This window comes from Rattus norvegicus, chromosome 12, assembly GCF_021556685.1.
Source record: "Rattus norvegicus strain SHRSP/BbbUtx chromosome 12, alternate assembly SHRSP_T2T, whole genome shotgun sequence".
Taxonomy (NCBI): domain Eukaryota; kingdom Metazoa; phylum Chordata; class Mammalia; order Rodentia; family Muridae; genus Rattus; species Rattus norvegicus.
The window spans coordinates 50,645,591-50,769,850 of NC_141545.1; the positions used below are offsets into that span (position 1 = coordinate 50,645,591).

General features: G+C 49.4%; 1 protein-coding gene across 2 annotated transcripts; it reads left to right on the forward strand.

Annotated features, from left to right (window-relative positions):
• Positions 1 to 10,535: 10,535 nt before the first annotated feature.
• Positions 10,536 to 121,064, forward strand: Grk3 (G protein-coupled receptor kinase 3). Of its 2 annotated transcripts, none has more exons than XM_087577781.1 (21): positions 10,536 to 10,685; positions 41,307 to 41,383; positions 57,564 to 57,637; positions 62,909 to 63,010; positions 65,069 to 65,143; positions 69,897 to 69,958; positions 74,070 to 74,121; positions 76,190 to 76,281; positions 77,708 to 77,807; positions 85,248 to 85,326; positions 86,837 to 86,967; positions 91,020 to 91,114; positions 94,746 to 94,853; positions 103,685 to 103,751; positions 104,649 to 104,749; positions 107,733 to 107,799; positions 108,976 to 109,071; positions 111,690 to 111,852; positions 113,062 to 113,198; positions 115,429 to 115,542; positions 116,383 to 121,064. In XM_087577781.1, exons 1-21 carry the CDS (start codon positions 10,573 to 10,575, stop codon positions 116,482 to 116,484), a joined length of 2,007 nt encoding a protein of 668 aa, XP_087433907.1. In that variant the 5' UTR covers positions 10,536 to 10,572; the 3' UTR covers positions 116,485 to 121,064. The 2 variants fall into 2 exon arrangements, with proteins under 2 accessions (XP_087433907.1, NP_037029.2); NM_012897.4 differs by having other exon boundaries at positions 10,570 to 10,685; positions 116,480 to 116,944.
• The last annotated feature ends 3,196 nt before the right edge of the window (positions 121,065 to 124,260 follow it).

Below are 124,260 nucleotides of genomic sequence, written 5' to 3' on the forward strand. Positions count from 1 at the left end.
CCAGTGTGAGCTGCATGAAGCTGTCAAGAGGGTAGCCATACTGCCACCCAGTAGCAACTAATCCAACAGCAAACATAGCAGGAGCCAAGTGGCCCAGCAAGTTAAGATCTCCTCCATCTACTTCCCTGGATGAGGTCAGGATGGGACCTCTGGGAACTGGTGGACAGCGAATGAGTGTCTTAGAGGGAGCAGCCACCTCTAACGTTTGTGTTGCAGTTCCATAGCTCAGGAAACCACCCTTCTCGCTTGCTTGTTAGGTGCTGAGTTTGATCAGGGCAGCCCTGGCTCCTGCTCCCAAGTGGGTAGCTGGTTGCAAGGGTGGAAATCTTCTTAGGGCAAGGGTTCAGTTGGGAAAGTCTCACCATGTGCTCTGTGCCCACACGGCAGTGAGAGGGCTGATGGAGCCACAGAAGCAGGCAGCCAAGGCGAGAGACCAGAGCCTCTGCCCCTCCCCTGCTCCACAGTGACCTAGAGAACCTTGGCTCTGGGCCAATCAGCCCAGCTTCTGGTTTGCATGTGGCTGTATTTGCATGGTACACGTGTGTCCCATGCTTCCACTGAAAGGAGGCAGTGCCAACTTCTTCCTCTTTCTGAGGTCTACTTGCTGGGTGGAATTGCTTTCCCAGGATGGTTCAGCCTGCTCATTGCTTGTTTGTCTAGAGAAATGAAGGGCTGGATGGACACAGCCCCATCTGTTTGCTTCCTGGGTTCTCTTTAAAGCAGTTTAAGGGAAGAGAGCTCTGGAAAGGTCCGCCCCACCCCACTCCTCTCTGGCCTCATTTGGGACCCTGTTAAAAGGACAGAAGATGTGTGTTGAGGAGTGGCCAGCTCTTTTCACAAAGGCATGGGATGGTGTCACGTGCCTTCCTATGCATTCTGGGCTTCTCCATGAGTCCTTGAAGGTGTCCAGGCCTGTGTCTTATCTGATTTCTGTCCCTGCTCATACCCCTTGTCTTAGTCAGGGTTTCTATTCCTGCACAAACATTGTGACCAAGAAGCAGGCTGGGGAGGAAAGGGTTTATTCAGCTTACACTTCCACATTGCTGTTCATCACCAAAGGAAGTCAGGAATGGAACTCAAGCAGGTCAGGAAGTAGGAGCTGATGCAGAGGCCATAGAGAGATGTTTCTTACTGGCTTGCTTCCCCTGGCTTCTCCAGGCTTGCTCAGCCTGCCTCTTATAGAACCCAAGACTACCAGCCCAGGGGCGGCACCACCCACAATGCTCTGGGTCCTCCCACCTTGATCACTAGTTGAGAAAACGCCTTACAGCTGAGTCTCATGAAGGCATTTCCACAACCGAGGCTCCTTTTCTGTGATAACTCCAGCTTGTGTCAAGTTAACACACAAAACCAGCCAGTACACCCCTCTTTCCTGCTCGGACAGGGTCTCAGACCATTTTCCGAATCCTTTATTTCATGTTTGGGAGAAGATCTTCTGTAGCCTGTATTGGCTTTCAAATATACAGTGTAGCCAGAAAGAGCTTTAACTTTGTATCCTTCCGCCTCCACCAACCAGACACTGAGGTTATAAATGTGTGTTGTGATGCCTGGTTTAGAGAATGCTGGGGACTGAACCCAGGGCTTTGTATACCGAGATGGACCAGGGTATGCTCACTACCTACTGAGCTACCTCGACCCTTCTCTTCATTCTTCAGCTTAAGTGCCATCTCTTCAGAGAAGACACCCCCCCACACACACACACACAGACAGACAAGCACACACGCATACTGTGAATAGTCTTATTATAGAACTTCTGTGCCCTTTGGCCGTGTAACACCCTTTAGTCAAACAATCAACTGCCGTTAATGTTCTGGCTAGAAGAATATTATTTCACAAAGCTGGGGGCTGGGGTGGAGGAGGGGTAGGGGTGGGGCTATGCTCCATGTACAACGGGACTGAGGAGATTTCCCTAGATGAATGATGGCCAGGGCACAGGGATCTGTGAATGGATGGATGGATGGCGGTTGGCGTTACTGTGTAACCGGAGTCTTCACTTGTCCTTTGAGGGGCCCAATGGGGATGACTTAATCACCATGTGAGTCCCTGGCCTTCTGGTGACCTGACAGTGACTCCCTGGCATGTGGTAGGTCTGCCAAAGGTCATGAGAAGGGTGAGTTGGAAGATGATGTTAGCTGTAGTCAAGGCAAAAGGGAGGGCTTCGGGCTGGAGCAGTTCTAAACCCTGCTTAGGTCTGGAACACATCAGATCTGCCCCGTGAGGAGGTAGTTCTTTGGAAGGGAGGGTGCCACACTTGAGACACATGGGTTCCAGGAGTCTAGGTGGTTCCTGCAACATTCTCTGGTCTGACCATTCCGCACATAATTATGTGCAGGGGTCCCTTGGGTAAGCCCCTGTGCCCTTGGGTAAACCTAATGGCCTGACCTCATTGATTCACAGTCCCAGCAATCATTCCCACCTCTCTCTGCCCCTTACCTGGTCCTCACAATAGGGTTGAGTGTCTAGCCAAGTAGCTCAGGCTTGCCTAACTGAAAATCCTCCTGCACTGGCTCCTGGAGTGCATATGCAGTCATACCCAGGAAAACAGGTTGGGATTAAAGAGAACATAAGAAGAGAATTAGCATCCTCAGGGCTGGGAGAGCAAGGGGAGATGGAGAGCCCACAGGGAGGACAGCAGAAGAGGGGAGAGGGGAAGGTCAGGAAGGGCAGAATCTAGAGCAGGACTCCTGACACATCTGCAAGGCTGCTTCCAAATGGCTTCTGTCTGAGGAATGCCAGCATCATACAAGCACACACACACACACACACACACACACACACACACACACACACACAAGACACACAGACATATACACACATGCACATAGACAGACACACACAGACACATCCACAAAGACAGACAAACAGGTGCACACAGATAGACAGACAGACACACATATACACATGTGCACACAGACAGACATGACATACATGCAGGCAGGCAGACATACACAGAGACACACACAGACACATACAGACATACACACACATGCACATAGACAGACACACACACACCCACAAAGAAAGACACACAGGTGTACACATGCACGCACACACACACAGACATGGCAGGCTGGCAGGCAGATACACACTCAGACACACAGAGACAGATACACAGACACACATAGACATACAGATACACAGACACACATAGACAGACACACACGGACATACACACAGAAAGACACACATGCACAGACAGACAGACAAACACACAGACGCAGACACACACACACATCACAGCACAGAGCTGCACCGTGAGAAGCCCAACAGGAGACCTGGAAAGACAGACTTCTGGGATGGAAGATGGATGAAAGCCTCATTCTGCCATCGGTCAGGCTGGTGAGATGGGGCTGGGGAGTGGTTGCAGGCTCATACCTTAGTTCTCACCACTGCCAGAGGCAGGGGAAGGGAGGAGGGACCTATTCATCTTCCTTCTGTCCCCAGCAGAGCTCAGTCAGGTGCTTCACCTTCTCTCCTGACCCTTAGGACCTCCCGGATTCTGGAGTCAGCTGATTAGGCCTTTCTTCCAGTCCCTTCCCATCCAGAGCCCTGCTCCGTGTGCGTGCGTGCGTGTGTGTGTGTGTGTGTGTGTGTGTGTGTGTGTGGTGTCCAGGGCTGTCCACACTTCCTGTGAAGGGACCTCGAATCTCTGCTTAGAGGGCAGAGTGAGTCCCTGCTAATTGCTGACCAGAGATAGGAACAGGTTGCTTCTCCACGGTGGGTGAGGCAGAGTCAGACCAGCAGCACCCTGATGGCTGAGGCTTATTAGAGAGTGGTGTGGACATCTCTCGAGACCCTGCCTAGCAGGCTGCAGTCTGAGGGCTGTTCTAGGATTGGTTTTGGTCTTGTTTCTCAGGGGACTGGCACATGAGTCTTCACAGGGAATGTGAACAGGAAGGAAGGGCCAGAGGCTAGCCTCTCACTTGGGTCCCATTGGGAAGGCTTAAACCACCGATCGCCCTACAGTTTTCCTCATATACTTCTGCTCAAGTATACACTTTTCCTTCATCCACTCCTGTCTTGGGTGTATCCCAGTGTGAACACTGACTCTCTACCTTCCCGGAGGTCAGCATACACCCAACTCCAATCTAGTCATGTGGGCACCGGAAAGGTCCAGCATCGATGTACATTTCATCCAACAAAAGCTAGGACAGACTTCTGGAATGTTCTGTAGGCCATCCAGTAGGATGATGTCATTACGCAGGTGAAGGCAGGTACAAGATAGAACGAGGTCTGTCATTGGACGAGAAGGAGGATAGGTGGGAGGAAAGCTTTAGAGAGGAGGAGACTGGAGTGAGGGGGGAGAAGCAGTGGACAGAACATGGAATGGAGGTGGATGTTAAGATTCCTCTCTGCTCACCTCGGGGGCGTCCTTGGACACAGGGTGCTTCCTTAGCTCTCCTTCTGAGGGCTTCTGGTGGGCAATGGATTCCACCCACTCTTCACAGAGTAGAAGCTCCCAGATCCAACCAAGCTGAAGAAGAGGCTCACTTGGGGCAGGGAACTGGCACTCGGGGTTTAGCCTCCTTTTAACAGCCATTCGTTTTAAGTAGGATTTTTCTTCATTTGCTTATGTTCTTTTGCAATGCTGGACTTTAAGCCCAGTGCCTTGAGGGTCCACTTCTGAGCTACATCTCCAGGACTCGATCACCTCATAATCTGTTGCATCTCTGAGGCAACAGTCGATCCCCCTCGGCATCTGTGTAGACAGCACCGTGGCTCAGATACAGGGGGACAAGGATAGACATGCTCAGACAGAGACCTGGAGAGAGCTTGTCTCCCTCATGGACCAGTGATGTCGAGAATCCTGAGTGTTCTGGTTACCAAAAAGCCTGGGTTCAGGATCTCCTGGAGCTGGAGTTACCTGTGGCTGTGAACCAATTAGTGACTGCTCTGGGGACTGAATGGAGGCCTTCTGGAGGGGCAGGAGCTATTCTTAACTGCTGAGCCAACTCTCCAGCCCCACGGAGGCAGGCTTGCTTGCTTTCTTTCTCTCTTTCTCTCTCTCTCTCTCTCTCTCTCTCTCTCTCTCTCTCTTGTTCTTTTGGTCTCTGTCTCTGTCTGTCTCTCTGTCTCTCTGTCTCTGTCTGTCTGTCTCTGTCTGTCTCTGTCTCTCTGTCTCTGTCTCTCTCTGTCTCTCTCTCTCTCTCTCTCTCTCTCTCTCTCTCTCTCTCTCTCTCTTTCTCTGCATGCGCATGTGCCTTAGTTAGGGTTTTACTGCTGTGAAGAGACACCATGACCAAGGCAACTCTTATAAGGACAACATTTAATTGGGGCTGGTTTACAGGTTCAGAGCTTCAGTCCATTATCATCAAGGTGAGAACATGGCAGCATCCAGGCAGGCATAGGAGTAGTAGGAGCTGAGAGTTCTACATCTTCATCTGAATGAAGCCAGAAGACCGGCTCCCACGTGGTTAGGATAAGAGTCTCATTGCCCACTCCCAAAGTGCCACACTTCCTCCAACAAGGCCACACCTCCTAATAGTGCCATTCTCTGAGCCGAGCATACACGAACCATCACAGTGTATGTATGTGTATGTGTGCTTGCACACTCATGTATGCAGGTTGGTCGTTGACATTAGTCTTTTCTTTAGCCACTTTCCACCTTATATTTTGAGAAAAATGGCTGACCCTGGAGTTCACCGATGGGCTTTGATCTGCCTACCTTCCCTGTGTCTGCCTGTCCCTACCTCCCAGGGCTGTGATTAAGGACCGGTGCTGCCGTGTGTGGCAGTTTACACGAGTTTTGGGTATCTAAATTCTGGTCCTTGTATAACAAAGCACATTTACCAAGCTGCCTCCTTGTGCTTTGAAATAGAGTATTTTTATGTGGTCCAGGCTGGCCTCACACTCACTGTTGAACCCAGGCTGCTCTCAACCCTACAACCCTATCTCCTGTCTCACATCCCTAGAGTTAGAGTTACAGGTGTGGGCCTCATGTCTGTGTCTTTAATCCAAACTCTCCAGCAGACGTCAGTGGAAGCAGTGTGTGAGTGTGAATGTGTGTGTGAATGTGTGTATGGTATGCATATGTATGTGTGCATGTGTGTATGTGTATGGTGTGCATGTGTGGGTGTGTGCATGTGGGCGTGCATGTGTGTGTGTACTTTGTGTGATGTGTGTGTATTGTGCGCATGAGAATGCATATGTGAGGTGTGTCTGTGGAGTGTGGTATGTGTTTGTGTGTGGTGTGTGTATGTGAGTGTGTACGTGAGTGTGTGTGTGTATGGTTGGGGGTCATATCTAATGATTTCATGTGTGCATGTGTGCATGTGTGTGTGTGCACTTTGTATGATGTATGTGTATATAGTGTGTATGTTGTGAGAATGAGTATGTGTGTGTGTAGTGGGTGTGTGTGAAAATGCATATGCATGTGGGGTACGTATGTGAGTGTGTGTGTGTGTGTGTGTGTGTGTGTGTGTGTGTGTGTTTGGGGATCATATCTACTGATTTCAGCCTCTCCAAATCTGAGTAGATTTCCATCTGTGATGATCTTTTCATTCTGCTGCACTCCCTTCGGGATTCAGCACCCAGAGATTGCGTGCTCAGTTCTGACAAGCTCCGTAAGCTCAAAACAAGAAAGAAAACCAGCTAATTCTCTCCTTAGCTTTTTTCCTCAGAGGCTGTTATTAGAATATACTCTGGTGGGCCAGAAGTATGTTTTCACGTTCATTAACCTCTCCCTCCCCACCTCTCTCTCTCTCTCTCTCTCTCTCTCTCTCTCTTTGCATGTGTGTGTGTGAGAGAGAGAGAGAGAGAGAGAGAGAGAGAGAGAGGAGAGAGAGAAGAGAGGGAGAGAGGAGAGAGAGAGGAGAGAGGAGAGAGGAGAGAAAGGAGAGAGAGGGAAGAGAGAGAAAGTGAGAGAGAGAGGAGAGAGGAGAGAGAGGAGAGAGAGGGGAGAGAGAGAAAGTGAGAGAGAGAGGAGAGAGGAGAGAGAGAGGAGAGAGGAAGGAGAGGGAGAGAGAGAGAGGAGAGAGAGGAAGGAGAGAGAGAGAGGAGAGAGAGGAGAGAGGAGAGAGGAGAGAGAGAAAGTGAGAGAGAGAGAGGGAGAGAGGAGAGAGAGAGGAAGGAGAGAGAGAGAGAGAGGAGAGAGAGCAGAAAGAGAGGAGAGAGGAGAGAGAGAGGAGAGAGAGAGGAGAGAGAGAGAGAGAGAGAGAGAGAGAGAGAGAGAGAGAGAGAGCGCCAAGGGGCACATGTACAGGTCAGAGGGCAGCTTGCTGGAGGCAGTTGCCCACTTCCAGCACATGGCTCTCGGGGATGGAACTTTACCCATGGAGACTTCTTGCCATCCGGAGAGTCGCTGTGTCCCGAATGTGCCAGTCTCGGCCACATCTTCCCTAACGATGCAGCGTGTGGGGAAGACAGTGAGCACACTGCGAACCATGTGGGAACCCTGGAGTTCTGTCAATTCTCAGAAGCAGCTTGCGCTCTGAGCGCTTTGGTCCTCTGGGGGTGGAGGGGGCTGGGCCGGGAAGGTTTGCCAGCAAGTTCTGCCCACCGAGCACACGTGGGCGGCGATTTGTTTTCTGCATCTTTCTAGAGACTGCAGGCTGGCGAGGATTGCTGTCTAGTGACAGGAGTCTGAGACTCAGTTATGACAACTGTGTCAATGTCATGCATACCCTGCTTTTGGTGAACATGAAAAACTGCACCACACTGAAAGACTCCAGCTATGAGAGAGGGGCAGGAGCCAGCAGAGGGCAGCCAGAGTGACCTGTCTCCTACTATGTTCAGAAGCCATACCTGGGGATGTGATCAGCACATGCATACATGTAGGGGATGACCTACACCGTGAGGGGCTTCAGAAACACGGACATGTTTTGGACACACTGTTCCCTCTGTTAGAAAAGCAATTGCCTGTGTTTATAAACGGACATCGCTGTTGCCATTTTTGGTTCCTAGAAATGCCCTAGGGAGAAGTTATTTTTGGTAAGGGGGTCTTCCTGCTTCAGTGTGTAACTGTGAGCTGCTGGTTTGGAATCTTTTCTAGCATGGGCCAAGTGACAGTAAAGCAGGAGGTGATCTTGGTGGAGGATCTGCTAGGTGTCAGGCAAGGTGCTTGCCTGTGTGTGTGCCCATTGTGTGCAAACCTGTGTGTGCATGTGTCTGTGTGTTATGTGCGTGCCTGTGAATGCACTGTGTGTGTGCCTGTGTGTGCATTGTGCCTGTGTGCGCGTCTGTGTGCACTGTTTGGGTACCTGTGTGTCCATGTGTGTGCATTGTGTGTGCCTACGTGTGTGCATTATGTGCGTGCCTATGTGTCTCTGTGTGTGCATTTTGTGGTTGCCTATGTGTGCATGTGTGTGCATTGTGTGTGCCTATGTGTGCCTGTGTGTGTGCATCGTGTGGGTACCTGTGTGTGCATGTGTGTGCATTGTGTATGCCTGTGCTTGCATGTATGGGTGCATTGTGTGGGAGCATGTGTGTGTGCCTGTGTGTGCATTGTGTGGGTATGCATGTGGGTGTGCATGTGGGTAGGCCACATGACAAACTTGGGTGTTGTTCCCCATTTGGGCTTTTAAAAAAGTTACATTGATTTATTGTGCAAGCACACACAATTGCAGGGGTCAGAGGCACCTTCCAAGTGTTAGCTTTTTTCTGCCACCAAGGGGCTCTCAGAGACTGAACTCCATGCTGATGGCGAGCACCCTTATGTGGTAAGCTCCTTTGTCTGCCTCTAATCTTGTTTTCTGGTCTCTTGATGGCCTGAAACTCTGAGCCCTGGGGCTCCCCCTGTCTTGTCTTCCTGGTGCTGGGATTCCAAGCATGTGTCCCAATGCACTCTATGTGGGTTCTGGCAGTTGAACTCAGTTCCTCATTTTTGTGTGGCTGGCACTTCCCAGCCCAAGGTACATCTCTAGACGCTGCCCTCCCCCTCTGCTGTCTCATTACTCGAGAGGACAGAGCCACAGAGAGCTGAGACCTTGCCTCTGATGTCTCTCAGCCATTTAGCGTAGACCAAAGGTTTGAATGCGGGTGTCTTCATAACTTACTATACACCAAAACTTGGAAAAAGGAACATAAGACAAAAGCTATCTTACTTTTGGGGAGGTGGGAGGGTAGTTTGTTATCTGATCATTTGAAAATCCCAGAAGACTTTAAAAAAAAAGGAAAAGAAAAAAACAACCCCACACTTTGGAAGAAATGATATTGAATCAGACATAAAGGGACAGGATGCTCTTGGGGCAACTTATTCCTCCCTCCACACTGGGTGGGCATCCGTGTTCCCATTTTGGGGTGAAAAGGTGGATGTAACTGGCAAATGCAACTCAAGGCTGGGCTCTGCCTGACTCTGTCCCCTTTCTATGGTGGGCACTATAGGGGTGATGTTGGCTGTCCGTGGCAGACCCAGCTCCTTCCCAGGATTTTCCCACCCTTTACCACCTAGTCCTTTTCTAGTCCCTCCAAATACTGTGCCTTGGGGATGGAGAAACTTATGGTAAAACTGGCCTGTTGGGAAACAGAACAGACAGAAAACGAAAGCCAGGGACAAACCCAAGCCACTTCTGCTGGGACAGCAGGACAACTAACCAAAATGTAACCATAACCCCCTCAGCTATGGGCAGAAGTTCATTCTAGCCCCGTCTGATCTGAGGTTCACAGTTATGTGTGACAATTTGGATAAAGGCCCTTCAAGCTTAGGATGTCTCCAGATTTCCTGGTCCCTTAACAGGTGCCACATGGGTTTTGAATTTGGATCTGTCTGCCAGCTGCAGAGAAATGAAGTAGTGACCCAGGCAGGGTTGGAGGTAGTGAAAAAGGTCACCATGACAGGCCCAGGCCCCTGGAAATTCCCTACTGCCTAGAATCGAGCCTCAGCCCTTCTACTTCCCTGAAAACCCAGGAGGTGGTTCTGTGTTCTCATGGGCGCACTTCCTCTTGTGGCTCTTGAGTTGGTATAGAGCCTGCAGGAGCCAGGATGCTCTAAGCCCCCCCACTGGACACTCACCCTGAGGCCTTCCACCTGAGTGCAAGCGAGCTGTGACCTTGAACCTAGAGCACTTCCATCCGCTGGGTCCCCAGGGACAGCTCTTCTCCAGGGCGTGACTTACACCACTTCACCCCGCACGCAGGGCAGGAGCCAAGCAACTTTCTCCACTATGCTGGTAGTGTCTCTTGGCTTGGCTCACAGAGGGAGGTCCAGGGTGGGGCTAATGGCTGGAGACACCCCCTGAGGTAGCTCTGACCTCTATTTGACAATCACCAGAAAGAGCAGGTGGGACCACTCCAGGGTACCTCCAGTGTCCCCTCCAGGAGAGTGAGCTACTGGAGACCTCCTGGAATGTCCCCTCAGTACTGGGCATCTGGACTGTGCTTAGAGATCTAAGGGGGAGGAAGAGAGGAAAAAGAGGAGAGGAGAGAGAGGAGAGGAGAAGGGAGAGGGAGAGGAGGAGGGAGAGGAAGTCCCTGGTGCCTGAGAGGCTGGGTCAGGAGCGCGTGGCCGCGGACGGTTGGGGGCGCGCCGGGCTGGGGCGCGGAGCCGCGGAAGGGGCGGTGCGTCGGGGTCCGCGTCGGGGTCGCGCGTCGGGCGCGCCGTGGCCCCGTCGGGGCGGCGGGAGCTGCGGAGCCGCCATGGCGGACCTGGAGGCCGTGCTGGCCGACGTCAGCTACCTGATGGCCATGGAGAAGAGCAAGGCGGCGCCGGCCGCGCGCGCCAGCAAGAAGGTCGTCCTGCCGGAGCCCAGGTACGGCTCCGGCCCTCTCGGTCCTTTCCAGACCTCTCCCTGGTCCTCTCCCCCACCTCCCGCGCTCTCCAGTTCCCTGTAGTCCCCTCCTGGCCCCTCTGGTCCTTTCTCTTCTTCTGTGCCCCCCACACCCCGCCAGTACCCTCTGCCCCGCTGTCCGGAGCTGGTTGCAGGGTTGTCTGTCAGCACCCTTGCCCCCTGCAGTAGTAAGTAGACCTTGAGTTCTCAGTTCTGTCACCAGCGCCATCACCTGAGCCACTTTCCCCAACTTGGACCCCTGGCGGCCTGCCCTTTCTGGAAAGGATGACAGGAGAGCCACTTGAACCTAGCCTGGTCTTGCAAGACTGGAGGTTCCCGTTGCACCGGCTCAGGCTGGCCACTCGCTGCCAAGTTGCCTTTAATATCACTACTGATTTATTATTGATTTTACTGAGGTGTGATATTCTCTTAGAGCTGTACTTGTCCCGGGGAGTTCCCGCCGGTACAGAGTGGGGCTGTGGGCTCACTTCTTAACGGACCCCACTGCCAGTTGCTTAGCCGGTGTGGTTTCCTGAGTTGACGATAAAATTGGCTCGGACTTTATAGCCACCCCTGAACGGTGCAATTCTTTAAGGATCTAAACCGAAGCTACGCCCCCTTTAAAATGGTCAAGCATGACACACCCATGTGGTGCCAATGTTACTCACCTTCATGTGTGGGAAAATATATACATTTATTCTTCCAGTTTGTTGAGCTCCTGGGGATGGGACCCAGGGCTTCATGCACGCTAGGTAAACAATCTGTCTACCTAGCAGCATTCATAGACCCCCACCCCCACCCCGGAGAACCTTTCAATGCTGAGCGATGGTCAGATTATTTTTTCCAAGCGTGTTTGTGAGCCCCGTGATCCAGGGAGCATCAAATCCCTGTGCTGTGTTTGCTAGGAAGAGTCACACTGTACACACAGCTGCGCTGGCTGGGTATTTTTGGCTTGCCTTCCCTTCCAAGCCTTGGCCCCTCGCTGGTTTTTGGGGCGTGTTGCTCCTGACAGAGTAAACCAGGCACAAGGGGAGACTGGACAGTGCACACCCTCCTAGAGTTTAACCTATCTGAAGTTCACTGAAAACAGGACTTGACTCAAATCTTCAGTAAGTGGGAGGGACCAGACCCAGGACTCCCCAAGTCACAACCAAGCAAGCCTCAGTAGAAAACTTTCCCTATGGGGGGGCATGTGGAAAAAAAATCATTTCATTCTCTCTTCCCTTCCCTCTGCCCCCACCCTTCTAGGGGCACGGAATCTTAACTATGTATGGTTTCTATATATAAAACCAATAAATCACAACTTATGGGGAGCTTTATGGGGGAGAGAGTATATAAGATTACTAAAATTAGGAATGTCTGTCTATTCATCTTCCCCCTCCCTTGGTGTTTTTAACCTAGCTTGACTTTTCTGTGCACAGTTGCTCTTAGGTGCACACACCAGTGTGCCTCTGACATGGTCTTCGGTGATACTTTGTTTCAAAGGAGATGTGCTAATGGCTGGGCTTTTGAGTCCTGATGTCTTAAGGTTAAGGGATGTCTATGGGAGAATCCAGTGAGGTTAGAGTCCTTCGAGGACTGCTAATCTGCAGCTGTTTTTCAGGTAGACCCTTGAATTAGACCATCTGTCCCACCTCCAGGACTCTAATCTGTTGCCCATTTGTCTCAGTGGCTTCAGCGCCCAACCAATAACCAACCACTCAGCCACAAATGCTTCTGGTTCCTTGCAAGGGTTTGACTATTGGAAGACGCTGTTCAGAACTGTGTTTGTCCAAAGAGGAGCATGTGTTTGAACTTGCCCTGGTCTTTCACTATCGATTTTTTTTTAAATTTCTAACTAATTATCTGGTCACTCTCAGTATTCTTTGTGCTTCCTTATCTCGTTACTTTGCCTCTTCCCAGTCTTCAATAGACAACAGTATCTCATTTATGTCAACAAAACAGGTCTGCAGGGCCCAGTCTCCCATCTAGTCAAGGGAAAAAAGTCTCAGGAAATGGAACACTGAGCACAAGGGGAGACTTGGCCTCCTGTGAAGTGGCAAGAAGCAAATGTTTCGTTATGCTGACACATTATTCAATTAACAGGCTGATGGGTGTAAATCCTCTGAAGGATCACATCTCTGCTTTACTTCACCCAAACATTTGTTGAGCTACTGGAGCTGATAACGGGGCCTGTTGGAGGTGGCGGTTGTGACCCTTGCAGCCCCATTAGCCAGGGTGTTTATATACTGTGTCCATGGCATGCCGTGATGATGAGAAATGTTCCGATTGAATTGGGTCTAACTCATGGGTGAAGGCCCAGAGAGCCAGTTTTTAAGTCATGCCATGACTAAGACAGCTCTTTACACTGGGTCCATCTCTCTGATTACTTTTTCCAAACAGAATGTTACTGAGTCGACTTGAAGTCCCATGTGGCTGAAGGGAGTTGAGTAACGAGGCCACGTTTTCCCCAAAGAGACCCTTTCTGTTTACTGGACGTTGACAAGGTTGGGTTCTCCACTGGGATGTGGCTCTTGTCAATCATTCGTGCCAGTGAGTGGGGGAGCAGAAAGAACACAGCTTGGGCCGTGGGCATGCCAAGGATGTGTAGAAGTTAAAGGACAACCGTAGCCATTGGTCTATGCTGCCCAGTTTGTCTGAGTCACATCTTGTTCATGGATGGGACAGCTGACCCCATTCCCTCCCTGCCCCCGCCCCCGTGACTGACCTGGAAAGGGCGTGGCCATCTGCCCTTTCACGATGTGGTCACTGGAGAGAGTCCTCCTCCCTCGTTCAACTTTTAGGACATGCCCCTGGCTTCCTTCTGTGCACATTCTTCCTAATGTGGAAGAATGGGATAGGAGCTGAGAGGGATGGGAAGTAGCCAGGCGGTGGCTCTCTGCAAGCTTCCCGTCCACAGCTCTGCAAACCAACCAACCCGCAGAGCCTTGAGGAAGGTGTTTTGTTTTTGACAGGAGTCATTCTAAGATAGAGTGGCGGGGGGAGGTGGGGGACACAAACTGGAAAGACAATTTGTTCTGACATTTCCATTATTATCTCATTCCTGGTCAAAGTTAATTTGTGCCAGTGACTTGGAGAGGCAAGGGATCCTTACAGCCGGGGGTTCTTGAAAACAGATGTGCTGGAGCGATCAATTTGGGACGAGGACCTGCCCTGTGGAACACTGTAAAACGCTTTAAATCGGAGCCCCGTGTGTATCTCTTTGAGGTACAGGCAGTCCCTGGTTCAGCGGTCTGTTCTTAGAGACAGCTTTTTGAAGCACTTGCTCAGGACTCCCACGAAGCCTTGCCTAACTCCCATGAAGACAGGCATAAAACTCTCGGAAGGATGTTAAGGCTGGGGGAGACGCATCGAGAGTCTCTGTCAGCAGATGGGTGGATGGATGCCAAGGGGGAGAAGTTAGATTGGAAGCAATCGGGGGGGGGGCTCTTCTCTCAGGGACCCCCAACAATCTAGACAAAGAAAAGGTGCCTACTACATCGTGGCACAGGAACCAGCATTACTGGGAATGTCTCCTCTGCCAGATCTGGGCGCCATCGTGTGTGGCACATAGCCACAGCAGGCATACACACCGTTCTCTTGTTTCTCAGAGGGTTCTGTGCTCAAGAAGACCAGGGAAGGGAAGGCAGATAACCGTACAGAGGGCACAGGATGAGGGGTGCAAGGTGTAGGGAGTGGAGCCAGGTTCCCCATTCTACCAGCGGAAGCAGTTTAGCACACCAGGGTTGCACAGAATAGCAAACCACCTCGCTTCTTACCTCGTAGGGAACGGATGTAACTTTCTGTTTTTACGGATGTAATTTTCTGTTTTTAATCTGGGGGGGGGGTCGTGTTGGGAGATCCCTGGTGTGGCTTTGGGACATCAGGAATATTCTTGGAGGCTGTGAGAGAGCAGCAGCTCTTCTGGGGCCTCCGGGGAAGGTAATTATGATTAAGCGAGCCTGCAGGTGGTGCCCTGTTTCCCTGCGAGGAGCGAGGAGCGTGACGCCAGAACCAAGGTGCGCATAGCCTTCCTGGAGCGGTGGGGAGCTGCGGCCAAAATCCCCTCCTCTCTCCCCTTCTCCCTTTCTAAGAAAAAAAGCTAAAAAGGGAAAGATGATCCATTTAGCTTTAATAATAAAATCACTATTCCAAAGAACCTTTGCTTATTAGAGAAGAACGAGAGGCGAAGACTACCATTGGAGAATGATGAGGAATGGCGAGCTATGAGCACGGCTGTCTCCCCATCTCTCCATCCCTCCGTGGTCACTGGCAATTGGAACAGAAGTGGTGAGATCGGTGTGCTGGCTAGTTTTCTGTCACCTCGTTACAAGCTAGAGTCATCGGAGAGGAGGGAGCCTCAACTGAGGAAAAGCCTCCATAAGATCATAAAGTAGGCAAGCCGGTGGGCAGTTCTCTTGATTAGTGATTGATAGGAGATGATCCCGTCCATTGTGGGTGGGGCCTGCCCATTGTGGGTGGAGTCATCCAGGGCTGGTGGTCCTGAGTGGTATAAGAAAGCAGGCTGAGAAAGCCATGAGGAGCAAGCCAGTAAACAGCACCTCTCCTTGCCCTCTGTATCAGCTCCTGCCTCCAGGTTCCTGCCCTGACTTACTCTGGTAATAAACAGGGATATGGAAGTAGAAACCGAATAAACCCTGTTCTCCTGAGTTGCTTTTGGTCATGGTGATCATCACAGCGACAGTGGCCCTGACTAAGACACTGGACACTTTTACTTCTGCCTGTGTGGTTATGGCTTGGAAGTCACAGTGTAGACATACAGGTGGGCCACAAACTCACAGAGATCCACCTACCTCTGCCTCCCAAGTGCTGGGATTAAAGGCAAGTACTACCAGGCCTGGCTTTCCCACCTTATTTTGGGGGACAGGGTCTCTCACTGAACCCAGGACTCATTGGCTTGAAGAGACTGGATGACTAGCAAACCGTAGGGTTCCATTATCTCTCCAGTTCCATCCCAGCCCCCAGAGTTAGACACACACTATCACACACAGTATTTATGTGGGTGCTGGGGATCTAGACTCAGTTCCTACTGGGCACAGGTGGAGGCAGCTTCTCCCAGGTGGCTAATGCATTCCTGCGCCATTTGCACCTGGTAGGGCTGGGTGACCCCTCTGTCCCTGCTGCTCCAGTCTCTCACGGCTTCCCTCTCTCTGTTCTCACTCTCTGTTCTCCCCACTGCTGCAGAGTTGGAATTCCCAGCCCTTCTGATTACTCCGTGGGTCTGTCCTCACACCCTGTAAATGTCACTTCTAATTTTAGAACTCATCTTTTGGGTCCTCTGAGCTTTGGCCAAATCATACGCATATTTAAATACACTTTATGCGAGGCACTGTGGGAGCGGGGTTCTGCACCCAGATACCCGGTGGCTGGTGAAGGTCAGCTTGGACTCAGCCTTGGGTCTACGCACACTGCTTCCTCTTTCCATGGTGTGAGAGGCAGGAGTGGGAATGGCATGAGAGGAGGGCCCTGAAAACCCTCTGCCACCTAGGTCTCTCTTCTCCCTGTGCCCTCCTTCCTATCTGTGATGAGTGTGGAAGAAGAAAGGTTCCAGAACAGGAGTCAAGAGCTGGACAGTCACCCCTCCCCCCCAATCTAAAACACATGATATCTACTCATTGCCGATCATGACATGTTCCAACACAAGCCCTGTCATAACCCTATTTATTTATTTATTTATTTATTTATTTATTTATTTATTTATTTATTCACTCATTCCTATGGAGTGGAACAAGGGGAGAGAGCTATCGAAGGCTCTCAAGCACAGATAAATGGAGAGGAAAAGGCAGTTTTCCACTACACTCCCAGGTTGCTGGGTTTGGGTGTGATAGCATGCTTTGGAAAAAGCAGGATGGTGCTGGGAGTGGGGATCAGTTGGCAGAACATTTGCTCAGCGTGCATAAAACCCTCAGTTTGATTCCCACAACAGCTTGTAAATGAGGTGGGGTGCGCACATCTATAATCTCAGAGTATAGAGGCAGAGGGTCAGAGGTTTGTCAAGGTCATCTTTTGCTACATAGTGAGTTAGGGCCAGCCTGGGCTACATGGGAGCCTGTCTCAAAAAGGAGGGAATGAGAGACAGAGACAGAGAAAGACAAGCAGAATAGAGAGACAGAGAGAGACAGACATACGCCCAAGCATGTATACATATGCATACACACACAGAGAGACAAAGAGAGACAGAGAAACACAGGGAGAGACAGAGAGACAGACATGCATGCATACACACACACACACACACACACACAGACACAGAGACAGAGACACACAGGGAGAGACAGAGAGACAGACATGCATGCATACACACACACACACACACACACAGACACAGAGACAGAGACACACAGGGAGAGACAGAGAGACAGAGAGATCCACAAGAATGCTTGTACATACATGCATACACAGAGAGAGACATAGACAGAGACAGAGAGACAGAGAGAGACAGAGATCCACACGAATGCTTGTACATACATGCATACACAGAGAGAGACAGAGACAGAGACAGACAGGCAGGCTCACACTAAGCAGCAGTGTATGGGAAGCCCTGGTGCCAGGCTGCCTGGAGGAGGTGGAAGCAGAATCATGGAAAGTTGAGGGGTGACTGGCTGGGCCAGGGCAGAGCAGCTGCTGAGCCCTAGAAGCAGAACTAGGTTTGCGCCCCTGTTGTGTTTTCTCCACTTTCTTCTTTCAGCTGCCTACTGTGGTCTTGTGTGTCTAGACCTTTCTACACAGCACTCCCTCCTCTCTTTCTGTCCTTTCTCTCTTCTCCCTGCCCCCCCAATCCCTTTAGTGAGATCTGGGGTCTTCACAGGCTCTTGACTCTGTCCCTTCCTTCCCTCGTGGTATGAGGCTGCAGGCTTCAGTAGTAAGTTCCTCTACTCTCTGTGAGACTGAGCAGACCGTAAAAACTCAGAGAGTCCCACTCTTGTATTCGAGGAGCTCTTGGAAAGTGTACTGGCTGGTTTTGTGCCGTCAACTTGACACAAGCTGGAGGTATCGCAGAAAAAGGAGCCTCAGTTGTGGAAATGCCTTCATGAGACCCAGCTGTAAGGCATTTTCTCAACTAGTGATCAAGAGGGGGTGGACCCAGCCCATTGTGTGTGGGGCCATTCCTGGGCTGCTAGAGCACAGTAGCAAGCGGGCCCCGCAGATGGACTGGAGCAAGAAAAATGAACTCTTCAGCAACCCCTGAGTGTCCCACCTCCGTTGTTTTGTGCTGGAGGGTGGGGCTGCCACCCTGTCTTCTCCCAGGTGCCCACCAATCAACATTCAAATCAGCATCAGCACCCACCCCACTTCCTGACAAATCTGATTTTCCTAGAATTCTGTCCTTCCCTCACCGTAGGGAAGGAGAATGTCCTGACTTCCTGCTCTTCCCCCAAGGGCTTCTTCCTACCAAAGTGTCCCTTCACCAGTCCGCCAAGGACTCCACTGGGACCCTCACTAAGCAAGGACCTTTGGACCAGACAAGAAGTCTTCCCTCAGCAATGTGTGATAACCAAGTCCAAGGTTTACCAGGGGCTGTCTATGGCAGCCACTGCTCGTAATGGACAGGGTGCCCAAGGTCCTCGGAGCTACCTCTTGGCATGTTCGGTTCATTTGACTTTTTTTTTTTAAAGAGTGTAGTATTGAGATTTTAGAGGAGTTCTTGTTTTCCATGATTCTTGTGATTTTCCTGGTTGTTGTACCCAGGGCGTGACAATGGCTTCGTCCTTAAAATGTTATTTCTGCTCTCACCCTGAGAGACCTTGGCAGCATGGGGAAAACCTGGCTGCCTCTGTCCTGAGCCAGGTGCCACCACTGTAAGGAAATGCCTTCAGAAATTCGGGGTTGGGGATTTAGCTCAGTGGTAGAGCGCTTGCCTAGCAAGCGCAAGGCCCTGGGTTCGGTCCCCAGCTCCGGAAAAAAGAAAAAGAAAAAAAAAAGAAATTCACTGGTTCCTTCAAAGTGGGGAAAATAAATAAATAAATAAATAAATAAATAAATAAATAAATAAATAAAGAAAGAAAGAAAGAAAGAAAGAAAGAAAGGAAGAAAGCAGGCTGAGCAAACCGTGGGGAGCAAGCCAGTAGCAGCACCCTTCATGGCCTCTGCATCAGCTCCTGCTTCCTGACCTGCTTGAGTTCCAGTCCTGACTTCCTTTGGTGATGAACAGCAATGTGGAAGTGTGAGCTGAATAAACCCTCTCCTCCCCAGCTTGCTTCTTGGTCACGATGTTTCTGCAGGAATAGAAACCCTGACTAAGACAGAAAGTGAGCAGTCCAGTCACACAACTCTGACACCTTTGGAACATTTGTAGCGTCGCAAGGCTGTCCTGTAGTGCAGTCTGAATGCCAGGTTCCTTCGGTCCCTGTGTGGTTCTCCAAACACAGCCTCTGAGCATGGTGGCTCTCCAGCCTGCCTTGGCTTTTATGGGGAGATCTCTGGTTCCTTGTACACTGAAGTGTGCACATTGCTCTGTAGTCTGCTCAGTGCAGGAGCGGCCATATTTGGTAAGAGCTGAAATTCACGAAGGTATCAAAGAGATAGGTGTAAAACCATCCCAGTTACTATAGGCATAGTATCTTGGGTGTTGAAAGTGTACATGGTCGACTTAATCCTCAGTTCTGTTTTAGGAAGAGACTTTTGGCCCTGTGAATGCTTTAAAATCCATGACATCAGTTCTGTGACCAGGGTTTAAGTTAGGGTGTGGAGGGAGGTGTGGGCTTATACATACATTTGCCAGTCACCTGGACAGCCGTGGGGTGTTGAGTGCTAAGTGAGGATGCCAGGCAGGACTGAGAACCCTGCGGTTGTAGACTGGGATTAGGAAGAAGGTGGACCTTAATGGTGCTGAGAGCCGCCTTGCTTTATGAGGAGTGTTAAAAGGAGCTTCTCAGCGACTCAGAAACACAAATCCTATTAGACAGGGAGAGCACCACTCTCTTAACCCTGGTGGTCAAGCTGTGCTGTGTCCAGAGCTGGGTGTGACCGGGACCTCATGTGGCAGCTGCTTAGCCGAGCACTGAGGCTCTCCCTCCTTCCCAGCAAGCATTCTGAGCCATATTCCCAAGCAGCACACTCTGGCGACTGCCGCTGTGCGAATGCCAGCCGGGGTGGGGGTGGGGGTCAATATTTCTCGTCATTAACAAGAAGATCTGTGGTGGTTCCCTAGTCATCTCATGCAGGGTTTCTGTAACGGCGTGGCTCTCAACAGGGATTTAAGTTAAAATTGTACTAGAAGTGCCTACACGAATCAACCTCCGTGTGGCTGCTCAATACCAAAGACTGTCTTTTAGCTTCAAAGGCATCGAAGGCTGTGATTCCTGTTACATCCTCTTTGTGAGGTATGGTGGTAGGGCCAAGCTCTTGCCTACCTTGAGTGAGGCCCTGCTCAAAAAGGGGAAGAAAGACAGGAGGCATCAATCCCAGATGCTGTGCCTCTGCAGTGTGGTCAGCAAACTCTGGTGTGTGCTGTGCTCCGCGCTGTGTCACACATGCATACGTGTGAGTGTGCATGTGGAGACCTTTGGTTAGTCAGGGTTAGTGAGAAGCCACCAACCTTGGTTTGTTGAGATCAAGTCTGGGCCAGAATGCACAAATTAGGCTGGGTCGGCCAGTGAGCGAGTGCCAGGGATTCCCCCAGACTCTGCCTCTCCAGTTTGGCGATCAAACTCAGGTAGTTGCGTTTCAAAGGCAAGCAAGCATTTTGCTGTCTGAGCCATCTCCCCGCCCTCCAAAATCTCTCTTTCTTATAAAGGCACCCTGACCGGAGAGAGTTGTAAGTGAATCCTGTCACTAGAACATGAAGTGTAACGGGCGGTGGTCAGTCTCCTCAGTGGGGTGGAAAGGAGTTTCTATTTATGTAAGCATCTCTGGACGCTCTCCCTCTGGTGAGATCTGGGGTCTTCACAGGCTCTTGACTCTGTCTGTGCCTTCCTTCCCTCGTGGTATGATGTTGCAGTCTTCCGTAGTAAGTTCCTCCACTCTTCCTTAGATGGAGGGGACTGTGCAAACTCAGAGAGCCCCACTCTTGTACTCGAGGAGCTCTTGGAAAGTGCCCAATCTGGCCACACATCTCTGACACCATTGGAACATGTGTAGCGTCACAAGGCTGTCCTGCAGTGCAGTCTGAACGTTAGGTTCCTTCTGTGTGGTTCTCCAAACACAGCCTCGGAGCATGGTGGCTCTTCAGCCTGCCTTGGCTTTCAGGGGGAGATCTCTGGTTCCTTGTACACTGAAGTGTGCACATTGCTCTGTAATCCACTCAGGGTAGGAGTGGCCATGTTTGGTAAGGGCTAAGTAGTGGCTCAGGTAGGACACCACCTGATTGGCAGGTGTCTTCACCCAAGCCTCTGTGGACTCCTCCTCTGACAGACACATCCAGGGTCTAATCAGTAGCAGGTTGACTTGTTTATACATGAGAACAGATGCCCGTCTGGGTTTCTGTGCTGTAGACTAAGCGGCCTCCCCGATGGCTCCTGCAGAACATGTAGCACAGAACCGGGGCTGCTTGCTTTGGCAGCACCACACCACTGCCACTTCCAACTCAGCACTTGGCTTGTGGCTCCCCCCCCCCCCATCTGTCTGGGACAGTGTGCATGCTGGCAGAGTCCATCTAGGAAGGGGTGATGAGACTATGGCTCCATAGTCTCTCTGCTTTCCCAAAACAGGTTTGGATCTGAGGTGTAGACTGGTCCTTACCAAAGAGACTGCCACGACGGTCTGACTTCTCGCTCCCACTTGTACACGAGTGCACATGAGACCCGAGACATGCTGGCCAGTGTTGAGTCATAGATTTAGATTCAAAATTACTCATTAACTGTTGGCTGCTCCGGGTCAGGGCAGAGCCACAGGAGTGGGTGACAATCTGGTGATATGGATTTGACGGATTCGAGCCTAGTGGCCATGGGAAGGCTTGGTCCTCCAATGGTCCTAGCGTCTGGAGAGAGACCACCTAATGCATCTTCAGGAGTCACAGTTCGGGATGGAGGGAATGGGGCAGAGGACATTGTGTCTGTGGATGCTCGCAGGTTTGAGAAATGCAAAAGCAGAGTGGTACTGAGTCAGGGACCTGCTGCTGGAGATTTGCTTTAAAATACTTTAAAAGGTGGAGGAAGGATGGGAGGTGAAGGAGCTTCAAATCCTGGTGGCTGCTAAGGATGGGCCCTAGTTTCGCTGGCTGCTGCTCCTGCTGCTGCAGATACACAATAACTTGTTGTAGTTGTAGTTGTTATTTTGTTATTACTATAGACAGGATCTCGTGTAACACAGGCTGCTTTCTTTTTTGTTCTTCTCGCAATTTGTATCTTTATTTTTCTATAGGATATTTTTAAATTTTACATTTTAAATGTTAATTTCCTTTCCCGGTTTCCCGGACATAAGCCCTCTATCCCATCTCCCTCCCCTTCTTCTATAAGGGTGTTCCTCTCCCCATCAAGCCCCCCCCCCAACATTCCCCTACACTGGAGGTCCAACCTTGGCAGGACCAAAGGCTTCTCCTTCCATTGGTGCCCAACAAGGTCTTCCTCTGCTACATATGCAGTTGGAACCATGAGAGACACAGCCAGAGCATGTCAAATACAGAGGTGAATGTAAGCCGCAAACCACTGAACTGAGAACGGGATTGAAGGAATTAGAGAAAGGATTGAAAGAGCGGAAGGGGCTTGCAACCCCATAAGAACAACAATGCCAACCAACCAGAGATCCCAGGGACTAAACCACCATCCACAGGCTGCTTTTAAGCTCACTTTGGAGCCAAGGGTGACCTGGAATGTCTGATATTCCACTTTCTGACTCTAGAGTGCCTGGGTTACAGAGTGTACCGCCATGCCCATTTCCAGCAGAGCTGGGGCCGGACACCGGGGCTCGTTGCATGCTGGGTAGGCAGCTTGTGCCCTGAGGTACATCCCCAGCTCTGGTCTGGGAACTCTTACGGCGATGGCGAGGTATGAAGGTGCTAGCTGACACTTGCAGGGTGGAGGGCCTCAGTGGTCACACGTAAGTTGATGGTGACAGCATCACACAGATGCACAGTAACTTCCTGGTGCAAAGGACTTCACTGAGCCTCCTCAGGATCTAGAGTCGGAGCGTCGAAGATAAAACCGGACGGGAAGGGTGGGAGAGGCTACCTAGTTCCGACGAGCTGCACTTCAACCACACTGTCACCCACACAGCTTCTTAATAAGATGCCTGCAACAACTTGCTATTTAAAATTACACCTGTGAGCTGGCTCAGCAGGTGCTTGTGGCTAAGCCCGGTGAACTGAGTTTGATCCCCCCAGGACCCACATGGTGGAAGGCGAGAAACAACTCCCACAAGTAGTCCCCTGACCTCCACATGCGCACCAGGACATGCGCACAACCCTCCTCCACCCCTAACATTTCGCGATGATTTATGCATCTCTGAATACACCAGTATATGAGAGGAAGCAAAGTTTTATGAGAGAATCTGGATAAGCAAGAGCTACAGAGTCTCTAGAGAAGGTGCAGTGTTGTGCAGAAATCAATCTGACCTCCAGACAGCGTGTGCATTCCAGAAAACACGGGGGTGGGGGGGCTGGGACCTCGCTGGTGGCAGAGGGCATCTGCCCACAGGGAACACAGTTGTGGGTTCTGTCCCCACCACTGAACAAAGCCTGTGAAGTGGTTCTCACCCTATCTTTAACACAGCTCCCCATAAAATTATCATCACCGCTCGTTCATAGCTCTAATTTTGCTAGTTGTGAATTGAAATGTAAAGATCTGATATATAGGATGTCTGATATGAGGCCCCTGTGAAAGTGTCGTTGCCCCCCTCCCCCAAAGGGGGTGGTTCGCAAGCCACAAGTTTGAGAACCGCTGCCCTGAAGGCACTTTGTGAATGGATTCTTGCCGACCCAGAAGAGAAAAGACACGAAACAGCCAATAGGATATCGAAACACGTGAGGCATGTGGCAGAGCCACGTCCCCAGTCCTTGGAGTTGATTTATGAGCGAGTAGCTTTGAGCTGGGAGAGTCTGGTGGTCTCTGATAGCTGCTATTAGGCCAAAGTATAATCCTACCTTGCGTGCAAACAAAAAAAAAAAATTCTAGAGCATTTAGTTACAAAGTCTTGGTGGAAGCACTGTGTCAGGATTCAAAGGAACATATCTCTGTGGGCCCTGGGGGACACGGGGCTTTCCTAAACAAACTCTGAGCCTACAGACTGTGTCTGGGGAGACACAAAGACCCCAAGCTGATGCTCTCACGTGACTCAGATTGCTGTACTCCAGGTTGAAAGACCCAGGTAGAAGGACCAGAGGTGATTGAAGATTTTTTTTTTTAGAAAAAGGATTTTCGGAATATTTGCAGGTACATAAGGAGGTATGAGTATCGAAAGAAATGAGTCTAGTCAAAGAGGAAACTGTGTCACACACACCTCTCATCCAGGATCCAAAGGACCTTTTTTTAGTGAAGCTTGTATTAAAACAAATCACACACACACACACACACACACACACACACACACACGCACACACTTGAACACTAAAAAAAAAACAACACAAACAAACAAACAAAAAAAGACAAAGCTTTCAGATTTGGGGCATTTTGAATTCCAGGTCTTCAGGTTAGGGGTGCATTGGGTAACTGTCCTTGAATGGGTTAACTTAGACTGTCACGTCTTTGCCGGGTTATACCCACTGACAGACCTGTGGGCTCACATTGCTTCAAGGAGCAGACATCAGGCAACCAGTGCTGAGGGGCAGGTCTTTTCTCTTAGCGAGTGACTGCCTGCTGGCCAATTTTCCTCACAGGAGGCAGGTGCTTCTTCCCAACAGACACTTTGGCCCCGACGCTGAGCTGGGCATTCAGGAGTCTTCACATGGCTGTGCAGGCAAAGCAGTGCCTCTGCGACTTGCTGTTTTCCTGTATCCAAAGAAAAATGACTGATCCTTCGGGTGTGTTTATTTGCTGTGTTCTCCTTGCCTGTGAGCCTGCACCTCTGGGCCCTGTTTCTTCTCTTTGTCCTTGTGGGGCACCCCTCAGCTGATGCAGTCCTGCACAGTGTGAGAATGTGTGCACCCGTTTGTTCTGGCTGAGTACTCCATGCCTCCTCTCCAGACGAAGCCCTGCTGGGCAGGAAGCATCAGCCCGGGCCCGACTCTGAGCAGCTGAGTGAACCGTCTATGTCTCTTCCTCCCAGGGAGAGCATGGATTTACGGAGCAATGTAGGCTGGAGGCTCATGGGATGAAGGCCTGCCAAGTTCAGAGTGGGCAACACGATGAGATCCTGTCTCATAAACAAAGAGAAAAGGGGGTGTTGGGCATATAGCTCAGCGAGCGAGTGCTCGTGTAGCACGTAATAGGTTCTGGGTTCAATCCCTACAAAGAGAGAGAGAATTTGATATCCTGTCTGTGAAAGGGCTGATACCCAAAGCAGTGAACTCTAAGGTAGACGTGCACAAGGCAGAGTTCTTCATGATTGTGACATCCGGAACTCCTCGTTTTTTTCCTATGTGCAAAAGTCATATTTTACGATGGTGATTCTCAAGTTGTGGGGCGTGACCCCATGGGAGTCGAATGACTCTCTCACAGAGATCACCTAAGGCCACCAGGAAACTCAGATAGTTACATTATAATTCTCACCTAACAAAATTACAGTTACGGAGTGGCAACGGAAACAATTTTACGGTTGGGGGTGAATCCAACATGAGGAACCGTGTTAAAGGGTCTCAGCGTTAGGAAGGTTGAGAACGGCTGCCCAAGGAGATATTATTTTTAAACTGCAGATTTGGATACATTGGGCTCAATAGCTTTTCTTAAGCTGTGAGAATTCATCTCTGTAGACATTTCTGGGGAACCTTACATGAGAAAAATACCAGCTGGGGGGCCTAGGCAAAGTTTATTGGTGTGACCAAGGAGATAGGAAGCTAGAACCTGTTGGGCTCACGGTGCCAGTTAGAAACCAGGAGCCTTGGGCGAGCATATCCTGGTAAGCTCATTTGTTTTGAAAAGTAATTTTGAAGGCTCCACCTGGGTACAGGATGTCACGATTGGCAGCCCGCCTTGCTGGTGTTGATTGTCTGAGAAACTGAGATAAAGGGAAGCCAGGTGCTCTCTGGGGGTTGTTGAAGGTCAGTGCTGTTGGGCAGGGTGTGGGTTAAGCTCTGGTAACAAAGACTCACATTACATCAAGATCACTGGAGAGGCCCAGGGTGTGTGTGTGTGTGTGTGTGTGTGTGTGTGTGTGTGTACAAGCATGTGTGTTCTCCGGTGCATGAATGTGTGTGCATGTGTGAGCTCATGTGCATGAGTGTGCATGAGTTGCAAGAGTGTGCATGTGGTTGTGCATGTGGTTGTGCATGTGTGCATGAGTGTGTGGATATGTGTATTGTTATGCTCATGTTTGTGAATGTGCATGTGTGTGGGCATGTGCATGTGTGCATGAGTGTGCATGTGGATGTATGTGAGTTCGTGCACATGTGTGTGTGTGTGTGCGTGTGTGTGTACATGTGCCCATGTCTGTGTGGGTGCACGTGTAGGAGAGTGTGTACATGTGTATGTACATACTTGTGGAGGTTGGAGGTCAGAGGTCAGAGGTCAGAGGTCAACACTGCTTGTCTCCTTCAACTTCTCCACCTTATTTTTAGGCAGAGTCTCTTCATGGTCTCCCTGATTAGGGCAGTCTGAGTGGCTGTGGAGCACCGGAGATCCTCCATCGCCCCCTCTCCAGGGCTGGGATTACAGGTGTGTGCCCTGGTGCCTGAAATTTTACCGGAGTGCAGGGGAACCAAGAGAATGAATGCTTTCTCTTTGTCTACTGAGTGGTCTCTTCAGCCCCTGAGGAGTTTTGACCTCAGGCTTGGCAAAGAGAAGCCAGTGAATGACCAGCTCTGTTGCCCATGGATCCCTGCTGTCCCTGCTGTCCTCACTACCGTTCCTGTGTGCTTTTGCCCCAGGCCAGACACCAGCTAATGAGGAGCTCAGGCAGGGGTAAAGGAGGAGCCCAAGGCAAGCCAACTTCCTTTAAAGGAAGGGACATGGAGACCCTTGCCCCTTTCCGTCAGGTTTCTGATGATGAGAACTTGGTTATGTGACCCCATTAATTCTTGAGGTGCACTGCCTAAGGGCTGGCTGGGATCTTCTCTGTTCAGGTGGAGGATGTCGAGGAATGGTGTCTTTATCATCAAGGGTCCTGGATACAAAGGCTCACAAGCTGCACTTGGCCAATCAGGGGACTTTCAGGAATCCGATCTCAATCTCCATATACTCTTCCTGGCTCTGATCTGTCAGAGAATTGTTTATGTGGGGGCTCCCTTAGGGCAAGCTCTGCAGGCGAGGTGTAATCCAGTGACACCCCTGGGACCCCTGGGTCATCTTGACCTGTTCAGAGTGGAGAATCAAGAACCATGAAGGGTTAATGGGAGCACTCACTGTGGGGCCCGTCAGGAACCTCCCTCTCAGCAGTTGCACTGTAGCAGCATCTGAATGTGGAGGGCATCTTCGAGGGCAGCCCCTGGAATGGCCTCTTTAACCTGCATCCTAAGCAAAGACTACTTCTGGCCTTAATCACGTCTTAAGTAAACACGAGTCGGCATGAATTTATCCAGACTGATTCATGGATTTGTTTAGAAAAGGGATAGTAGTCCCCCACTCCTCTTGTGGACACTCCGTGACGATACACAGGTACGTACTGACTGGTGTGATTCCACCCCAGGATGGTGGCTGCCAGTCATCAGAGGCTCACAGTGAAGTGGGAGGCAGAGAAACCCGCGGGCTGGCCCTGGGAGGTCGTCAAAGGTCTCCTGGTTCTGAAGACTCCGAAAGGGATCCTTGAGGCTTGAGTTGCAGGCTCCCATGTGAAGGGGAAGACACGGAATGAAAAGGCAGGAGTAGTGGGGGCCAGTGTGGCTGGGTAGAGCTTGCTGTGCCTGGGATGAGGGCGTGGTCTGGGCGTGGCTTGGTTGTGGGCGGGGAGAGACTGGCTGTGGATAGGGTGTGGCCAGGCATGGATGAGGCAGACGTGTGTGTGTGTGTGTGTGTGTGTGTGTGTGTGTGTGTGTGTGTGTGTGTGTGTGTGTGAGAGAGAGAGAGAGAGAGAGACAGAGAGACAGAGACAGAGACAGAGAGAGACACACACAGAGACACAGAGACAGAGACAGAGAGAGACATAGAGACACAGAGACAGAGACAGAGAGAGACAGAGAGAGACAGAGACAGACTGGGGTTATGGCTGGGGCATAGCTGGGATGTGGCTTGGGTATATGTAGGTGGGGAGCGCCTGGGGTGTGACTTGGATGTGGGTGGGACAAAGCTTGTGGGTGGCTTGTGTATGGATGGGTAGGCCTTGAGACCTCTTTAGAAATGTCTTTTCTAATGAGCCAGGGCCCTGGAGTATTCCAGGTAAGACAGACCCAGGCTTAGATTCTTCCTGCCTCTCCTCTGAGACCTGTCCTAGTGGCTGACGGTAGAGCAGCTCATGAGTAAAACCGACTCCTGAAGCCAGTTTAAAGCAGTGGTTCTGATCGACTTGTGATGGACGGACGGCCTCAGGTGCAGCTCACCTTTCAGATGCAGTCTGTTCAGGGTTAACCATATGTGGAGACTTCTCTTGAATTTCTAGTAAAATGCAAGTACATTAAGTGCACTGCTGAGTAGAGGGTGCCGGGGGGACGGTTCAGCTTCCATGAGCTCACAGTACAACCAGGAAATCGAGAGTTTTCAACACTCACGTGTCTGGCGGTTCCTGTCTGTCATCCCAGGGCAGGGGATGGAGGCTATAGGACACCTGTGGATGGATGACCCACTAGCCTCACAGAATTTACATGTTCCAAGCTCAGGGAGAGGCTGTGTTTGAGAAAAGGCAGGGCGTGTGGGCTGTGGGCATGGTGGCATATATCCTTTAGTGCCTGGGAAGCAGAGGCTGGTGGATCTTTCTGAGTTCTGGGCCAGCCAGGGCCACATAGCAAGACCCTGTTGCAATGACAATAAATAAATAAATAAATAAATAAATAAATAAATAAATAAATAAGTAAATGAATGCAAAGGTGACCTATGATAGAGGAAGAATAGACCTTGAGCTTCACATGCTTGAATATATTAGTGTGTGGGCATATGTTTGCATCACACACACATACACACACATAAAATACACACGCAGACACAACACACACAAACACACACAAGTGCACAGAAATACACACACAGAAACATACAAATTCACACATGAGTGCACACCACACACAATACACACAAACATACAACACACAAACACACACACAAATACACACAAACATACAACACACAAACACTCAAACACACACAATACACACAAACACACACAATATACACAAACACACACATAAATTCACACACTAACACACAAAACACAAAAATACAATAAACACAAACACACACATAAACACACACACAACACACATAAACAGACACAAACATACACATAAACACACAAACACACAACACACAACATACACACACACACACACACACACACACACACACAAAACTTGGCGCTGACTGTCCAGATCTTGTTGGAGTACCATGAGGAACTCTGAAATCACAGAGCTTTTCTCAGGGACAAATGTCTGTGGTGCTATATTGTTCAAGGCTGTGGCATTTATATGTAAGAAATGGGGTTGACGGAGGAGACCAGGGAGGAGCTGGCCCTCATCTGCATGGTGAGACACGGAGCAGCCTGTGTGGTCTGGTGGCTTTAAACAGTGGAACCAGGTTTCCATGGTGACTTTGGATATTTCCTTCTGGGTTGTGTGCCTAATGAGTTGTTTGTGGAAAATCTCTAGCAACTGTACATTAAAAAACAGAATGCCAAAAATCCTGTGGTTTCGTTTCGAAGGGCTTAGAGTTTGAAGGGACTGCTGGCTCGTTTCTTTTTTTCTTAAAGAAGCTGGCCTGCGGTTTGTGGCCCCATGAATGGTGGCCGCTGCAGTCTGGGTGTACGTGGTTTGCAGAACACTTGCATGCATGCACCAGCTGGTCTGGTCCCCCCACCTGCTTCCTGTGCAACTTGACTTTTATGGGAACGTGATGCCTACTGGGTAAAATATTTATGCACCGTAATAAAACAGCCAGACCTCAGGCGGAACTTGGTGGATTTTTATCTGTGGAAGCTGCACAGTTAGATCAGTCATTACGTCTTCTCCAACAGGCACTGGGACTTGTCTCTCTTCCTGTGGCCTGAGATCAGGTGTCTGGTCCTTCAGTTAATTAGGGGTGTGTGTGTGTGTGTGTGTGTGTGTGTGTGTGTGTGTGTGTGTGTGCATTAAAGTCAGAGGACAGCCTGGATCTACTTTCACCATGCGGGTGTCCTGGGTATTGAACTTAGGAAGTCAGACTTAGCAGCAATCACCTTTACCGGCTGAGCCATCTTGCCAGCCCATTTGCCTGCTTTAGCAGTAGAGACATTTTATCTGTGGAGCTGACTGTCCTGAGCCCTCAGCAGGGTCTTCATAGCCCTGATGAGCAGTGCTGCTGTCTTTCTACCCAGCTGCCATTAAATTTGAAGGAATCCACTGGACTCCAATCAGTATCCAATTATAGCTTGGCTTGTCTCATGTGAAAGCTGTCACCCCTACTCTGGCCTCATCCGTCTGCTAGCATCACCTGGCTGTTTTCATCTCTCTCCACCTCCCAGTCCCCTTGGGTTATTAAGAAACACATCCAGGCAGACATGTTGTCTCACCCCTAGCTCTTTCTGCTCTCTTCAGGTACAAATTGCTTCAGATGTTTAATCGAGTCACATGTGGATCACTCTCCCCCTCTCCTTCCCCTTTCCCTCCCTCTCTACCCTCCCCCTTCCCCTCCTCCTCCTCACCTTCCTCTGCCAAAGTCTCCCTATGTAGCCCAGGCTGACATCAAACTCAAGATCCTCCAGCCTCAGCCCCTGAGTGCTGAGATTAGAGACAGTACAATATTTTAACATTAAAAGCTTCCCCCTTAATTTTCATTTCAGTTATTGCCTATATATTTGCCTGGTCATCTAGACCCCTGGGTCTGCCAATGCTGTTCTCGCTTGAATTATTTTATCCCAGAAATTGGATCCCTCATGGTTGTATCATTTTCCACCCTTGTAATCAAGGGGTGTGCACTGTTTTGTGGGAGGCTGAGAACTTCACTTCTTTAACTCAGTGCAATTATTTTAGGACCCATCTACGTCGTCTAGGTCATAAACCCCTAGTGCATTTCCCTCTGACCCTCAGTTTTGAGACACTGGCACTGGATAGTCTGATTCACTATGTAGGGCAGGCTAGCCTTGAACTCACAGAGATCCACGTGCCTTTGCCTCATTCATCTTTTTTATTGCCAAGTAATATTCCATTAGGAGCCTGTCTTCACAGCTCTCGTGGACATGCGTATTCTTTCTAGGCTTTCGCCACTGAGGGTAAGGCTGAAATTACCTGCCAGTCACATGTCACCTTTTATTTGACTGTACGCATGCACATTTCCAGGAGAAGTGCCCGGGGACGGAATGTGATGAGGTGGTTGAACTTCAAGGTGCTGCCAAGCTCTTTGCTGTGCCTGTTCCCTTTCCCAGTGGTTATTCCACATCTTGGCCAACCTGGAATTTGGTCTTTCCTCAGAGAAGCTACTCCGACAGGGTGTGGTGGAGTCACACTGTGATTTTAATCCCTCTTCGTAGTCTGTAAATTTCTTCCCATGAAGCTCCCACTCCTTTGTATGTTTGTTCATACAAATATATATTTGTATATAGGGTTGGTTTTTTGTTTTATATTTTTGAGACGGGGGGCCCCCTGTAGCCCAGGCTGGCCCTTGACTTTCTACATAGCTGAGGATGTCCTCGAACTTCTGATCCTCCTGCCTCCACCTCCTACAAGTTTTTAGATTGATGATCACTTTAAGTTTCTGTTTTAGACTTTTGTTTATGTGCGTAAGTGGTTGCCTGTGTGTGTACGTGCATCATGGTGCACGCCCAGTGCCCTCCGAGGTCAGAAGAAGGTGGTGGGTCCCCTGAGACTGAAGTTACAGACGGTGGTGAGCCACCCTGTGGGAGCTTGGACTCTCACCAAGAGCAGCAGGTGTTCTCCATGTCCTTGCTTGGCGAGTCCTCTTTGTTGAATTGTAAGGATCCTCCATGTGTGTAGGATCCAGGCTTCAGCCAATGGCGATCTGCAGTCTCTTGTCTCAGGCTGGCCCATATCCTTCATCCCCCTGAGTTCTGATGGCGAAAGGGAAGTTTTGATGTCCATGGGCTTGGTTTTCCCCGCCCAGTGTTGCAGTATATTTAAAAAGGCGCACGTTCTGGTTCATGCAAGTTCCCACTCCACACAGATCCATGAACTCTTGCTGTTTCTCTGTTACCGTTTTCACACATTGTCCCCTTGGCGTGTTGTTACCACACCTGATACACACATTGCGTTCCAGTGGGCCGTATTAGCATGGCCCCACGCCATGCTAGCCCCAAGCATTCTTTAGCCTGCCACGACTTTCTGTCATGAACTCTACTCACACAACCCAGTTAAGTCATAACCCAGCAGCCAGGTTTATGTGTTAAATGCTCAGTGTATAATACATCTACACAATTAACTTACAACCAGTCGATAAGGATATAAACCACCCACCTAGATAAGATATAATTTGTTCATCTAGACATATAAATCCTGTACACATCCCTTAAGAATAGCCATAACAACCTGTAAATGCAGAGAGAGAAATCTTAACATCCGCCTCCATGTTTTCTCAGCTACTCTCTTCTCTTCTTGCTCTGGTCTCCTCCTCTCTACAACTTTTCTCCCGCCCTTCCTTCCTTTTTTTCCAATGGCAGGCCTCGTTCTATCCTGTACCTGGCTTCAGCTGCATAATGACACCAACCTACAGCACTTGTCCGCCCTGTCATGTGCTGTGTGGAGACCAGAGTCAATGCTGACTGCTGTGCCTGGACCAGTTTCTACTTTAGGTTACTTTTAGGTACTGGGTCTTGCTGGCAGGTTCCAGGGGTCTGTCTGTCTCTGGTGCCCTCAGGGCTAGGGCTATGGTTGTGTGTTGCTGGCCTGGATGCTACAGGGGTTCTGGAGATCTGAGCTCAGGTCTTCACATAGTTTAGCGACTGAGCTATCCCATGAGCCCTGTGGCTCAAGCATTGCTCTCATGACAGATGTCTTTGTTTAATCCCTGGGGGGCAAAGGCTTTTTGTAGTTTTCCCTGAGGAGTTCTGTGGCTCTGTATTTTAAGTCCGAGATGCACCTCAGTGCATCTCAAACTATTTTCTGCGTGCGGTGATGGAGGAAGAGAAGCCGCTTTCTCCAAACCAGCAATTAAACATGAGAAATATTGGGAGATATAAGCAGGAAATGAGTTCGTAGAATGGGTTTCTAGTGGTTAGAAAGGAAATGGGAGCTTTAAATAAAAGATAATTGAATCGAGTTGAAAACTCCTATGTTTGAGTGAATCAGACTCCAAGGCTCTCCCCGACCTTTACAGGAGGCAGATTCAAAAGTCTCAGCCTGCCAAATTAGGAAAGAATTGGGAGTCAGAATCGAGTGGGACTAGGCTGGTGCTTACTCGGCGTCAGGAACATTCCCGAAACAGTCTCCGGAGGTGTCAGGATGGTCCGTGAGCCAATCATAAATCGTGAGGCACCTAATCAAACAGATTCCTTAGTTCCTCAAAGAAGGAAAGATTCTGTCTTCCAAAGGCATCGAATCAACACACCCCGTCCATTCTGCATTGATCTCTGGCCCTTCCTTGAGGCAGCATAAGACAAACTGAGAACTGAGTTTGCTGGGTTCCACTTTTAAATCCACCCTGTTTGAAAAGTTTGTTGCTAGTTAGCTGGGGGTCTGGGGTGTTACTTCTTTCTCTCTGTCCAAATTTCAAGGGCTGTGGCTGAGATCCAGTGTGGACTTGATTGAGAAATAGATGTAGGGATGAAGGGGGTGCAATTCAGAGGCAAGAATAGCTCTCACATCCCAACAGTCAGTGGTTGAAGGATGGTCACAGTGGGGCAGGGGAGAGAGCACAGGTGTTTACACTAATGGTGGTGAGTCAGGGGCCTCTGCAGGCAGAGAAGTCAAGGAAGCTCCATCGGCCACACCCCAGGGGGACTCAAGTGTCTCAAGCTTGCATTTAGGAGCTAAAGGAAACTTTCTAGAAGAAAACCCTTGTGGGATGCCTCAGATTAGGCAGGGTTTTTTTTCCACACTAGAAGCTTGATACAATGTATAAAAGTATCCACAAGTTGAGTTTAATCAAGTTTCAAAGATTAATGCCCTTCAAAGACATCAGGCAATTTCAAGACAAACTCTGAACTTGGGAAACTATTTAAATAGCAGTCATGGTTTCCTTTCTAGTTGCTGTGAGGAAATAATCCAGTAAAAGCAACTCGGGAGAGAAAGGTTTACCTCTTAAATTTGGGTTACAGCCTTCCCGCAGAGTTGTCAAGGCAGCAAAATCTTGGGGCAGGTGCGGCTCCACAGGAAGTTGGAGCAGCCGTGGCTCCACAGACAAGAATAGCAAGGACAAATCCTGCATGCTTACACTCTGGGCCATTTTCTCCTCTTTTATAACATTCAACTCTCAAGCCCAGGGGATGCTACTGTCCACTCTTAGGCTAGGTCTTCCGGGGTCAATTAACACAATCAAGTGGATCCCCCTTTTCCAGAGACCAACCTGATCCCGACAATCAGTGAGTGTCTTCCCCAAGTGATCACTGACACAGCCTTACAGTAATGATACATGGCAACTTGAGTCCTCAGTATTATAAAGAGCTAAATAATCAAATATCTCCTCAAAGGGGGCAAAATATCTGGGGGTGTCCCAACCCAGAAGACACACCAGCCACAGATAAAGTATTTACTGTGTTTAGGTCTGCTCTGCCTAATTTACTATCCAGGCCCATACAGAGGCCAGAAAAGGGACACTGTTCACAGTGTGCTCGTGGAATTGGCTCCAAGTGGAAAGCATGCACATGTTCTGTAATTACCGGTAGGTGAGTCATGTGGTATCGGCAGTTGACAGGATTCCCCTCATCAAAGGCCATGATTCTACATGGAATTTCTAGAGGTCATGAGGTACAACAATAAGTAGATGGCTCGCCTGTGCTGGGAGCTGGCTTAGATCCCCAGTGGGCTCAGAGATCCTCTTGACACAAACACCAAAATTGTTTTAGGATGGATCAAGGTGGCAGACTCTGTTTATTAAACATCGTACAAGTCAGGCAGGTAAGATGGCTCAGCAGGGTAATTGGTGCTTCCTGCCAAGCCTGGTGACCTGAGATTGAACCTTGTGAACCCACACTGTAGAAAGAAAAAACTGACTCCTGTGGTTCGTCCTCAGGATAATCTACTTAAACAGACCCACATACATAGTTAGAGTCCGTGTGAGTTGTCCATCTTCTTTAATTAAAAGGCAAAGGTTGACACAGAGACCAGGGAAGCAAGGTCCAACTGTGTGCTGTAAGCCAGAAACTCAACTCCTCTAGGCAGGAAACATAGATACTTAGCAGACCCCACACAGACACTAGCCAAGAGAAGCTTGCCGCAACCTGGTCAGGGTTTGATTAAAAAGGGGCAGAAGGAACAAACCTGTGAGTGACATTAGGAGGGAAAGCTTCTCTATGACAGGTCCCTCCTAGCACCCTCTGCTCGTGCATCAGTCGAGCTACAAGACAGACAAGATGGTATCGAAAGCAGACAGACAGACAGATGAGTCAGGATAAAAGTTTGAGAGTCCTGCATTCCCACCCCAGCAACTTAAGGGAAAAATAAGACAGGAACTCGGTGTTGATCCTGAATCTGGGAAAATGTAAGCAGCACTGCTACCCGTCCTGACCCAGTGAGTATTTATCAGTTCGTTCTTCCGGTATCGACACATGTGCATTCCGCTCACTTGTGCACAGAAGACTCGCAAATGGGTCACATGCCAGTAGTAAAGAAAAGATCAACGAATCTAGAAAGAGCAGGACCGTCCGGCGTGTGCTTTCTAGCCACCGTGGAAGTAAGCCAGAATCAATTATTGGCAGGTACCTGTCGTCTCCAAGAACTCAGAAAAAAAGCGACGTGCACATAAATGAATTGCAGAGCAGGGAGCAAATATCGAGGGGAATTAAAAAGCCACGCGACTGGGGAGAAGAATTGAAGCAGGTGTGTCAAGAGCCTTGGGATGCAGTTACATCGACGCCCACAGAGAACACAATAACTGCTAAGCTACCTCAGAAAGAATTAAGGCAGTCCGTGGAACTCCCTACGCCAGTAAAGGAGCAACGAGACCAGACCACAGCATGCTTCCTCGAGAGGCTGGGTGGGGCAAATGCAGACCTGTGCTGTTGGCTCTGCAGAGGCTCCAGATGATTCAGTGGGGACCGTTGATGGGCTCTCACACAGCAGCAAACTGTCAGGGATGGTATGGAAGCGAAACCTTTGCCTTTTACCGTTTCAGTGCACAGACATCAGCCTGCAATGAACGCTATTCCAGACGTGAGAGCTACAGCTTGGAAACATCTCCTTTCTAAAAGAATTACTTTGTTATTTTAAGCATATACATCCGTTCGTGGGTCTAAAAGAGGACCTTGGATACCCTGGAATTTGGGGCATGGGAATTTGTGAGAGACACTGATATGGGGGCCTGGCAATAGAACCCTGATCCTCTCTCTGCAAGAGCAGCCGGTGCTCCTAACCACTGAGTTGTCTCTCCAGCTCCAAAACCTCTGAAACGTCTAAAGGGAAATATGGATGACTTTAGAGAGTCTGAAGACAGCAAGGCACAGATTTCCCATCCCAGGAATGATCAATAAATTGGAAGTCCTCAGTGAAGTCAGAAGGACACAGCGAGAAACAAAGAGAAGATGCTAGGGCCAATTGGGGGAGTCGTAGGCATAAATTTTTGCAGCCTACTTTTAATAAGCATTCAACCTTTCTTCTAGCTGGCCACCCAGCAGAGGTAGTTTAAGAGAAAAGTTATTAGGATGTGGGAGAAGTGGACCTGTTCAGCAATAGTTCTTTGGGGGTGAGCTCAATCTTCTTGACAGCAGTTCAGTCCCGTAGCAAACACCAAATACAACTCAGCAGCTGCAGACCAGTCCTTTCTGCAGGCAGACACCAGGCAACTGTAGTTCAACCCTGAAGAAACCATTCATCTTGTTTTAGCAAGACATCCTTTTCACCTGTGTGCCCCAGCCAAACATTTGACATAACTGACTTTCCAAAGAAACCAGAAGTCTCCACTTCAGGGGTGACCACAGAGTTATATAGACATCTGACAGCATTTCCTTGCAGGTTGCGTGAAGAAGCCTTACACTCAATAGTCAGGAAAACAGCCCAGTGAGAAGGCGGGCTATTTGATGAGGCTCCTCCCAAAAGCAGATGTATTGATCCCGGTCAGCACCTACAGATGCACTCAACGTCGCCGTTCATGAGGGAAATGAAAGTTAAAATACAAACTGGAACAAGATCTCCCCGACACAGCAAGGTGTCTAAAGATTAGAAGGGATGAGCTAAGTGTTGGCAGGGTAGGGGGGCAGCTTGAAACACCACAAACTGTCAGTGGAGATGTGAGGCCACAGGAGCATTTGGAACTGTGGGTTTTGTGGTTTTCCTTGATGGATGGTAGGGTTTACCATGAGAACAGCTCTCTCACCCCTCAGTATTTCCCCATGAGAGGTGACAACACATGTTCTGAAAATGCCAGGGACGTGGATATTTAAGGCACTTTCATTCATAACGTTCCCAAACTGGGAGCAACAGAAATGTTCACAAACAAGTGGAGAGATCTGCAAACCCTGAGCTATTCCTGCTGCAACAGAAGCTTGGCTGGGGGGAAGGCTAAGGGTGTAGCCCCTGGGCTAGAGAGAAAAGCGAGCACAGGAGACAGCCCAGCACATAGGCCGATGCGGGCCATACTCTTGCCAACAGCACGTGGCCCATGTGGAGAGTCCCCAGCTGCCTGGACTGTAGAATCTGAGGAGGCCTTACCCCCCTCTGGGGCTGGTGGAAAATTTTATGTCTATTGTTAGGACAGGGAGTTACAGGGTATGTATGTGTCCACATTCTCACTCAACAGTGCTACCAAGCTATGCATTTAATTATGACAGGTATCAAAAATATTCTATTTCTATGAGTACACCATACCTGACTTCAGACACACCAGAAGAGGGCATCAGATCCCACCACAGATGGTTGTGAGCCACCACGTGGTTGCTGGGATTTAAACTCAGGGCCCCTGGAAGACCAGTCAGTGCTCTCAACCGCTGAGCCATCTCTCCAGCCCTTTGAAAGGTCTTTTGAAAAAGTAATTCTCAATGGGTAAAGGCGATAGCTGACAATAGGAATTACAACCCCAAACCCACAAGGCAGAAGAGAATTGATCCCCACACATTGTCCTCTGCCGTCCACACCTGCACCGCGGGTACCAACACATTCCAGATGTGAAGTGTGGAAGTGGCTTGTACGCTCACCGTCAGTGGCTGGCACACTTGCATTCACTCCAGCTGAGTCAGAGACTCACTTGGGAAGCCCACCCTCCTCCATTTCCCGTCTCCACCCCTGTCTGCACCACATGTCATGGCTTAATGTGTCCATTGCAACTTTCTGAGCTCACCACTGTCTCCTGCATCTGGCGCTTGGCCGTGACTTGGCTGTCCTTTCATACCTAGCCCCGGAATCTTACTCCTCTTCCAGAGTGCACTGTCTGCCCTCGAGTCTGTGTTGTCTTATATAAATTGCTTCTTGTTTCTGCATCCTGTGATAGTCCCCGCGGGGTTCTGATGGGCTCAGACTGACTCTGTAATGAAATTTGGCAGGTCTTTGAACGCTCCTAATGTTCAGTCTCTCTGTTCATAACTGTTTCTCCACTCTTTAGTCTCTCCTTCTCCGTGATTTATAATTTCTCCCCGTAAACATCTCATGCATAATTTTGGAAGGTTTTAATTTCGAGGCATTTCAGGTTTTTTATTTTATTGTAACTAGACTCTTCTTTTAATCATTTTCTGAATTGGTGATGCACCAAAGTGATTTCAAAACACCAACTCTGTACCTGGGGCGTCTTTTGCTTTTGTTTTAGGAAGAGATTGATAAGAAGGATTTGATGCAAATGCATGCTTAGGGCTGTGTGGGAGTATGCATACTGCATGTGGATACGGCTATATATGCAGTATACGTGTGGCTATGTGCATATCTGGGGCTGTGTGCAGGATGTTTGTCCACGCATGGGGTCATGTGTTGGGTATGTATGTGGTATGTATGTACATGTATGTAACTGTGTGGTATATGTATGTAGATGTGTATACATGGGTCTGTGTGTAGAATATGTGTGCATGTATAGGGCAGTGTGAGGAATACGTGTTCATGCATGGGGCTATGTGGTGTGTGTGTGTGTGTGTGTGTGTGTGTATGGGACTGTGTAGGGTATATGAGTGTGTTTGTGTGTGGTGTTGTATTGTGTTGTGTGTGTCTGCATAGGACTGTATTGGGTATATATGTGGTATATGGTGTGTGTGTGTATGTATGTATGTATGTATGTATGTATGTAAGCATCTGCATGGGAATGTGTGTGTGCATGCACCCATATGCAGCATGTGGGATTGTATGTGGTGTATGTGTGTATGGTGTGTGTGTGTGTGGTATGTGCATGTGGTGTGTGTGTGTGTGTGTGCATGAGACTGTGTGGGTTATGTGTGTGGTGTGTATGGTGTGCATGATATATGCATGTGATATGTATGTGTGTATGCATGTGAGTGTGTGTGTGGTGTGTGCGCATGGGACTGTGTGTGGTGTGTGTGTGTGTGGGTGTATGTGTGTGGTGTGTGCCTGTGGGGTGTATGTATATGCTCATGTATCTGGTGTGGGATGGGAGTGTGTGCATGCATGTGGCTAGGTATGCAGTATGCATGTGCGTGTTCACACGCTCATGTATACTTTAGAGAGCGACGATACTGAGGGTAAGTTTTGGCATCTTCATGGGATATTCCGAAACGGATTCGCCACCTTTAGGGTTGACTCCGGGTCTTGAAAGAGGGTGGGTGGTGGCTGGAGTGTCTACCTTGCCACTGTCAGACCCTGGACAGCTCCTGCAGTTCCGGGTCGTCGTGTGAAGACTTTCTCCGACAGCTGATAGCCTTGAGTGGCAGTGACCATCTCTTCCTCCCTCTGTAAGTCAAGGTTACTCATGTTGCACCTTTAACGCAGCTTTTAACACCTGCCGTGTGTTGGCTGGCCTCCCTGTTGCTGTAAGGGAATTCGGGAGAGAACCAGATGAAGCAGGGAAGGGTTCAGCTCACGGTTTGAGGGTGCACAATGGGGACGACGTGGTGGCGGGAGTCTTCTGGGTTTGGTTGTGGAACGTGGATCCTCTTGCTCACATCTGGATGGATCAGGAAACATTGCTGGGCCTCTCTGGCCTCTAGGTCCCAACGCCTCCAAATCCTTCTGCAAACTGGGTCATCAGCCTAAGAGGGGTATAGCCAGGCAGTCACAGTCATGCCCCTGTCCCAGCAGCTGTCCTCTGCTGCGCTTGCTCCTTCGGGTCTGTGTGACTAGGTGCATAGCAAGAGAGGGGGAGCTTTTGTGTTGATTTAATGTTTGAAGGTTGTACTGGCTACTTTTGAATTAACTTGACACAAGCTAGCAGGGAAATCCACTGAGAAGATGCCTCCGTAAGATCCAGCTGTAGGACATTTCCTTAATTAGTGACTGACTGGGGAGGGCCTGGCTCATTGTGGGTGTGGCCATCCCATTATGGGTGTGGCCATCCCATTGTGGGTGGGGCCAGCACGGGGCTTGTGGTCCTGGGATCTATAAGAAGGCAGGCTGAGCAAGCCAGTAAGTAGCCCCCACTCCCACCCCCAAAAAGAACATGGCCTCTGCTTCAGCTCCTGCCTCCAGGTTCCTGCTCTGTTTGATTTCCTGTCCTGACTTCCTTCAATGATGGCCCACTCTCTTAGTGAAGGTTTCTATAGCTGTGAAGAGATGCACTAGGACCAAGGCAGCTCTTAATAAGGAGAGCATTTCACTGGGACTGGCTTATAGGTTCAGAGGTTTTTGGACTCATTATTGTCATGGTGGGAAGCATGGCAGCGGGCAGGATCCGAGATTTCTGCATCTGGCTCATCAGGCAGCAGGAAGAAAGAGACACTGGACCTGGCTTGAGCTTCTGAAACCTCAAAGTCCACCCCCCAGTGATACACTTCCTCCAACAAGGCCACTCCTCCTAATAGTGCCACTCCCTAAACACTCAGATAGGAGTGTATGGGGTTTATCCTTATTCAAACCACCACAACTATGCTATGGAAGTCTAAGCCAAGTAAATCCTCCATTGCTTTTGACCATGGTTGTTTATCACAGTAATAGTAACTCTGACTAAGACCAGAGTAAAGGGTGTCATGGCCAGGCAGGCATGGTGGCAGGAGAGGTTTAATGGGTGTGGCCACCAACGCCTGAGACTGCTCACTCACATCTGGATCAGTCAAAGGCACACAGAACCAAACCAAAAACCAAAGCAACAATAACCACAAAACTTGAGATCAGTCAGTAAGAGAGGCTCCCAGCAATCCACTTCCTCCAGCTAGGTTCCCATCTCCAGAACGTTCCCCAGCTTCCCCCAAGCAGTGCCGCTAGCTGGGGGGCACAGTAAACTCTGGAGCATGTGCACCCGTGTCCTAACAGCTACTTTTATCTTGCAGTATCCGGAGTGTGATGCAGAGGTATCTGGCAGAAAGAAACGAAATAACCTTTGACAAGATTTTCAATCAGAAAATCGGTGAGTCCTCTTCTTCATCAGGTCCTGCACGGCACCAGAGGTATCTGGTGACATCACAGTCACCTGGTCTACCTTATGTGAAGGACATTTTTATGTCTCAAAAAGACCCCCTCTTGCCTTCACCACTCCTGTCCTCAGTGAGAATGCACCCAGACATGTCAGGCTCACTCTTTGTGCCTGAGCTTTAGACTTTTCCTGGGTATTTCTAAGAGAGAGAGAGAGAGAGAGAGAGAGAGAGAGAGAGAGACAGAGAGAGAGACAGAGAGAGAGACAGAGAGAGAAAGAGAGAAAGAGAGACAGAGAGACAGAGAGAGAGACAGAGAGAGAAAGAGAGACAGAGAGAGAAAGAGAGACAGAGAGAGGAAGGGGGAGGGAGAAAGGGAGAGAGGGAGGGAGAGAGAGGGAGAGGAAGAGGGAGAGAGTCCTCAGAGAGCAAGCACCACCCCCCCAACTCCTCCTTCCCCCCATGGAGCCTGTGATCTTTGTGTCTGGCCTCTTTCACCAACAACGGGCTTTCATTTCATCCACTGCTACACATGTTGGCAGTTCATTCCGTGTTAGTGGTATGTATGGACACACTACACTTTGATTATTCATACATGAGGTGATAGATAGATGGTTAGATTATCTCTATGCTTTGTCTATTCTGAACAAAGGTGCTGTGATTTGTGAATATTTACCTCTTTGTGTTTCTTCCTCTGTTTCTGTCCCTCTGTCTCCGTCTGTCTCTGTCTATGTCTGTCTCAGTCTGTCTCTGTCTGTTTCTCTGTGTCTCTGTGTCTCTCTGTCTCCGTCTGTCTCTGTCTATGTCTGTCTCTGTCTCTGTTTGTTTCTCTGTCTCTCTCTGTCTCTGTGTCTCTCCCTGTCTGTCTCTTCCTCTCTCTCTCTCTCTCTCTCTCTCTCTCTCTCTCTCTCTCATTTCTGATATACATTAAGCCTTTGAGTAAACCTCCAGACTCCCTTCTAAAGTCCCTGCACTGTTGCTCATGCCTGACGGGGTTCTACTTTCCCAGAGTCCTCAGCACCTGCCCCTGACTGCTGTCTGTCTTTCTGTCTGTTCACAGCCATCCCTCGAGTTTGAGGTGGCATCTCACTGTGGATTTTATTTCTCTTTCAATAGTGATATTGAGGGTGTTTGTGTAATTAACCATTTCTAGATGGTCGTTGGAGAAATGTGTATTTACATACCCTCCCCTTTAGGACCCACATTAGCTTTGTCCTTGTCAACCTCATGCTTGAGAATGTTCTCTTGTAGCCAATAACTTCCTTTCCATTTTTTTGGTGGCTTTGGAAACCAAACTTTTTTTTTTATTAACAAAGTCCAGTTTGTACATTTTTTCTCTGTAATCTTAGCTTAGAGTCATATTAAAGATAATTTTTTTGCCCAATGAGTTCATAACAATTTTTTAAAGGTTTCAACCTTTTCTCTTACATTTAGTATCTGGCTTATTGGGCAAGGCTGTTGTCGTTTTTGTTTATTACTATTATTGTTGTTTTTTGTTATTTTATCTATAATATACAGGTCTAAATTAGTGGGGTTCTTTTGTTTGTATAAATTATTTTACATTTATTTATTTGTGTCTTGAGGGGGGGGGCATGTGCATTCCAAGAATCACATGACAGGTCAAAGGGCAACTTCCTAGAATCGGTTCTCTCCTGCTTCCACGTAGGTTCTAGGATTGAACTCAGGCTGCCGGGCTTGGCTGAAATCACCTTTTACCAGCTGAGCCATCTCACCTGCCCCTCTGCTCTTCTATGCATGACACTGTCCTTTTCCCATTGGATTGTCTCTGATGATTGTTACTGAAAATTAACCGACTGTAGAATTGGCTTAGTTGGGCCTCTGGTGGTGTTGTCTGTCCATCCCTGTGTCTGCTTAGGCCCGAGACTTCAGAGCAAAGTTTGGAACTGGGAAATGAAAAGTCCCCACCATGGCCTGTTCGTTTGCTTTAAGGTTGTTTGGGGTCACTCTGGACCCTTTGTGTTTCTGTGTGAGGTCTCGTTTTTTTAGCAATCACTTTGCAGTTTCCTCTGGGTCTGGGATGGCGAGTCTTGAATCTGTGCTGCTGGGAGCCACCGTTTGAGCTGTTGGTGAACAGCCTCTGCTGCTTCAGACACTGCCACCCCTTTCCAGGCTTCAGTGAGCTTATTCCTTAATGAGGAGCCCCTGTCTGTGGTCTGGAGCCGGAGCTGTTTTCTTGGTTTCACTTTTGATTGCTCATTGCTGGGATGTGGAAATAATGGTGTGTTCTACAGCTAGATCCTGGAGCCTGAACTAGGTTATTAGTTCCAGTAAAGTGTGTGTGTGTGTGTGTACACACATGCACACATGTGTGCATATATGTGCATACTTATATGTGGGTAGGTGTGGTCTGTATGTGTATATATGCACCTGTGTGCATGTTTGTGTGTGTATGTGTGTGTATGTGCCTATGTGTGGCTGCTCACACTCCTCTCTGTATGTGTGTTGGTATGTCTGTTGTACAGTTGCAGTATGTATGTGTGTGTATGCACCTATGTGTGCACCTGTGTGCATGTTTGTGTACTTGTATGTGCACCTGTGTGTACACCTGTGCGCGCGTCTGTGTGTACCTGTGTGTGTGCACACCTGTGTGTACACATGTATGTGCACCTATCTACCTATGTACATGTCTGTCTGTAGCTGTGTTTGTGCACCTGTGTGCATGCCTGTGTGTGTACTTAAGTGTATGCACCTGCATGCATGTCTGTGTGTATACCTATGTGTGTGTACCTGTGTGCATGCCTGTGTGTGTACTTAAGTGTATGCACCTGCATGCATGTCTGTGTGTATACCTATGTGTGTGTACCTGTGTGCATGTCTGTGTGTGTACCTGTCTATGTATAAACCTGTGTGTATGTATTGGTGTGCATGTCTGTGTGCATGCCTGTGTGTGTGCACCTGTGTGTGCACATGCATGCATGCCTGTATGTGTACCTGTGTTTGTGGACCTCTGTGCATGTCTGTGTGTGTACCTATGGGTGTGTACCTGTATGTGCACCTGTGCGTGTGCACCTGTGTGTATGTCTGTGTGTGTGCCTGTGTGTGGCTGTTCACTCTCCTTGTGTATGTATTGGCATGTCTGTAGTACAGTCGTGGTATGCATGTGTGTGCATATAAGTTCATGTGTACATGTGCAAGCCTTAGACTAGTCTACATCCTGTCTGAGTACTTGGTTTTACTTTTTTTCTCCTAATTCTTTAAAATTTCATAGTTTTCATTTTTCACAGTAATTCTTAATCTTTCAAATGTTTCTCTCAATTGTTTGTAGCAGCATGATTTAAAATAATGTTTTTCTAGAACGAATACACAAATTGCATTTGATTCTTGGAGGCCCAGGCATAAAAATTAGGCTTGCCACAAGGTTAGAGAACAATAGCATGTGTTTCCCGATAAAACAACAACAAAATAACATGTGGGTAAAACAGAGACCACAGTCTCACAGCATCCTTTTGAAGAAGAGGGCATTGCTGAGAGAGCTCCCTGCAGAGACAGATTCATCCTAGGTCTTATTCCAGTGTGATGGACACACAGAACTGCTGGCACACCAGAAGCTATAGGTAATGCTGAATAAGACATTCTAGGGACTGCTGGTGTGGCTCAGTGGGTAGAGCACTTGCCTCTAATGCGTGAAGCCCTGGGTTTGATCCACAGCTTTGCACAAACTGGGTGTGGTGGCACACACCTGCTGTCTCATTGTGACCCCAGCATTTGGGATGTAGAGGGACAGAAGTTAAAGGATATCCTTTACTACACAGTGAGCTTGGGGCTGGCTTGGGCTACCTGAGACCCTGTCTACAAAGAGAAGAGCTTATAGCTCATTGTTGTTGATCTCAATGGGCAAAGCTTCCGATCTTTTTCGTGGCTCATACAGTGACTATTTGTGATGCTTTGTGCCTTAAAGCAGAATAGAGTCTGTAGCATTTATAGCTGAGCGGCCTCTGGCTGGGGTCAACTGGGCCTTCTGCATGTGGTCCTAGAGTGGGTTCTGTATCTGGGACTATCCTGCTTCCCCATTCTCCCTGCACTGACCCTCTCCTGCTGGCCCCCCCCCACTATGTCATCAGCACAGCGTCCTCCAGCCCAGCCCAGTCACCTTCTACTTCAACAGAGGAGAGACTAGGGTCCTGCTTTGAGTCAGCATCAAGGACGCCGGCTTTGTAAGGCTTCTCCTGCAGGAGTGGAGAGTTAAGGATCCCTTTGAGTTTCCTGATGTTAGGGATGGACACTGAGCTAAGCGTTGCTAATTGGATTTTGGATGGAAAGGGTTTCAGGGCAGGAGGCAGGCAAGCCCTGGGGCACTGGGCTGGTCAGTCCCAGACTCCTCAATTTTCATTTTGGATAGAGAAGCCACGCAGAAGGAAACAGAAGGAGGGAGAGGAGCCATCCATTAGACGGTGGTGAGGTAGTCTTGGCAGCCATCCTGTCAACCTGGGATCAGACAGAGAACTTCTGTCTGCCCCATCCCACAGCCTCTGCACCCCTGGGAACTAAGGACCCATTGATCAGCAGTCTGGGGTGTAAGCTGACAGAAGGCTGTAATTACCTCACAGGAAAACTTGTTGTCTCCTTGTTAAGCCATTACTCAAATTCTAGAAGTGGGCATAATTGTCATTGCCCAGAGGAAGGTTGGGGAAAGACACAATTTAGTGAGTCACGAATCTGCTACGCTGTGCCTCCTTGTCCCCAGAACCTCCCTGGGCTCCTGGCCTTTGATCCATGACTCACAGGCTGGCAGAGCTACCTGCATCTTTTAAAAAGGTAGACTTTCCTCTCCAATGAGCAACCCTGTCCAGGCTGTCTACCACAGCAGCTTCTATGCCTGCAGGCCCAGGAAGCAGCAGACCTGGAACATTGCCTGAGCAAATCACACACGTGCTGGGCGCTGCTGATTTTTCCCGGTCCTCATTCCCTGAACGCTGCTGCAGAACTGCCATGTTCACTGCATTTCGCACTGGGAATGATGAGGGGGTGGGAAGATAGGATGATGATGGGAATGATGGGAGGGTGGGAGGACGATGGGGGCATGGGAAAGATGATTGGAGGAGGGATGGGATGATGGGTGGGAGGATGATGGGAGGATGATGGGAGAATGGGAGGATGGGTGGGAGGATGATGGGAGCACGGAAGGATGGGAGGATGGGTAGGAGGACGATGGTGGCATGGGGATGATGGGTGGGAGGATGGGATGATGGATGGAAGGATGATGGGAGCATGGGAGGATGGGAGGATGGGAGCACAGGAGGACGGGGTGATGGATGGGAGGATGATGGGAGCACAGGAGGATGGGAGGATGGATGGGTCGATGGGAGAATGAGACGATGGTGGGAGGATGGATGGGAGGACGGGGTGGCGATGAGAAGATGAGAGGGTGGGCAGAGTGTGTACAGAAAGATCCATTATAAAGCACATTCGGGAAAGGGTGACCGCAGAGCAGCCTTCAACCACACCATTCTGCAGAAAGCGACCTCAGCACAGGGAAGAGGCACATGGAGCTGGCATGCTGATGTGGTACAGGACAGCAGGTTTTAAAGTATGCCCACTCCTGACCATCTCAAGACATTTCTGTCCTCTCTCCCCAAATGATGGGGACTTGACTGCAACCCAAGCCCCCCATCCAGTTGGTTTAGGATGCAAACTTTTATTTAATGAATAATTTGGGGTTTCAGGCTGCCCTCTTTTTCTCTGGTCTCAGAAGATGTCAAGTGCGTGGGTGCATGGGTCCGGATTCCACACAAGTAGGACACCTTATACAAGGGCCGTGGACACCTCAGGACTGGGTGCCTGGGTTTTTCCACATCCAGGGGACAATGCCTTGGATGAACAATCAGTTCATTGAAGTGTTTGCAGTCCTTCCTTTCTGAGGCATCTGTTAGCACTTTTGACACTGTGGAGAATGTGTTTGCTCGTGTGTGTGTGTGTGTGTGTGTGTGTGTGTGTGTGTGTGTGTGAGAGAGAGAGAGAGAGAGAGAGAGAGAGAGAGAGAGAGAGAGAGAGAGGTTCCTTGGAACCAATGGTGAATTGAATGGGAATTGAATTTCCAATGTGGAATTTTAGCTTAGCTCAGGGCTGAGTGTTCAGGAACTGTCTTGGCTCAAGTGTCTTCAGCCCTGAACTTGCGAGCTGGATTTTCATATCTTATAAAAAAAAAAGCCAATTGCCCACTTTATTAAAATTATTCCCCACAGGCCTTTTGGCAGTTGGAAGCCTCCAGCAAACACCATACTGTCCAGCTGATGAATATCGAATGTGGGTTTCCTGCAAATGGGTCCCTTGGCTGCTGGATGCGGCAGCTCTAACAGCGCATTGGAGACCCTGTGGTGTGGCCGTGTGGTGGTGTGGCAGTGTGGCTGTGTGGCGGTGTGGTCGTGTGGTGGTGTGGTGGTGTGGTGGTGTGGCCTTGTGGTGGTGTGATGGTGTGGCCATGTAGTGCTGTGGTGGTGTGGTGGTGTGGCCGTGTGGTGGTGTGGCCCTGTGGCAGAGCAGCCCTTCACTCCCCCTCTCTTCCCTACAGGGACTTGCTCTTCTAAGCCAAAGTCACCATTGCATCTCAGTTACAAGTCTCTGCATCAGACAGAGCCTTCACTATTCCCTCTGTGGCCTGTGCACACATCCAGGCCCAGCTGGCGTGTCCCTTCCTCTAGAACCCTTCATGGCTGATTTTTCCACTGCTCTGACTTGGGTTGGCCCTAGCCAGGGGACAGAGAGGAGAAGAAGGGTGAGCCCCTGTCCTCACATGATTCTGACCTGGTGAGAGGCAAACAGAAGCAAATGGGGACTACGTACTTAATGTGGCAGGGTAACTCCGTAAACATGGTCCTAGCTGCCAGCCCCAAAGCCTGTGGCATATGGACAAGGAGACACAAGAGGTCTCCCAAGCACTCCAGAAATGTAGGGGAGGAGCAGAGAAAGACTACAAGCATCGCTCACACAGAGCCAGGGCTCACATAACAGTCCCCTTTGTCATGGTACACCACAGGACAGACAGCCGTGCTGCTGAGGGGGACACTCACGTAGCTCTCCATAGCTGGCACAAAGACTCCCAACCCTGCCTCTGAGTGGTGGTGCATGACCACAGTTCCTGCACTCGGGAAGGGGGAAGCAGAAAGAGATGAGTTTGAAGACACTCTGACGAAAGCACTTTGGGGAGGAAGGGTTTGCTCAAGGGACAGTCCGTTGTGGCACAGGACTCAAGGCAGCAGGAGCCTGAAGCTGCCAATCACATCACAGCACACCCTCAAGCAGGAAGCAGATAGTGATGAACGCAGTCTGCTTCTCCACTCACAGAGTGGAGGACCCCAGCCAGGGAGTGCTGTCGCCTACAGTGGACGGGTCTTCCCGCCTCAGTTAACTCAATCAAGACAACCTTCTCACAGGCATGCCTGGAGGCTAGATTCCTCGGTGACCCCAGATCCCGAGACCTTATTTTGGGAAGGTTAGGAACCCAGTGTGGGGGGACTGGAGGAAATGGATGACTTCTTGTACCTATGAGGGGTCGCTGCTTCACGTAAGACTTGAAGTCCTGTGGGCGCAGCGAGTGTTCGCCAGCTGCAGTTGGAAGGTGGATGGCTGAGGAATGTCTTGTGGAGAATTGGCAGGTGTGGAGGCACAGTAAATACAGCATGTAAATATGTAAATACAGTATGGGCAGGGAGTGGCCCATCTGCTGGAACCAGCCATCCTGGGCAGGCAGGATAGGGAGACTGTCCTTGGTACAAAGCAGGTATGTGCTGTGGGGAAATGTGTGTTTTCTAATGTTTCCAGCAGCATCCCTGGAATCTGGAAATCACCAGGACGTCAGGTGTGATGGTTTGTGTGTGCTTGGCCTAGGGGGTGGCACTATTTGGAGGTGTGGCCTTATTGGAGTGGGTGTGGCCTATTGGAGTGGGTGTGGCCTTATTGGAGTAAGGTGTGGCCTTGTTGGAGGAGGTGTGGCCTTGTTGGAGGAAGTGTGGCCATGTTGGAGTAGGTGTGGCCTTGTTGAAGGAGGTGTAGCTCTATTGGAGTAGGTGTGGCCCTGTTTGGAGTAGGTGTGTCACTGTGGGTGTAGGCTTAAGACCCTCATCCTAGCTGCCTGGAACTCAGTATTCTGCTAGCAGCCTTCACATGAAGATGTAGAACTCTCAGCTCCTCCTGCACTATGCCTGCCTGGATGCTGCCATGTTCCCGCGTTGGTGAACCTGTAAGCCAGCCCCAATTAAATGTTGTCCTTATGAGAGTTGCCTTGGAGCTATACCCTAGAAGAAGCAAGAAACTAATCATCTTGGCAACAAAACAAAGAGAAGAAAAGCACACAAACATAACCTCACATCCAAATATGAATATAACAGGAAGCAATAATCACTATTCCTTAATATCTCTCAACATCAATGGCCTCAACTCCCCAATAAAAAGACATAGATTAACAAACTGGATACGCAATGAGGACCCTGCATTCTGCTGCCTACAGGAAACACACCTCAGAGACAAAGACAGACACTACCTCAGAGTGAAAGGCTGGAAAACAACTTTCCAAGCAAATGGTCAGAAGAAGCAAGCTGGAGTAGCCATTCTAATATCAAATAAAATCAATTTTCAATTAAAAGTCATCAAAAAAGATAAGGAAGGACACTTCATATTCATCAAAGGAAAAATCCACCAAGATGAACTCTCAATCCTCATCTTCGGTTGGTTTATATACAAGTGTGCAATTTCTAGGCTTGAAAGTAAAATGATGCTATCTGGTGCTGGATAGAGGAGCCTTATTTTTTATTATGGCAGCTTGCTATTTTTGTAACATGGTGATTTGGTTGAACACAATAAAGTACAGTAGTAACTGAAAAAAAAAAAAGAGTTGCCTTGGTCATGCTGTCTGCTCACAGCAGTAAAACCTTAACTGAGACATCAGGTATGGTCTGGGTGACTGGGGAAGGACTACTGGGAAAAGACACCAGAGAGCAGAGGGGCTGCAGCCTCCTGGGGTACCAGAAGGAAGCTGTGTAAGCTGTGCACCCCTCCCCCCAGGCAGTCTGTTCCTGTACTCAAGGCAGCTGTTGGCTCTCTGTTGTCAGTGAATGACAGCTCTGAGGGCTCCACAGTCATATGTGTGGTATGACACATGCGTGGGACACAGGGTTTTTTTTACTGTCAGTAAACTTGTCTGGAATGTAGTACCCCTGGGAAGACGTTCCCATGGGACTCAAAGTCAGCATGGAGCACAGAGGAGACACACTCTGCTCAATGACTGCTCTTGATTACCTCATGTAGAGGCAGGACATGGTGGGCATCTATGGTGTGTGACACTCCCGTGCCTGATATCCACAGACGCCAGTGCGGGTGGATGGTTCTATGATGGTCTATTTGAGTATTTCTTTTCCTTCATAAATCATTTGAGATCTGTTTAGCTGTCAGCGTTTGTGCTGTAGAAGAACGTCATGGTTAGTTTTCTGTCAGCTTGACATAAGCTAGGGCCGTTTGGAGAGAGGGAACATCGATTGAGAAAACTCTTCCATGAGGTTGTCTTGAGGCAACCCTGCAGGGCATTTTCTTAATAAATGATTGATGGGAAGGGCTCAGCCCATTGTGGGCGGGGCCATCCCTGGGCTGGTGGTCCTGGGGTCTATAAGAAAGCAGGCTGAGCAAGCAGCACCCCTCCACGGCCTCTGCATTAGTTCCTGCCTCCAGGTTCCTGTCCTGTGTGACTTCCTGCCCTGACTTCCTTCTGTGACAGACTGGTGTGGAAGTGTGAGCCCAAATCAGCTGTTAGCTGTGGCAGAAGAAACCCTAAGGACAAGGTGCCTGAGACTGAGAGGGGGGAATAAAGCAGTGTAACCCGGAGGCAGCCCGCCCTGGTCTGTGGCTGGAGACTATCATCGTGTGACAGGACCACTCCATAAAGCTGGAAGGAGTCCAGCTATCTGCAGGGCTGGGTGCGATTTCCCTGTGACAGCATTCTAGAATTCCCCCTGCCCCCACCCCTGGTTTTATTTTGTTTTGGCATCCAGTCCAGGGCATTCCACGGATTGTCCTTCAGCCACATGCACGGCCGTTCGCCCTCTTGTTCACACGAGCCACGTCATTTGATAAATAAACGATCCCATTAACTCCCCTAAGAGCCTGCTGGGTTTCCTGGGAACTGTCAGGCCTGGATTCCAACCAGTGTAGCCTGGCCACCCAGAGTTGAACACTTTTCTCCTGACTCTAAAGCAGCAGGGCCCTTCCTGGGACTTCTTTCTGGGAAGGTTTAAGTCTGAATGCCCAAACCCCGACCACTGTGCACCATTATGTACTAACTTAAAAAGTTTAACGAGGGGGCCAGCCCCTGCTGTTGTTGTCTGCACTCTTTGCCATAAATGTGAGAATTCGTGGACTGACTTCCTACAACATTTCCCGCTGGACCTGGCGCCGGGATCGCACTAATTGGAAGGCGGGTTTAATCAATGCTGCCCTGGAACGTGATGTGGCTCTTGACGGATGTGTGCCCTCTTGATCTTAGTCATCGGTGTCTCGTAACGTTCAGCCTAGGCGACATACGCGTGTCTGGTTAGACTTGTCCCTAACATCGCACCCACCGGTATGAACGGCACTGCTGCGTGTGCTTCCGTGTGCTGTGTGCGTGCGGAAGGCTGAAGTAAACCTCTTCAGTTACTTTATCATGCCACAGGGAAGCGTTTTACTTTATCGTGGCTCAGTTCCTAGCTCTTGCTCCATCTGAAGCTCCTCGGCTAACCTTTGAAGCTTTGTAAGAAAATTCAGTACAAATGGTTTCCCTACTGGGGCCATTTTGTCATTCTATACAGCGTCAAGATGGTGGGTGCTCACTGTCTGCCCTTTGGATTATTTTATTTTTATTCCGGGGCTGTCTAGTTCCTGGCGTCTCCTGTCTGGGTGCTGCAAGCTGGAGGTGTCTCCGAGTCTCAGGCTTGCTTCTGTTTCCTTGTCCTCTGGTCTTTACACCATGGCTCTTGGCTACGCTGATGTCTGACCACCCATCCTGTAATGGGATTGTTCAATTAAGTTTGCTGTGTTTAGAAAAAAAATGGAATCTGAGAGCTGAAAGCCTCTGAAAATTGCTCCAAGAATCTTTTCTTTTAAAAGTTGCATTGTTGCCTAGCAACCGCAAGGCCTTGGGTTCGGTCCCCAGCTCCGAAAAAAAGAAAAAAAAAGTTGCAGTGTGTGTGTGTGTGTGTGTGTGTGTGTGCATTTATATGTGTTTGTGTGTGTATTTGTGTATGTATGTGTGTTTGTGTATATGTACGTATGTGTGTATGTATGTATTTGTATATGTGTTTGTGCATATGTATGTATGTATGTGTATGGTTGTGGATGTGTATGTTTGTGTGTGTGTTTGTATGTGTGTATGTGTATGTGTGTGTGTGCATTTTTATGTGTTTGTGTGTGTGTTTGTATGTGTGTATGTGTATGTGTGTGTGTGCATTTTTATGTGTTTGTATGTGTGTTTGTGTATGTGTTTGATAGTGTGTGTGTTTGTGTATGTATGTGTGTTTGTGTATATATACGTATGTGTGTATATATGTATTTGTATGTGTGTTTGTGTATATGTATGTATGTATGTGTATGTTTGTGGATGTGTGTGTTTGTGTGTGTTTGTATGTGTGTATGTGTATGTATGTGTGTGTATATTTGTCTGTATATATATGTGTGTGTTTGTGTGTGTGTTTGTATGTGTGTATGTGTATGTATGTGTGTGTATATTTGTCTGTATATGTATGTGTGTGTTTGTGCATGTGTGTTTGTGTATGTGTCTGATTGTGTGTGTGTGTGTAGTGTTGTGTGTGTTTGTGAAAGTGCATCTGTGGAGGTCAGAGGACAACTTATGGGAGTCACGTTTTTCCTTCTCCTACATGGGTCCTGGTGACCAAACTCAGGTGGTCAGCTTGGTGGCAAGTTCCTTTACCCACTGAGACATCTCATCTGCCCAAACTCTTTTTTTCTTTCTTTTTAAACTTGAGGAACTATATACAAATGCTAGAAGCACACCATGTTGGTTTTTGTGAGCTTGTTCACCTAATTGAAGCAGGCTCAATAGTCATGCCATGTTTCAGGGTAATTCACGTGGTCCGTTCATGATACTGGCATAGAGAAATTCATTTTGAGCCACTTGACATGATCGCAGGGCAGAGTGTGTGGGGGGAATGTTTGCTCAGTCACTCCTGAAGAAGAAGAAGACACTGGTGTGGAGCAGGGAAACAGCCATCTGAAGGAGTTTTAGAGAACTCTTGGAGCATGCCATCTTGGCTGCCTGTACGGCGGCTCCTCCTTACCTCTCCACATCAGGTTAATTGCAGTGGATCTAAAATGCACTCCCGGTAAATTGTATTAGCATTTACATTTTTTTTCTTGTGTGTTAGCCCAAGGATACAATGTACTCAAAGTTTGTTTTTTCTTTAATGCCAAACTCAACAATCTCAAGAGGTTAGGTAATCGCTAATTATGAAAAGCAATTCACATTAGAAACCCACGACGACATCACTTATTCCTACATTAAATTTTTTAATTGTTAAAGGCGGGGGTTTGGTTATTTCTCCAGCACAATACAATAGCTCCTTCTGTAAGTTACATAACCTTACTTTTTACTTTACCTCTGTCACCCGTCGCGTTGGTGTTTGTTTTATTTCAGGCATAGTCTCACAGTGTAGTCCAGGCTAGCCTGAAATCTGCTATGTAGCCCAGGATTTTGGTCTAGCAGTTTAACAGTCCTCCTACCGCAGCCTCTTGGGTGCTGGATTGTAGGTGGGTACCACTTGGATCCATATATTGCCTTTTGTAAAAATATAATTTTGTGTTTTCTGTCATTTTAAGCGTCTTTATCCCCGAGGGCAGGTGAAGGAGCCTCATCCTAGAAGCCTGGTGCTCGCGGTTTTTGCCACTCTCTTCATGTTCTCTTGTAGTTTTGTTCTGTTTTTATCTTGTGCTTGTGTGTCCTTTGGTGAATCAGATACACCATGCCCCTCAGACACTGTGAATGAGTCTGTGCATCTAAGAGCAGCGTTCCTTTCTGAGCTGGCCATGGTACAGTGCTGGGGAACTCATGGATGAGGTGCTCCACACTCCACACCCACCAGGGAACTAAGTCACCACTAACATGCTCACGGCTCACACCTGAGCCTCTGTGTCCCCCGTTGTCTGTCTCCATTACCATCCTCTCTCCAGGTGAGCCTTCAGCTTTCCCTGCGTTTATAGGAGTTTTCACTGTGCAAGTGCACAGGTCTGCTCTGTGAACTATCGACGATTTTGGATGTCAGTTAGAGCTCTGTGTACACACACACTTACACACATATATACATATACACATACAAACACATCACACATATATACACAGGCACACACAGAGACACACATATACACATAGATACACAAACACACACAAAGACACAGACACACACATACACATATACACACATATACACATATACACAGACATACACAGACATACAGACAAACAGACACAGACACAAATATACATACATACACATATATACAGACTTGTAGATACATACATATACACACACAAACATACACATATACACACAGACACACATAAACATGCAGACACACATACACAGACAAACATATATACACATTCACATAAACACAGACACACATAGACACATAGATACACACAGACATACAAACATAAACATACATATATACACAGACGCACAGACACAGATAAACACATACACACATACATACAAACACACACACACACACACACACACACACACAGAGTCATAGGAAGGGCCACCTTGGCACAGTCTTTCTCTGCTACCTTATGCAGTTTACCGTCAGTCCTCTGCCTCAGGTGGTGTCAACTGTTGCACCGCCTTGGGTGTCTCTCTTCTCATGTCCAAGCACCGTGTACAACTGAAAACGCAGTAACTTTTTCCATGAGGGTGCAAGGACCTGGGAAAATGGTTACCATTCTCCCCTCCTCTCCCCTCTATCCCACAAGCTACATGGTTAACAGCGCTCACACACGAAGGGGAAGTTGGTCCATCTGGTGAGAGGATAAAAGAGGGAAGAAATCAGAGCCCTTTGCTTAGTGTCTGCACAGACTCATGCCTAAAACATGGAGGAAGTCTATGACACCTGATTAGTTCTGAGCTTGGCTACTTGGTCCTGGCTAACAGTCAAAGCTGCCTTCTATCCCCCAACCCCAACCCTCTGCTTCCCTAAGCTCCTCCACTGAAGTCTTTGCTTGTGGGGGAAACACCGTCATTCCTGAAGGGTCTGGACCCTGAGCCGTTCATTCTGAGTCAAGCTGCAGTTCCCACTGGCTTTAACTCCATGGACAAAGTCTTTGGTGCTTAGTGGAGCTGAGTGCTTAGGCCCCTCCTCCTGTATGACACACACATCCTTCCTCATACCCCTAGTGAGTCTCCATCCAAGGGCCCTTGGCCTTCAGTCACTAAGCAGCAGAGTCTCTTCTGTGCCCATGGATTCAGAAGCAGGAGGAACTACGGCATTACTACCCCTCCCCAGCAATGAAGGAGACCCTCACTGAGCACAGTTTTTGTAACCTGGCTCTCTAGTGGTTGGTAGGGGGAGTCTCAGAATACCTCAGAGAATCACAGCTGCATCAGGGCCCTTCTATGTGCCTGCACTCAAAGTGTTCAACCTCCACACCCAGACAGCTTACCCACTGTTTTACTGGGGTGTTTCTGTTTCAAAAATTAACTTAAAAGAGTGTCATTTGGGAGCTGGAAAGGTGGCTCCGTGGTTAAGAGTTCTTGCTACTCTTCTGAGAGACCAGGGTGGTCAGATCCCAGAATTCATACCTGACAGCACACACCCACCTCTAAGTCCAGCTCTAAGGGATCTAACACCCTCTTCTGGCTAGGCAGGCAGGCACATCTCCCTAGTCCCCAACTTTCTGTATTCTGACTCCTCCACCTCTACCCTTAATGCAATTGGCTAGCCCAGGCTTGGCTGTGAGGCTTCTGCTAGGTGCTGTGTTTGTGAAGGACAGGAACTTTAGATACAGAAAATTTACTAGAGTGGCAGGTGTCTCCCTGGATGCCTGTTGGGGAAGCGGTGGAAAAGGCTGCCCTCTCCTGGGCTCGGGGAGGTGCTCAGTGCAATGAAGTGAGGTGAGCCTATGGTCCGTGCTCACCTCTAACTCCAGCACCACTGAGACAGACAGATTCCAGGGCTCAACAGGAGACCCCTGGAATTGATACCTGGCCTGCACATGCAGACATGTGCACACACCTGCACACTCACCTTTGAGCAATCATGTATGGACAGGGACACCCCCCTCCCCCATATGGATTCTACCATGGGGTTCTGTCTCTTCCAGGGCAGACATCAGAGCATAGGCAGATCCTGGGGACACGTTGGAGGGAACTGTTTGTGTGGGGGTTGGGGGTGGGGTGCTCCAGGCATAAGGTATGGTTTGCTTCAAATGGTTCTGGTGTCCTGAGCCAAGAACCCTTTGAGAATGGGGAGCTTGTGAGTTTGCTGAAATGGGAGGTAGGAGAGAAGGTGGAGAGAAGAACCGGGTAAGCTGGGCCAGCTCCAGGCAGCCAGCCCTGTCTTCACAGGAACCCGCTCTGCTCTGCATCTCTGCCCTCTTGGACTGCTTACTCCATATGGTGACCTGGGACCTCAGGATAATGCTCATTTACATGATGGGAGGGGCCATAAGCAGAGATGAACTGCCAATACTCCTTGTTCTCTTCCCTCCCTGGCCCCTTTCTCCTTCTCTTCACATGTTCCTTGCCTCTGGCCTCTCCTCCCCTCTCCTCTCCCCTCCTCTCCACTCCCTTCCCCCCTCCCCGCTCTCTGTCTCTCTGTCTGTCTCTGTCTCTGTCTCTGTCTCTCTCTCTCTCTGTCCCTACTCCCTCCTCAGCTCCCCTCCCCATGCCCTAAATAAACTCTATTCTATACTAAACCCATCATATGGGCTGGTACCTCAGGGGGAAGGGTTGCCTCAGCATGGGCCCACCAAGCCACCCCCTCCCACCTCACCATACCTCTCCTCTACCTTGGCTCTTTCTTTTCTATAAAACACAACAAGTGTGGCACAGTCACCTGGGGTCCCTGGCCAATTCAAGATGCTGAGCTATGAGCACATTACTTCAGGGAAGCCCTGCAGGATATAATTTCTTCATTTCCCAGACTGAAGTTTTTCCTCTTCTCCCCCCACCCCCCTTTTAGGCTTCCTGCTATTTAAAGATTTCTGCTTGAATGAAATCGGTGAAGCGGTGCCTCAGGTGAAATTTTATGAAGAGGTAAGACTCGGCCCTCCTGCGAAATTCCCTTCCAAAATGTGTTCAGATGAGCATTGAGAAAAAAATCTTAAGGATCGTAAACACCTTATGTAATTGAGAAGTTCATTAAAATCCTTACGGTGCAGATGTCTCAGCAGTGGTGGCCATGCCCACAAGCCAGGCCTGATGCACACATAGCTCTGGCTTTAAAGCAGCAATGGACAGTTCTCAACCTGTGGGTGGCAGCCTCTTTGGGGGCTGAAGAACCCTTTCACAGGGGTCAGGTGTCTGATATCCTGCACACCAGATATTTATATCATGATTTGCAACAGTAGCAAAATTACAGTTAAGAAGTAGCAACCAGATACTCACATTATGATTTGCAACAGTTGCAAAATTACAGTTATAAAGTAGCAAGGAAATGATTTCATAGTTGGGGTCATCACAACACAAGGGACTGTAATATGGGGTCCCAGCATCAGGAAGATGAGAACTGCTGCCCTGGAGGCTTTGGAGCAAGTTAGAGGAAGAATGTAGCTGACTCCAGAGGCTTCAGAGTTCTTCGGGGGTCACAGGCAGCACCTGGCTCTTGGCTATCTATAGATCTTGGTTGCTGCTTCCATGGGAGCCGAGGCTGAGGGCTGCTGGGTTTGAAAGAGAAGCTAACTTGGGGCTTGCTGGCCATCTTGGAGGACTAGAGTCAGGACATTGTGGGGCTGAGTTTCCCAAACATACATGTGCTTTCCCTAAGACATTGGGTGAAGTTTGTGGTTGGAGGGGCCCAGAGAGTTAGTGTAGATGTTTCTGGAAGGCCCATAAAAATCTAACTAAGCCTTATTGGGTTAGAGGATGCAGACATCCTGGAAGCTGGAAGAGTAAGCTAGGGAGACCCTGGTGGGAGTGACCTGTCCAGTGTGAATGCACAACTGCTCGGGGCAGCTCAGAACAGGGATTGTGGGTTGCTGGCTACTTGATGTGGATGTGTTCAAGGTGATTGCAGCAAGGTGACATTTAAACAAGAGCTCAGCTGAGAAGACTGGCCTCTTGGTGGGTTCGGGAGTGCACAGGAGGCCACACAGCTACCATGGTGGGGAGGAGCGTGACACAGGAGGAACTGAAATTGAGGGCAGCGTGAACATGGAGGAAAGAAGAAGACAGGGGAATTAAACCACAGACACAATGGCAGATTCTGATTGGGTGTGCTTATCTGTGAGCCTCTGCCATGGGTTGGATTCCCTTCATCCTGACTCAGTTTACCTCAGGTCTTTGTCACCAGACCTGAGAGCGATATTAAAGTCTCCCACTCAGGATGGTGGAATACATTGCTGATTTCTGTTGTCTTTTCTCGTACATTGAAGCTCTGTGGCCGATCTCACAGACATATTGCTAGGATGTCACTATATGAAGTGAGCTGCCTGCCGTCCCAGACCTTCCTTTGGCTCCTTTCTCCCTGTGCTATGGCCACAGCCACAGCTGCTTGTGGTTCTGGGGAAGAGGCCTCTCTCAGTCTTTACAGTGCTTCTTCATAGGAACAGGAGCCTGCTGTTCATCCCCATGCTGGCGACGTCCGCTTCCCAGGGACTGTAGATATCATAATCACTTTTGCAGCATTTGCTGAAAGTCTCCAGCCCGTGCATTTATATCCTCAGCCAAATCAGAAGCAACGAGGGAGTTTATTTTTTTAGAGTACCTCTTCCTCTCTTCCCAGATTCCAGTCCTATTTTCATGATCGATGGATATTATCTTGCTGGCCCCAAAACTGTGTTCAGTTTTTCTTTTTCACTTTTTTTCCCTCTTCTAGAAACTGGATAATATCTTTGGTCTGTGTTTGAATCCACAGACCCTTTGTCTCAGCTTCCGAAGCCTGCTCTCCCCTCTATCCACTGAATGGTTTATTTCATATCTTATATTTTCCCTTCTGAAATTCCCAGTCGATTTTTTTTTTTGGATAGTTACTGTTTGGGTTTTCATTTCTGCTGCTGCGATAAAATGCCCGGACAAGAAATGGTGGGGAGGGAGGGATTATTCTGCTTAAAATCCCAGTTACACTCTGTCATTGAAGCCCAGGCAGAAGCTCAAAGCTGGCCACATCACAATCAAGAGCAGCAAGACCCCAAGGCTATCCCTTGCTAGCTTGCTCTAGGCTAACTTTCTCCTCTAACTATTCAGGACCCTCCTCCTCCATCCAGGGAGCAGTGTTTCCCATGAACGGGCTGAGGCTTCTCACATCAATGGACAGTCAAGACAATGGTCCCTAGACAGGCCCACAGGCCACCTACTGTAGAAAATTCCTCAGTACTCCTGTCTTCTACAACTATGGTCCATTAAGCAGTGCTTAAAGCATTCCTCACCCCAAGTTCCCAAATCTGCATTCCTCTGGAAGCGTGGGCAGGGCCTCTCACAGCAAAACTTTTATCGGCAGCTGTTTCTAAAAGTTTGTTGCAGTTTTCTTCTTAACCCAAGGAATTGAGACTGCAGTATTCTATCTATTCAACAAGCTTTACAGGCACAACCACTGAGCAATATCATTCTACTTCAATCCCCTAAACTAATCTGGCTTCCTCCCAGTCACAATCCCAGGCTGTAACTCCAGGCTGTAAGCAAGTCGAAGGTAAAAACGAAATAGCAAGTTGTTTTTTTTTTTTTTTATGTTGCTACCCACCACACAGGTGTGCTCTATGTCTCACTGTAGTCACTGATGTATGGTCCTTCCCTGATTATTCTGGCTCTGGTCTTGTTGGATTGGATCTCATGGATCTCCACAGGTGAACAGCATAAACATGTAGAGAACAGTGTGATTGATGATTGACCAATGAGCCCCTAACTCTCACAGGCTCTCCCCAACCCTGTGGTATACCATCAGTGACTCTTATTCAGGGCCACCGAGGCTGGCTATGCCCAGATGCCCATGCGTCATCAGGTGCCCAGCGTGTTTGACAGAATTATCTATGTAGATATTTGTCCTGAGTTGTCCTGATGCTGTTGTATTCTGATGTTAATTCTGCTTCCTCAAGAGGGCTTGCCCCTGAGGGTCAGTCCTTCCTGTACTCTGGTGATCTCGTGTGAACCTTCTCCCCATTATAACTGATCAGTAAAGGCTAGAGCTTGTGATTGGGCAGTAGAAGGGAAAGGTGGGACTGGAGGTTTGAGAGTGAGGGCAGGGGGAGAGAGGTTTCTCCCAACATCATAGCTGGGAGAAGCTGTAAGTATCAAGGGGTCTTATAGCTGAGGATCAGGTTAGTACAGTGTTATATCTACCCAATCTAGGCATACAGCTTATAGTTATAACAACTGGAGTGTGTGTGTGTGTGTGTGTGTGTGTGTGTGTGTGTGTGTGTGTGTTTTAATATGGGCTGATTGGGGCTGGAAATTCCAGCATGAGATTTTGTCAACTTCTCCATTATCCGTGTCTGTTAGCTTGCTCTCCGGTGCAACTGTCGTCATGCATCCTTGAACTGACAGTCATGGTGTCGGGAGGACCATTCTGCTCTAAGCAGGATTTTGACGGATGTCAGATGAAGCACAGGTCTGATGATCTGATGGGCTAGACTCGAGGGTGCAGCATTTGGCCGAGGGGGAAGTGAATGACAGCCTTCCTTTCAGCTCGGGGTTTCTGACGAAGAAATCCAGTGGGACGAGGTGGTTATGATCCACTGCAAGTAGAGATGGGGCTCCTTTAGATGAACCCAAGTAGGGCTGCTTTGTAGATACCCAGCGGGAAAGGGCAAATGTGCAGTTGTTGGCATCTGCAGGCCTGGTAGCTACCCTAAGGTCTGTATGGCTAGTGATAGCCTTACAGGGTGTCCAGGGCTCTGGAAGCCAATGGGAGACTGAGGGGGGAATGGAAGCAAAACCCTGGAGACACTGGGCTCGGATTCCAGAGAGGTGGGCCTGGGACACAGAGGTGGCCTGGGCAGTGACATGTGCAGCCATGTGCGTGTCCAATCAGAGAATGACTGTCTAATTGTCGTATGCTGTCACCGCCATCTTTCAGCATGGAGGCTCATCGCCTGAGTGCCAGCCCAGCCCTCCTACCATTATTAAATGTGAGCCGCAGTCAGGAGGTCCTTTGGGAAGCCTCGTCATGGATGATGATGAGCCTTCTGAAAGAAAGTGAGGTGTGGGTTTCAGCCGCCCGCCGGCCCCCTTGCTCTCTCTGCGCTGTCTGATGTTCATGTGGGGTTAATCGGACCCAGGTCCCAGAGCACGGACAGGGTGCTGTGCGTTGTGTGTTCATGAAGCCGGGATTGTCCATGTAGCTGCGGGAGACAAATCATGGAAACTTCCAGGAGCGAGCATCTGACTCGCCAGAAGCACCGTGTCTCATGGGTGTCCTGAATGCATCCCTTTACAGTTGTGCTCAGGACATTAGTTCTGGGAGGCTGCGCTACCCCTCCAGGTTGTTTATCAGGGACCCGCTTTGGCCTCCGGTTGGCTTGGCATCTGTTCTAGCGTTTAGGCCTTCTGGCGTTAACCCTTGACTATTCCAAGACCAAAATGCAACCCGGGGAGTCAACCAAGCAAGAAGTCAGCTAAGCCCCGCCCCATCCTCTCCTAGGGCTTGGGTGCACTGTGCCTGACACTGTGTGCCTTGCCGTGGTGGTGCAGCTGCTCTGCAGTTAGTTTTTAGAGACTGAAGGAGGGTGCTTGGATATGCCAGCCTTGCTGAGGCCGTCTGATCCTCTTGGGATGGTTCCACAGTGTGGTCTGCCCCAAGAAGACCCCATTCCTAGCCCCAGAAGGCCCTCTGGTGTGACTGCCAGCCACCATGCTACACTGTGGACTGGATCCTCATAACGTCTCAGCGTGGGAACCATCTGTAGTCACAGGGGCCTCCGTGGTGACACCCTCTTCCCCCTCCCCCAAACTGTGACCTCACCTGTATGAGGAATCTCCCTAGGATTGACTGGTTTTGATTCCAGTGTGCAAACACTGGCCTGTAAGTTCAAAGCCACCCCGTGGGGATCAAGTCCCTGTTCCTGCCAGCCCAGGCAAACAGCTCTCAAGTGGCCCCTGGCTTCTATCTATGCTGTGTGGGATAATTGTGGTCACGGTAGACTTTGTTTCCACATTAAAATGCTCAGGGAAACCTGTTTGTGTTTCTAGCTGGGTCTAATGCGTGGGCAGCCTCGTTATCTCCTCATGCAACGTGGTCATTTTTAGGGGAATCGCTGCCTCCGTAATTTGTTTTTATCTCCTGGGGAAGGGTTCCCGCCCGGGTCAGCTGTAGTTCTAAATAAAGCCGGTTTCTAGGAAGCCGTGAGCTAATGTTGACAACCTCCGGAAATCTAGATAAAGGAATACGAGAAACTGGACAACGAAGAAGACCGGCTGCACCGGAGTCGGCAGATGTACGACGCCTACATCATGAGGGAGCTTCTGTCCAGCACACACGTGAGTGTCCCATCCCGAGCCCCAGACGGCACCACGCGCGGCATTGACAGAGTCTCTGTGTGTAGCCCAGGCTGATCTTCGACAGTTTCCTAAACACTAACACTGACTCACTGATGCTGGTGATGGTGATGATGGTGATGGTGATGGTGGTGGTGATGGTAATGGTGGTGATGATGATGATGATGGTGGTGGTGGTGGTGGTGATGATGATGATGATGGTGATGATGATGGTTAGTGTTGCTGTATCATTTAGGGGGTCTAGAGTTGAACCCAGGGCCTCATGCTTGCTAGGCAAACAGCACTGAGCCATCTCCCTAGGGCTTGCCTCATTGGATTAGATTTAGCTATACTTTGACTGTTGGGCAAACCAGAGTTATATTAATATAGATCTTCAGTGATTGGGATTGATCAGGATTACTAATACCATGCTAATTTTATTCATGATCGGAGAAGTCATTGTCTCCCTTAGGAGTTGGACAAAACAATCTAATTGGGATAAACTAGGTCCTAGGAGGTGACACAGGAGCGAATGGATTATATAGCAAGGTAGACATTGTAATGTGGTTGCAACTCAGGCTGTTTTCAAAGAACACACGGTCTTCACCTACTTTGTCTGAGGCCACTAGCCACATGTGGCTACTTGAGTTTACCTAAAGCAATTACAATTAGATGGAGTCACTTCCGGGCTTCCCGTGAACTGTGTCTCAGGTACCCTGGAGCCCCGTGTGGCCAGAGGCTCCCGTCTGTGACAACACAAAGGGATGACATTGCACCGTGTCAGGGCAGCTGTCTGGATGGCCCAGCCATGCCTTAGCACTTAGGATGTGGTTACAGTTTGTAGCGATGTGTGAGTGGTTGGGGCACACGCTGGCCTCTCTCAAAGCTTCTGCTGCTTCTTCGCTGTGCTATGTAGAGGGAATTGGAGCCTGATACGTGCTCACTGCTTTGTACCTGGGTGCCTTGGCTGGGCGTGGCCTGAGCCCTGGAGGATGCGTGTAGTTGGTGGAGCCTGCGTGAACTTGGCTTTCCTCAGCTCAGCTCTGAGGTGCACTTCAACAGAGTGGTGGGTTTTGTTCAAATGGCTTGTGGAGTTTATCCCCACCCTCTATCCCCCTGCCAGATTGAGTGAGATGTATGCTCCAGAGTTAGAGGCAATGCTCTGAGCACTCTGGGGTCACATACCGCTCAACCACTTCTATCCTGAACACTACAAAGATTTAAACTGAGACTTGGAGAGCTGATCCCTCCATGACAGGCCTATGCGTTTGCTGCTGTCTAGACTGACCGACTTCTCCCCCAAGAGCCTTTTGCAGCCCAGGTTGTCTGTAGAGGTAGCTGTGGGAGTGAGGACAGTCGGAGTCTCAGATAAGTAGCATGTGTTAGTGTTTCTGTGAACTGTAAGAAACAGGAATCTCCACAAGGCCCTGGGTTCGGTCCCCAGCTCCGGAAAAAAAGAACCAAAAAAAAAAAAAAAAAAAAAAAAAGAAACAGGAATCTCGTTAATCACCCGAGAAACAATTCGAATAAAGGAGACCACATTGAAAGGTTTCCGGAAGATGTAGTTGGCAACCCACACCGACAGAAGTTCTGTCCTGTTTGCCCTCTGCTGGGGCTCAGTGAGACCTCCGGGCCCCAGAGCCATCTGTCACTGTGGCCCGTCTTGTAATCCTTGTGTTGAATTCCTAGGTGCATGACCCTGCATCTGTGTTCTCTGACACAGCAGATAGCTTACATCTGTAGAACTGTCATTAAGGAAGGAAATGGTTATGTACATAGTCAGGCGGTGGTAGGCCTCCTGATGCTCTGTTGCCATGGCAACCTTGACCTGCTGAGGGGTCTATTCTGGGCACCCCAAGGAAGGACTATGGGTACCCAGAGGACAGTATGTGCTTGGATTGTCTTCAGAGAGCCCACGGGTCACTCTTAGGGGATCACTGTTGTAATGCGTAATCTACAGACATGTCACCTCCTTATTAAAAAATCCTCTCTTTCTTTCTTCCTTCTTTTCTCTCTCTTTTTCTTCCTTCCTTCCTTTTTTTCCCCTTTTTCTCCTTAAAGCAATTCTCAAAGCAAGCTGTAGAACATGTCCAGAGCCATCTCTCCAAGAAGCAGGTGACGCCTACCCTTTTTCAGGTAAGATAAGATTACTTCAAAACAAATGTCCCAACCCGCCTCCCTAGCAGACCTGGTAACATTTCCTCAGCTCGTCAAACACACTGACACGCATGGCTGTCCGCTCGGAGCACGCAGGTCCTCTCGCTGCAACCTGCTGCACGCGCGGACAGGCACTAAAGATGTTCCTGCAAAGGGGCTGCTGGCTGAGGCCGTCTTGTAACTGGAAATCCGTTGAGCTAAGACAGAGCTGAGCCTTCCTCCCGCTTGGCATTCGGTGTCTGTGATAAGTGGGGTGATGTGGCTTGCAGTGATTATCCTGTGGATTAAGTGGGATTTATGTTCCAGAGTTAGAGGTGATTCTCCGAGCACTCTGGGGTTCCATGCCCTTGGACTGTTTCTATCCTGAACATTACAAAGGTTTAAACCGAGACTCAGAAAGTTGGCCTCCCGTGATGGGCCTATGTGTTTGCTGCTGTGTAGGCTGACCGGCTTTCTCCCCTGGGAGCCTTTTCCAGCCCAGGTTTTCTGTAGAGGTGGCCACAGGAGTGAGGCAAGTCAGAGTCTCAGATAGGTAGCATGTGCTCCTGTTTCTGCAAAGTATAAGACACAGGAATCTCATTAATCGATTTTCAACAGTGCGGTGACTGGATTCATCCCTTATCAGATTACCAGCTTATTTACCTTGAGATACACTGGTAAAGCCCAGGCTAGCCCCTGGATCCTCCATCTCCCCTGGCCATTACAGCTGCATGTGACTGTGCCGTGCTGGTTCTGGACTTGATGTCTTAGAACAGGGCAAACTTCTGCAAAGCAAAGTTGATGATCCTCAGGTCCTGAGCACCCGCCTAGTGGCTCATCAGGCATTGCCGTTCTCTTGGAATGTTAGGTGGACCTGTCTGCACACTCCAGAATGCTCCCAGAGTTAGGATCAGAGCCCGTGTCCCTAGGATAACCTTGGCAAGCTGGACTGGTCTACTTGGCATTAATAAGACATATACACAAGCCAAGTTAATAGTAAAACACAGAGGAAGAGAATTTCAAAGCAAGACCACACTGGGAAAAAGGAAGAGATCCATTCCACCCTACGTCTGTCATCTGGGTCCTGACGTGAGGATAAGGGTCAGGCTATAGGCATAGCTGGACAGTCCTGGTGACAATGTGGCCACGTCCATCACATTGTGTTCTGATGAGTTCTTAGAATCATGTCGTCTCTTCCAGCTGGCACTGTGCCTCTCAGTGCTTCAGCCTTCTCCTCCTCAAACCCTGAGACTCCTGAGGAAATTCTAGTTCTCTGCTCGCTTGTTATCTCCTAGTCTGGTAGCAGAGCAGAGGGACATAGTATCTATTTTGATTGTCCTTATCCCTGCCTGGCCAGTTACAGGAAGAGTCTATGTTTCAGTTCTGGGCCTGCTGACCTCCCCTGCAGCTTCCAAACCCAATTTGCTTGGAGATTTGGTGGGGTGGGCACACACAGGGTGCTCTGCAAGGGGCCTGCCCTTCTCGCTGCTCCTCAGATGAAAGCTGAGATCAGATATGTTGTGTTTTATAAAAACAAGGAGAGGAGAGAAAGAATATATTTGGTGGATATGTAGTCAGCTGTGGGAGAAGGGGGTACCTCTGAGGGCCCGTGCAGAGACATCCCTTACCCCTGAAGGACCAGCCACACAGATGGTATAGTATAGAATAGAGTTAATTCAGGGCACGGGGAAGGGAGTTGAGTGAATAGAGACAGAGAAAGGCAGAGGGTGGGAGTGGGGGGATAGAGACAGAGAAAGGCAGAGAGAGAGAGACTGGGAGGGGAGGAGGGGAGGAGAGGAGAAGAGAGGAGAGGAGAGGAGAGGAGAGGAGAGGAGAGGAGAGGGGGAAGGCAGGGGATGGGAGGGGAGGGCAGGAGAGGAGAGGAGTAGAAGAGCAGAAGAGGAGTAGAGGTCAGCCATGTGGAGAGGGAGGAGAGGAATGGGGGGAGAGAGGGAGCAGGAGCAAGGGGACAGAACAAGAGAGCAAGAGAGAAAGGAGGGGCAAGCAGCCCCTTTCACAGTGAGTCAGCATACCTGGCAGTTTCCAGGTAACTGTGTGGTGGAGCCTAGACAAAATGCTAACAGGATACCTTATAGTAAAACAGCATGGTGCTGATGCCTGTACTGCTGTCTCCATATTTAGAGTGTGAGTGCTTTGGTTTTTCAACTGATTCACACAGATAGCCTGTCACCAGTCATGCTTGGCATTGCAGAACTCTACCGTAGATTGTGCAGCATGTCACTGGAGGTTCTCAGTAGGAGATGAAATACAGCATTAAGACTTATCTTCAAGAACCAACAGTGACTACTTGCAGTAGAGTTTTATTCAACTCTTTGTTTATCTAACTCTTTGTTATTTATTTATTTATATTAGCCATTTGGGATACTGTGTCCAATATCAGGAGTGGAGGCCCCAGCCATCCGGCTAGCCTCTGCTGATAGTTTCTAGGTTGCATTTCTAGTGGATGTGGTGTAAAGCCAGAGACACAGGGAGGGACTATTCTTTCATAGTTACCCTCTCCTGAGAACTGACAGAGTCCCAGGAGAATAGCACTCATCCCTTCTGAGCACCTTGGTGCCCTTTCCTCCTGCTTCTGGGAGGCCCCTTTAATTCAGCATAACCATGCTGGGGACCAGGCTTCCAACATGAGACCCTGACATGCGCAAACCACATCCCATCCTTGGTACCTCCTTCTCCATTCAAATTTCGCCCCAGTAACAATGAAACAAGATCACTGCAGGCAAGAGTGACAGAGACTATGGTGGTTATCGGGGTGGCCCCAGGGCACACCCACCTCCGAGCTGTTCACCTTCAGCAGGGTGGAGCTGTTAGTGTGGCTCAGTGCAGCTTGCATCCTCCCAGCCTGGTGCAAACTAGATGCTTACCTCGGTGGACAGAGGGCGTTGCCTTGTGAAGTAACAAAGTTTGCAGTGTGACACAATGTGTCAAAGTCAATGCCAAGTGAGGAATTGATATTTCTTGTTTGCCAATCTGCTTTAGAGAGAAATAATTGCATAAAGGGATTTGGAGGTGAGAGAGGGGCCTGGTTGGAGGTGGATGTGTGAGTGTGTGTAGTATATGCATGCATGCGTGCATGTTTGAGTATGTGTTTGTGTGAGTGTATGTTTGTGTGTGTGCATGTGAGAGTGAGTTTATAGGTGTGTGTGAGTATGTGAGTAGTGTGTGCATGTGTGAGGGTGTATGATTGTGTGTGTGCATCTGTGAGTGTGTCTGCATGTGCATGTATGAGTGTATGTGCGTGTGTGTTTGTGTGTACATGTGAGAGTGTGTTGATGTGTGAGTGTTTGTGATTGTGTTCAAGGGTGTAGTATGTGTGTGCATATGTGCATGTTTGTGTGTGTGCATGTGAGAGTGTGTATGTGAGTGTATATGTGTGTGTTTGTTCATGTGTGAGTGTATGTGAGTAGTGTGTGTGCATGTGAGTGCCTGTGTGCCTGTGTGTGCATGTGTGTGTGTGAGTGTGTTGGTTCTATAAAGTACCTGACGAAAGCCACCTGAGGATAGAAGGGTTTGTTGGGGTCCGCAGTACACAGGGATACAACCATCATGGTGGAGAAGGTGTAGTAGCAAGACTCCATATTCAGGAAACCATGAGGAACCCAAGCAGCCACTCTCAGACATGCCGGGAGATCTGTCTCCATGGTGATTCTGGAGCCTCTCAGGTTGGCAATCAGTAACTACCAGCACTGGTTAAAATGTGGCCAGGTGGTGATCAGGGGTTCTAGAGAGGCTTGGCTGCTCCTCCATTACTAGGAAGAATGGAGCGTTTGATGGAACAGAAATGTGAACCATGAGTGAGCACACTGTCCCCTGTGGAGAAAGTCTATTGGAAGAACATGGGACCTCTCTACTGAGTCCCACCTGAGCTCCCTGCCGCCAGGGCACTCCCTTCTCCTGCCGTCTGTACTTGTTTTGATATGCTCTGAGTGAAGACACTGAGAGGGTTAAATTTCCCATCATCCAACGCATCAAACAGATCAAGATATTTTCCCAAAAGATCTAGTGGACTCTGGTGAACTCTGAAGCATGGCCATCCGCCAGCTTCTTGTTCTCAACTGGAGCGTGTGGAACAGAAATTGTGGCTGTTTGTTCAGTGCGATGAAGCAGAGCTGAGGCAGAGAATAGTGGATCCCCACTCGAGGAACCTGGGGCTGTGTCAGCATCTCCCTGGATACTCATTAGAATCCCTGACCACACCCGCTCCGCCCCATAGCTTCCTTCCACTTCTCGGCGTCTAAAAGGTATAATGTTAATTAATTAATAACATGGCCAATCAGGATGATTAACTGTGGGCCTCTCAGCTTCGGGTCCTTAAAACTCAGTCCACGTGGACGAAGCGCATAGCAAGGCGTGCTAGGAAGCTCACTCAACAAGGCCCAGTGCCAGATGAAAACGTGTGACCCCGTTTTCAGAAATTAGTCAGAATTCCAAGATGGCGACAGGGGGCCACATAGCTAAGGGCTGGGACCCTTTATGTGCCTCAGGGAGACAACTCGGGTCAGTAGGGCAGCAGCTGGTGAAGAGCTGTGTGCAGTGCAGTAGGAGCTGACAGAGATGATAATCCTGGAGTGAGACTGAACACGCTGAGGGGACAGTGAGAGGGACAAGCCTGGGGCATCCCCTGGACAGCATCCCGTGAGCAGCACGCTTGCTGACCTCAGGCCACTGGCAAGCGCCCTTTCTCTGTCTCATTTCTATTTACGCGGTGCCCTTTCTTCTCTATTCCTTGCAGCCGTACATAGAAGAAATCTGCGAAAGCCTTCGAGGCGACATCTTCCAAAAGTTTATGGAAAGGTATGCAGCTCGGTGTGTGCACACCATGCATTTCCCCGGTGTGTGCTATTTTATCCCTCCGCAGACCCTTCCTGGCCAGACTCCCAGCCAGCCCTTTGCCACACTTCCTCCTTGATGCTGGATGTTATATCTCTGGGATGTGTAGCCCTTGACCCCTACATTCTACTTCAGCTTGTTCTAAAATTGAAATGGCCTGGGGAGGGGGGGACTTCCATTTTACAAGGATCACAAGGGAAGCCTTTGCGGACTCAGTATGGTGGCTGTGTTTTTATCTGATTCCCATCTTAGGCTCTTGAGGCCTGTCTCCCAAGGCAGGGCAAGCCTGGGAAAGGACAGACTGTGTACTCAAGGGGCATCGTCTGCGCATTTAATGAATTCATCCCGATGCGTTTCCACGATGTAGAAGTGGTGTGTCATCCGATACTCTGAAGTTGGTTCGGCTCCCCTTGAGCTGTTTACTCGTGTGTCTCCCAGTCGGTTCGTAGGGCTCCGAGCCTCTGAGTACAGTCCCCTGTGTGTGGTCTCCCTTGACGGCATGCGTTGTGATTCTACTAGAGTGGAGAGATAATTTATCCTGGAATGCGCTCAGTATCTTGGGGACTGACATTCATCTGTGTGAGCCTTGGCCTCTGAGCCTGGGGCCAGCTGAAAGCTCTGGAAAGAGGCTCAGTAAAGCCAGCGAGGAATGCAGGCTCAGAGCAGAGCTTTGGCCTTACCCAGGGCCGGCCCCACTGCCTAGATTTCTCAAATCTGGAGTACATCTTAGTCTAGTGTGACAGGGTTCCGCTTGTTCTGTGCCTTGAGCCTGGTCTGTCTTTATGTCCAGAGTTGGTGATCCCTCGTCGTGGGATACCAGGGGTGTGACTTTCTTTGTACGTGCTCGTGTACACACACACACACACACACGCATGCACACACACACACTAGGGTGTTAAAACACATTTTGAAGCAGTTCAAGTTTTAGGTAGCAAATTGACAATTCGTTCATTTCAACACTTTAATTTGTTTTCTGTTAATGAATTCTCAAGGGGAGGGGGGCAATGCATGCTTGCTGTAAGTGTGGAGTTTGGGTTTGGAAAGCACGGGTCTTGAACGTCACCAGAGTTGTGCAGGCAGGTGGGTGGTGCACTGAGGGCTTGAGGATTTTCCTTTGAGCCCTGCCATCCATTGGGAAGAAGGAGAAACCTCAGCAGTGTGGCTGTGGCTCCCTGCTGCTTCTGGGGACCACAGAAGCTGAGAGCAGGGAGGCTGGGAGCACAGCTGATACAGTGACCCTCTTGTCCTCAGCATCAGAGTTAGTGCTGGAGTGGCAACAGGTGAGCCTGAGCCCCTCCCACATCCAAGGTTTACTCTCTTGACCCTCTGACCTCGGAGGACCTTGGGCTCTGGTTACCAAAGGTCTTTGGTCCCTAGAGACTTCACTTCTGTTCTGAACAACACAAAGGACAAATGGACTCAGTGGACACACGTCCACCTTCCTTCTTCTTAACACAGACATCACTATGTTTACTTATTTGTTAAAGAGCAGGATGTTGGTGTGGTGTTGTCGCTACAGAGGTCCAGGAGAAATGCAGAATGTGGGCTGGGGTAGTGCAGCGTGGTGGTGGAGTGTCTACCTGACAGGTGTGGAACTCTGGATTCAGTCCTTGGAGCTAGAGAAGGGAGAGAGAAAGGAGGGGGGAGTAAGGAAGGGGCCAATGGGGAGGAAGGACGGGGTGGGATGGGGAAGGTTGAGGAAGACCAGAGGTTGCATCTCACCTAGTCCCTGACCGATTCCTCATAAAGAAACAGAATCCAAGATTCTTTAAATGGGGCCGGGGGATCTTATAAAGTCCCAAGTGCCAGCAACCTAGGAGAAAGCTTAAGTTGCTAACTCTCTCTCTCTCTCTCTCTCTCTCTCTCTCTCTCTCTCTCTAACACACACACACACACACACACACACACACACACACACACACACACACACGCACACACGGATCACTAAACAGACTCTGAATAAAAAGGCTTCCAATGCCAATGACCCAAATCCCAGCGGTCTTTTTGAGCATATAGCAACTTTCCCCTTGAACCTAAAAATGGTTTTTAGAGGGTCTCCCTCCGGCCTTCCAACATCTCTATGAGGCTCGTGGTCCAGGAATGCACTGGTTCATGTGGAAGCATCAACCTTTGGGACTCCCCTCTCCTCAGAGTCTGGGCTTGACAGGATCTGACACATTTACAACAAGCCTTAGAGTGAGTCGTGCCCAGCTCAGGGGGTGGAATAGCCTGCACTGTTTTCCAGATAAGCATTAACTTGCTGTGGCAGACTCCTCCTCCAGGGGCAACAGATGTCCCCTGGCTGTGTGGCAGAGTCTGCTCCAGGGTCACCTGGGTATAGAGTGCAAACCTCTCGGGACTGGGGGCCTGTGGCAGCCAGAGCTCAAGGCACTTGGAAGGTCAGAGGGTAAACCTTGGAAATGGTAGGGGCTCAGGCTCACCTGTTGCCACTCCAGCACTGACTCTGATGTTCAGGGTCACTGTCAGCTGGGCTCCCAGCCTCTCTGCTCTCAGCTTCTGTGGTCCCCAGAAGCAGCAGGGAGTCACAGCCACACTGCTGAGGTTTCTCCTTCTTCCCAAGAGATGGCAGGGCTCAAAGGAAAATCCTCAAGCCCTCAGTGCACCACCCACCTGCCTGCACAACTCTGGTGACGTTCAAGACCCGTGCTTTCCAAACCCAAACTCCACACTCACAGCAAGCATGCTTGTTTTTCTTTCGGGCATGAATGAAGACAGCAATTAGCATGCCGTGGAGAAGGCCAGTGTGAAGGGGAGGGGTTCTCTGCTGAATTCTGTGCATCTCTGAGGAGTTAAGGAGCCTGTTGGTCTGGGTCCATCTGCTCACCCACGCATGACCTTTGTCCAGTTCCCTTTGCTGGCCTTGGTCTTAGTCCTCATAAATTGGGGTCAGAATGCCCCAGTTCACGGAGCTGTTGAAAGGAGCCAATGAGCCATGTGGATTGGACATGCAGTGATCATAGACTTTATTTGCTACCCTTAGCATTATTTGTGTACATTGCTTGTCCTTTTGGTTGTTTAGAGCAGAAGGTCTAAAATAGTAGTCATGAGTCATCCCTAGCTACAAATTGAAAGGTCCCCGGTGTACAGACAAACCAGCTCTGGGAAGTAGTGATTCTTCTCACTGATCTCAAAGTGACAACTTTGTTGTACTGATTTGTATCGATACACTGGCGAAGGCAGCTCTAGGAGCCAGAGAGTGGTTCACGCTGATCTCAAAGTGGCAATTTTGCTGCACCCGGTGGTTTGCATCAATACACCCTTAAATCAAATTATGCGTGGGGCATGTGACCATTGAGGAGAGACACCAAGTCTTTTATTTAAACAGAAAAACAAAGCCGTGAACACTGGGTAGAAAAAAGTTTTAGTATTTTATTGTGTGAATTGTATCTTATCATACCTGCCCTCCTCCCTCCAGCTCCTCCTCCCTCTAGCTCCTCCTCCCTCTAGCTTCTCCCTCCAGCTCCTCCTCCCACCAGCTTCTCCCTCCAGCTCCTCCCATGTCTGTCTCCTCCCAAGTTCATCATGGTCATGTCTATAATAGCTATTGCTATGTTTATATACATGTGAATTTATATATATATATATATATATGTACATGTGTACATATTCACACAGGTATGTAACCTGAGTCCATTTAGCTTTGCTCACCTGTACATGTGTGCAGAGCTGGTCACATGGTATTAAACCTATGTGGGTGCTTGGAGTAGACGGCTTTTCATTCAGGGGTGTGAAATGTCTCCTGTCCATGTTGGTAGGTTACCTGGTATTGTCACTGTGCTGGTCTTGTTCCAGCAACCATATTGCTAAGAGTTCATGGGTGTGACGTCCATATTGTATGTTGGTCCTCTGGTCTTGTAATCTTTCTGCTCCCTCTTTCAAAATTTTCCTGAGCCACGGGTATAGGGGTTACATTAAAGGTGTGCCAGTTGTGCTGTCTGAGAATGTTTTCCTTGTGTGAGAGGCAGCACGGGAGTTGGACCCCATCCCACAGGTCTCTTAGAACTCCAGTTAGGTGCTACGTAACTCTCTAGTAATTATTTGTATTCTCTTTTAGCGAAAAATTCACTAGATTCTGTCAGTGGAAGAATGTGGAATTGAATATTCACGTGAGTACCATACTTCTCTGCCCCCCCCCAAATAAAAACTTCCTCTGCCCTAATGTCATGAGAAAATGCTTTGTTCTGGAACGTTCTCCCCAAGGGTATGCAGTGCAGCACAGATGTCCGTGCTTCATACAAGTCCGTGGACTAAAAGCTGGGCTCCCATGCTCAAGGAGAAGCCATTGCAACCTTAGCTTTCTTTCCTCCTGTTTGTGTGAGAATGAGCTTACATACCTAAGAAGGGCTATTTTAGGTTGCGATTGATTGACCCTTTACCAAAAATAACAGTGGCAACGTAAGCCTTCCATTCACTATCACGACTGCACAGCCTGGGCTCTTGCCACACTGTGAAGTTCCCTTCACCTGCCTTACTGTAGGATATAATAAAACGAGCAGAACAGTTTTATAGAATAAGGTTTCAGGGTTGTTCCGTTTCCTTGTTCTTAGTTTGGAATTGGCAGAAGTGGGGGTTGGGTATTCAGCTCCATGGTAGAACACTGGGCTAGACAGTGCAGGAGTCAGGCCTCAGCACGAGGGACAAATCAATCTCTCTCTCTCTCTCTCTCTCTCTCTCTCTGTCACACACACACACACGAGAGAGAGAGAGAGAGAGAGAGAGAGAGAGAGAGAGAGAGACAGAGACAGAGACAGAGACAGAGGGAGACAGAGGGAGACAGAGAGAGACAGAGAGGACAACAAACCCAGGGAAATGGAGCAAAGTGACCCTTGACCACAGGCCCACTGTCTGGTTCCTAGGTATCACACCGTCCTCTAAGCTGAAATGTCAGTCACTCCAGGAAAGGACTGCTCTGGGGGTCATGTTTGGGTGCACAGCTCTGTCTATACCCTCTACTCTCCTTATGTGGATCTTCTGGAAATATAGGGTTCGGGTTTCATAAAAGAATCCATTGTGGTTTTGTTTTTAAAGAAAAATGTGTACTTAAAGCAGTATTGTGGGAAGGTTTTTTTAAAATCTTCCCTTTGCATCCTATGTTCTGGATTGTAACTCACACACATGTGCTCGTGCATGCACACACACACACAGAGTCACACACATGCACACACAAATTCATACACGTATACACATACACACCAACATACACACATATGCACACAGGCTTACACACACACGTATATACACATATCCACACAGGATAACATACACATAGAGTCCATACACATACACTCACACACATACATACATACATACATACATACATACATACAGTCACACAGAGGCATACAGATATACACATAGACACACAAGCACACACATGTATTCACACAGGCACACACACAGAGTCACACACATGACACACAGATTCATACACATATACACATACACACAAACATACACACATATGCACACAGGCTTACACACACAAGTATATACACATATCCACACAGGATAACATACACATAGAGTCCATACACATACACTCACACACATACATACATACATACAGTCACACAGAGGCATATACATATACACATAGACACACAAGCACACACATGTATTCACACAGGCTTACACACACACACACACACACACACACACACACACACACACACACCCTTTCTTGGCCCCTGAGCTCTGTCGGTGGATGGAGTGTGTATGTGTGTATGAATGAAGTCTCTTTCTGTGGCTTTTTTAATGTTTGTGTGAGGAGTCCCGACTCCCATGGCCTGCCTCTCAGCACTTTCAGTCAGAGTGTTTGTTCTGAAACAGCTGCCCTCCGCATGGACTCTTGTCTTCCCACCAGGACGGTGTGGAGAAGAGTCTGATTGTCCCTAAACTCTAAGCTTCCTGGTGCCTGAGATCACTTCTTATATTGACTAGTACTTCTATACTTGTGCTTCCCTGACATCACAGCTTGCATGAGGTTTTCAAGAGTGAAGAGACAGTCCCCTCCCATGCTTCCCCCTCCCCCACCCCGTCTCCATGTTGGACTGCAGTCTCATCTCTCAGCTTAAGGAATCCGTCCTGGGAGTGGGAGGTGACACTGGACCATCTGTCTGTCCTTACCCTGACGTCGTGTGACTTCACGTCTTTATTTTGTCTTGTGCTCCACAGCTGAGCATGAACGACTTCAGTGTGCACAGGATCATCGGCCGAGGAGGGTTTGGGGAAGTTTACGGCTGCAGGAAAGCAGACACCGGGAAAATGTGAGCCTCTGTCTTGTCTCACGGGACTGTTAAGGGGGCCTCGGTCCACAGAAAGAAATAGATGTTTAGATTTGATCAGGAAGCCCCGCCCTTCATTTCTTAGGCCCACTCAGAAGCTATCAGGGTCCACACATGGAGTGCTTGCAGCAGGGAGCCCGTCCTGGAATTGCTACCTGCTCTCCTTTGAGCTTGATCCAGTGACCCACGGTGCCTTCCCTTGTGTAGGGATCCTGCTGCTCATGTGCTCAGGGCCTGACTACTGACTGCTAGTTTTCCAGTGGCGGGTTCTATGAAAAACATCCTGGCCAATGGTGGAGACTGGAGCAGCCTGCGGAGTGTTTTGAAGGTCCCTCATCAGCGATACATTGTTTCCTGTGCTCTCAGGGCTCCACAAAGTGATTAAGCTCCTTGCTGCCTCACTGTTCTTCTACAGGTCATGTGACAGAGTCTCATGTAACCCTGGTTGGCCAAATACTCACTGTGTAGACCAGGATGACCTCAAACTCAGAGGTCTACTTGCCTCTGCCTCAGAGTATCCACCAACACGCTCTGCACACAGTGTTTCAGTTAAGAAGCCATGTGTTTTCTGAGTTCTGGGCTCTGACACCAGCCCCCACCCCGCCTTCCAGGCAGTTCAAAGCAAATGTGACAGTCACAGAGAATAGTCTATCCTTAAAACTCTTGTAACAAGTTAAGAATCCTCTTTCAGCTTCCCACTGTTCTACCGAAAACATCTCTTGCTTTCCGCTGCCTACGATTTACAGAATAAGCCAAATTGATGGGCCAGTTTCCCTTGTGACTTTGTCACAGGTTCTGGTAAATTTTAAGTTGTCAGCAGGCCCCTTAGTTAGCCAGGAGGAGACATGAAAAAATCTTCTTGTTGGGCTGAAGAGATGGTTCAGCAGTTAAGAGTACTGACTGCTCATCCAGAGGTCCTGAGTTCAATTCCCAGCAACCAACATGGTGGCTCATGACCATCTGTAATGGGATCTGATGCCTTCTGGTGTGTCAGTGTACTCACATACATAAAATAAATAAAATCTTTAAAAAAAGAAAAGCAAAAGTCTTCTTGTCACCTGAAAGAGTACAGGCTATGTCTGAGTGCAGGAGAATCCAGTTAGGGTCTTACACCTCCAAAGAGCTAAATCCGATCCATGCATTCATCTCCTCTCCCCGGTAGCACCAGAGCGCACGTTACGTATTTATTATTTTTGCTTCTGCGCCATTTATCTAATGCATCTCTATCCACACGTTGAGAGAAATGCCTGTAGTACCGTGTGATTGCTTCCTCCCCACAGTGGAGATTCCCTGGAGGGTATCTGGGCGCCATCTTGCTTCCTTTTGCCTTGATAGAAATAGCTTAGAAGTTTGTGTAACCTGGCTCGGGTCCCCGGCCTAGACTACACCCTCGTCTTTATGTTCCCAGGTATGCCATGAAGTGCTTAGACAAGAAGAGAGTGAAGATGAAACAGGGAGAGACACTGGCTTTGAACGAGAGGATCATGTTGTCTCTCGTCAGCACTGGGGTGAGTCGATCCCATGGCTTCCGACATCTGGCCCGTTGCTATTGTCTGTCCCAGCTGATCACAGAGTAGGTTGATGGAGGGAGGGTTAGGAGGTGACACAGGATGTGCTCATGCTGCTTGGGTGGAGTGTAATGTCTCTCTCTGAGCCTGAGTGAGGGGAGGCCAGTACAACCACTTATCCTCCAGAAGCAGCACCTCCCCCAGAGCAGTTCCCTTCTCCTGACTTCCTTCTTGGCAGAGTGTGGTGCCCAGAGGGCAGACAATTATGGTGATAAGAACACTCGGATGCGACTTTAAAATGGCGGCAGGCTGGAAAGCCAGCCAGAGGAGGAAAGGCTGAGCCCCGCCCACCATAAGCCAGTCAGAGGGCGGGGCTTTGACTCTGACTTACTTGACTGGGAATGGTGTCAGGCATCCAAGCCTCAGCTTCAGAGCTGGAGATGTGGCTTGGAGAATGAACATTTGATGAGCAGGCATGAGGGTTTGATCCCAGTACCATGATCACTACCACTGCCACCGACACCATCAACAACCTTCCCACGATAACCACCAACCTCACCACCGTCACAGCTACCACCGCCATCATCACTACCATCATCACCACAACCCTCAGCAGTCTTTATATTTTTGTACAGAGCCACCAAACAAGACAGCTCTCCTTATTGAAATCTGTGCAGGTGTGTGGGTACCCACGGCTGTTGGCCAGCGCTCAGAGCAGGCCAGAGGCTTAGGGTGCAGCGTGCTGTGACAGAGCATAGCATACACTTGTGGCTGGCGGGTTAGCCCTCCCTGTAATAAGTGGAGGGCTCGGATGTCAGTATCCAGGCCATAGGTGAGGATTTCTGATGGTCATATCCTGTGGGGCCCTTTTGACGGACACAGCTGGATTCCATGTGCAGTCGTCCTCTGTACCTGAAGGATTTGAAGGCATCAAACCATAATGGCTAGGAACCCGTTTCAGCTGGTGAGAGGGCTGCGGAGACCCAGAATAGATCCTCCCCTTCCGGTTCTTGGCCACACTGGCCCAAGCTCACCTTTTGGGTCATTCCTTTGGAGGCAAAGTGGTGTGTGTGTGTGTGTGTGTGTGTGTGTGAGAGAGAGAGAGAGAGAGAGAGAGAGAGAGAGAGAGAGAGAGAGAGAGAGAGAGAGAGAGAGAGAGAGAGAGAGGAGAGGGAGAGAAAGAGAGAGCGCTGTTTTTATTGAATTGGGGTTCATAATGACTCTAGCCCTTCTTTTCAGAACTTATAGAATGACTATTTTGCTGAAGCAAAACAACTATGTCGCTTACTTAGGTGAACTGTAAAACGAGAGTGGGGCTCTAATTAACCCCTAATTATGCATATTGGTCTTCCAACTCTGGACATTTAACCTCACTTTTTAATGAGTTATTGCAAAGTCCCGTTGGTTTTTAAGAAGTCCTATGGAGTTTTTTGTTTGTTTGTTTGTTTGTTTTTTGTTTTTTTGTTTTTTTGTTTTTTATGTTGGAAAGGTACAAAGCCAGGTTGTGTATATTCTTTGAATAATTCCTTTATTGAGACGAGAGGATGTGGGGGGTGGGAAGTACGCCATCTTTGCTTTGGTCCAGCCTGAAGGAAACAAACTTGAAATCCAGGTTCTGTTGGGCCACTAACTTGAACTAACTTAAGAGAATGAACCCTACACATGTTCAGATACTGAGCTGTTTTGCTAAGGATGGCACTGGTGCTTCAGTCTGGCACGCCATGGTAAGGTGACTTGGGAGTGTCGGCACTCAGTTCTTCGTGCCCTGGACACCATGTGACCTTCCTTCTGGTGTCCACTTGGCCCCTGGATCAATGAGGCTTACTGGTCTTCCTTTCTTACTGGGTGTGTTTCGTGCTCTGTCAGTGCTTGTGCTAAGGCAGTAAGAACTGTAGCCAATGGTGTTCTCTCTAGTCTCACTGGGGAGACTGCTCAAGGGGAGCTCTCTTTGGGGGGATTCCTAGGTGTGGTGGGGGATGGGCTGGCCCCAGGTATTTGTTTGTTCTCAGGGTCAGTTTGGTCAGATGCCCAAGGGGGCCATCTGAGTTCACAATGGCTACTGTCAGGCTGTGACTTCTCCCACAGAGATGAGGAAGGCTCTGGTGGTAGATGAAGTAGCTTTGGGTTTTCCCAGGTGGGTAGAAGTCAACGCAGACATGTGGTCTGAGACTAGGGAAACTAGCCTTGTCTATTAGACAGACTCAAACTTGAATGGCTTGAGTGCTCAAAACTTGATGGTCAGGGCTGAGGCCGGTAAGGAAAAATGCACGCAAATCCACCCAGCTGGAAGTGGGTCACCGGGAGCCTGTACCTGGCACTGGGCAAAACCACCTTATAAGGAGCTGTTGGGGGATGCTCAGGGAACATGGGGCTTCCATCATGGCCAGCTGCCCATTTCTTTGTGGTCTCAGACAACCAGTTTCCAACTCAGAGCTTGGCTTGCTGGTTTTTAAATGAGGAAGTGAGACTAGCTGGGTTTCTTCGTTCTTCTCTCCCCCTTCCTCCTCCCCTCCCCTTTCCCCTCCCCCTCCCCTCTCCCTTTCCCTCCTCCTTCTCCCTCCCCTTTTTCCGATACCCCTTCCCCCTTCCCACTTTCCCCTCAAAGTGAGACCAGCAGGGTTTCTCCTCTTCTTCCTCCTCCTCTTCCTCCTCTTTTCCCACTCACCTTCCCTTTCATTGTCCCCCTCCCCTTACCCTTCCTCTCCCTCTAATTCTAAATTCTAACTCTAAAACTCATTCCTCGCTTGCTAAAGATGCTGAGCTGTCCTTTGAAGGATCACAAGCCACTGTGTTCAAGGATATTTCCTGTGAGGCCCTCTGGTGTCTTGCATACAGTTCCCCACCCCAGCAGGGAAAGACCCTGGCTTTGCTGAGTTTTGGGTTCACCCACTTCTCTTTTCCACTGAGCTGCCTATTAGATCACAGGGTACGTGTTTAGGGGGCCCACTGAGGATGAGGGGGTAAGTGTGGCACGGGAAGATCTGGAGAAGATGGAGGCATGTGTTGGCTAGTTCGTGTCCCCTTGTCACAAGCTGAAAAGAGAGAACTTCAGGCGAGAAAGCGCCTCCATAAAATCAGGCTGTAAGCAAGCAATACATTTTCTTAATTAGTGATTGGTGGGACAGGCCCCAGCCCATTGTGGGTGGGGCCAGCACACTCTGGGTAGGGCCAGCCCATTGTGGGTGGGGCCAGCATGCTGTGGGTGGGGCCATCCCTGGGCTGGTGGTCCTGGGTTCTATAAGAAAGCAGGCTGAGCAAGTCATGGGGAGCAAGCCAGTAAGCAGCACCCCTCCATGGCCTCTGCTGATGCTCCTGTCCTCTGCATCAGCTCCTGCCTGAAGGTTCCTGTCCTCTTCCTGTCTTGGCTTCCTTCAGTGGACTGCGATTTTTTAGGATGTACAAGCCAAATAAACCCTTTCCTCCCCGACTTAACTTCAGTCATTTGGTTTCATCATAGCAACAGTAACCCTAACTGAGACAGGGCCCCAGAAGGCCCTGTGCTTCATGTACCTGAGAATGCGCAACTCTGAGTTAGTAAATTCGCCATCTCAGCAGACCAGAGGACCAAAGAGGAAGCTGTCAGTCATCCCGACCCAATTTCCTCTAGAAGAATTATGGAAATGAGTCCAAGTTTGTACGTCCGTAGTTTTATAGCGCAGACCAACTCGAAATCATCTGCACGCCCTTAACCCAGAAATTTTGGAGCTTGCTATCGCATATTCTGTGTGCAGACGTGTGTGCACTTGCTTGCTTGAGGTCAGGGGTGAGAGGTCAGATGTCAGTGGTTACTCTTAGAGTGTTGGCCTTCCCCTGTGCTTTGAGATAGAGTTTCTCTCTGACCCGGGGCTCAACAATTGGGCTAGGCTGGCTGTCCCGGGAGGCCCAGGAGGCCCAGGAAGCCCAGGAAGCCCAGGGCTCATTGCTCTCTCTGCCACCACAGTGTTAGGATCCCAAGTGCATACAACCAGGCCTAACTCTTTAATGTGGGTTCTGGAGATCAAACCCAGACCCACTTGCTTGCATGTCATGAATCTTACAGACTGAGAATCTCCCCAACACTGACGTTTCAAAGGAAGTTACTTGGTGAGAATTTTGGTTTCTGAAAAAAAAAAAGTTATGTGAATATGGCTTTTGCTTTAATCCCAGGTGTGGGGTATGGGGCTGCTTCAGACGTCCATGGCCATTGACTATGATTGTCTCGTGTTCCAAGAGAGGTGTGATTTTTGCCAGCTGCAGACAGTTTACTTTTGGAATTCTGGGGATTCTAGGGAGGGTATGAAGTCGAGTGCCCCAGAGGGCTGGGGGTGGGTGGTTGTCGGTTCTCCTGCTGCTGGTTTCTGCTGCTTTGCTGGTTGGAGATACCCTGACTGCTGAGATCGGACTTGCCTCTAGGAACTCAACACCCTTAGTCAGCAGCAAGTAGTCTAACGAGGTCTCTGCACCCTTTCCCCTCTAACTTATTTCCTTCCTACCTAGTGTTGGGGGGTTGGAAGGGGTGGGTTGGAGAAGGATGGTAGATATAAGAACCTAATAAAGTAGCTTCAAAAAGTACACCTGCAAAGTTATACTGGGGAAACTTCAACCCTTCTTTGAATTTTAATAATTCAAAGACCGTTCTGTAGGGCCCGCCACATTGTACGGTAGGTAGGTCAGATTGTCGTTGAGGTTTCTTTAATTTTTTAAAAGATTTATTAATTTGTTTTATTTATGTGAATACACTGTCACCATCCTCAGACACACCAGAAGAGGGCATCAGATCCCATTGCAGATGGTTGTGAGTCACCATGTGGTTGCTGGGATTTGAACTCAGGACCTCTGGAAGAACAGACAGTGCTCTTAACCACTGAGCCATCTCTCTAGTTGCTAAGGCTCTTTGGTAGCAAGGACTTGTGAAGAGTCTAAACTGATCCTGGGTGGAGTCCAGCAGAGAATCCTGCTGAGTCGGGATCCGAGAGCTGGTGAATGGTCAGTCGGAAATAGAGGTTTGTCAGGAGCCCAAAGTCCTGAAGTCACCTGGAGGCTTGAGACACTAACTCCCCGGCCTGGCCATTCCTCTCCCAAGCTCTCACGAGATGGCCATCTCAGCTGTTAACCTGACCTACATGTGGCTGTTTCTGCTTCTCTCTCTCCATGAGAGCGTGAGGTGGCCCACGTTGCTACCTGTCCAGCTGCTCCCTGTATAGCTAGATAGCAGGGTCAGCAAGAGCTGTGTGGCACTGTCACCAAAGCCAGCCCGTGAGCCAGGAATGGTCCATCTGTATCTAGAGGCCTTGTAAGGAAAGGACATGGAGAATGCATGTGGTCTGCAGAGCCCGAGGTGATGATCAGGTCCAGAGTCTTGTGCCACAGTTCCCTCCCCGACTCTCCCCTGAGGCCTTTCCCAGGCTCGGCTAATCTAACCAGAGCTGGTAGGCAGTTCTAGAGATAAGCCTCCTGCTCCCATAGTGCAGACAGCCACCGACTGGATACTTGGTGTGGGGTGGCCGGATCATGTAATGCACAACCCAGGTGATAGCTCCAAACAGCTGGTCATGGCTCAGCACCATGGTGCTAATGGTTGTCATGCAGAGTGTGTGGCCAGGCCGTGTTTCTGCTTTGTTGAATAGATGCTCAGCTGTTCAGCACTAATGGAAAACACTAACCCGACCTGTGGCCTTTTATTGCACTCGAGTGGCCACCTACATGTGTGCCCTTTGCGAGTTCTCTCCCTATTACTCATTTTGTGCTTGAGCTTAGGGCCATGCTGTCTGAACTACATTTTAAGCATGGGAATGTGTGTTTACCTGTGTGTGTACATGTGTATGCACGGACCTGTGTCTGTGTGAGTATGGACATGTGCATGTGTGTATATGTATATACATATATACATATATACATACTTGTGTATTTGTGTACATGTATGCATGCACCTGTGTCTGTGTATATAGACATGTGCATGTGTGTATATGTATATACATATATACATATATACATACTTGTGTATTTGTGTACATGTATGCATGCACCTGTGTCTGTGTATATAGACATGTGCATATGTGTATATGCATATACATATATATACTTGTGTGTTTGTATACATGTGTGCATGCACCTGAGTATATATATGTGTGTGCTTGTATGTAGACATGTACATGTGGTATGTGCCTATACATATACATACTTGTGTGTTTGTGTACATATGTGTGTGTACCTGTGCATGTACCTGAGTATGTGTACCTGTGTGTCCTTGTATGTGTATGTGTGTGTGTGTACCAGTAAATCTGTTTGTGTGCATATGTATGCACCTCTGTGTTTGTGTATACCTGAGTGGGCATGTGCCCATGTATATATAGCATGTGTGTATCTGTATATAAGTATAGCATGTGTGTATCTGTATATAAGTGTATATCTTTGCATGTATATTGTGTATATGTGTGTGTACATGTGTGTGCATGTGTGTGTGCATGTGTTTGTCTGTACCTGTGTGTGTATGTGTGTGTTTGTGTACACGTGTGTGTGTGTGTGTGTGTGTGAAGTGTGTGTACTAACCCTTACAGAGGGGTGAGGGATGCTCACCCATGTGTGTCCCTGTGGAGGCCAAAGTGAATGCTGATTTCCTCTGTTGTTCTATTCTTTGATTTTTGAGACAGGGTGAGCCTGGAGTTCACTGATTGTCTATACTAAATATGGCCAGCGAGCTCCAGTGACCCTTTCCTCTCTGCATCCCCAGTGTGTACTCAACCGTTTGTTCTTTAATGTGTGTGTGGGGTGTCTGATCTCAGGTCCTCATGCTGTGCAGCCCTACAGAGCCCTCTCCCAGCCCAGTAAGGAGTCATCACGTGTACCGCTGTGACTGTCCTGGATTGTTTTTCTAAAGCGTGTCCACACTTTCTGACTGTTTTTAGTCCCGCACACATTAGTCAGCCTGTCAGCCTTCACTTCTGTTAGGATTCTGTGGGATCCGTGGACGATTCACAGGACACGGTTGCCTGTTTATGTTGAGTTACTCTGTCAGTCACTTGACAGTATGTTTTCCTCCTTCAAAGGCTAATTCATTCCAATAACACAAATGCTACATAACTTCTCTCTCGTTTGGCTCTTCTGAGTTCAGAGCAGAGACTCAAATACACAGTTGACTGGCCAGGGACCCAAAGCTTGACAGCAGAGACCATAGGGCAAACCTGTTCCTGGTGTCTGTGGTCTTTTGAAGGGGCCCAGGAGCAGAAAGAACAATGCCAGGATGAGTCAGGGTGAGAGAGTACCCCACATCCCGCTGTTCCCATGGTGGACTGAGTCTCTGGCTCTTTGACATCCGCTAGATCTGTTGCTCTGTGGCTCCTGAAGTGACCAGCATGTATCACACTCAGATCCAAGAAGAGGGCTCAGCAGGAGTCGGTGGTGAGGTGTCTGACAGTTGAATGCTTTCTGTCCATCTCACAGGCTTCTGTTTGTCCACTCTAGGACTGTCCCTTCATTGTCTGCATGACCTATGCCTTCCACACACCAGACAAACTCTGCTTCATCCTGGACCTGATGAACGGTAAGCAAGCCCCAGATGTCTGGCTGCCCCGTGAGCACTGCATTGTGTTCAGTGGTCCCCAGACAACGCTGGGCTCCATGAGTCTATCCCAGAGTTATACTCTCATTGTAGTTTAGGGGCATCTATGCCCTTTGGTTTTGGATAAATCCATCTTGCAAGATTGGCTGTGATTTCTCCCAGCCTGCCATTTTCTCCCCGGGATGCCAGGTCTAGTAACTTCTCACAAAATAAATACCGACTGTGAAGTTTTGCCCTCTGGACTACAGCTGGCCTTGGTCTTTAGCTTATGTCCTGATCTCAACTCATAGGAATGAAATATCTCCCAAGAACGTAGGCCAAAGATAGGCATGCATTTAGAAGCTGGCTTTCCAGGGCTGATTTGTGTGGATTCTGCTTTTTTCTTTTCCCTGCCTCCTGAATCCTCAGGACTCCGCTCTCATCTCTGAAACCATGAACCCCAAAAGGTGCAGACACAAAACGTTCATGTGCAAAGTGCTTTCAGTGCGAGAATGTGATATTGGAGCGCTCGGGGTATCTTTAGGAAAAGTTGAAACAAAATATGAGCCATTCAGATGGTTCAGTTGCTTGCTTTTTCTTTTTCTTTTCTCGTTAGTTCCCTTAAGTTTTACTATGTTTCAAGTGTGTGCTTTGAGCTCAGATAGAGCCCCAGAATAGGAAGGACAAAGGTTGGTAGTGAGTTCAAGACGATGCCGGAGCCGATAGGGCAGGCCGTGTGTGTGTGTGTGTGTGTGTGTGTGTGTGTGTGTGTGTGTGTGTGTAGGGAAAGGAGGCTGTGGTCATGGAGGGGGGGCGGCAGAGAGGCCCCTTCCCTGCCAGGGCCAGGCTGGCCCACTGGGAAGAGCTTGGAGCCCTTTATTGATGTCTCAGTATGTACAAGAGGAGGGAAGAACTACCAGGGCACTAATCGACATCAGACATTCACCCCCTCCCCACACCTGGGCCTTATGACCCTTGAAGCCACGAAGCTATTTCCTTTTCCCAATATCATGTTGTTAAAAAAAACAATTCTGAACACGTGACCAGGGCGACAGCTTTAGGAGGGCTCTCCGATCCCCACCACCTGGGTTTTGCCAGCTACACTTGTCTGTTGGACAGGCTCAGTATCCAATCTCCCTCCACGGGGCCAGTGTAAGGTTCATATTTTGGGTTTTGTTGTCTCGCACAATGGCTGGTCAAGGAGTGGATGGCATGGGTGGGTTCAGTTACTGGGCAGGGTGTAAATAATCCAGAGGTTCCCCAGGCTGGCCCACGCTCGGCGATGTCCTTGGCAGCTGAGCTGCAGCCCCAAATGGTGGCTCTGTCCCATCCATGAGGCATGGTTTCTGCAATGATCCACACCTTTGGCCAAACTAACAGAAATCAAAGACCTAAGTTAAGGCCAAAAGGTGGAGCCTTTTCCATTTTTCTCCAGCACCCTTATAATGCGGGGTGACCTCTGTCTCCTCTCAATGAACATCAGTGACTTGCCCTCTTGGGTCTCTGGTTGCAGGGGGCGACATGCACTACCACCTCTCCCAGCACGGGGTGTTCTCTGAGAAGGAGATGCGATTTTATGCCAGCGAGATCATCCTGGGCCTCGAGCACATGCACACCTGCTTTGTAGTCTACAGAGACCTGAAGGTGAGGCGGGTCAGGGTGTGCCCAGGGCCCTCGAGCTCATTTCTCTGCAGCAGGGCCCTGTCCTTGTCTTCCTATCCCTGTCTCCACCCAAAGTAGTTCACTGTGTGACCACATTTGGGGCAGGTGTGTGGTACCTGTGGCCTTTCCCTGTTGTCATGGCAACCACGGTGCCTACTAAGGTGCTGGGTGCAGCTGATACTAAGTCCAGGAGTTACACACGATAAAGAAGAGGCTGGCCAGCATCTTTGGGGGCATTTTCTGTTGCTGTAAAATTAAAATAAAATGCTGTCTTTTAATCCTCACTAGGCATTGCAGTGCCCCAAGGTATCTGTTGGATGTGTTCATCTCAGTCAGCAAAGCGTCTCACCCGCTCTGCTCCATCCCGTATCACACGGCCGATGGCTACTCTCTGAGCTTTGCAACAATCTCTCCACCCATCTAGTTCCCAGGGCAGGCTGCCACCATGCCAGACACATACATCCCAATTCCGTGGCAGCCGAATGTCTCCAGCCATCGTACGCTCTCTTGAATTCAATTAAATCGTCACATGAAAGAACACACAACACAGTAACCTCTGATCCAATTGATAAGATATAATTGCCCACTTAGACACACAAAGCCCTGTACACATCCATCCCTTAAGAACATTCATAACAACCTGTAAAGGTGCAGAGAGGAATCTTAACGCCAGCCTCCATGTTCTTTCAGCTGCTTCCTCCTCCTCACTCCTGTCTCCTCCTCTCTAAAACTTTTCTCCCGCCCATCCTTCCTCTCATCCAATAACAGGCGTGTTCTATCCTATACCTGCTTTCACCTGTATAATGACACCAACCTACAATTTCCCACTTTTGTATATAATCATGGTTCAGTAGCTGCTCACCATGGAACGGATCTTGCCCTGTCGTTGGTCAGAGCTTGACAGGGATAAAGATGGGCGTGAGCCAAGATAAAGAAAGATGCAGTCCTGGCTCCTGTGGGACAAGGCTGGTTGGAGGGAGAGGGGTGGGTTGTGCGGTATAGCTCAGCCTGGGGACATCTCACGGTGGTTCCTCTCTGAGCTGTGCTCACATCCCCGTCTTTGCCCCCACGGCTCAGAAGCAATGACTCTGAGCACTGTGACCTCGCACTCTAGAGGTGCGCTTTCAAATGGGCCCTCCACGAAGGGGTTCGGGATCCGGGGAGACTGGGTGGTTGCTCCGTGTGTCCATGGGGACACGGCGCATCGATGTGTGATGCAGACAGTAGAAGGAGAAAAGAGGGGCTGCCATACTGAGGGACTCCGTCGCTGTGATAAACCGCCATGACCAAAGCCAACGCGGAAGGAAAGGGTTTATCTCCTCTTACAGCCTGTGGTCCATCATGCAGGGAACTTGGAGCAGGAACTCAAGCAGGGCAGGAACCTAGAAGCAGGAGCTGATGCAGAGGCCATGGAGGGGTGCTGCTTACTGGCTTGCTCAGCCTGCTTTCTTATAGAACCCAGGACCTCCAGCCCAGGGATGGCTCCACCCACAATGGGCTGACTCCACCCACAATGGGTGGGGCCCTCCCCGATCAATCAATAATGAAGAAAATGCTCTACAGGCTTGCCCACAGCCTGATCTTATGTAAACAGGTTCTCAGTTATGGTTCTCCCTTCTCGGGTGACTCCAGCTTGTGCCAGGTTGGGAAAACTAGTGAAAGAGCAAAGCAAAACAAAAAAGCAAGCAAACAAACAAGCGAGGTCACCCAGGACAGAGACCCTGACAGATTATAGACACCTGTGTGTTGTAGAATTGAATCCCAATCCAGGGTTTCTCCCCTGCTTTGGCCATTTAGTTCCTGGATAAAGGACACACAGAGACTTTATATTTACAATAATCCTTAAACAGCACAAGAAGTGGGCAGATATCTCTCCCCTACGCTATTAGAATCTACTTTCCTATCGATAACCCCAAGTTATTACTTACTATGTTTCATCTGGGCTGCTCTTAACTCTGATTCACCAGCCCTCAGGGCCATGTTTTCTTGACTCCTAACCCATGGCATCTTCTCTCTCCTCCTTCACCTTCTGCCCCTTTATGTTTCTCCTCAGATCCCCAAGCCCAGGAACCCTAAACCTCACCTATACCTCGCCTGTCCAGCTATTGGCTGTCGGCATCTTTATTCGCCAATCAGAATTAACTTGGGGCCTCTTCTGCCCAGCTATTGGCTGTCAGCAACTTTATTCGCCAATCAGAATTAACTTGGCACTTTATTCACCAATCAGAATTAACCTGGAGGCAGAGTGTCACAGTATCACTATGTGAAGACTCTTGTCTCTCTGGTCTCTAGGGCAATGAGGTCTTGGGGGGTCTGCACTTAGCACCACAATTCACAGCAACAGAACAAACCTCCACACCTGCGTAAGATAATATACGTCACTGCAAGAGGGTGACAGACAGTTTGCCCATTGGATAGGAGAACACCTGGAGAAAGTGTTTGACTCCCATTTCTGTTTCCTTCTGGAATTGTTCTAAACATGCAATGGGCCAGAAGGAAGTCGTGTTCCTTTCTTCTAGGTTTTGTGAGGGGTGTGTGTGTGTGTGTGTGTGTGTTTGAGATAGGGCCCTCACTAGGTAGCCCAGGGCAGCATGGAACTTGAGATCCTCCTGCCTCAGCCTCCCGGGCTGCTGGATGACAGATATGTCACCAGACCCAGCTACTAATAGGACTCGTTAAAATCTAGGAGTAAAAATTGCTGCATTTTGGTTTGGGTACATAATTTTTTTTAAAGATTTATTTATTTATTATACATGAGTACACTGTAGCTGTCCCCAGACACACCAGAAGAGGGCATCAGATCCCATTACAGATGGCTGCGAGCCACCATGTGGTTGCTGGGAATTGAACTCAGGACCTCTAGGAAGAGCAGTCGGTGCTCTTAACCACCGAGCCATCTCTCCAGCCCATAATTTTTTTTTTAAAGAATACTTCTGTGAAACGAAACTCAAAGTGTTTAGGGAGTTAAAATAATTAGTCTTAGCTTTTATGTGAACCTACAGGAGCAAAGATAGTTTTTTTTTTTTTTTAAATTGAACTAGTAGAAGTAGCCAGACCCTGGTTGGCTGCTGGCACATTAGCTGCTCATGAATTTTATGAGGAAGCAGATACACACAGACAGCCCAGGGCTGATGCCCTGTGTCTTAATTGAAACCTTCGAAATGGCTTCTCCTTATTCCCCTGCCTGTCTTGGTTCCTAAGCTATTAGCAGGCGATGATGTCATTTAATTCTCATTCAAATGTAATTATAGTCACTCATGGTTATTCATGTTTCCCTGCTGTAAGAGCTTGCTGCTACTTTTATTTTAGGCAAAACAATAGGTTTTCGAGGCAGAAAGATATTCCTGAGGTGACTGCAGTTTGTGTGTGTGGGGGGGGGGCGGTGTTCATTTCTGTGACTGCACCGACCAAATCCAATCTGAATGGAAACAGATTAGATCAGAGTCGGGGTCAGATCCAATTAGTCGGGCCCTGGTCAGTGAGGGCTGTCCATCAGGACTGGTCTGGTGTTCTGGGATACTTCCAGCCCTCAGGTCAGCAGCTGTGCATCTCTGTAAGATTCCTCCCTGATTCGGCTGTTGGCAGCCATGTTCTCGGAAACCTTGTGGTCCACACAGGTGGCACAAAGCTTGGGCCCCGTTGCCAGAATGTCTGAGCTGGTTACATATGAAGCTCTTGGAGTAATGGGAGGACATGCTTCAAACCCATGTTGGGAACCCTCCAGTCCCCCAACACTCACTGGTATTACTCTCTAGTATGTGTGTGTGGGTGGGTGGGGTGTCACTCTCAGAGCCCTTTCCTGCTGAGGTCTGCAGAGTGATTCTCTGGGTTCATTGTCCTGCTGCCTTGGTTTGAGGATGCCAGAGTCCCCAGGGATGACATAGGGGTACACACACCCTGTAGAGATCACGGTGACCATGATGAAGTGATGTTGGGGTGTTCCCTCGTGAAGGTCATGCCATCTGTGATGAGACGATGTTGGGGTGCACCCTCTGGAGCTCTTGGGGGACTCTTTGAACCTCTTTTCCTTTCAGCCTGCGAACATCCTCCTGGATGAATATGGGCATGTGAGGATATCGGATCTTGGCCTGGCCTGCGATTTCTCTAAAAAGAAGCCTCACGCCAGTGTGTGAGTATCATGCCTGTTGCATTTGCTGCATTTCCGCATCATGGTGCCTGTGTTCGGGCAATGCCACCTGGCCACCTGCGCTCCTTGCCTGCCTCCCCCACCAGCTCCATGTTCTGTGTTGTATTCAGTATCAAGATGATGGGAGCAGAGATAAGAGCACTGTGTTTCCTGTCACTGTCTGTGAGAACAGACTTGGCTCCTGGGGACCACCCTCCACCCCCCACTCCCCACCCCCTACTCAGGAACTGGCTGTTTCATGGGAAGGGATCTGTTTCTGCGGAAGCAGAATGCACACTGCCCGTGAGACTCTGTGAGCCTGCTCACCCCTTTTACCTCCAGTCTCTTCCTCCTTAAAGCGAATAAATTGGTGGGTGCCATTGCCAGGGTGTTTGTCAGAGCCTGTGCCCTAGAGAGGCATGTGACTGCTGCCCGGAATGCCCCAGGGAGGGCTCAGACCCCATTTCCCATCTCCCTCTGCCACACTTCTGAGAAATCAGGAACTGCTTGGAGCCAGCTACCTACTTACTGACAGGTCATGCTGTTAGCCCAGGAGGGTTGCCACAAAGAAAGTATGTCTTGAGGCTGCAGCCCCTTGAGCCAGCTCTGATGACTCGGAACCCTGTGTAGTGGTGGCAATGCTAAGGCCTGAGGCCACCTCAGGCATTGTCCCAGCTCAGAAGAAGTTGTGAGAAGCATGCCGGTGAAGTCACACCCCCAACTCCCACTTTGCCATTTAGAATGTCTCCTTCTCCGCTGTGAATGGCTAAGTGGATAGATAGCACCCGAGTTCAGTCCCCAGGACCCACATGATAGAAGGAGGGACCTGACTCCTGTAAGCTGTTCCTCTGACTTCCACAGGGCGAGCCATGGCCTGGGTATGCCCCCTGTGTACACGCATACAGGCACCCACTAAAATATCTCCTTCTAGCACCGAATCTCTTGCAATCATACTTTACCAGCCTCTGAGCAAGTGTTCTCACTGCCGAATGGTTCTGGCGATGAACCCAGTTTCCTCCCGTTCAATGTGTCTGTGAGGAGAATAAACTACAGACCCTTCTTTTGTGTAACTGGAACTGAAGAGGGGTGGGCTTGTGGTGCTCTATCGGGGCCTGCCTTAAATCAGAATGGTCACGTGTCCACACGTCACACAGAACACCATGGTTTCTGTGAGTACATTGCTCTTTGCAGGGAAGCTGGGATAAGACTCTTTGAAAGCATCCGTGTTCTGACAGAGTGTGGCTACCTGCCCTTCACCCAGGTGGTTCATCCGCCTATTTTTTTTTTTTTGAGAGTTGCTTTTGAATTTTTAATGCCACCACTCTCCGGTGTGCTAACATCTTCAGTTTGCTGTACTTACAGCTTGCGTAGGAGAGTTTGTAAGAGTTCAACTTCCCAGAACCTCAGCTCTGTGTCTGAGCTTGGTTTATCCCACCAGCCTGGTTGCCTTGGTCCTGAGAGTCATAGCAGCCACAAACGGAGGGTCATTCTTCCTGAGGAACTCCATTTGAACAGTGTCTTTTTCTTGGCTGTGATAAAAATACCCTGACAAAAGCAGGTTAGGAGAAGAAGGGTTGATCTGGTTCATAATTCTGGGTTAAAAATATGTCTTGGCAGGGGCATCCCAGTTGTAGGACAGGAGACAGCCAGGCAGGAAACAGCACATAATTCTGTTTACTTTGTTCTCTTAACACAGCCGGGACCCAAGCCTAGGGGATGGTGCTGCCCACTTTTAGTTAACCCAAGCAATATAGTCACAGGCATGCCCAGGAATGAGTGATTCCTCCCTGGTGTTCCAGATCTGCCATGTTGACAGTTGACACTGACGATCTCAATTATTCACAGAGAGATTGGACTGAGGATACAAAACCTCTGGTTTTAATGCTGGCGCTGAGGTCACCACTTTATGCAGATAAGCCACAGGAGCGTGTCTTTTTAAATATTTCTCTATTGAGGCATTTTGTGACTAGGACTGAACGATAGCTTTGGTGACATAGACCTGGGTTTGATTTTTTTTTTTAATACCTATCAGATCTATTCTCTTTTGCAGAGAGGGTGGCGATGTTGCCCCTCTTGTGACAGTTTTGGGCATGAGTATCTGCTGGACCTGGCAGAACCCCAGGCAGATAAGGATTACTGGGGTCCCCTGGGCTGTTGGCTCCCAGGTCATGGGATATAACTGTGGAGGAACCCTGGCAGGTGGAAAGAAAAACTTCCGGAATAGAGTGCACAGCCAGGACTAGTAGGAGCCTGCACTTACTTTAAGGAGCAGTGAAGAGCTTACCTGTGCCACCGTGTCCTTGCCGAGCTGTTCTCCTGTATTCCCAGGGGCCCATCTGCCCGCCACCCATCGATGAGCATCTGGTTGCCATGCAGACCAGTGAGGAATAGTTCTGGTTGACTCCAGAGGACACCTGCAGAGCCTGCCTGTACACAGCATCCTGTTTGATTTCTCTGGAAGCCGTCCCTCCACTCCCAAATTGGGGTTCGGTCATACCACCTGTCTTAGTCAGAGTTTCTATTCCTGCACAAAACATCATGACCAAGAAGCAAGTTGGGGAGGAAAGGGTTTATTCAGCTTACACTTACATGCTGCTGTTCATCACCAAAGGAAGTCAGGACAGGAACTCAAGCAGGTCAGGAAGCAGGAGCTGATGCAGAGGCCGTGGAGGGATAATACTTACTGGCTTGCTGGCTTGCTCAGCCTGCTTTCTTATAGAACCCAGGACCACCAGCCCAGGGATGGCCCCACCCACAATAAGATGGCCACACCCACAATGGCCTGGGTCCTCACCCCTTGATCACTAATTGAGAAAATGCCTTACAGCTGGGTCTCATGGAGGCATTTCCTCAAGGCTCCTTTCTCTGTGATAACTCCAGCTTGTGTCAAGTTGACACACAGAACCAGCCAGTACACCACCTTAAAGTCACCTCAGAGGGCTTCCAGGCAAGGCTGAAACTCAACTTTCCCAGAAAACGTTTTAGGAACCCTGGCAGAGGTCTCCTCTGTTCCCGGCATGGCTCTCTTGATTTTATGCTGGCGCCTTGCAGAGAGCCAGGCTGGCTGTGATCTGCCAGCACCCATATCACGTGTTATGTGGCTTCTTCAAGCCTCTCCCGTGGGCTCCAGGGATCGCCCGTGATCCTTACTGGCCAGAGGTTTCTGGGCCGATGCTCAGTGTGTGTGAGCAAGTCAGTAGCACCCGCCCCAAGGAACTAGGGATTTGAATCTGCCTCCTGTCCTGCATGGGTTCAGTTCACCACCTGGGACTTGTGATGCCGAGCCCTGGCCACACCTGCATACCCCAGGGTCCTTTTATCCTCTCAGTGAAGACAGATGGGCTGCAGATAAGGGCCTTGGTCCCTCGGACAAACCTTGGGCATGGCGTATGTACCCTTGGGTGTTCATGGACACCCACCAAGCTGGCCAGATCAGTTGACTTGACCCTGGTGGTCAGTGGAGGGACATGCCTCAGCCAAACTGCCTTCACATCCTCCTCCTGTGAACTCATGGTTGCCTCAGTACAGTAGGTGTGCCTGCTTCTCTGGGCTCAGTCATTGGCCTCCTGCTCGCGATGGGTCATCCTCCAGATTCCAGAGTGTACTCCTGTGACCATCTCCCTTCCCTCCCCAGGGGCACCCATGGGTACATGGCTCCCGAGGTGTTGCAGAAGGGGACATGCTACGACAGCAGCGCCGACTGGTTCTCCCTGGGCTGCATGCTCTTCAAGCTCCTGCGGGGGTGAGTGGAACTCAGATGTCCTGTCCTGGGGGGAGGGGAGGGTACTTTGGATCATGTGGAGCTTCCTAGGTAGAGGTTAGCTCAGAGGTAGAGGACACTGCCTCATGAACATGGCGCCCTGGGTTTCATCCTCGGCACGGGAGTGGGGAGATCACCTAATTACTACCAAGATGTCTTGTTACGGCACGGAGTGTCCTTTAAGCCACACTGCTGTAGGCGATGGTCACAGTCACTTTACTGTTTTACTCAGGCCGGCTTCTGTCCCCAGTGCTCAGAGCTCAAAGCTCGTGGTTTGTATTCTGTTGCCATGGGACCCATTTTGTTCAAAGGAACTAAGGTAATGCAGCAAATCAAGAGGCTTTGAAGCACTTCCACTGTAGGCTGTGTCTTAGCCAGGGTTTCTATTCCTGCACGAAACATCATGGCCAAGAAGCAAGTTGGGGAGGAAAGGGTTTATTCAGCTTACACTTCCACATTGCTGTTCATCACCAAAGGAAGTCAGGATTGGAACTCACGCAGGTCAGGAAGCAGGAGCTGATGCAGAGACCATGGAGGGGTGTTACTTACTGGCTTGCTCCCCCTGACTTGCTCAGCTTGCTTTCTTATAGAACTCAGGACAAGCCCAGGGATGGCTCTAGCCACAATGGCCTTGATCACTAGTTGAGAAAATGCCTTACAGTTGGGTCTCAAAAATGGCGGCATTTCCTCGACTGAGGCACCTTTCTCTGTGATAACACCAGCTTGTGTCACATTGACACACAAAACCAGCCAGTACAAGCCGTGTTCTGGGACTAGGCAAAAGTATGAAAGCGTGGATGACTGGAGAAAGGGGTGAGTCTCCCCCACCCCACCTACAGATGACTTCTCGTGACTCCTGAGCCTTGAGCATCTGGGGAGTTGTGTGGGGGTGAGAGAGCCAAAGTAGCCCCGCCCGAAAAGTCTACACTTCTCCTTAAGCCTGCTGCAGCTGCCGTGTCTGACGCTGACTTTTCTGCTAGGCTCTATTCTAGGTTACAGGGATGGTGAGACTGGACCGTAGGGGAGTGCACCTCCTACTGGATGGTTGGCAGCTTTGCTGACACCTGTGTGGCTTTCTAGAGGTTTCGGCTGGTTTTAACTGGGAGCTTGAGTCTGGTGGAGCCCAGCCCTGTCCTTCACTCTCACTGTAAGGTCTAAGAAAGGCCTTCAGTCCCCACTTCCTACCCAGATTTTCCTTTTATCAGTTGCCAAGAAGGCTGGCCCCACAGCCTGCTGAGGGCTCACTGCACCCCTGGGAAAACTCACTGAGTGTACCGTGGCTGCTGTGTGTCCTATTTGGTTCATTTTGAAGAGCTGCTGAACTCCACAGACCTCCCAACTTGGCTCCAAGTACAGCTCCGTACATCCCGGGTGCTTCTGTAATCCAATTCCGCCGTGCCCGTCGTATTCCCCCAGGATGCAAAATTATATTACCACTGAGAAACTTGGGTCTGTTATTTCATAATTGCATCACCAGGACCATGTTGGTGGAGCCCAGGCGCCCTTAATTTCTGTGGGCAGACTAGCTGACCTGATTAGCATTCATGCTAGCCAGAGGAAGCCATTTCCCAGGGAGGACCCCTTCCATCCTCCCCCCACCCTCACCATTGCAGTCACTGCAGGTTCAGGGAGACATCCAGGAGCCCCTCTAGTCCCCTCTGGAGATGCACAGTCTGAGAGTCCAAGTTGACTCACAGCATACAAGATATAAGAGTCCCCAATAAAGTACCCGAGGGAGGCGGTGCAAGCCTGCCAAGGCCAGAATATGCTTCTTCATTGCTGTCCCTAGCTGTTTGTAAAACTGCCCATGCTTGTAGTCCCAAGAGGGTCCGTGATCACATGACTTTGTGTTTGAAGAGCCAACTCGTCTAATTATCACCTTCGTCCCGTGCAGCTGTGATTTGAGGCATCGAGGGGGTGAGTTTTACAGAAACCGCAGTTTAATCTGAGTCTGTCTGAATGAGAAGATGAAAGTCCTTGGCAGAGTCCTCATCTCCTGCAGGTGGGAGGTTTCTGTCACGGACCCAAGGACTTCTGAGGATGGTCCTAGGGACAATTGGGGAGTGATGTGGGAGAGCTGGAAGCCACAGAGTGGACACAGCTTGGGTGACAGAGAAGCCAGACTGAAGCCCTTAAAAAGAGCATCTCAAGGAAGGCTGGTTCAGGCAGAACAAAGACTGGTCTGGCGAGGTGGTTCAGCAGGTAAGGACACCTGTCACCAAGCCAGAGGACCCAAGTTAATCCCTGGGACCCACATGGTGGAAGGAGGTGGACCAACTCCTAAAAGTTGTCCTCTGACCTCTATGGCCCCCAACTCACACACACACACACACACACACACACACTTGAATACACACACATACCCCCCAATGCACACATACATGTGTGCATGTACACGCATGCATACTTCTGCACATACACACACGTGCCCACAATGCACACATGCATGCATACACATGCATACTTGCACACACATACATGTACATACTTGCACACACAGGCCCCGAAATACACACATGCATGAGTGTACATACACACATGCACACTTGCACACATACATACATACACACACACTACACACGTGGGGAGAATGAGTGTGAACAAAGATAAGACTAAAGACGTCACAGAAGAATCTGTTGTGTGTGCAAGCCTCTAGATGCCCAAAGGTCTGTTGGCCATTCTTCACAGCCAGTTCCCGGTCACTGTCTCCTGACCATTTCCTGAACCTGCAGGAGAAATCTTGGGCAAATGGGCTTTGATGGTCACCCAGCTTCTCCCTACCCAGCTTTTCTCCACCCAGCTTCTCCCTACCCAGATTCTCTCTCTGCTGCTTTCCCAAAAGCCCTTCCAGGCAGTGGTATAGCACCACAAGCAAAGAACAGTGATTTCCGACTCTGGTGATTTAAGCTCGATAAACATTTATTGATTGTTCAAAGCACATGAGAGCCTTTTCCCGATGCAGGCAGAGGAGGACGGCAAGAGAGAGGGAGGCTCCACTGAGTCCTGGGAGCTGGGAAGCTCAGCAACAGGAGACCCATTGGTGGGGCTCTCAGGCTGGAGAAGGTGTTTCAGGGATGGGTGCAGCTCACCACTGGGGCTCAGTGAGTGGTAATTGCAGTCTCGGATAGGGAATGTTAGAGGAAGCAAAAAAGACCCAAGAGAGCCTCTGTGTATGCTATGGAGCATGGTGGCCTGGTTTCCTGGTGTTTGGGGACTGAGGGCTTTAAAGGGAAGACAGAGCCCACGTGATCTGCAGTAAGATGATTCTGGAAGCCCTATGTGATGGTTTATAGATGCTTGGCCCAGGGAGAGACACTATTGGGAGGTGTGGCCTTATTGGAGTGGATGTGGCCTTATTGGAGTGGGTGTGGCCTTGGGGAGGTGTGGCTTTGGAGGTGTGGCCCTGTTGGAGTGGGTGTGGCCTTGGAGGAGGTGTGGCCTTGTTGGAGTGGGTGTGGCCTTATTGGAGTAGGTGTGGCCTTGGGGAGGTGTGGCTTTGGAGGAGGTGTGGCCCTGTTGGAGTGGTTGTGGCCTTGGAGGAGGTGTGGCCTTGTTGGAGTGGGTGTGGCCTTATTGGAGTAGGTGTGGCCTTGGGGAGGTATGGCTTTGGAGGGGGTGTGGCCCTGTTGGAGTGGGTGTGGCCTTGGAGGAGGTGTGTTACTATGGATGTGGGTTTAGGACCCTCACCTTAGCTGCCTGGAAGTGTCTTCCACTAGCGGCCTTCAGATAAAGATGTACTACTCTCAGCTTCTCCTGCACCAGGCCTGCCTGGATGCTGCCATGTTCCCACCTTGTTGATAATGGACTGAACCTCAGAACCTGTAAGCCAGCCACAATTAAATGTCCTTTTTAAATGTCCTTTATAAGAGTTGCCTTGGTCATGGTGTCTGTCCACAGCAGTAAAACCCTATGTACTTGGATATGTAAAACTAAAATACCATATATAGCGTCAGAGGGACAGAGACACAAGGGAGAGGCCCACAGAAAGGCACCGTGCACCTGAGCTTCAGAGGCAGAGGATTGGAGGGGCACAAGATTGTTATAGAGTGCATGCATACAGAGCAGGAACATCCATTCCAGGCACAGGGTGGGGTTTTGTTGTTGGAAGGGTGTGCTTCAGGCTGAACCATTGCTCATGGGGACCTTTCATGCCTGTGGCCTCATGGTGGATCTTCAGAAGGAGGAACTGAGGCTGGAGAGATGGCTCAGGGAGTGAAGGGCACTCACTGTTCTTACAAAGGACCCCAGTTTGATTCCCAGCACCCATATATCCACTCACGACCACCTGTAACTGCAGTTGCAGGAACTCTGGCTCGTTTCTCTGGCCTCGGCTGGCACTGTAGACACATGGTGCACAGATGTATGCAAGCAAACAGACATACACATAAAGTACAGATAGAGAAAAAATTTTAAAGGAGGAGGAACTAGGCCAGGGACCTTCCTGACCCGAGCTGTAAATGGCAGTAAACACCACCCATGAATCTGCACCCGGGAGGCTCAGCATTTGTTCTGCATCTTGCACAAGTGTCACACGTGGTTCGGGGTCCCTGAAGCCGCTTTTCATCGGCTCTGAGGGGTGAAAATGTCTGGGGCAGGACACTGAGTGGACAGAGATTCAGCCTGGAGGAGCGCTGCACGGCTGGGGCAACCGTTCCTTTCCTATACCATCTTAGGGTGGCCAAAGCCAGACAACCAGCAACTCTTAGCTTCAGTCTCCAGGGATACTCTGCACTCCCTGGGGACAGTTTTGGTTGTCATAGCTTAGGATACATGGACACTATTCAAGTATCCAAGTACATAGGAGAGTCCCTGTCCCCAGCAGAATTGTGGGAACTAAGAACTCTCCCTCTGGGGAAGACCCCTCCCAGGCGTGTGTCTTCCATCGAGTTGGAGCCTGGGCTGAGGCCTGGGGGCGTGGTTAGCTTGGGCTAAGACCTGGGGGCGGGGTTAAGTGCTGCTGGATCTACTGGCTTTCTTCCATAGGGAAGATGGGACCGTTTGTAGCTGTTTCACTGTTATTGGCTCAAACTCCAAAGGCATATTTGATGTGACATACAGTCTCTCTTGCATTCTAAAATTAAAATGTGGGAGTGTTTAATCATAATGTCATACTGGTTTGGGCTCAGTGTCAACCCCTGTGGGTTTGAAGTGTCTGTCGTAGGAGTGCGTGGGCTTCCTCGGTTTCCTAGCAGGTGTAGGGGGTGTGCTCAGCGCTGCAGTATCTAATTAAGAGCACCGTGCTTGCGCTCACAGGGGGGTGGGGTGGGTTTTCTGTCCCCTACATTCTGCCCACCCCCACTCCCCACCCCCGAATCCCCTGCTGCGGTCAGAAGCCGCCTGGTGCTGGGGAGCATGTCTCTGCCCTCTGTGCCAATGACAACGGCCTGGAGCAGGACGCCTATTTCCAGAACCTGTATCAGGGGACAATGGTTGCCATCCTGTGGTCTGTGAGTGCCACTCCTCAAAATGGAGATGTTACTATCGGAGGTTTTTGGTTTTTTTTTTTCCCCCTCTTTAACATTTTCTGAAATAGCAAGCCAAATCCTAGACTTGCTTCACAAAGAGTAATCAAGACTGCATTGGCACTACATGTGCCTGGAGCACAACTCGAACACTCAGGTGTTAACCTATGAGGCAGCACAGGGACAAAGAGCTGTAGACCCAGCTTCCCATGATGCTCGCTGACTCAGATGTAGACTGAACTTGTGTAAAGGGACCTATGGACCTAGGGATGGCTAGGAGGGTTGGTGTCTGGAGGACCTGGGGGCGTTCTCTGAATGTGACTATTTTGTGCAGCTGAAACAGAATCATAACAGGATTATAGTGGATAGAATTTATTTGGGCTCATGGTCCTGGAAGCCAGGGTTGAGTCATCAACTTGAGGGACTCCCTATGCCACCATTACAGACCGTGACTGGGTTACTGTGTGAGAGAGCAGGAGAGAGGAGTGAGAAGAGTCCTGGAAGCCAGGTTCACTTTTCTAACTGGCCCCATGATTAACAACCCCAATCCCTTCCTGGAGCTGCAGCCCTCCTGACCTCGACTTTGAAAGACCCCACCTTCTCATATGACTGATACATTTCAGCAGGATTTTGGGATGACCTTCTCACCGTGTCAGAGGTCAAGTCTGCTGGCTTTGCCCTCACAGCCTTGAGCTTACATTTAAGTCCAAGGCCCTCAAACCGTGAGAAACACTGTTGGTTGAAGGCAGAAGGGCAGCAAACAGACTGGCAGGGGCCTGGCATCCCACTTTCCGGACCTCAGCATGCTGATATGGCTGTGGACTTATAAAAAGAGAAGCATGTGCTGATTCCAAGCAGGGCGTTGCCGGGAACAAGAGGAGGCTGTCTTCTGTCCTCTCAGTTTTTATTGTTTTGTTTGTTTGATGGCATCTTGAGTAATCTATGCTTGACTGGAATGCCTGTGTAGCTGAGGATGGCCTCGAACCCTGGATCCTTCTGCCTCTCCTAGCTCCCTTACTGCAGTGCATGCATCACCATGCCCGGCTTTCCATTTTCTTTCTTGAGCACAGTAATTGCACATTTTTCTCCTTGGAAACAAGACGAAAAGAATATTCCCAATCAAACCTATTTAAGGATGATAGCGCATCCTTGGTTAGTGCCAATTTTGCCTTGTTGGTTTTTTTTTTTTCCATTTTTGGCTCAAATTAGTGCTTTTAGGAGATGGCGGTTACTTGGTGGTTCTGCTGAGGCACTGGAGTGCCCTCTCTCACACACAGGGAGAAAGGAGTCTGGCATTAAGAAGCTTTCCTTCTACAGGAAGGGGCAGCCTGGGACAAGTTCCTGTAGTGTTGCCTCGATCTTGGATTCCATGCACTGCTGCACTCTGGGAAACTGGCCTCAGAATGTTTCCCACAGGACCTTGCTTCACCTTGTATCTTATGTACCCTGCAAAGGGGCAGGGTCACTGCATACTCGAGCCTTAGTGTCAGGAAGTCCCAGCCCTAGCTGGCCCCTCATCAATTTCAAATGCACAGATAGGCCATCGGTTCTAACTTGCAAATTTTAAATGCTGTTTAGTGACTAAAATTTCCCTTGAAAGCAGAATTTCAAAGACACAAAAGTGTGGCTCACACTTTAAATCCCAGCATACTGGAAGCTAAGGCAGTATTCCAGAGAGTTTGAGGGCAGCTTGAATTGCATAGAGACCCCTCCTTGTGTTTGTATGTGTTTGTGTGTGTGTGTGTGTGTGTGTGTGTATGTGTCTATATGTGTGATGTGTGTCTGCCCATGTGTGATGTGTGTTTGCATATGTGTATGCGTGCACACGTCTATGAATTTGTGTGTATGTCCACTCGTGTGTAGTGTGTGTGCATGTGTGTATGTGTGTGTGCGTGTATATGTGTATGTATGCACACATTTATGAATTTGTGTGTGTGCGTGTCCACCCACGTGTAGTCTGTGTGCATGTATGTATGTGTATGTGTGTGTATGAATGCGTGTGTATGTGGGGGGTGTGTGTTATATGACTATATAGCTCTCCCAGATGATTATGCAAAACTTCACATGGAGCACACCACAGACCTGCAGAGCCACGTTCACCCGCATCAAGGCTGTAGAAGCAGCACCATCAGCAGAGCCATCGATGGAGACAATACAGAATTGTTTTTCAGCCACAAGAGAAAATGAAGTTCGGCTGGTTGTAGTAAAATGGCTGCCTGGGATCTAATCACACAAAGCAAACCGAGTCGGTCCCAGGAAGACAAATGTTACATGTGTCCTGTTACTGTGGCCGACTTTAGAGAGACATAAAAACCACATATGTGGGGCTGGGGATTTAGCTCAGTGGTAGAGCGCTTACCTAGGAAGCGCAAGGCCCTGGGTTCGGTCCCCAGCTCCGAAAAAAAGAACCAAAAAAAAAAAAAAACCCACATATGTGCAAATTACAGGAAAGAGTTGAGACTGGGGAGCAGAGGGGAGGAAAGGGGTGCATGGGGACAGTAGGAGGAATGGGGAGGGGGGAGAGAGGAGAGGAGGGAGGGGGAAGGGCAGGAGAAGCAGGGGGAGCAGGGCAACATTGTGCATGCGCCTGAAAATCGCCTGGTGTGACTCTGTATGAGGATATCAGCTTAAAACGTAACAGGAAGAAATATAAACAACACAGCAAAGGGGAGTCTTTTCCGTAGCTTACCGAGCTCTTACCTGACAACTGTCCTACTTGGCACCTACCGTATACTGCCACACTCTTGGTTCCTCACACTCTGTGGGACATGCAGCCTGAGCCATTGTCCGCAGGTGGGCATGGATATGGAAGGTTTGTGTGGTCAGGTCAGAATCAACCCCAGCTCCCCACCCCACCCCACCCCCGCTCCACCCAGTAGGGGGGGCACATTTAGGCCTTCTGGTATGGTCCTTTGCCACAGAGGCTGTGTTTATGTGCGGGCACCCTGACTCCTAGGCTGATCCACACTTACCTGGGGGATCTTTGGTGGGATCCAGACTGTTTTAGGAGCCAGACTGCAGAAGTCTGCACTGTAGCAATAGCAGCTCCCACCCCCACCGCCATCCCCCACCCCAGTCCCCCCGTCACATGACTGCCTGGGGCCTATGTTCTGCTGGCGATTTTTAGTTCAGTATCTTACTGCCACAATGACCCCGTTACTGCAGTGAGGACCAGCGACATGTCTGGCATGTTCAGGACCCAGTGTAATCTGGGGCTAGGCTTTGCTTCCAGAAATGGCGAGTGTTTGTGATCTCTGAACATAGATGTATCTTATGTTACCGATATATTAGTCAGCGCCGGTGCCAGTTATCAAAGCCGTGTTCTAATAGAATGTTCTCTTATCTTGACAGCCACAGCCCTTTCAGGCAGCATAAAACCAAAGACAAGCATGAGATAGACCGCATGACCCTGACCGTGGTAAGACGATTACAGAGAGAATTTCCCGTGTCTCATAAATATGCCGATAAGGTACCACAGGGCTGGAGAGATGGCCCCGTGGATAAAGAGGTTGCCTCATAAATCTAGGTCCTGTGTTCTTAATCCCAGAACCCCCACAAAATCTAGGTACAGTGGCTGCATTTGTAATAGCAGGAGGGCTACGAATTGTCTGGTGAAGATAGGGAAATCTTCAGAAGTTGAGGGCTCCTCCTCACCCTGGTGTGCACAGCAAAAAAGGTAACAAAGACACCAGGTGGAAGACAAGGTCGGTCACCCAAGGCTGCCCTCCTACCTTACATGGGCCCTGTGGCACCCATGCACCCACACCTATTTGAATACCCTAGGTGTCTTGATTCATTGATAATGGATACAAAGTAATGATAAAGACAGATAAAAAAACCACATAATGTTACATAGTGTAGAAAATACTCAAACAATATTATGTGATGTAACACATAGATAAAACATAAAATGTATCATGCAACATTTGTAAAATACTGCAGGCACAACACGAGAATCGCATAGCTAGAATAATACATGAAGATACCCATTCCTAGTGGAAATTTTGAAAGGAAAAGTTAGCGAGCAGAAATACAGGTCAGGGCAAAAGATGGGATTTTCAAATAAACAGAGTTGGATGTGGGTGGTGGGGAGCAAGCATGGCCGCCAGATAAATGAAGCAATAACCCCCATACAGGAGAGGTCAGGGCTGCAGGCTCTTCAGACCTGCCAAAACCAATCAGTAACTATTTGAGGCTTAATGTTAATCTGGTATAATTTGGCTCCTCCTTTTCCTAAGGGGCAGCCTTGACTTGGGTTGGGTCTGAGGCCACTGTCTTAGGATGGACCTTTGAAATGTGTTTCTTCTCTCCTTAGAACGTGCAGCTTCCAGATGCCTTCTCCCCTGAGCTGAGGTCCCTCTTGGAGGGTTTGCTCCAGCGGGATGTGAGCCAGCGACTGGGCTGCTGCGGAGGAGGGTGGGCCATCTTTCAGAGTCTCCACTCCAAAGGAAAAGGCTGGTCTCTTGTATCAAGTCGCTAGGAGTCCCCGTCATCCACTGGGGGGGGGGGGGGTCATGTTGGTCAGTTGGTTGTCCATCCTGTTGCCCTTTCAACACCAGATGGAAATGCCCCAAGGGAGCAGACGTTTGCCTCTGCTCATGGTTTCAGAGGGGTCTGAAGTCAAGGCACAGGACCAGTCCTCAGTGGGCGGTGTGGGCGGGGCTTGTACCTCAGTAGAGCAGGAAGCAGAGATGGGGGAACTGGAGGATTTTCTTCAAAGTAAATCTCTTCTTGGAGTCAAGCCCCACTTGCTAAAAACTTCAGTCTCCGCCCCCCCCCCCTTAGTATTGCCAGCTGGGAAACCAGTGTTCAAACAGCTGGTGAGGGGAGGGAGGAAGATGGGAGAAGGGAGGTGTGGGAACAGGAAGAGGAGGGGAGAAGGGAGGGAGGAGAGGAGGAGGGGAGAACAGAGGGAGAAGGGAGAGGAGGAGGGAGGAGAGGGAAGAGGAGGGAGGAAGAGGAGAGGGGAAGAGAGAGGGGGAGGGTCCATTTTTCCACGTTCTGTGAGAACTAAGCACAGCCTTTCTCTTCCTTTCATCATCCCTGTGTCTCTTGGGTCTCCTGGGTCTGCTGTTTACCTGACCTAAGCCCCCATCTTTTAGCTGCAATGTGTTCCCAAGTAGCTGCCCCTTAGAGGGGACTGAGGGGTGAACGCTCCCCCTCAGATCAGCCTAACATTGCAGTTATGCAGATGCCTCTGAAGCTCCAAGGCTGTGGCTTTATGCTCTTAGCTCTGCTCTGGATGCCTGGGGTTTCTCCAAGGCTGGTGTTCCTCAGGAGATGTGTGCCATCTCCGCCCACCCTACCCAATTTCTGTTATGATTGGCAGAATGATCCTCTGAGCTCCTGATCTCCTGTGTCAGCTATCTTTTTCCCTTTGATTCCTTATTTCACTCTCTGCTTGTTTAGATCCCTAACTCATCTATTGATTTTTTTTTTAAAGTTCTTTGGGAAGTTTGGTTTCTCAAATGTCAAATCTTCCAGGGCTTTCCCTCCTATTCGAATATGCAGCTGGTTGTGGGGACTTGAGAATTCAGGGGTGGGGACAAGGTTTGGTGTGGGGATGAGTGTACACGTGTGTGTGGTGTGTCTCTTTGAAGAATTCCAGTCCTGATGAGCATGTGTGCATACACTCATGCCCCCACACACACACATATGCACACACATGCACACACAGACACACGCACCTAGATACACACGCATACACACATGTGCACATACACAAGAACATACATATGCACACATATATGCACGTACACATGAAAATACACATGCACACACACATGCGCACACACATCTGCCTCTGCACAGCCCCTCTTGCTTGTATCTCTGATGGACATGTGTGTCTGTGCTTAACCCAGTATTTCCTGTGACGTCAGGGGAGGGAAGAAGCCGGACTAGAGTCCAGCCCCCTTGCTAGTTTGCCTGTTACATATTCAGCCTGCTGTGTATAGACAGCAGAGGGTACAGGCAGGAAACAGACAAGGCCTCTCAGATGTTGCTACTGAGGACATGGATACCAGCCTTGCCTGGGGTCCTTCATCAGCTCAGGATTTGGTCTGGGAGGAGCTCTGAGGGAAACAGTCACAGCAGTGAGCTGGAGGTGATACACTGAGCGCCATGTTGTAAGGAGAGGTAGTCCCAGGTTTGAGCATTGCATATAAGGGGCTTTGGAGGGATGGAGGTCTTGGAGGGGGCACTCCATACTACTGTGACTAAGGAGGGCAATGTCTTTGGAGTCTCCGAGGGTGGAGGAGGGGCTGGGGGAAGAATAGCTCTTAGGGGCATTCTGAGTGAGTGCTCAAAGCTGTAAGATCTGGAGCTGGGTGCTAGAGCCAAGGCACAGCTGAGGACCAGGCCACAGTAGCCATTGCTGGTGCAGGGAGACGAGGCTGGACTCAGCATGTGGTTTCTGACTCAGCATGTGGTTTCTGTTGTGTGACCTCAGCCTTGATCCTGACCTTCAAGGAGTTTGTTTATCCGGCTGATCGGAGTGGGGGGGGGGCAGTACATGGGCTATGTGTGGGGTTTTCATCTAAGTCAGTGCTGGAGGCTTCACTGGCCCGCCCTTTTCCTGTTGTTCTGTCCAACATGGTTGATTGATATTTGTGGAGATGCTTTAACATGATCCTCTCTCGAGCCGCTCTTCTTCAAACTGTGTTGTTGCATGCAACTACACGGTACGGATGCACATGTGTGTATCCGTGGGGACTGCCGGGCTGTCTTAAGCTGCAGTGTACATCTGGGCAAACGTGACATGTCTCCAATCACTGCAGTGCTGTCTGTGGTTTCTGAAAGACCACACACACAGACACGCACACAGACACACACAGAGTTGCATATGTATATGCGTACATGTGCATGTAACTCTGTCTCTCTTTTGTGTATGTACATGTGTGTGTGACCCTCTCTGTATGTGTACACATGCTTTCTTGTGCACCTGTGTGTATGTGCACATGTGCATTTGACTGTGTGTGTACATGTACATGTGACTCTCTATGCATATGTGTGTGAGCGTGTGTGTGTGTGTGTGTGTGTGTGTGTGTGTGTGTGTGTGTGTACCCAAGATCAATGGGTGTCTTCCTTGATGGATCTATACCTTATATACTGAGGCAGGTCTCTCCCTAGAACCCAAGGCTTCCTGATTGGGTTTAGCTGCATGCCCTGGGGGCATCCCAGGTCTCTGCTTCTCAATACTGTGCCAGCCTGACATTTACACAGGAGCCAGGGATCCCGATCAGGTTCCCATGCTCACACCTTAAGAGCTTTACCATCTGAGCCATTTTTCAGCCTGCTTTTGGTTTCTGGAGGAGATGGAAGGTTCCCTGTGGTTCTTACTGGGAGACAGTTTGGCACACCACCTGTCCTCAGGACTCATACTCTCTCTCCTCATCCCCAGGGCACGAGAGTTGAAGGAGCACATCTTCTTCAAGGGCATCGACTGGCAGTATGTGTACTTACGGAAGGTATCCCTCCAAACCCTCTGACCCCGCTCTCTGTGTCTCTCTGCTGCTGGTCTCCTGACTCTGTCCCTCCAGAGTCCCCACCCACACCAATCCTGCCATGTCAACACCTTCTGCCTGGACTCATCGACACACAGGAGTCCTCCACCCATGGGGAAGGCTCCTCTTCCTCTTCCCCCTTTTTTTCCCATATAGTCCAGATGCGCCTTAATTTTACATCTGTGGTTCAGCTAGCCATGGATAAAAAGTATTCAGGGAAAAGGAAAAACAACGCAGATGTGCTGAGCACGTGTGGACTCCCTCCTGGTCATTAAGGTCATGACGGCACAGACTGAGCACTGTCCCCAGGGCATTCACACTGTCACCCAGAGATTAACATCTCCAGAGGGTGTGCGCAGGCTGTGTGCAAAGCCTCGCTGCTCGCCTGTGGACCTTGTAGCCAAGCCATGGCCTGGATAGGTCCTCTGCAGGTGCTGAGAGGCAACCCTATGAAAAGTTTGGTAATCTCCTCTCAACAAATGAATAGAAGGCACAATCAGCCATTCTCCGGCTGAGATGTGTGTAGAGTGAGACTCACACGTGCAAGGGACATCCGACTTGAACGTAGATGTTTTCTGGCTCCTTCGTACCTAATCTTTAAAATCCTTTTATTTAATGTTTTTGTTTCTGATGTTGTTTTATGCTGGAGCTGTAAATCAGGCCTGTCTCCCACTAAGCAAGTCCTTTCCCATGGAGCCGCACCCCTCCCCCTTTCCCTTATTTTAAGTTTCGCTGGTATTCTCTTTGGTCCAGGGAACCATCCTGGTTAAATTTTTAAAGTCTATTTGGAGCCTGCTGCAGAGTGATAACCGTTTCTACAGGGAGGGGGGACTGCCTGCCTACCCTGCCTTGCTCCAATCACCCAGGCAGCCAACACTGATGAGGGCTGGCAGTGTGGGCCTCTGGGTGGACTGCCCTTTCTGGGCATGCATTTTCTGAAGGCCGGGTTGTGTTCTTTTTTTTTTTTTTTCTTTTCTTTTTTTTCGGAGCTGGGGACCGAACCCAGGGCCTTGCGCTTACTAGGCAAGCGCTCTTCCACTGTGCCAAATCCCCAACTCCTGTGTCCTTTTTATAGACTGTTGTCTTGGTGTATACAGGTCAGCCGGTAACCTGGCCTTACCTATTTGTTGGATCTTGTAGTACCCGCCACCCCTAATCCCTCCTCGGGGAGAGGTCAATGCCGCAGACGCCTTTGATATTGGCTCGTTTGATGAAGAAGATACCAAAGGCATTAAGGTACAAATTCTTCCGGGGGTGGGATTTTTCCTAAGAACCACTTCGGTGTGGGGTTGGCTCAGCAGGCACTCTACGAGGGTGGGCCTACATCCCTGGCCTCTGAACTCACTCTGCAGCCTAGAGGGTCTTGGACCCCAGGTTCTCCTCGGCCTCCCCAGTGCTGGGGTAACAGGCCAACCATCTTTCCTGGCTCGAGGAATCCATTAAACTTAGCAATGGCTTTAGTTTTACCCTCGAAGCCTCAGCCGCTTCCTCTGTTCCAATCATTTCGCAGGGAGGACTCCTGTCCCTATGACTGACATGCGGTCTTTGCAGTTGAAAATCCAACTTGGGAGTGAGAGACCGTTCTGCCTAGAGCAGAATGCCTTGGCTTTCATGCTTCCAAGTCTAGGTTCTCCCAGTGTCAGGAGAGACTGTGCAGACAGCAGGAATCTTTGCCCTTGTCGATCAAGGGTGAATCGAGTGTGGTCTAGCATCATTCCCTGCATTTTCCAGACACTGGTGCGTGACTCTAGTTTTCCAAGTGGAGACAAGACAGGGAGTGAGTCATGAGGGAAAATTACCATCTTCAAACTCCCAAGTCAGCAGGTCACCGCCTGCCTGACAGCCTGTCATTTGCCCGGACTCTGGTGGCTTATCCCCAGGCCTGGCTCTTCTCTGCGGCTTGAGTGCACTCCCGCCAGTGCAGGCACCTTCTTACCCTAAAAGTGTCTCTTCCAGCCACAGGCCACGGTTCTGAGTGTCAAACTCACACCTGCTGCCTAGAGAGAGAACAATCCGGTGCCAAGTCCGAATCTGATAGGCTGCTATCATGGGGACTCCCAGAACAGGAGTGTTGAGGGCAGTGTGAAGGCAGCGGCTGGGGAAAAACGTGGCAGGAGTCAGAAGCAGTTGTGCAGAGGGGCAACCGGGCAGAGCCAGAGGCTCCTAGGGAGGAAGCTGACCCCAGGAGACCAGGGCTGTTACAGTGTAACCCCCAGTATGGAGCTTGTGTCGGGCAAAGAGCCCACAGCACCATTGATGCCAGCTCAGATCCACTTTTATGAGGTTTGGATCAGTGACCTGGGGCGGCTGGAGGCCAGCACACTCCTCTAAGGCTTTCACACCTGACTGGCAGGTGTGCAGGTACCAAACGTGGTGGTGCTACAGTAAGGTCAGTCCACTTCCAGATCCACTCAAACATTTCGGCAGTCACGATAGAATTTTCCCATCAGATGCAAGGCTGCCTGTCAAAGGTGCTAGAGGCAAAATCCCGGGCTCAAAGATGATGCTTCTTGGCTGATGTGTGTGAGCCTCAAGCTTCCATCTCCCCACCTGTGATACAGGTGGTGGTTAAGCCTCCAGACATACAGTCAGTACTTAACCAGATAGGATCTTCTACGTCGTGGCTCTGGAAAGAGCATTGGGGTTGGGAGCGGAGGGAGCAGGGAGACCACCTCTGTGGCCAGCATGAAGTGGGGAGCCAGAGCAGTGGCCAGGGAGGGAGCTGGGAATATCTCCATACTGTATGGTTTAAAACACTGGAGAGACATGGTTGTTTGTTTTCAGCTGGGCTTTTGATTTTCTTTTCCCTCTTTAGAAGCGTTTCATGATCTCATGTCAACATAAATTCCCCTCTTCTAATTTATTTCTTCCTCAGTTTTTTTTCTTTTAATTTGAGATGAGTTTCTGCTATATATTCCAGGATGGCATCAAACTTGGCATGTAGCCCAGGCTAGCCTTGAAGGAGTAATCCCTCCTTGCTTCAGTCACAGGTGCGCCCTGTCCTGCTGGCCTAGTTCATATTAACAGCCTGGGCAAAGTACACAAGTGAACTTTCAGAAATTCCAGGAGATGAGGCCATGTGTCTGTAAACACTGGTGGTGGTTTTGGGAATGCAGTGTGTGTGTCTACTCTGGCCAGGGACTTCCTAGGCTGTGTCATCCTAAGGGTGCCCAGAGCGTGCGCCAGTGCGCACACACACACACACACACACACACACACACACACACACACACACAATACACATGCACACACATGTACATAGACACATGCTTGTACACATACATGATATACATGTACATACATACATTTGCACACCTACATAAACACACACATGTGTATATGCACATATACATGCATACACACATTGTCACACATGTACACATATACATGCCCACACATACATTCTCATATATATACACACATACATATATATGCACATATATACACAGACACATGTACTTCCATACATATTTACATACATAGGAATAGATATACCACTTACACATACACAAATTTTTTTTTAAAAAACTAATTAAAAAAAACTTAACATATGTTCTTTTTTATTGGCAAAAACACCTGATGCTATTGAACTAGGCCCAGGCTGCTTGGCTGGGAGCCACAGTGAAGCCCTCCCTGAATGTGGTCATGGCGGGCTCCCAGTGGCCACGGTGCTGGCTGCCCTGCACTTGGGAAAGTGCTGGAGCACAGCCTATTCTTCTTCTTTTTTTTTTTTCTTTTCTTTTCTTTTCTTTTTTTGGAGCTGGGGACCGAACCCAGGGCCTTGCACTTGCTAGGCAAGCGCTCTACCACTGAGCCAAATCCCCAGCCCAGCCTCTTCTTTCCTACACACCCAGCTGTTGGACTGCGACCAGGACCTCTATAAGAACTTCCCGCTGGTGATTTCTGAGCGCTGGCAGCAGGAAGTAGTGGAGACCATCTACGACGCCGTCAATGCCGAAACTGATAAAATTGAGGCCAGGAAGAAGGCTAAAAATAAACAGCTTTGTCAAGAAGAAGGTAAAATGCCGTGGCCCCCGTGTCATCCAGTCCTTCCTGGCTGAGGAAAGAGCACACCAAACTTAGGGTTCATGTGGATTTGAAGGGCCAGCCTGGGTTTCTTAAAAAAAAAAAAAACAAACCTCCAGTCACCAGGTGGACGCAAGTGCCCACTGAGGCCGGCAGTGATGTCTCAGTTCTGGGGTACCCCCACCCCTGGAACTTGGGAGCAGGCTTGAAAATTTAGTTCTTGGAGATAGAGGATCACAGAGTCAGGAACAGGCCCGTGGAGATTCCAAAAGTCTCTGTCACGGGAGTATACAGAGTACAGCACCAGTATCCAGGACAAAAAATACATTTAAGTCTGCTCAGACATGGAAGACTGTGTCAGAAGGCTCTGTGGACCCCCAACAACTGCTGGTCTCCACTGTCCTTTGCTTTCTCTCCATCTCGGAGAACACGTGGGTCTCAGCCTTTTGAGGGTGATCTGACTCTCTCCAGAGAGTAAATTCCAAGGGTGGGTGAGTTTTATCTCTTTATTATTTGTTGTTTCTGATGCTCACAAAGCACAGCCCCATTCCTAGCCTCCTGGGCATCCTGGGCACATTGAAGGAGGAGTGGGTGATTTTAACACAACCACAGAAGCTTTGATGAATGTTTTGAAACAGCCCCAGTTTTCCTTAAACAATGCACCAACTTAGAGATACAGTCAGTGCCCAGCATGGGTCTGAGCTGCTTCAGTGAACTGAGGATGCGTCTGCTGTGACTGCCACCTTAACATTAGAGAGAAAAGGCCTGGCTTCAGAATGATTCACAGAATGAAACTGGATTAAGAGTCCAGTGGCAATAGGACTTTGGAGAGATTTCACAATTAAGCAGTCTCTGTTAAACAACAGAGTAGTCGTTATTATATGTATAGGTTAAAAAAAAATGGACTGGGAGCAAACCTTTGCCCTGTCAGAGATCTTCAGGTTCCGAGAGCCTGAGACCTGAGCTCCCAGGTCCTGTGTATCCAAATGGTGTTCAAAATGATTTACTTTGTAGAGATGTGTGCCCCCCTTCCAGTCCCAGTGCTCAAAATGAGTTACTTTGTAGAGGCCTGTACCCCTCCTCCAGTCCCAGTGCTCAAAATGAGTTACTTTGTAGAGACCTGAGCTCTTTCTCCAACCTCAGAGCCTGCTAAAGTAGCTTTAGTAGCGCTAAAGTAATATTGTGTCTTTTAACCCCCAGATTATGCCATGGGGAAGGACTGCATCATGCACGGATACATGCTGAAGCTGGGGAACCCCTTTCTCACACAGTGGCAAAGACGTTATTTTTACCTGTTTCCCAACAGACTGGAGTGGAGAGGAGAGGGCGAGTCTCGGGTAAGTCCCAGGGGTGGGCCCTGAGCAGCCTTGGGGTACAGCAGCTCCCTCATACTGCTTCAAATCCATTGTCGCTAGTGTCTAGGGTTGCTGTCGTCCAAGTAACTTGTGTCCTTCCTCGAATAAGATACAGGTGTCATTTGAAAGACTGAGACCAAGTCCAGTAGCCTAGGGGTGGGGTGGGGGTACGGAATGGAGGCTGGAGTGGGGAATGGGTGGGCTGGGAGAAGAACAAAGCAGGGAGAGGGCCATCCCAGCTCTTTGCTCTCAGGGCTTGGAATACCCCATGATACCTCTCCGGGCCTCAGTTTCCTCATTATGAAGTTGGAGATACAGAAAGCCTCAGAGCTCCCATTAATTACTGCAGGCATACCCAAGGCTAGGTTCTGTAAACAAACTCAATGGTTTAGTGGTTTCCAGGGTCCAACACTGGATTTACTAAGAGCAGGGCAGCCAAGGGCATAGACAGTTCACTGTGGGTGGGGAGGGATGCTGACTCAGTATGCCTGTGCTCTCTCAGTCACTTCCCCAGGTCAGATTATGTGAAGTGTCACTAGTGGGCTCTACAGTGGGCTGGCTAGGACGCCAACCCATGCTGTCTGCACCCTACTGAGAATCTGTAGGCAAATTCACAGTTCCTCAGAGCCTTTCTCAAGTTACTGTTAGCTAAGGGACAAGTCAGGCTGTTTTATTAAACACCCACCATGTGAGAGGCTCAGGAAGGAATTCCCCTGGGTGGACAGTGCAGGGAGGCAGGATAGGGTTCAGTCCTGTGAGTGCAGGTGTGGTTCGTCCCAGGGTCAGGACATGGTTTGTGTGTATTGGGAGGCAGGGCTGAGGTCCAGCAGGGCCTCAGTCAGTGAAGCCAAACAGGAGGCTCAACTCCTTTATCCTGACTATGAGCCTTGGTGTTTGCTAACTGCTGAAGTCCAAGACAGTTATGAGTGGTGGCAGTAGCCCATGGTCACCTTACTGCTGTGCCAGATTAAAGTCAGTAAGACTTGATGCCCTCAAGTCAGGTGTTTTATGGGTGCCCCAAGATGCAGTTCTATGCTGGCAGGGCAGACAGTCCTCTACAAGCCTCACAGTGGAGAGGAGGCCACAAACTGTCTCATTGCAATGGAGTCTCTCTCTCTCTCTCCCTCTGTCCCTCTCCCCCTCTCTATCTCTCTCGCTGTCTCTATATGTCTGTTTCTCTGTCTCTGTCTCTCTCTGCCTCTTTGTCTCTATCTTTGTCTCTCTTTGTTTCTGTCCTTCTGTCTCAGTCTCTCCTGTCTCTCTCTGTGCCTCTCACTGTTTCTGTCTCTATATGCTGTCTGTCTCTCTGTCTTTTTCTCACTCTGCTCTTTTTCTCCGTGTCTTTCTCTTTGTTTCTGTCTCTCTATCTCTGTCCCTCTTTGCCTCTGTGTTTTTGTCTCTTTGTCTCTCTCTTTGTCTGTTTCTGTTTATCTCTGTCTCTGTCTCTCTCTCTTTATCTGTCTCTCTCTGCCTCTCTGTCTCTCGCTCTCTTGCTCCATTCAGTGTTCTGTGAGAAGCTGGGCAGTCCCTGAGGTAGATCTGTCAGAACGAACAGAGGAATAAAGAGCAGAGGAGGGTCTCATGATTCTTATTCACTCCAGATTTCTATAGAATTTATCTAAAATATAAACAAACCACCTCCCCTGATTAGGAAGGCACTTGTGATGGCCTCCTGCAGAGCCGTCACACTAGATGTCCTGTCAGGATCCTGTAAGAATCCTACCTGCATATAGGTCTTTTGGACACAGATCAAAATAGCTATGGTGTCTTAGCCCATCCCCATGCTCACTGTTCTGATAATGGCTGGACAGTGGCAGATGCCTCTGTGACATGTGATGTGGCCCTACACACTCACAGTTGCCCAAACCAACACTCATCCAGAACTCTGGGCCACAGGCCCTTGCAGATCAACACTGCCTTCCACAATACCAGGCCACAGGCCTTCACAGACCAACATTGCCATCTTCAACATCAGGCCAGGGGCCCTCACAGAAGCATGGCTGTCCTGGAGTTTCACTTTGAACTTTGTGTGTGTGTGTGTGTGTGTGTGTGTGTGTGTGTGTGTGTGTGTGTGATTTATGGCCATTCTCCTTATTTCTAGACTATCAGGCAAGAAAGGAAAAAAGATGCTATTTTCTTTTGAACACGTACTCTTTGACTTATCCCAAGAGATCACCAAATACCAAAGTGATTGTTAACTATTTGTGTTTAGCAAAATCTACTGACCATGGAACAGATCATGTCTGTGGAGGAGACCCAAATTAAAGACAGAAAATGCATTTTACTCAGGGTAAAAGGAGGGAAGCAGTTTGTTTTGCAATGTGAGGTAAGATTTTTAAATTAATTAATTTACATCCCAAGTGCTGCCCCCCATTCCCCTCTCATGGGTTTCTTCCCCTCTCCCCTCTCCCCTTCACTTCTGAGAAGGTCTGTGTCCCCTGCACACCCCAAGTCTCTGCAGGATTATGGTAGGATAAGGGTTTTTTATTTGTTTTTTGTTTGTTTGTTTGTTTGTTTTCTTTTTTTTCTTTTCTTCTTTTTTTTTTTTAAGACTTATTTATTCATGTGAGTATACTGTAGCTGTTTTCAGGCAGACCAGAAGAGGGCATCAGATCCCATTACAGATGGTTGTGAGCCACCATGTGGTTGCTGGGAAATGAACTCAGGACCTTTGGAAGAGCAGACAGTGCTCTTAACCGCTGAGCCATGTCTCCAGCCCGAGATCAGTTTTTATTGACATCCTCTCACTAAAAACAGTGGTTATGGCCACTGTCCCCAAGCTTCCCCTTGTCCCTCTCATAGATTTAAGTGTGTAGGGTTTAGGTAAATTAACCCCAGTGTACCAAGTCTCACACACACACACACACACACACACACACACACACACACACACACACACACACACGTGTTTTCATAGAGCAGAGGCAGAGAAGCCCATAGAACAAGGTCAGGCTCTTACTATGTGGTCCAGGGTGGCTGGGAACTCCGGTCTCTCCTAGCTTGTGCTGACACCCTCCTTAAGTATCAGATCCCCTCCCCCAACTCTTATTCTATAAACTGTGGTTTTAGGACCCAGAGAAAAACCCCCAAATAGATTAAGGCAGTAGATACGGCACAGGAGGTCCACTGGAAGAGCCCAGAGCCAGCTTTCCCTCTGTCTCACCAGGTTCCAGGGTACCTGAGGGTAGGGGTCATGCTGCCTGCACTGAAGTGTTGGCAGATGAGCAGACACACCCCAAATTCTCACCTACGTCTCTGTGCAGAGTGACCCCGAGTTTGCACAGTGGCTGAAAGAGCTGACGTGCACCTTCAACGAGGCCCAGAGACTGCTGCGCCGCGCCCCCAAGTTCCTCAACAAACCACGTGCCGCCATCCTGGAGTTCTCCAAGCCACCGCTGTGTCACAGAAATAGCAGCGGCCTCTGAACCACAGAGCAGCAGGGCCTGAAGGAGGCCCCCCCCCCCCGGCTCTTCAGCCCAGCAGTGGAATGGAGCCACGGGGAACCGTGTGGGGCTGAGACACAGTGGCTCTGAGCACTGGGCTGCTCCAGGCTGAGGAGGCCCACAACACCGGGGTGGCCCTTCAGGAACTAGGACATCCTTGGGGCTGGCCTATCCACACTCGAAATTACTGAAGAAGCAGAGGCATTTTTCTGTGCAACCCTCTCACTTTGGTATCCATGGACCCAGAACGTAAAATGGTTCTTACCTCTCAAGCTTTTATGTCTGGCAGGGAGCATATCCAGGGTGGGATCACAGTCTCTGGGACTACGGTGGCCTGTCCCAGACATTGCTGTGTCTTGAGTGCCTGCCTGAAGTGTGGGGGCTGAGGCTCCAGATCCTGGAGGAGGGTCTCTGTAGGTCAGGGCTGACACCTTGCTGTCCCTGAGGTGATGAGGTAGCTCTGAGCATCATGTGCACTTCCCGCCTCTGATGGCTTCTTTCCAGAGATGCTAGTCAGAGGGAAGAGGTAGGAAGTTCCCTGGAGGAGACTCATGGCATCCATCACAGCCATTTCTGGTGCGCATGACTGGAGGATGCCCCAGGACTTCAAGCAGAACCTAGGTAACCCACCAGACAGTGTCCCTCATGCATGGCACGCATGTACTCGGGTCGGGGTCTCCATGATGGTTAGGTCTATGACAGAGTCCTGCTGCTCCCTCTGTTTGACCTGGGGGAGCATCTGAGGATGTGCCCAGGGTGGAGAAGAATTGCTGCCTTGCTTTCAGTACACTGGTGGGTGACAATGTCCAGAGGTACCCTGTACACCCTGGCATGCCCCACACCTTTCTGTCCCTAATGCACTGTGTGCTGGGTTATTCTGACAGAGGCAGCAGTTTGCCCAGCCCCCTTCCCCTTAAAGGTGGCTTTCTTCGCTGCTGCCCTGAATTAATGCTGGGGCCCCATGTCACCACACTGAGAAGTCCTGCAAGGTCTCTGTGGATTTGTCCAATTCCTGGGGGGCGGTGTTACTGAGTCTCTAGATGAACTCCTGAGCACATGAAGAAACCTGACCGCAGAATTCTTTGCGTTCTGTCCTGGATCTTCCTGACAGTTCCCAGTGTGTATTATGTTCCCGTGCTGGGAAAATACGGTGTTTATTTATTTTTATGTTTTTTTTTAACTGCAATTACCTTTTGAGAGTTTGGAAGATAATTTACCTAGAGGGTCTGTTATTCTGCAGGTGCATGAGGGACCTGTGAGGCTCAGTGCCTGTCTCGCCGCACATTCAGGGTTCAAGTTCGCAGACAGTGCCACGGTTCACTGCCTCCAGGGTGGGAATGTGGCGTCACCCTGCTTGGCTTAAAAGGCTAGCATTCAGATTCTACCACACACACGCACACGTAGTTAAGTATTATGGTTACTGTGTAGGCAGGATTAGAATAGACAGCTCACACGTGCTCAATGAGACCTGCAGGGGCGGAGGGCTGTATCTCTGGCCTCTTTAGGGCATATAGAGACCTCCCCCAACCCTCCAAATTGGGAGGGACCTTGACCCCAGCAGGTGTTGGGCTAGCCGTAAAAAAAAATCTCTCATTGGGGTTACAGCTATACCAAAGTCTTTTAAGATGACACAGGGTCATAGGATCCTGCACCTGCACAGTCACGCCAGACTGTCGTTGATATCATGTGTCATTTTTTTGGCCAAGTTAATTTTAAGACTCCTTCCCTTTTAGAAAAAAAAATATGTGTGTGTGTGTGTGTGTGTGTGTGTGTGTGTGTGTGTGTGCGCGCACGTGTGTATGTGTAAGGTGGGAGGTCTCCTACAAGTTCTCCTGCCTCAGACTCCAAGTAAACCATTTTGTCCCCCTCGACCCCACTTCCCTTAAAGACACAAGCAAAAGGGACGACAGACGGCCCTTGCCAGAGATTGGCTGGTGATGGATCTGCTAACGCCACCTTAGAGGCTGTCTTTCCACCCCAGCATGTGGCTAGGGTGTGTCCTGGGCCCATGGAGTGGAGGGAGAAGCCAGCTGGGGTTGGGATGCACAGCTCTTTGACAGTTTTCCATCATGCCAGCGGATCCCTAGATGTCTCTTGTACTTATATCCGTTACACAGGACCAGCCCTGTGTTCTGGTGACTCGGGTTTCCAGATTGGAGCGTTTAACATGATGGAGGGTGTTCCACGGGATGCTGTTTTTTATACAATTATGCTCTAAGTAGGCATAGTTTCATAAAGCAAGAATCAATGCACAAAGCCCAGAATATTAGATTATTTTAAAGCCGCTATGTGACACACACCAAATTAAAGCCTTTGGCAACCCCCAGTTTGTTTGTTTTAACCTAAAATGCCCGCTTGTCCTTGGGGCACCCCGCTTTTGCCTCTGGGCCATAATTAAATGTGATCTTTTGACAGAGGGACCTGTCTTGCTATTGATACAGGAGTGCGCACATGGATAAGCCCATTGGCTGACATTACAAACTGTGCGTGTAAAACCAGCAGTGAAGGATGGGTGGTGACCTACCAGGGAGAGGTGCTGCAGTCTCACAAACCCAGCCTTGATTGGCAGAGGCAGGAAGCTTGTGAGTTTGAGGCTAGCCTGGGCTACATAGCAAGACTCTGTCTTCAGAACACCAAGGGCTCTAGCATTAGCTCTGGGACCAAGGTCTTGCCTTACCTGTCCAAGGTTCTGGGTTCAATCCCCAAAGCAGGAAAAGGATGGGCAGCAGATCGTTAGACAACTAGTCAGATTTAGCTCTAGTGGTCGCCTTGACCTTGGCTATGCGCCTAGGAGAAGCTGCTCTTCTGAGGCCCCACTAGGCAGGATCGTTCACCAGTGGTCAGTATGTCAGAGCTCCTCAGAACTCACCATCTCCATTTCCTGAAAAGGAGAGTCTGCGGTAGGCTAAGGACAGAGGGAAAAGGCTTGGTTGGCTGATGGAAGCTACACACCTGGCATGAGGACCCACCAAGGAAGGAATGAGGGACACTCACGGGACACGCCCACAGCATCCCCAAGGGATTTTTGCACGGCTCGCTTGCTTCATTCCTGAGGCTGGGAGAAAGGTGCTACATGTTTTTCACTGGACGTTCCCAGGAAGGTTCCTCATCGGTGGTGCATCCAGGACACTGAGCCTGTCACCTGATACTGTGGCTGTGTAGCCCAGGCAGTCAGAGGCTGTGACCTAGTCGCTGCCCTTGAATGGGCTGCAGAGGTGTGTGTGTGTGTGTGTATGTGTGTGTGTGTGTGTGTGTGGGTGGGTGTGTGTGTGTGTGTCCGACTTAGATTGGGAGGACATCAGAATGACATCATGGCCTTCCTACGTGTTTAACTCCGTTTCCACTCGGAACTTTCATAATTTAAATTAAAAAAAAAAACAAAACAAAACACTTTTCTTTTCCTGAGTGAGGTTTACTCAAAAGTGTCATTTGCTCACATCCATTGTTAATAGGATCACTTTAACCCCATCGGTGGGTTCAGGCCTCTCTCCCTTTGTCTGTTTCTATAGGGATGAAGGACAGGAAGTCGTCTCAGTTCTTGATGGACATTAGCATTTTCTCTGTTGGGCACTTTTGTCTACTTAGAGGAATAAGAACACAGTACAGCACCTCAGACCAGCGGCCCCATTATTCAGGACATTGAGACAGGAGGATGACAAATCCCAGGACATCCTGGGCTAGGGGAAACCCTACCCTAGAAATAAACAGACTAAGAGTTGTTTTCAGACACAAATCAGGTGTGACTGTTCCTTCAAGCAACCAGGAGGCGCTGTGTTCCCAAGACATGGGAACCCAAGCATTTTAAATGGCCTCTAATTTAAAGGCAGCCACAGAGAGAGGGTTGGAAGTGTCCATCTTTGACGAAGGACAGACTCCCTTATAGCTAATTCAGATCCATGATATAGAGTTAGGTCTCCAGCATCTAATAGTCTGAGTCCCTTCTGGAAGCAAATACCTATGCATCCCTTTTTATTTTGCCCTAGATGTAAGACATCTTTGACAGCAACTTGAGGATGCAGCCATCATTCTGATTATCAACTGTGATTTTGTCCTCCCACCCCATTTCCTGGATTTTTACCTGCCCTGTGGTTATATGTGCTGTATGTGGTTTATAAATTCAACACTGGCTTTTTTTTTTTTAGTTCTGTCATTAAATTATATTTTTCTATGTTTTAAGTAATAGCACATCTGGCTTTTTCTGGTAACAGAGATGGATGGACCTGTAACCATGAGACAAGAGTTCTATTTTAGCACAAAAGCATTTTATATTATTTATTGGATCCCTACGTGCGTTCCCATGGAAACCATCTGTATTTCCGCTTCTTGTGATCTGTATGGTTTGTTATTTAAAGAGAGATGGCAGCCTTTTGTGTTGTCAAAACAATAAAACTGAGAGCTCCTATGAGCAGCGGCGTGAGGCTGACATCTCATTCCGCCCCCCCACGTGGACTGTCCTGAACCGAGGCACGCGTGTGGACTTTATCACGCATTACAGGTGGGTTGCTGGAAACTGACCTCCTCTAACTCTTTGACAGTCATGGAGGGGGCTGCACCCCAGGCTGGCCGCCAAGTTTGGAGAATGACCTTCAGAGTCAGTTTCTTAGGATGCTGATCTAGTTTTAAAGTCACCCTTGTCCAGTGGCCCTGTGAGCAGATTAAATAGATCCCTTCCCTAGCCAGCATGGCCTTGGGGGAGCCAGGGATGCCCAGGGAGTCTGGCCATGTCCATCAGTGCTATCCCCCGTTGGTCTTAATGGTCTTGATGTTCAGTAACCACACCAGCACAGCCCTCTCTTTTATCCATGACAAGTTGTGTTTAAAACTACACCGAGGAATAAGTGATTTAAACGTGCCTTCTTGCTCCTTTCTATTCAGAACAGTTTGGAAAATGGCATCATAGAGGCAAACGCTCATACCTAGGAATAAGCCTGACCAGCACTGTTTCTTATTTTAAATGGAGCCTCCGGGGTTTAGGTGGAATGGGATGAAGAATGGGGGACGGTCCCTTCCGGTTTATAGCTGCATACACTCTTGACTACACTCTTGGCTGAGCATGTGGCAGCATCAGAGAAGTTGATCGGTTTCGTACCATTCATAGCTATGGGAAACAAAGCCAGTGAACCGCCTGAACACTGTATGTAGAACACCAGCATTCATTTAGTCTCTTCAAGTACTCTAACTAGAGTCTGCAGTGCTATATAGAGCCCTTGTATTAGTCAAGGCCCTCCAGAGTCACAGAACGTATAGAATATCTCTCTCTATTGAGTGAATTTATTGTGTCTGCAATCGAACTCCCCAGCCATGGGCAGCTGTGAATGGGAAGTCCAAGAATCTAGTTTGTTGCTCAGTCCCATGAGGCTGGTTGTTTCAGCTGCTCTCCTGTAGAAGCAGGTTCCAACAGGTGTGCTGGTCAGGGAGAGCAAGCAGGTGAAGAAGAGTGAGTCTTCCTTCTTCCAATGTCCTTCTGCGCAGAAGGTGTGGCCCTGATTAAAGGTGTGTACCACCACGCCTGGATCTGGGACTTGTTTTGTCCTAGGCTGACCTTGAACTCACAGATCTCCTTGCCTCGGTCTCCTGGGTTTAAAGGCATGTACTACTTTGCCTGGGCCTAAGCTTTTCTTAGCCACTATGCCTCATGATCTCCATACCAAGATCCAGGTCAGACATCTGTGTCTTTCCAGCCTCAAGATCTGGATCACAGGTGAGCCCTCCAATTCTGGATTGTAATTCATCCCAGATATGGTCACATTGACAACCAGGAATAGCCATTACAGCCCTCCTGATAACATCTCAGGAGCAATTGAAGCAGATTCCCCACGTGAGACCATATGTGTTGCTCCAAGTCTCTGTTCGTTAGCCCTGGGCAGTGTCACAATCAATCTGTATTGTCACCAGCCCTGTGTGTGGTACCACAGTCGGTCCGTATCATCCTGCAGTAGAGTTCTAGAGCAGCGCAACTGGTTTTCTATGTTGGAAAATTGCTCATGTTGACCCCGCTGAAAAGGATCTGCATAAACGATGATGTCTAATCAGATACGCTGACCCCTGTCTGCCATTGAAGACTGCACCAAGTTGCTACAGTGTTGGTGACTCAATTTAAAGGATTCTGACTTTGGGGGAAATTGATATGGGACAACTCTGTAATAATGAAGAAGCCGACAGGCGTTACTGCTGATTCCGTTGCTCTCCCAGCTTACCCAGGCTCAGGGTTTTGGAGCCTCCCCAACCTTTCAAGACGAACACGAGTGCAGCATATGGAAAACCATGGCGCATCCCCAATCTGCTTCCAGGATGACTTGGGTTCCTTTCCTGGATGGAGAACTCCTTCCTAGCACACTGCCCCTACTGTTCAGAGCTGTGCGGAGCAGCTCTTAGATTCACGCCCCTTTAAGCCAGAGCTCCATGCCTTGGCTCCTTGGGCAGGACCATCCCTGGATCCACAGTCAGGGGTCAGTTAAATACTTCCTATCTTTGAACTGGATAGGAAAAGTCCTGTCTCTTGCTAATTAGGGAAGAAAGGAAGTCACCACTGGCCTGGCCACCACTGAGCCTCCCAGGAGTGTCTTAGTACTGACTTTAAAACTTTTCAACTAGTAGCTGGCGGTCTGTGTAGCCACCCTGTGGGCTGGAGGCATTACCTTGTGTGAGCTGACGTGTCTGTGACAAAGGCCGAAGAGCTCCTAGTCCTCTGGAATGCCACAGAAATCCCATCACCCCCTAGGTAATGGCGTGAAAGGGAACTGGCTTCCCTCCAAGGACACTCAACTCATCCCCAGCCAGTCACTTTAAATAACCTGGACCCATATCACTTTGAAACTCTCTCTCTCTCTCTCTCTCTCTCTCTCTCTCTCTCTGTGTGTGTGTGTGTGTGTGTGTGTGTGTGTGTGTGTGTGTGTGTGTGTGTGTAATGTCTTGGACTTGTTTTTACTATGGGAGTATTCATCTGTAGCCCTGTAGCATCGGGATATTTTTCACCAGGTTGTCTAGAAGAATATCAATGTGGAGAGGCTTTTGCAAGATATTGTCACTTGGGATGGTGCACCACACTATGGGCGTTCACACCTGAAAAACATGTTTATGTATTGAGCACAGCTGTGAAGAGTTGGGTCACCCACAGCAGCAGTCATGTAACCTGAGCAATCACAGCTGTTTGCTTTCCTCCAGTTGCCCAGTGTACATTTGGGTTACTCATGTGAGACCCAGGAACCTCCCACATGGCTGGACCAACAGGATCCTCAGAGCCTGCCTTGAGACCAGCTCAGAAAGGAGTCTGCTCAGGTGGCCTTTGGTAGGAGAAGCCGGAAGTTGACGTGCTGTCTCTTTCCCACAGTAGCTTTGAGTCAGCTGTCCCTTCAGCTGTCAACCTCACTCCCCTCTACATGGCTTCCACCTTACCCATTTCAGCCCGAGAGGCTGGTCCTGTCTCTGTCCCCTCAGCTCTCCATTCTCCTTGTCTAAAGTGCATCTCTGACTGTCAGCCCACAGACCCTTTTATCCTCTGTGTATGGTGAACAATTTGGGAACCTCATTTGCTTAAGTTTCTGGTGTCATGCCCAGGGTACCTGTTGCTTCCTGTTGACTGAAAGCAGGCTGGGAAGGAG

Coding starts and splice junctions, on each gene's coding strand:
- Grk3 (NM_012897.4), top strand. CDS start 10,573: ATGGCGGACCTGGAGGCCGTGCTGGCCGACGTCAGCTACCTGATGGCC. Junction 41,384..57,563: donor GATTTTCAATCAGAAAATCG/GTGAGTCCTCTT, acceptor CCCCCCTTTTAG/GCTTCCTGCTATTTAAAGAT. Junction 85,327..86,836: donor CATCCTGGACCTGATGAACG/GTAAGCAAGCCC, acceptor CTCTGGTTGCAG/GGGGCGACATGCACTACCAC.